The sequence below is a fragment of the Mustelus asterias genome, chromosome 1, assembly GCF_964213995.1.
Source record: "Mustelus asterias chromosome 1, sMusAst1.hap1.1, whole genome shotgun sequence".
NCBI classification, from domain to species: Eukaryota; Metazoa; Chordata; class Chondrichthyes; order Carcharhiniformes; family Triakidae; genus Mustelus; species Mustelus asterias.
Window position 1 is genome coordinate 164,721,655 of NC_135801.1, and position 144,179 is coordinate 164,865,833.

Consider the following 144,179-nt stretch of genomic DNA (forward strand, 5'->3'; position numbering starts at 1 on the left):
AACAGACATACGGGATGTGCGGTTTGCAGATTACTGCAGTGTCATTGTCCACTCTGCATCAGATTTGCAACCCACTCTTGATCTGTTCAATTATACATACAAGAAACTCGATCTGTCCTTGAATTCTATCTAAACAACACACATATCAACCTACACCTTGCCAGCCAAATATTCCACCTTCCAAATACGCTGCAGGAGACACTCTGGAATACATTCAGCACTTCCCATACCTAGGCCGTTACCTCTTATTGACAAGGAGATTGAACACCAGGTCAGCTTAACTTCTACAAACTGTGGCAGTGAGTTTTTGACAACAGACACTTAAGATGGAGGGTGACCACACCTAGAAATTTAGCCTCAGATGCTCTGCTATGATGCCAGCTGTTGTTTAAGCTCCAGAATCCAGGGTTCAAACTGCTGAAGTTAATGATTTCTTCCACATGTGGTTGTCCATAAAACAAGCAGCATCCTGGGATTCTGACATGGAACAGGATGTGCACTCCATGGGGTCAAGATGCCCTGTCCTACCTCTATTTAATAGGCTGTTAACTGACTTAAAATAAATAAACATAAGGCTTAAGTAATAAAGAATCACCAGCGACACAAGCATCCTTTCTGGTTGTATCACAGCTTAGTATGGCTCCTCATCTGTCCAAGACCACAAAAAACTACAAAGGGTCGTGAACGAAGCACAGTCCATTACGCAAACCAGCCTCCCATCCATTGACTCTGTCTACACTTCCTGCTACCTTGGAAAAGCAGCCAGCAAAATCAAGGACTCCACGCACCCCAGACATATTCTCTTCCACCTTCTTCCGTCGGGAAAAAGATATAAACGTCTGAGGACACGTACCAACCAAATCAAGAACAGCTTCTTCCCTGCTGCCATCAGATATTTGAATGGACCTACCTTATATTAACCTGATCTTCCTTTACACCCTAGCTATGACTATAACACTACATTCTGCACCCTCTCCTTTCCTTCTCTATGTACAGTATGCTTTGTCTGTATAGTGCGCAAGAAACAATACTTTTCATTGTATACCAATACATGTGACAATCATAAATCAAATCAAATAGCTGTTTCCCTCAGGTTGACAGCGCTATTTTATAGTGAATCTTTTACTTACCTCTCACCTATATATTTCGGATTTTAATTTATTGAAAAATTCAGAATCTTTGGTTATTAGCCTTTACTATCTATTGCTAATTAATTTAATTTACATTTAGAAGAAAAATTCAAAGCTTACCAGTGACTCACACCATATAACTCCTTGTCCTTTGGCATCACTTCACGATACATCAACACCACTCACCATGCTCCTCTCCCCTGCTGTGCTTGCTGCTCTGCCTCAGCTAGTGTTTCCCGCAATGATTATAAAAGCTCTGCTCGGTTTTATTGATCTCAGTATTTCCCAAACTATTTATAAAGTCTCCTCTCTCCCACTTCTTTGCTACTCTGGTCAATTTGAAATTCCCACTTGGCCTTATCTGCTTCAGTTGTAGTCCCAGAAATGGTTATGTCCCAAAACTATAATTCCCCATCCCCAGTATCATCCAGGTGAATTATGTGAGCCACAATCTCTTACAGCTTTAATATAATTAAGTACTCAAAATTTAACACAATAAATACGGCATGATGGATGTTTCAAATGCATTCATCATTTTTCTTTACTCTGAATGATTATGGTCTTATTTATAGGGCGGTGGTGTCATGTCAGTGACTTGGTAATCCAGAGGCCAAGATTAATGCTCTGGGGACATGGGTTCAAACCCCACCACAGCAGAGCAGCTGGTGGAATTTAAACTAATTTAACAATCTGGAATATAAAGCTAGTCTCAGTAATAGTGACCATGAAACTATAATTGAATGTCGCAAAAAACTATGTGTTTTAAAGTTTATTAGTGTCACAAGTAGGCTTACATTAACAATGCAATGGAGTGGAGATGCCAGCTTTGGACTGGGGTGGGCACAGTAAGAAGTCTCAGGTTTAAGTCCAACAGCTTTATTTGGTATCATGAGATTTTGGGGCGCTGCTCATCTGATGAAGGAGCAGCATCTGGTGTTGTGAGACTTCTTACTGCAATGAAGTTACTGTGAAAATCCCCCAGTTGCCCCACAAAGGCACCTATTTCGGTACACCGAGGGAGAATTTCACATGGCCAATTTCACAGAATTTCACATAACCAGCACCGGAGCACCCGAAGGAAACCCATGCAGACACGGGGAGAACGTGCAGACTCTGCACAGACAGTGACCCAAGCCGGGAATTGAACCTGGGTCCCTGGCACTGTGAGGCAGCAGTGCTAACCATTATGCTGCCCTGGTTCACTGATGTCCTTTGGGGAAGGAAATGTGTCATCTTTTCCTGGTCTGGCCTACAAACGATCCTAGATTCAATGTGGTTGATTCCCAGCTGCTCTCTGAAATGGCCTAACAAGCCATTTAATTCAAGGGAGTTAAGGAATCGGCAGTAAATGCTGGCCTTGCTCACATCTCATGAAAGAATCAAAAATAAACCAAAAATAAGCTATCCATTTTTAATAACTACCGACAGTGTAATTCACCTGCAGTGAATTATGTACTTGGACCCTCAGGTCTCTGTTTATCCATACTCTATCAATCCATTGGCTGCATACCAGAATGTATTACCTCATAGTTTTCCAATCAACCATTGACTGGAAACCAACAATTAATTAACCACAAGAATTAATGGTGGATAATAAGGTAATTACGGAAAATTGAATCTCATGGTGTAGGGAATATATTAAAATGGGTAGAAAATTGGTTGGCTAGCAGAAATCAAAGTAGTTATATAACAAGTGGAAACCTGCAGGGGTTTGTGCTGGGACCTCAACTTTTTACAATTTACATCAATGACTTAAATGAGGGGAGTGAAGGCATGGTACCAATCAAAAATCTATCTATCTCTGTCTTAAATATACTCAATGACCTGGCCTCCACAGCCTCCTGTGGCAAAGAGCTGTCCCTTTATCTGAGGCTGTGCCCTCAGATCCTACTCTCTCTACTAATGGAAACATCTTCTCCACGTCTACTCTATCCAAGCCTTTCCGTATTCTATAAGGTTCAGTGAGATCCCTCCTCATTCTTCTAAACTCCATCGAGTACAGATCCAGAGTTATCAAACAGTCTTCATATGTCAAGCCTTTCATTTCCAGGATCATTCTTGTGAACCTCCTCTGGACCCTTTCCAAGGCCAACCCATCTTTCCTTAGATACAGGGCCCAAAATTGCTCACAATATTCAAAATGTGGTGTGACTAGAGCCTTATGAAACCTCAGCAGTACATCCCTGCTTTTGTATTCTAGTCTTCTCAAAATGAATACTAACAATGCATTTGCAAGTCACAGTGCTGTCTCATGCATGATTTTTCACAAAAGTATTCTGAGTTCAGCATCATGGGTGCTCCTATAAATGAGTATTCACCAGCCAATATCAAGGTAAACCCAAAAAGATCAAACAGAGAATCTTTGCTAATGTACTTCAGAGTACTGGAATATATTGTGTATTGTCATTTGATTTCATATCAAGCAGGCAGAAAAATACACACCTTCAAATTTAGTTTGCAAGCCAAATTTATTCATTATTAAACATGAACAATATTCAATACAAAGTGTATTTACAATAATTATACTCCCGAAATGTCAGAACTGTAAAGGTTGCCTAGGCCATTAAAACACAGCAGCATACTTATGTACTGAGGCAGTGGTGTGGTGGTATCATCACTGGATTAGTAATCCAAATCACTGGACAAGTAATTCAAATCCCAGGATAATGCTCTGGAGACCCGAGTTCAAATCCCTGCATGGCTGATGGTGAAATTTGAATTCAATAAAAATCTGGATGCCCATGAAACTATTGTTGAATGTCCCTTCGGGGAAGGCAATCTTCCATCCTTACCTGGTCTGGCCTACATGCGATTCCAGACCCACAGAAATATGGTTGACGGGCAGCCCGGTGGCACAGTGGTTAGCACTGCTGCCTCACAGAACCACGGACCCGGGTTCGATTTCTGGCTTGGGTGACTGTGTAGAGTCTGCATGTTCTCCCCGTGTCTGCGTGCGTGGGTTTCCTCCAGGTGCTCCGGTTTCCTCCCACAGTCCGAAAGACGTGCTGGTTAGATGCATTGGCCATGCTAAATTCTCCCTCAGTGTACCCAAACAGGTGCCGGAGTGTGGCGACTAAGGAATTTTCACAGTAACTCCATTGCATTGTTAATATAAGCCTACTTGTGACACGAATAAATAAACTTTAAACGACTCTTAAAAGCCGCTCAGTTCAAAGGCTATTTGGGATGGCCCAGCCAACAACATCCATATCCCATTTAAGAATTTAAAATGCCATGCATTCACAAGCCTTTGAAAATATGTAATAACAAAGGAAAAACAAAGAACTCATAACTCTGTAAAATCAGCACCTTTTATTGGCTGTTAATTACATAGAAATATACATAGAAAATTGAAGCATTTTCCTGGAACTCAACCCTGGAACACCTAGATAACAAGGACATCTATGTCAGACTCCTATTTATTGACTACAGCTCAGCCTTCACGAAACTCATCTCCAAACTCAGTGGCCTGGGCCTCGGCACCTCCCTCTGCGACTGGATCCTGAACTTCCTAACTCACAGACCATAATCAGTAAGGATAGGTAACAACACCTCCTCCACGATCATCCTCAACACCGGTGCCCCACAAGGCTGTGTTCTCAGCTCCCTACTATACTCCTTATACACCTATGACTGTGCGGCCAAATTCCCCTCCAATTTGATTTTCAAGTTTGCTGACGACACCACCGTAGTGGGTCGGATCTCAAACAATGATGAGACAGAGTACAGGAATGAGCTAGAGAATCTGGTGATTGTCATCGACTTCAGGAAGGAGAACATGCCCCTGTCTACATCAATGGGGATGAAGTAGAAAGGGTCGACAGCTTCAGGTTTTTAGGTGTCCAGATCACCAACAACCTGTCCTGGTCCCCCATGCCAACACTATAGTTAAGAAAGCCCACCAACGCCTCAAAGGAAATTTGGCATGTCAGTTACGACTTTTACAGATGCACCATAGAAAGCATTCTTTCTGGTTGTATCACAGCTTGGTATGGCTTCTGCTCTGCCCAAGATCGCAAGGAACTACAAACATGGTGAATGTAGCCCAATCCATCACGCAAACCAGCCTCCCATCCATTCACTCTGTCTACACTTCCCACTGCTTCGGCAAAGCAGCCAGCATAATTAAGGACCCCACGCACCCCAGACATTCTTTCTTGCACCTTCTTCCTTCGGGAAAAAGATACAAAAGTCTGAGGTCACGTACCAACTGACTCAAGAACAGCTTCTTCCCTGCTGCTGTCAGAGTTTTGAATGGACCTAGCTTGCATTAAGTTGACCTTTCTCTACACCCTAGTTATGACTGTAACACTACATTCTGCATTCTCTCATTTTTCCTCTGTATAGCATGCAAGAAACAATGCTTTTCACCGTATGTTAATACATGTGACAATAATAAATCAAATCATTTCAGCCTTTCAAGCCTGCTCCATCATTCATTATGATCAACGCTGATCATAGAATTCAATACCCTGATCCCCCAATCCCCCCATATCCCTTGATCCCTTTAGCCCCAAGAGCTATATCTAATTCCTTCTTGAAGCACACATTTTGGCCTCAATCTGTGGTAGTGAATTCCATAGACTTTCTGGGGGAAGAAATTTCTCCTTACCTCAGTTCTAAAAGGTTTACCCCTTATCCTCAAACTATGAACCCTAGTTCTGGACTCCCCCACCATCGGGAACATTTTTTCTGAATCTACCCTGTCTAAGCCTTTTAGAATTTTATACGTTTCTATGAGACTCCCCTCTCATTTTTCTAAACTCCAATGAATATAATTCTAACTGACTTAATCTTTTCTCATATAATAGTCTTGCCATCCCAGGAATCAGCCTGGTAAACCTTCGCTGCACTCCCTCTATAACAAGGACATCGTTCCTCAGATAAGGACGCCAAAACTGCATACAATACTCCAGGTGTGCCTTATACAATTGCAGGAGAACAGCCATAATCCTATAATCAAATCCTCTCACTATGAATTAATTACATAGCATATTTGTCCCCATAAATACATGTGCCACTTCCAAAGGTCAAAGACATTGCCAATCCTTTCTGTACTGGAGTACTTAAATAACCATATAGAATAGGAGGAAGGTGTCAAGTACAATGCATATGAAATGACCTTTTTGCATCCTGATTATGTGCATTCTACACAGCTTGTAAAATCATAGTATCTACATCCCAAGTCCTATAGGAATAGCAGTCCAACATGAACAAAAATGTTTCAATTTTGTTACAGTTATTCCCATAGAAAATAGTGCAGAAGGGAACCAGGACTTAGTAAATGGTGGGTTAGTCATCTAGGATGTTCTTGCTCTCTTCGGGAGTGCAGCGAAAGTTCTCCAGGCTGATTCCGGGGATGGCAGGACTGATGTAGGAGGAGAGATTGACAAGGTTAGGATTGTTCTCGCTGGAATTTAGATGAATGAGAGGGGATCTCATAGAGACTTATAAAATTCTAACAGGACGAGCTAGAGCAGACAGAGGAAGGATGTTCCCAATGGTGGGGGAGTCCAGAACCAGGGATCACAGTTTGAGGATACAGGATAAGACGGAGATGAGGAGACATTTCTTCACCCAAAAAGTGATGAGCCTGTGAAATTCATTACCACAGGAGGTAGTTGATGCCAAAACATTGAATGTATTCAAGAGGGGCTAGATATAGCACTTGGGGCGAATGGGATCACAGGTTATGGAGAGAAAGCAGGATTAGGCAATTGAGTTGGACGATCAGCCATGATCATGATGAATGGCGGAGCAGGCTCAAAAGGGCCAAATGGCCTCCTCCTGCTCCTTTCTTCTATGTTTCTTCTACAATCATCGTCTGGTATATGGAGATTCTCTTACCTAGAAATTATCCAATAGATTTTGGTTTAAGCTGTCTCCCTCTGTGATGTGCAAACCTAACTTTACAAAGAACAAAGAACAATACAGCACAGGAACAGGCCCTTCGGCCCTCCAAGCCCGCGCCGCTCCCCGGTCCAGGATTGAATCCTGAATCCAGGATCCCCGCCCAACTTTACCTTGGGTCTAGTACCTGAAAGTACTTGGTGTCGGTCAGGTTTAAAGGAGCTTCAATGATACCACTTCATGAACAACATGGAACATGTTTGCAGAGGAGTTCATATTGTCTGGCTAGTACTTAGCTCTACAGAAGGATCAGGCATTATTCTATTTGAATTATATAATATTTTTAAGTGTGACAAAGAATAGTGTCATGTTTTAGCAAATTTGCATTTCACTGGAAAAACCAAGTGTTTTACAGTTTCTGAAAGCCTTTATGCAAACATTCTGACATTATATACAATGCCCAAGGACTTAACTGAACAATGCCAACTGACTGGGCTGCAAGGTTACTCATCAGCGCCCCCGGATGGAATAAGGTGCAACGATATTTCAGGATACATTTACTGTAATTGATTTGAATTCGTTACCAAGCTGAATACGAACAAGGAGCAGCAGTAGGCCATTTGGTCCTTTGGGTCTGCTCAGCCATTTAATAAGATCATGGCTGATCTGATGGTAACCTCTGATGGTAATCTGCATCCCACCAACCCCACCCCCACCTCTCCCCCAATAACTTTTCACATCCTTACTTACCGAGAACCTATCCGCCTCTGCTATAAAAATATTCAGACTCTTGCAGAGTTCCAAAGACTGGGGTGATAGGGTGGCACAGTAGTTAGCACTGCTGTCTCACAGTGCCAGGGACACGGGTTCAATTCCAGCCTTGGGTGAGTTTGCATGTTCTCCCACACATATTTCATGGCTAATCCATCTAAGCTACACACCTTGGGACACTAAGGGGCAATTTAGCATGGCCAATCCACCTACTGTTCACATTTTTGGACTGTGGGAGGAAACCGCAGCATCCGGAAGAAATCCAAACGCAGGGAGAACATACAAACACCACCTGACTTGCTTCACACTTCTCCCAATCCCTTCGCAATTATCTCAACCAACTTTACACTCCTCCCAGTCCCTTCACAGTGACCCTGACCTGCTTCACACTCCTCCTGGTCTGTTTCACTGTGATTCTGACCTGCTGCTCACTCCTCCCGGTCTGCTTCACAGTGACCCTGACCTGCTGCACATTCTCCTGGTCTGCTTCACAGTGACCCTGATCTGCTGCACACTCATAGAACATAGAACATAGAACATTACAGCGCAGAACAGGCCCTTCGGCCCACGATGTTGCACCGACCAGTTAAAAAAAAACTGTGACCCTCCAACCTAAACCAATTTCTTTTCGTCCATGAACCTATCTACGGATCTCTTAAACGCCCCCAAACTAGACCCTGACCTGCTTCACACTCCTCCCAATCTGCTTCACAGTGACCCTGACCTGCTTCACACTCCTCCCAGTCTGCTTCACAGTGACCCTGACCTGCTTCACACTCCTCCCAGTCTGCTTCACAGTGACCCTGACCTGCTTCACACTCCTCCCAGTCTGCTTCACTGTGATCCTGACCTGCTTCACACTCCTCCCAGTCTGCTTCACTGTGATCCTGACCTGCTTCACATTCCTCCCAGTCTGCTTCACAGTGACCCTGACCTGCTTCACACTCCTCCCAGTCTGCTTCACAGTGATCCTGACCTGCTTCACACTCCTCCCGGTCTGCTTCACAGTGATGCTGATCTGCTTCACACTCCTCCCGGTCTGCTTCACAGTGACCCTGACCTGCTGCACATTCTCCCGGTCTGCTTCACAGTGACACTGACCTGCTGCACATTCTCCTGGTCTGCTTCACAGTGACCCTGACCTGCTGCACATTCTCCCGGTCTGCTTCACAGTGACCCTGACCTGCTGCACATTCTCCCGGTCTGCTTCACAGTGACACTGACCCGCTGCACATTCTCCTGGTCTGCTTCACAGTGACACTGACCTGCTGCACATTCTCCTGGTCTGCTTCACAGTGACCCTGACCTGCTGCACACTCCTCCCAGTCTGCTTCACAGTGATCCTGACCTGTTTCATACTTCTCCTGAACAATATCCAGGCTTGAGCTGACAAGTGGCAAATAACATTCGCGCCACACAAATGCCAGGCAATGACCATCACCAATAAGAGACACTCCTTGATTTGGTTTGATTTATTGTCGCATGTATTAGTATACAGTGAAAAACCACCCCTTGACATTCCATGGTATTACTGTCACCAAATCCCCCACTGTCAACAGCCTTGGGGTTACCATTGACTAGAAACTCAACTGGACACACCACATAAACACAGTGGCTACTAGAGCAGGTCAGAGACTAGGAATAGAAATAGAAATTACAACATGCTGCTGTGCAGAGGGACCTGGGGGTCCTTGTGCATGACACGCAAAAACCCAGTCTGCAGGTGCAACAGGTGATCAAGAAGGCAAATGGGATGTTGGCCTATATCGCAAGGGGGATGGAATATAAAAGCAGAGATGTCTTGCTGCATCTGTACAGGGCATTGGTGAGGCCGCAGCTGGAATACTGTGTGCAGTATTGGTCCCCTTATTTGCGGAAGGATATATTGGCCTTGGAGGGAGTGCAGAGAAGGTTCACCAGGTTGATACCAGAGATGAGGGGTGTTGATTATGAGTAGAGACTGAGCAGATTGGGTTTGTACTCGTTGGAATTTAGAAGGCTGAGGGGGGGATCTTATAGAGACCTATAAGATAATGAAGGGGCTGGATAGGGTAGAGGTGGAGAGATTCTTTCCACTTAGAAAGGAAGCTAGAACGAGAGAGCACAGCCTCAAAATAAAGGGGGGGGGCAGTTTAGGACAGAGTTGAGGAGGAACTTTTTCTCTCAGAGGGTGGTGAATCTCTGGAATTCTCTGCCCACTGAAGTGGTGGAGGCTACCTCGTTGAATATGTTTAAATCACGGATAGATGGATTCCTGATCGGTAAGGGAATTAGGGGTTATAGGGATCAGGCGGGTAAGTGGAACTGATCCACTTCAGATCAGCCATGATCTTATTGAATGGCGGGGCAGGCTCGAGGGGCTAGATGGCCTACTCCTGCTCCTATTTCTTATGTTATGTTCTTAATACTGCAGTGAATAACTCAGCTCCTGACTCCCCAAAGCCTGTCCACCATCTACAAGGAACAAGTCAGAAGTGTGATGGAATATTCCCCACTTGCAGCTCCAACAACACTCAAGAAGCTCATCCAGGACAAAACAGCCCGCTTCATTGGCACATCTACGAACATGCACTCCCTCCACCACCGACGCTCTGTAGTAGCAGTGTGTACTATCTACAAGATGCACTGCAGAAATTCACCAAAGATCCTTAGACATAACCTTCCAAACCAACGACCACTTCCATCTAGAAGGACAAGGGCAGCAGATGCATGGGAACACCACCACCTGCAAATTTTCCTCCAACCACTCACTGTCCTGACTTGGAAATTTATCGCCGTTCCTTCGCGGTCACCGGGTCAGAATCCTGGAATTCCCACCCCAACAGTATTGTGGGTCAACCCACAGCACGTGGACTGCAGTGTTTCAAGAAGGCAGCTCATCATCACCTTCTCAAGGGCAACTAAGGATGAGCAATAAATGCTGGCCAGCCAGCAAAGCCCATGTCTCACAAATGGATAATAAAAATGCAGGCCTGCTTCACACTCCTCCCAGTCTGCTTCACAATGATGCTGACCTGCTTCACACTCCTGGTCTGCTTCAGACACCTCCTGGTCTCTTCACAGTGAAAATGATCTGCTCCATGCTCCTCCCAGTCCCTTCATTGTGATACCAACCTGCTTCACATTCCTCTGGGTCCAATCTAACATAGCAAAATTCAACAGTTTACAGTATCTATCGTGCTATAATGATACTGTAATGGTGGTCAAAACGTTATATTACTGTACTGCAGCAGGTGAAATCTTAATTACAAATGTAATTTAGTACAGTATACTTTAAATAAGTTATGAATCCTTAAGGTGTCTCAGGAGTCCAAGATTCAATTGTCAGTGCTCCAGATACAGAATCCCCCTTAGTATGTATAATTAAACAGAATGATGGATGAATATATAGGATTAATTTACACAACACTGCAGCAAAACTACTGCCATCTAAGGTTTGCTGCATGTATTCATTGTGCATTATGTCAGCACTTTTTTTTCATTCATTCGTGGGACATGGACGTCACTGGCTGGCCAGTATTTATTGCCCAGCTCCAGTTGCCCTTATTCAGAGAGCAGTTGAGAGTCAATTGCCCCCTGTTGAGAACTTCAAGTTTCTAGGTGTCCAGATCACCAACAACCTGTCCTGGACCCTCCATGCCAATGCTATAGTTAAGAAAGCCCACCAACACCCCCACTTTCTCAGGAGGCTAAGGAAATTTGGCATGTTCCCTACGACTCTCACCAACTTTTACAGGTGCACCATAGAAAGCATTCTTTCTGCTGTATGACAGCTTGGTATGGCTACTGCTCTGTCCAAGACAGCAAGAAACTACAAAGGGTCGCGAACGAAGCCCAATCCATCGTGCAAACCAGCCTCCTCCTACCCATTGACTCTGTCTACACTTGCTGCTGCCTCAGAAAAGCAGCCAGCATAATCAAGGACCCCATGCAGCCCAGATGTACTCTCTTCCACCTTCTTCCTTTGGGAAAATTATAAAAAATAGTCTGAGGTCACGTACCAACCGACTCACGAACAGCTTCTTCCCTGCTGCCGTCAGACTTTTGAATGGACCTACCTGATATCAAGTTGATCTTTCTCTACACCTATGACTGTAACACTACATTCAGCACCCTCTCTTTTCCTTCTCTATGAATGGTATGCTTTGTCTGTATAACACACAAGAAACAATACTTCTCACTTTATACTAATACACGTGACAATAATAAATTCAATCAAAAACCACATTGCTGTGGCTCTAGAATCACATGTAGGCCAAACCAAGTAAGGACGGCAGATTTCCTTCCCTAAAGATGGGTTTTTCCGACAATCAACAATGGTTTCATGGTGATCAGTAGATGAATTCCAGATATTTTTTATAGAAATCAAATTCCACCATCTGTTGTGGTGTAATTCGAACCTGGGTCCCCTGACCATTAGCAGAGTTTCTTGATTAATAGTCTTGCTATAAAATCACAAGGCCATTGCCTTACTCATTGTGCAGGAACATCAATAAATGCTTATTTAAATTAACTTAAATTTATTTACCAGAACAATCTTTTCATGTTTATCCTTAGTAAATGCAGAGTTAAATTCTCAGTTGACATATTCAGGTGAGAATTGACCTGAAGTGAATCTGTCGCCCTGACTGGGTATCTATGTCCAAAGTCATATGGAAGGAAAGGGAGGAAATCCTAATAGGGAATATCAGAAGTCAGGCATTATATTTAAAAATAGGAACTCAAGTGATAATCTTGGGATCACTGACCGTGTCCTGCTCTAATTGGTGATGGGAAAAGCAGATTAGGAAGGTGAACATATGGCTGATGGACTGGTATGAAAAGGTGGAGTTCCACTTCATCGGACTCTGGCCCCAGTGATGGGACAGGAAGTAAATGTGCTACTAGGAAGGAAATGTGCTACATAGAAAAAATAGGCCCTTCCAGCCTGCTCCGCCATTCATTTTGATCATGAAATTCATTATCCTGTTCCCACTTCCCCCACCCCAATGTTCTGGCCTCAACTACTTTCTGTGGGAGGGCACGGTGCCACAGTGGTTAGCACTGCTGCCTCACAGCGCCAGGGTTCAATTCCAGCATCGAGTCACTATCTGTGTGCAGTGTGCACGATCTTCCCATGTCAGCATGGTTTCTTCTGGGTGCTCCAGTTTCCTCACACTCCAAAGATGTGCAAGTTAGGTGGATTGGCTGAGCTAAATTGCCCCGGAGAACTCGCAGAGTAAATATGTGAGGTTACGGGAATAGGGCCAGAGTTGGATTGTTTTCGGTGCAGGTTCGATAGGCCGAATGGCCTCCTTCTGCACTGTAGGGATTCTATGAATTCCACAGATTCACCACTCTCTGGGTGAAGAAAGTTCTCCTGAACTCAGTCTTAAAAGGTTTACCCCTTATCCTCAAACTATGACCCCTAGATCTGAACTCCCCCACCATTGGGAACATTCTTTCTGAATCTACTCTATCTAATCCTGTTAGAATTTTATAAGTTTCTATAAGATCCCCTCTCACTCTTCTAAACTCCAATGAATATAATCCCAACCAACTTAGTCTCTCTTCACATGACGGACCTGCCATCCCAGGAATCAGCCAGGCAAACCTTCGTTGCATTCCCTCTATAGCAAGGGCATCCTTCCTCAGATAAGGATACCAAAACTGCACATAATACTTCAGATGTGGCTTCACCAAACCCCTGTACTGCTGGAACAGGCTGCACCTGAACCACAGTGGGACCAGTGTTGCAGCAGAAAGGACAAGTGCGTGCTGCCAGTAGGACTTTTATTAACTAATAAGAACATAAGAACTAGCAGCAGGAGTAGGCTATCTGGCCCCTTGAGCCTGCTCCGCCATTCAATAAGATCATGGCGGATCTTTTCGTGGACTCAACTCCATTTACCCGCCCGCTCACCATAACCCTTCACTCCTTAATTAACTTGCATCTGAATTGAATGGCGGCATAGGCTCATGGGGCCTACTGACCTACTTCTGCTCCTACTTAATATGTTCGCAACGTACCCTGGAACATCCTGTGGTCTTGAAAGGTTCTATACAAGTCTGTCTTTATTCCACGATTTATTTTCAACCCCAGTGCCCTCAATTGTCTGGTCTCTCACACTTTCTTTTAAAGTAGGCTTATGACTGATCAATGTTGACAAGACAAAAATGATGAAAGACCTGCAAGATTCCAATTAAAGGAGATCAGCTTGAACAGGCTGATACCTTTAACTATCTTGGGTTACTCATCACATAAGATGCAGAATCTACCAAATAAATTTGAGCTAGAATTAACAAGGGTCATGGCTTTGTGAACTCACTTAAAGTCGTATGAAACCACAGCATCTTGATTATACAATGAAAATTTGTCTTCAGAAAGCCCTTGTGAGGACAGTGACAATGTGTGGCAATATGAAGGTTGGACCATCAAGAAAAATGATGAGGCTCAAATAAGAGCATTTGAAATGACTCAGACAGATAGTGTGCGCGTCAAGGAATGCCAAGCCGTGGTCGCTTACAACTTGTAAGGCAGTGACATCAAGGAAGTTTGCATACTTTGAACATACAAGGTGAACGGCAGGAGTGTTTGGAAAGAGGTAATGGAAGGCAAAGCATCTGGAAAACATGCACAAAGATGACCCAAGGTGGCATGGATGGATGATATTAGAATGTTAACCAGCATCACCTGTGGGATAGGCAGCAGAGAACAGAAATCAAAGAAGAAAGATCATTCATACTATAGCCAATCCTCAAAATGAGGACCAATGAAGAGACAGACAATGAAATGAGGGGAGTAAACTAGTCTCCAGAGACTTTTATAAATTGTCTAGACTTGTACCCGTAAAATTATAGCATGCAGGGTGGTCTCCATAGAGAAACAAATCATTAAAACATAAAGTATTCTTACAAGAATGGTGAACCATCCGATTGTGTAAATTGACTTTCCTCCTCTCTTTAGGGGGAGATGGCTGCATAGTGGTAATGTCACTGAACTAGAAATCCCGAGGTGCAAGTTAATGTTCTGGGGACATGGGTTCAAATCGCATCACCACAGCCAGTGGAAGTTAAATTCAGGGGATAAAATCTGGAATATAAAGCTAATTTCTGAAATGGTGACCATGAAACTATTGTCAATTGTTGTAAAACCCATGTGGTTCACTAATGTCCTTTAGGGAAGGAAATCTGCCATCCATACCTGGTCCGGTCTACATTTGACTTTAGACCCACAGCAATGTGGTTGACTCAACTGCCCTCTGAAATTGCCTTACAAGCCACTCAGTTCAAGGGTAATTAGGGATGGGCAACAAATGCTGGCCTTGCCAATGATACCCATATCCCTTGAAAGAATAAAAAGGTATCATATGCCATTCCTCCACCATTTGAGCATAGGCATCCCATTGACAATCCTCCTCCAATTATATTCTGGAATTGATTAGAGAATGTGTAAGCACAACCTGAAAGATGCATCTTGCTTCTGCTCAATCCCCATCCTAAGTGGAGATAAATAACTCATAACTCATGCTAGTGCAAACTCATGTCACATCACCCTGAAGCACTGAACATAAATTGTCAATGGTTGAGTTTTTCAGAAAAAAGTGGTGAAATGTTCAAATTCTCCCCCAGCTGAATGTTGCTCTAAACTCCATTAAGGATGAAACTTCAATTATTGATAATATTTAGTACTTTCCTATAAGTCTATCACAATGAGTTCCTTTGTACTTGTTACATACTTAAAACACTTCACTAGAAGCAGAGTAAAAAGACAGCCTACCTGAGAAAGATGGTAAGTACCTGTATCACATCTCAGTTCAATATACAGAATTAGTTCTGGTTTTTGAAATTAATGGACTGTTTATGCATCTTTATGTACATTTCAAACTTAGAAGAAAAAAATACATCAGCATTCAGAGACACATGACTTAGATCTGTTAACTTAACCAATGCAAATCAAGTACATCAAGAGAGACATGATGCATCTGGAAAGCATTCTTACAGTCTACACCCACAGACCATAATTGAATCAGGCTACATCATTTGGAGAAAGATTTACAATGTTTCAGACTGAACAGAATTATTGACTTTAGCTTCTTTTAGATAACCAAGGTAGGCTGGTAAAAGAAAAGGAGGAAATAGTATACTTTGCGAACATTTTATTTATACTAGTTGCTTAAAAGATAAAATGCATACATTACTTGTTCCATTCAGAACATCTGGTGACATTTGCCAAAGTTGTTCTATTCCAGATTTCCATTGCTATCATGTGCAGTCAATGCCATTCCGATCATCAGACGTCAGAATGCCTGATTCACAATGTGTTTCAATGTTAACTTCTTGCTATTTCAATATCATAACTTTAAACAATTTGCTTGGTCTTAAGTTTGGGTAACATTTAATTGATCAATATAAACAGGTAGGATTTTTCACATACCTATAGCAATGAATAGTTTCCCCTTTGATCCTAAATAAAATGCTCAGTCAGCTTAGAGTCCTTCTGCTCAATCTTTCATTACAAAGGAATAACATTGCAGATGCTATATTTTCCCCTTGTTTAGACTTAGAAGATCAGTAGTCCTTTCCTAGCTTGTTTTATATAATGATTCAAAAGGTCTATGATGTCCATTTTCTATCAGTTCTCTTAGAGAACTAAATCAAGACCTAAAAATCTGAAAGGATTCAAGTAAAAACTGACTTGGACCATGAAAGGGGAACTGAAAGTTTAATTTTTTAATCAGTTTTTAAAGTTGAGTGCTTCTACATCTCGAAATGAAAAGTATCCCTAAATTTAATCGTAGACCGAGGAAGAAAATTATAATTTTCAAAATATCCACAATGTAAAATGCAGGATTTATTCAAAAATGTTCTCTCACCCCCCCCCCACCCCCCCAATTCATAATTTAAAATATCTCTTAATTGCATGAGACAGGCACTCGGTTACTTTGAGCTGATAACTATTATTTCATCCAACTCCTGCAATGTCAATGAATGATCTCTTACACATTAGTTTTAATAAATATCATAACCCAATGCAACTTTAATGTAAGAAAAAAGGCCATCTTAACTATTCCTAGATAGGCATTTCAGATCTTTATCATATACTTTTTCTGTTCTTAACTACCCTAATAATACTTGGTTCCTAGTAGTCTCTACAAATGGTGCCGAAGCATAGTATAAAGATTTGCAAAATGTACACACATACACACAGCAAAAGGAAGAACTAAAAAGCTTATATCGGCAATTTCCCCACTCTTTTAGCAAACTGTCTGAAAAACTTTACAACAGCATATCACTTGTAACTTAACAGCTAGTAACCAGAAAACAGAAGTCAATCCAGATTCAAAATATTTAGAGTGTGAAAAGAAACTATTCTGTACTGGTGTTATGATTCATTACATTCCTAGGTGGTCACATTTCCAATACAGACCTTCCATTTGGCTGACAAGCATTTCAAAGGCATAGTAATTGGTTTTGTTGTTCAAATAATTAAAAAACAATCTAAATTAGTAGCTTCCCATGTTCATTTTTAACTCCTGTAAAAATTACATTTGTTTCATAAAAGATACACTTCAATTTACATTTGGTTTCAACTGGAATTGTAACATCAATGCATTTCACAAAAACCAATCAGCAGATGCAGTGAAGAGCAGTAAATACAATAATGCTCTTAAATGAATATTAAAAATGTTGTCACGAACATTTCAATAATGTGAAATGTTCACAGGCACACTTGTTTTGGGTGCATCCTCACTCTCTTCCAACCTGGATTTCAGTAAATAATGCGAAGCATATGAAACTTTTGTACAATGTCCACCCGCACTGTGAAAATATTAAACAGTACAATTATAGATTGTGACTGTCCAAATTTAGATTCCATCTGGTGAGAGCATTTGCACTCTATAACACTGCTGGTAATAATGGTGGAATTAATTTCAGACAATGTCAAATAAGATGCATTTTGGTACCAATATTATTAAATAAGCCAAGGAAGACACTGCAGAACATCTTGTTAAAAAGAAAGTTCAAGCTTCCATTTCTACAGTATAAGAATGTGTTAAAAACAGACAGGGTCAAATAAAATTTGATCTGGCTACAAAACATGAATGTCCTTGATGTTGATCTTAACAAAATTCGCCATCATCTAATGCTGAAGAATGTATTCCTTATAGGGAACATACTTAACAAAGAACACCTTTTCCTTGTCACCCCTAACTTGCTATACACAGATTTGGGTTGGGATGGGGGGGGAGGTGGTGGTGGTGAGAGGATGTTGACACAAAGAACAAACACAGATGCTTCAGCATCAGATGCGCCAGATAGCACAGAAAAAATGTTCCACCTTTTTTAGTGTTACTAACAAGATCTGGATTTCTGTAAAAAAATATAAGGCTTTTTATTTTTTTTTCTCCCAGATCAGAAACAAGCATTTCTTAAACCTCCTGTCTCTGGTCATAAGCTGTGCGTAATTTGAAAACTTTGGCCAAAGCAGCCAATGTTAAACAATGGCCAGACCCACATGCAAAAAAAAATTTAAAGAAAAAATATAGAAGCAAGCTACAGTATTAAAGGTGATGAACAAACTGTACAATACAAACATCCCCATATAGAGGAATTCTCTCAAGGGTGCAGTATAAAAAAGAAATTTTTTTTTTGAATAAAGTGCAAATCAGGTGTTCTTTCAAATAAAGAAAGCCTGGATCTGTAAATGTGGCTGAAGAGACCACTTTGCTGTAATGCATGAATTCTTTTTTCAAAATCAGGTTGGCATCCATCTATTCTTTCAACCAGTTTTTGACTGTTCTGGAAATTTCTAAACTGTGAACCAGAAAACAATTTTTACCCTCCCCCACTTAGTACTGCCTGTTCTGACATGGAGGTATTAGTTATTAAGGTTTTCAATGTACTATCAGCAAAACTATCAGAACTCAAACAATGATACCCTCATTGTTCCCACATTTTGCCCCATCCTCCCAGTTCAGCTTTGGGCTTGGAGAAAAGTGGCTAACTGAATGATCTGAACAGCCTTTTGCAGCACCAAATCAAGCATTTTTCACAGCATTTGATTGTATGATAACCATTATTGGTAACTAATGCAGTCTGTAATAATTAATACAGGCTGTGAATCATACTGGTGGAGATTCAAAGTAGGAAACAAAGACACAAGCTCGAATACTGAGGTTTCTGTCAAGAGAAAATAAACAGTAGTTTTGCTGTTTGAAATTTTTTTTTTGCATACCTACCAAAAAAGTTGTTGTTCTGAAAGAATATGCTGAACAAAGGTAAAATATATCAGTTTATTATCAAGGTTGAACTCTAGTCTTCTTCCCACCCCACCCAAGCAAGACAATTACTCTTGCAGAGCAACTTAGTCCAGGGGCTGTGGTTCTGCAATCGGCATGGTGTGAAGTACTTCATCCAGCAGCTGAAGGGCACGATGTAGGTGAATTTCAATCCAGCAAGGGGTCTCTTTGATGCTTTGCCTTGGATAGTCAGGTCCCCAGCCTTTAACAAAACTCATCCTGAGAATACAGAGGCGGCGTAAGTCATCCACTCCTATTCCAGCTGCAGCAGACAAGCCTGAAAATACAACATAGATTAGGGGCTTCAGCTAAAAGGCATCAGAATAGTTAATTCATTGGGACTAAGATTCTTCAGAATAAAAACAAAGAACTGGTAATGCACATTAGGTTGTTCAACACATGAAAAGAGGATGCTTTGTTTAGAATCATCCAATGGTTACAGCACACCAAGAGGCCAAATATTAACTGGGATAGTTTTAGTGTACACGGTAAGTAGGGAGCAAAATTCTTAAATTGCACTCAGGAGAATATTTTTAGCCAGTATGTAGAAAACTCCACAAGGGAGGGGCAATTCTGGACCTAATGTTCGGAAATGAGCCCGGGCAGGTGGAAGGCATATCAGTAGGCAAGCATTTTGGCTAATTTTACTAAGATATGATTTGGCCCAAATAGACTGGGAGCAGTTATTTGCAGATAAAACTGGGTCAGAGCAGTAGGAGGCCTTCAGGGAGGAGACAGTGAGAGTACAGAGTAAATATGTTTCCCTAAAATCAAAGCGACAAAGACCAGAGAACCCTGGGCGTCATCAGACAAAGGTCAGATTAATATGGATTATAATCAATGTTTGTGTGGACCTGGAAGATGTGGGTACAGTCTTTGATGAATATTTTGCATCAGCAGATGTAGACAGAATGGAGGACTGTGAAATATTAGAGGAAAGTGATAGAGAGAAGAGGTAATCACAAGTTTAGCAGCCTTAACTGGATAAATCCACAGGCCCAGATGAGATGTATTCCTGGCCCTTGAGGGAGGAGATACCAGGAGCACTGGCAGTAATTTTCAAACCCTTTTCGGCCAGAAGTGAGGTGCCAAATGACTGGAAGACTGCTAACATTATGCCATTATTAAAAAGAGGTAGGGATTATCCTGGAAATTAAAGGCCAGTCAGCCTAACCTTGGTGATGGGGAAGTTACTAGAAAGAGTTCTGAGGGACAGAATATAACTGAACCTGGATAGACATGGATTAATCAAGGATAGCCAGCATGGATTTGTCAAGGTATAGTCACACTTGACAAAATTAATCAAATTTTTTGAGGAGGTAACCAAGAGTGTTGATGAGGTCTATAGACTTTAGCAAGGCTTTTAGTAAGGTCAAGAAACAGGTCAAGAAAGTAAGGGCCCATGGGATCCAAGGCAAAATGGCACATTGAATCCAAAACTGGCTGAGAGGTAGGACCCTGCTTTGGAGATCTCTACTGCCTCCCGAAGATACACAAGGCAAACACACCCGGCCGTCCCATTGTATCGGGCAATGGGGCCCTGTGCGAGAACCTCTCCGGCTACATGGAGGGCATCCTGAAACCTATTGTACAAAGAAACCCCAGCTTTTGTCGCGACACTACGGACTTCCTACAGAAACTCGGCACACATGGAGCAGTTGAACCAGGAGCACTCCTCGTCACAATGGATGTCTCGGCACTCTACACCAGCATCCCCCATGGCGATGGCATTGCTGCAACGGCCTCAGTGCTCAGCGCCAATAACTGCCAGTTTCCAGATGCAATTTTATATCTCATCCGCTTCATCCTGGACCACAATATCTTTACCTTCAACAACCAGTTCTTCATCCAGACACACGGAACAGCCATGGGGACCAAATTCGCACCTCAATATGCCAACATCTTCATGCACAGGTTCGAACAAGACTTCTTCACCGCACGGGACCTTCAACCGATGCTATACACTAGATACATCGATGACATTTTCTTCCTTTGGACTCATGGTGAACAATCACTGAAACAACTCTATGATGACATCAACAAGTTCCATCCCACCATCAGACTCACCATAGACTACTCTCCGGAATCGGTTGCATTCTTGGACACACGCATCTCCATTAAGGACAGTCACCTCAGCACCTCACTGTACCGCAAGCCCACGGATAACCTCACGATGCTCCAGTTCTCCAGCTTCCACCCTAAACACGTTAAAGAAACCATCCCCTATGGACAAGCCCTCCGTATACACAGGATCTGCTCGGATGAGGAGGATCGCAACAGACACCTCCAGACGCTGAAAGATGCCCTCATAAGAACAGGATATAGTGCTCGACTCATTGATCAACAGTTCCAACGCGCCACAGCGAAAAACCGCACCGACCTCCTCAGAAGACAAGCACAGGACACAGTGGACAGACTACCCTTCATTGTCCAGTACTTCCCCGGAGCGGAGAAGCTACGGCATCTCCTCCGGAGCCTTCAACATGTCATTGATGAAGACGAACATCTCGCCAAGGCCATCCCCACACCCCCACTTCTTGCCTTCAAACAACCGCACAACCTCAAACAGACAATTGTCCGCAGCAAACTACCCAGCCTTCAGGAGAACAGTGACCACGACCCCACAACCCTGCCACAGCAACCTCTGCAAGACTTGCCGGATCATCGACACAGATGCCATCATCTCACGTGAGAACACCATCCACCAGGTACACGGTACATACTCTTGCAACTCGGCCAAAGTTGTCTACCTGATACGCTGCAGGAAAGGATGTCCCGAGGCATGGTACATTGGGGAAACTATGCAGACGCTGCGACAACGGATGAATGAACACCGCTCGACAATCACCAGGCAAGACTGTTCTCTTCCTGTTGGGGAGCACTTCAGCAGTCACGGGCATTCGGCCTCTGATATTCGGGTAAGCGTTCTCCAAGGCGGCCTTCACGACACACGACGGCGCAGAGTCACTGAGCAGAAACTGATAGCCAAGTTCCGCACACACGAGGACGGCCTCAACCGGGATATTGGGTTCATGTCACACTATCTGTAACCCCCACAGTTGCCTGGACCTGCAGAGTTTCACTGGCTGTCTTGTCTGGAGACAATACACATCTTTTTAGCCTGTTTTGATGCTCTCTCCACTCACGTTGTTTTGTTTCTTAAAGACTTGATTAGCTGTAAGTATTCACATTCCAACCATTATTCATGTAAATTGCGTCTGTGTCTTTATATGCCCTGTTTGTGAACAGAATTCCCACTCACCTGAAGAAGGGGCTTGGAGCTCCGAAAGCTTGTGTGGCTTTTGCTACCAAATAAACCTGTTGGACTTTAACCTGGTGTTGTTAAACTTCTTACTGAGAGGCAGGAAGCAGAGGGTGATGGAGAGGGATGTTTTTGTGACTGGAAGTCTGTTTCCAGCGGGGTTCCGCAGAACTCGGTGCAGGGATCCTTTCTATTTGTGGTGTACATTAATGATTTGGACTTAAACATGGGTATGATCAAGAAGTATGTGGATGACATGAAAATTGGTAGGTTGGTAAATAGTGAGGAGGATAGCCATAGACTGCAGAGGATGTCAATGGACCGGTCAGGTGGGCAGAGGAGTGGTAAATGGAGATAATGGACTTGGGGAGGGCTAACAAGGCAAAGGATTACACTATGTATTGTGTGACCTTGGAAAGTGCTGAAGATCAAAAGGACCTTGGAGTTCATATCCACAGATCCTTGAAGGTGGCAGGGCAGGTACATATGGTGGTTAAATGCGGCATATGTGATACTTGCCGTTATTAACCGAGGCATAGAATACAAAAGCAGGGAGGTCAATAATTGAACTGTACAAAATGTTGGTTAAGCTGTGTACAGATCTAGTCACCACATTGGAGGAAGGATGTGATTGCACTGGAGAGGGTGCAGAGGAGATTTACCAGGGTATTGCCTGGGCTGGAGGGTCTGAGCTATGAGGAAAGACTGGATAGGCTGGGGCTGTTTTCATTGGAGGTTGAGGGTTGAAGGCTTTAGATATATGGATCACTGGGATGTCTTCTGGGGAAGGTGGGATTTGTACAAGAAGGACAGGTTGCACCTGAACTGGAGGGGCACCAATATCCTGGGTGGGAGGTTTGCTAGTGCTGATCGGGAGGGTTTAAACTAGTATGGCAGGGGGTGGGAACCGGAACAGCAGGCCAGTAAGTGTAGGGACTGGGGAAAAAAATGAGACTGAGATAAACATAGCGCAGGCAGAGGGAGGCCTCAGGGCTCGGTGGGTCTGGAGGTCTGGAGTGCGTTTGCTCCAATGCAAGTATAACAGTTAAAACGGATGAACTGAGAGCCTGGATTACTGCATGGAATTATGATGTTATTTCAATTATGGAGACATGGTTAAAGGAGGGACAGGATTGGCAGCTTAACATTCCGGGATATCGTTGTTTTAGACGGGACAAAAGGTGAAACATAAGGGATGGAGGAGCTGCGTTGCTGATTAGGGAGCACATCACAGCTGTGTTGAGGGAGGACAAATTGGAGGGATCTTGTATTGAGACATTGTGGGTGGAGCTCAGGAATAAGAAGGGTATCACAATGTTGGGAGTGTACTACAGGCTTCCCAACAGCCTGCAGGAGACAGAGGAGCAGCTGTGTAGTCAGATACTGAAAAGGTGTGAAAAAAGCAGGGTGGCTGTGGTGGGTGACTTTAACTTCCCCCATATTGACTGGGAATCCCTTACAGCCAGGGGCTCGGATCGAGAGCAATTTGTTAGATGTGTCCAGGAGGGCTTTTGATACCAATCCAACCAGGGAGGGGGCCATATTAGACTTGGTATTGGAGATTGAGCCGGGCCAGGTGATCAATGTTTCAGTGGGGGAACATTTTGGGCTTAGTGACCATAATTCCATAAGATTTCAGTTAGTCGTGGATAAGGACAAAAGTCCTCGGATGAGGCTGCTTAATTGGGCGAGGGCCAATTACATCCAAATTAGACAGGAACTGGGGAATGTGGATAGCGAGCAGCTATTTGAGGGCAAATCCATGTCTGGAATGTGGGAAGCTTTTAAAGGCCAGTTGATTGAAGTGCAGGACCGGCATGTCCCTGCAAAAATGAAGGATAGAATTGGAAGGATTCGGGAACCATGGATGACAAGGGGAATTGTAAGCTTAGTCAAAAGCAAAAAGGAAGCATTCGATAGGTCGAGGCATCTAAAAACTGACGAAGCCCTCGAGGGATATAGTGAAAGTACAAAGAATAAAGAACAAAGAAAATTACAGCACAGGCCCTTCGGCCCTCCAAGTCTGCACCGACCATACTGCCTGTCTGAACTAAAACTAAGTAGGAAGGAATTTAAACGTGGAATTAGGAGGTCTAAAAGAGGCCATGAAGTGTCTTTAGCAAACAGGGTCAAGAAGAATCCCAAGAGTTTTTATGCATATTTTACGAGCAAGAGGATAACAAGAGAAAGAGTAGGCCCACTCAAGGACAATGGAGATAAGTTATGCGTGGAGCCACAGGAAATGGGTGGTCTCCTTAATGAGTACTTTGCATTGGTATTCACCAAGAAGGACATGACGGAAGTTGAGGTCAAGGATAGGTGTGTGAACGCTCTAGAGAATGTCAATATATCGAAGGAGCAAGTGTTGGGTATCCTAAATTGCATTAAAGTAGACATGCTCCTGGAGCCGCATAAGGTCTATCCCAGTTCACTGCAGGAGGCAAGGAAAGAAATTATGATGTTATTGCAATTACGGAGACATGGTTAAAGGAGGGACAGGACTGGCAGTTTAGCTTAACAGATATCTTCACATCCTCTTTGACCACAAGCAAGGTTCCAGAGGACTGCAGAAAGGCCAATGTTGCTCCCTTGTTTAAAAAAGGAAGCAGGGATAATCCACAAAATTACAGGCCAGTGAGTCTGTGGTGGGGAAGCTTTTGGAGAAGATACTGAGGGACAGGATATATGCATGTTTGGAAGAAAATGGACTAGTTAGTGACAGGCAGCTTGGTTTTGTACAGGGAAGGTCATGTCTCACCAAATTGATTGAGTTTTTTTGAAGAGCTGACAAAGATAATTGATAAGGGAAGGACTGTGGATATAGTTTATATGGACTTTAATAATGCATTAGACAAGGTCCCACATGGCAGACTGGTTCAAGAACTAAAATCACATGGGATTTGGGGTGGGCTGGCTAAATGGATACAGATTTGTTGTAGAAGATAGAGTAGCGGTGGAAGGGTGTTTTTCATAATGGAGAACACATAATAGTGTTCTGCAGGAATCAGTGCTGGGACCTCTGTTGTTTGTAGTATATATAAATGATCTGGAGAAAAATGTGGGGATCTGATTAGTAAGTTTGTGGATAACATGAAGATTGGTGGAGTTGCGGATAGTGCCAGGAATTGTCAGAGGATACAACAGGATATAGATAGATTGAAGATTTGGGCACAGAAATGGCAGATGGAGTTTAATCCAAACAAATGCGAGGCGTTACATTTTGGAGGATCAAGTTTAGACATGAATCATACTGTAAATGGCAGAACCCTTAGGAACATTTAACATACAGAGGGATCTGGGTGTGCAGGTCCACAGTTCCCTAAAAGTGGCAACACAGGTGGCCAAGGTAATTAAGAAAGCATGTGGCATGCTTACTTTCATCAGCCGGGGCACTGAGTACAAGAGTTGGGAAATCATGTTGCAGCTATACAAAACCTTAGTTAAGCCGCATTTGGAGTATTGCATGCAGTTCTGGTCACCACACTACCAGAAGCTTTGGAGAGAGTGCAAAGAAAGTTCACCAGAATGTTGCCTGGTCTTGAGGGTGTTGGCTATGAGGAACACCTGAATAAACTAGGATTGTTTTCACTGTGAGCAGAGACCTCATAGAGGTTTACAAAATTATAAGAGGCATAGGCAGGGTGGATAGTCAGAGGCTTTTTCCCAGGGTGGAAATGTCAATTACAAGGCGCACAGGTTCAAGGCGAGAGGGGGAAATTTTAAGGGAAATGTGCAGGGGAAGTTTTTCACGCAGAGAATTGTGGGTGCCTGGAACATGCTGCCAGAAGAGGTGGTAGAGACAGGAACATTAGCAACATTTAAGAGGCATCTGGATGGGTACATGAATAGGGAGAGGTTAGAGGGATATGGACCAAGTAAGGACAGAAGGTTTTTTTTAAAGTTTAGTTAGGACATCATGATTGGCACAGGCCTGGAGGGCCGAAGGGTCTGTTCCTGTGCTGTACTTTTCTTTGTTTTTTTCTGAATCTTATGCTTTCAAATCCTTCCTAAAGTGTGGTGTCCAGAAATGGATACACTACTCCGGTAGAAGCTGAACAAGGATTCTATACAGATTCATCATAACTTCCTTGCTTCTGTACTCTTGCCTCCATTTATAAAACCCAGCATTCTGGATTGCTTTATTAACTGCTTTCTCAACCTTCCCTGCTGTGGTCAATGAATTGAGCACACACACACCAGGTCACTTTGCTCCTGTACCCCATCTTTTAAAATGTACCCTTTATTTTATGTTGCCTCTTCTTATTCTTCCTACCAAAATGCATTATGTCACACCTCTATGCATTAAATTTCTTCTGCCATTTCTCCACCCATTCCACAAGTCCATCTCTGTCCTCTTGAGATTTATCACTATTCTCCTCATTGCTTGCAACACTTCAAAGTTTCTGTCATCCACAAATTTGGAAATTGTTGCCTTCATGCCAAAATTCTAGGTCATAAATATTGTTCAAGAGAAGATATGCTCCTAATACAAACCTCTGGAGAATTCCACTATACATCTTGCCCATTTCGAAAAACAACCGCTCACCACTAGTCTATTCCCTGTCATTCCGTCAACTTCGCATACATGTTGCAACTGTTCTTTTTTCTATGGGCCTCAACTTACTGACAAGTCTGTTACATGACATTTGTCAACTGTCTTTGCAAAGTGAATCAATTGCATTGTAGCAAGCATCTGTTAGCTCATCAAAAACTCAAGTAAGTTTGTTATACACAATTTGCCCGTAACAAAAAGATAAAAGCAAAATACTGCGGATGCTGGAACCTGAAACAAAACCAGCAAGTCTGACAGCATCTGTGGAGAGAGAATAGAGCCCAATTACAGCTCCCCCCCCACCCCCACATACAGAGCATAAATCTCATCTGATTTTCTTTGCTCTTCATCCAGATTCAAAATGTTGGCGACCCCTTATTTTTAAACAGTGACTCCTAGTTCTAGATTCTCCCACAAAAGGAAACATCCTCTTCACATCCACCCTGTTAAGACCCCTCAGAATCTTATATATTTCAATCAGTCACCTCCAGTGGCTACAAGCCTAGCCTGTCCAACTTTTCCTCATAAGACAACCCGATAATTCCAGATATTAGTCTGTAAACCTTCTCCGAACTGCTTCGAATGCATTAACATCCTTCCTTAAGTAAGGTGACCAATACTGTACAGTACTCCTCCTGCTTGCTGCTTCCCACGTCCGCTCCCTTCCTCCCAATCACTGCTTCCCTCATCGGCTCTCTCCCACTAACTGCTTCTCTTTCCCCACTCCCTCACTTTTGCCATTTCCTCTCTCCCAAACTCTCGCTGCTTCCTGCTACCGCCCCTCTCCCAAGCACTCGCTATGAGCAATGTTATAATTACATATTATATACATACTACAAGCCAGTTGAACACTGGTGGTTTGCGAAAATGCTGAATGAAGAACAAGTTAGGGCATTAATAGGCAAAGTGTCTATTTTCTCAACTTTATGTTTTGTGCAATATACTGAATGCCAATGGGCATGGTAACTTACTGATAGCTGGGGCAATGCCTCCCACTGAACCGGGTCCAGGGATGTTTCCAGCAACAGCTGCTGCTTGGGCAGCGGCGGCAGCCTGAGCAGTAGCAGCCTGTTGTTGCATCTGACGGTGACACTGACGCAAATCAAACACCTGGAACACAAACAAAATGGATTTTAAAATTGCTTCAATTGAAAATGCTGAATTATTAATTTAAAACTCCAATCTTGCTTTAGTTGGGAGCTCATCCACCCAAATGATCAGCACCAGCAGTTAAACTGCTTCCTAGCCCTGTCTCAGAATAACAAACGTTCAACTTCTCTGCCCTATGGGGAAACTCTTGGCTCACAATAGCTCAGGGATTCTTCAGAATTCACCAAACTGGGAACGAAATGAGCCAAGTCCAGAGCTCAGAGCCACGCTGTGTAACTTAAGCTTTTTATTTAAAGCATGAAGTGATCACAGCTGCTGTTTTAAATTCAATTCCAAGACTTAGGACAAACTGCTTTCAGTGTATAATAGTGGGGGTGGGTGGTTTGGAAATAAGCTATGAAGAGTCATGTTTGGATGTCAAGTGCCTGATGATATTGGCCCCAGGCGAGTGGCAAAAATCTTGCATTTTTAATAAAATATATATGGGAAATCCTTTTACCTCAGGGCAGAATAATGGAGAACATTTTCAAAGAATTTTCTATTAATCTATCACTTTGCACAACCAACAGTCTTACAAGAGAACGTTATGCACTTGTGTTAACCATGGCTAACAAAAACAATCTGGCGTCTACGATAATTTTGTGTCACTCATCAGCTCAGCAAAGCTGTACATGTTTGTGGACAATTTTGTTCTGGTGCTTAATCTGTGCTCTGGAGTTTTGCAAGCAGAACATGCAAAGCAGCACAACAATCAATGATCAACTGGTTAGTGCTGTTGCTAAGGCACTGGCACAGCCATTGACAGATGATGACATCCTGTGATTTACTGTTGATTGTCAATTGATGCAGAGTAGCAGACACTGACATTACACAGTGGAGGTGAATATTCACTGCAGGTGGATCGCAACTAAATTTTAGCAGAAAACTACAACATTGGCTGTACAAATATTTTAAAGGTGCATCTACAAACTAACTAATCCACTACAGGAGCTAAAAGTTGGAAGTGACAGATACGACAACAATACTGATTCTTTGGCTCACTTCTACAGTTAAGTTGTTACTACCACGATAGAAAATTTCTCCGACTTAGTCAAGCAGCTAAAACCATTAATGGAAAAGTACTGCTTTTGTCTCAAGACTAGCTGCATGACAAATCCCAGGCTGGCAGCTAACTAATGGGTTCCTTTCCTTTGTAACTCTTTTCTGGGACATTTATCGTTATTTGCCGTCTTTTTCTCTAGTCTCTCCTCAGACTGATTCAACACTGAAAGAGGGCATTCATATGAACATACGAACAAGGTGCATGAATAGGCCATGTGGCCCTTCTCCGCCATTCAATAAGATCATGGCTGAACTGATTGTAACCTCCCGCCTCCTGCCAACAACATTTCACCCCCTTGTTTATCAAAAATCTATCTATCTCTGCCCTAAAACCAAAGACTCTGCTTCCACTGTCTCTTGAGGAAGCAAGTTCCAACGATTCACTACCCTCAGAGAAAAAAAATTCTACTCATCTGTCTTAAATTAGCGACCCCTTATTTTTAAACAGTAACCCCAAATTCTAGATTCTTCCACAAGAGGAAACATCCTCTTCACATCCACCTTGTCAAGACCCTCAGGATCTTATACGTTTCAATCAAGTGCTTCTTGCTCTACTAATCTCCGGTGAATATAACACTAGCCTGTCAAATCTTTCCTCAGACAACCCACCCATTCCTGGCTTAGTTTGGTAAGCCTTCTCTGAACTGTTTCTAATGCATTTACATCCTTCCTTAAATGAGGAGACTAATACTATACACAGAACTCCAAATGTGGTCGTACCAGTGTCCTGTACAACTGAGGCATAACCTCCCTATTTCTGTGTTCGATTTCCCTCGATAACATTCTTTTAGCTTCCCAAATTATTTGCTGTACCTGCATAGATTCATGAACTGTGATGATAGCAGTGCATTTAATCGCCGGGGAGGCAATGGCCTAGTGGTATTATCGCTAGACTATTAATCCGGAAACTCCGCTAATGTTCTGGGGACACAGGTTCAAATCCCGCCATGGCAGATGGTGGAATTTGATTTCAATAAAAAACATCTGAAATTAAGAATCTACTGATGACCATGATGCCATTGGCGATTGTCGGAAAAACCCATCTGGTTCAGTAATGTCCTTTAGGGAAGGAAATCTGCCACTCTTACCTGGTCTGGCCTACATGTGACTCCAGAGCCACAGCAATGTGGTTGACCCTCATCTGCCCTCTGAAATGGCTGAGCAAACCATTCAGTTCAAGGACAACTAGGGATGAGCAATAAATGCTGGCCAGCCAGCGACACCAATGTTCCACAAAAGAATAAAATATAGATATACATATATTTTTAATGTTTATGGGGAATGTTTAAAAATTCAGCTTTATGCTACAGGCAGTTGGTGCGTATGGATGGAATGCAACTCAGATGCTGGGAAAGCAAGTTAATTACTCATTTTAGCAATGCAAGTGGTTATGTTAAGTGGAGTTAATGGACATTTGTTTACTTAAGTTCCCTTGGGATTTCTGATTGGAGTGATTGACAGGGTCATGTGACAATGTGGTTAATGTGCAGTCCTGGGTCTGTAGCAAAGAGAAAGGCTTTCACAGAATGCAGTTTAGTTTGCAGCTGAAGCCTGGTCAAAGTTAGAAGGATATTGCATATTTCTAAAACTCTATCTCTCCCTGAAAGCTTCAAGACTGTATACACTCATCATAGCAGGCATATTTATGGTTGCTAACTGTATTTAAAGTGGCATTTAAGTCTCTAAGAGGAATGTTGCTTATTTGGAACTGGAACAGTGATAATGAACACCAAATGGTCTACTCCTACTCTATTTTCTATGTTTTTGAATAAAGGAGTTCCACTTGCTATTTTCCAATCTAATGGCAACTTTTCCAAACCTAGAGAATTTTGGAAAATTAAAATCAAGCAAGAAAATTTAAGCAAGTGAAATTGGGGAGCGTGAAAAGGGAAGATCTGTGCTGGGATGGAAGACTGAAGACTGGATTGGTGCAGTACCAAAGAGACAAATAAAGAAACAAAAGATATGTCTAGAGGTGATGTCAATGGCAGTATAATGAAAAGCTGCCACTAAGAAATAAAAACAAAGACCTCATTGCGTCTTGGAAGTGCAGCAGAGAGGGAGAGATTCGCGAGAGGAGTGCTGCGGGTAAGCGCTGTTATTTTTAACTTACTTTTTCGCGGGTTTTTTCTTTAAAAATATCTAAACCCGGAAGTGGTCGCGCAGGGAGGTCTGGGAGAGAGAGATTTTTTTTAAAAAGTTACTCACCTCAGTGAATCGGCCTCATTGCGTCTTGGAAGTGCAGCAGAGAGGGAGAGATTCGCGAGAGGAGTGCTGCGGGTAAGCGCTGTTATTTTTAACTTACTTTTTCGCGGGTTTTTTCTTTAAAAATATCTAAACCCGGAAGTGGTCGCGCAGGGAGGTCTGGGAGAGAGAGATTTTTTTTTCCCCCAATAAATTGGAACAGAGAGGAATCCCGATACTCTACACTTGTAGAGTATCCCACCCTCCCTCCTCCTCTAACCTAAAAAAAAAGACCCAGTGAGAGCAGGGCTTTGGAGAAAACAGGAGGAGGAAAGGTAAGTTTAAAATTTTCATTCACTTTTTTTTCCCCTGTGTGTTTAAAGGGGCAATTATGAGTGTGAGGCCAGTATGTTGTTCCCAATGTAGGATGTGGGAGGTCCTGGAGGCTCCTAGCCTCCCGGACGACCATATCTGTGCTGGGTGTGTTGAGCTGCGGTTCCTAAGGGACCATGTTAGGGAACTGGAATTGCAGCTCGAGGACCTTCGCCGGGTTAGGGATAGTGAGGAGGTCATTGACAGGAGCTATCAGCAGGTGGTCACACCGGGACCACGGGAGGAGGGTAACTGGGTAACAGTGAGGAAGGAGAAAGCTCAGTTGATGGTGAGCACCCCGGTGGATGTGCCCCTTAATAATAAGTACTCCTGTCTGAGTACTACTGGGGTGGACAGCCCACCTGGGGGAAGCAGCGGTGGCAGTGTCTCTGGAGCTGAGCCTGGCCCAGTAGTGCAAAAGGGTAAGGAAAGGAGGGTAGTGCTAATTGGGGACTCTACGGTGAGGGGGTCAGATAGGCGTTTTTGCGGACACAGACGGGACTCTCGGATGGTGGTTTGTCTCCCTGGTGCAGGGGTCCGGGATGTCTCTGGTCGAGTCCCAGAAATCCTGAAGGGGGAGGGAGAGGAGCCGAAGGTCGTGATGCATATAGGTACTGCTGACATAGGTAGGAAGAGGGAAGGGGTCATGAAAAGAGAATATAGGGAGTTAGGTAGACAGCTGAGAAAGAGGAATGCAAAGGTAGTAATCTCGGGATTGCTGCCTGTGCCGCGGGAGAGTGAGAACAGGAATCGGTGGAGAATGAATGCGTGGCTGAGGGACTGGAGCAAGGGACAAGGATTTGGGTACTTGGATCATTGGAACCTCTTTAGGGGCAGGTGTGACCTGTTTAAAAAAGACAGGTGGCACTTGAATCCCAGGGGGACCAATATCCTGGCGGGAAGGTTGGCTAAGGCTACTGGAGAGACTTTAAACTAGAAAGGTTGGGGGGAGGGAATCGAAATGAGGGGACTGAGAGCGAGGAGGTTAGCTCGCAAATAGATAAGGAATGTAAACAGGGTAAGACGGAGGTTAGACGAGTGATGGAGAAGGGAAGTGCTCAGGCTGAAGGTCTGAGATGTGTCTATTTTAATGCCAGGAGTGTAGTGAATAAAGTGGATGAGCTTAGAGCGTGGATTGCTGCTTCGAATTGTGATGTGGTGGCCATTACGGAGACTTGGATGTCTCAGGGACAGGACTGGGTGCTTCAGGTGCCGGGTTTTAGATGTTTCAGGAAGGACAGGGAGGGAGGCAAGAGAGGGGGGGGAGTGGCACTGTTGATCAGGGATAGTGTCACGGCTGTAGAGAAGGTGGACGCCGTGGAGGGATTGACTACAGAGTCTCTGTGGGTGGAGGTTAGGAACAGGAAGGGGTCGGTAACGTTGCTGGGTGTTTTCTATAGGCCGCCCAATAGTAACAGAGATGTTGAGGAGCAGATGGGGAAACAGATCCTGGAGAGATGTAGGAATAACAGAGTTGTCATGATGGGAGATTTTAATTTCCCAAACATAGATTGGAATATCCCTAGGGCTAGGGGTTTGGATGGAGAGGAGTTTGTTAGGTGTGTCCAGGAGAGTTTCCTGACACAGTATGTGGATAAGCCGACGAGAGGAGAGGCTGTACTTGATCTGGTGCTGGCTAATGAACCTGGACAGGTGGAGGATCTCTCGGTGGGTGAGCATCTTGGGGATAGCGATCATAATTCTATCTCCTTCACGATAGCATTGGAAAGAGATAGGATCAGGCAGGCTAGGAAAGTGTTTCTCTGGAGTAAAGGGAAATACAGTGTCATCAGGGAGGAAATTAGACGGGTAAATTGGAAGGAGGCATTCTTGGGGAAAAGTACCGAAGGAAAGTGGAGGATTTTCAAGGAATGTTTGTCTGGAGCTCTGCATGACAACGTTCCAATGAGACAGGGGGGTGTTGGTAGGGTACGGGAACCGTGGTGCACGAAGGTTGTGATGAACCTGGTGAATAAGAAAAGAGAGGCGTACAGAAGGTTCAGAGAGCTAGGAGGTGTTAAGGATTTAGAGGAGTATACGGGATGTAGGAAGGAGCTTAAGAAGGAAATTAGGAGAGCGAGAAGGGGTCATGAGAAGGCCTTGGCGGGTAAGATTAAGGAGAATCCCAAGGCTTTCTACAAATATGTCAAGAGTAAAAGGATGAGATGTGAAGGCATAGGACCCTTAAAAGGTGAAGGGAGAAAAGTTTGTGCGGAACCGTTAGAAATGGCGGAGCTGCTTAATGAATACTTTACCTCGGTATTCACGGTGGAAAGGGATCTGGGTGGTTGTACTGCTGGTTTGCGGTGGACAGAAAGGATCGAGCATGTGGACATAAAGAAAGAGGATGTGTTGGAACTATTGAATGGCATCAAGGTTGGTAAGTCGCCGGGACCGGATGGGATGTACCCCAGGTTACTGTGGGAGGCGAGGGAGGAGATTGCGGAGCCTTTGGCGATGATCTTTGCATCGTCGATGGAGACGGGAGAGGTTCCGGAGGATTGGAGGATTGCAGATGTGGTCCCTATATTCAAGAAAGGGAACAGGGACAGCCCGGGAAATTACCGACCGGTGAGTCTAACCTCAGTGGTTGGTAAGTTGATGGAGAGGATCCTGAGAGACAGGATTTATGATCATCTAGAGAAGTTTAGTATGATCAAAAGTAGTCAGCACGGCTTTGTCAAGGGCAGGTCGTGCCTTACGAGCCTGGTTGAGTTCTTTGAAAATGTGACCAAACACATTGACGAAGGAAGAGCGGTGGATGTGGTCTATATGGACTTCAGCAAGGCGTTCGATAAGGTCCCCCATGCAAGACTTCTTGAGAAAGTGAGAGGGCATGGGATCCAAGGGGCTGTTGCCTTGTGGATCCAGAACTGGCTTGCCTGCAGAAGGCAGAGAGTGGCTGTGGAGGGGTCTTTCTCTGCATGGAGGTCAGTGACCAGTGGAGTGCCCCAGGGATCTGTTCTGGGACCCTTGCTGTTTGTCATTTTCATAAATGACCTGGATGAGGAAGTGGAGGGATGGGTTGGTAAGTTTGCTGACGACACCAAGGTAGGTGGTGTTGTGGATAGTTTGGAGGGATGTCAGAAGTTGCAGCGAGACATAGATAGAATGCAAGACTGGGCGGAGAAGTGGCAGATGGACTTCAACCCGGATAAGTGTGTGGTGATCCATTTTGGCAGATCCAATGGGATGAAGCAGCAGTATAATATGAAGGGTACCATTCTTAGCAGTGTAGAGGATCAGAAGGACCTTGGGGTCCGGGTCCATAGGACTCTTAAATCGGCCTCGCAGGTGGAGGATGCGGTCAAGAAGGCGTACGGCGTACTGGCCTTCATTAATCGAGGGATTGAGTTTAGGAGTCGGGAGATAATGCTGCAGCTTTATAGGACCCTGGTGAGACCCCACTTGGAGTACTGCGCGCAGTTCTGGTCACCTCATTACAGGAAAGATGTTGAAGCCATTGAAAGGGTGCAGAGGAGATTTACAAGGATGTTGCCTGGATTGGGGGGCATGCCTTATGAGGATAGGTTGAGGGAGCTTGGTCTCTTCTCCCTGGAGAGACGAAGGATGAGAGGTGACCTGATAGAGGTTTACAAGATGTTGAGAGGTCTGGATAGGGTAGACTCTCAGAGGCTATTTCCAAGGGCTGAAATGGTTGCTACGAGAGGACACAGGTTTAAGGTGCTGGGGGGTAGGTACAGAGGAGATGTCAGGGGTAAGTTTTTCACTCAGAGGGTGGTGGGTGAGTGGAATCGGCTGACGTCGGTGGTGGTGGAGGCAAACTCGTTGGGGTCTTTTAAGAGACTTCTGGATGAGTACATGGGATTTAATGGGATTGAGGGCTATAGATAGGCCTAGAGGTGGGGATGTGATCGGCGCAACTTGTGGGCCGAAGGGCCTGTTTGTGCTGTGGCTTTCTATGTTTTATGTTCTAAAGGAAAAATGTGACTAAAACCAAAACAAGAGCAGAAATTATGGTCTGAAATTGCTGAACTCAATGCAAGGTCCCAAAAGCTGTAAAGTTCCTAATCAAAAGATGAGGTACTGTTCCTTCAGCTTGAGTTGAGTTTCAGTGGAACACTGCGGCCAGGATGATAGAAATGATTTATTCAAGAACAGCGGCTGGGAAGAGGGAAAATGGAGACAAAGTTAAAAAGCAGACAAGAGCAAGAGAACATTTAATCCAATTTAGCCAACCTTAATATATGCACTTGGATAAATCTTGTGAACTGCATCACCAGGAGCACGCCCAGCTTCTCGATCCAAGTAGTAGCTCTGCACAAAGACTGCATGATCACTCAAACATCGCACCCAGACATCTCCTTCCCCTTTGCATTCCAGCTGCACGCCTTTTCCAATATGCAACCTGACAACAAAAGCAATCAAGCAATAAAGAGGCATTAATACAAGCTCAAGTCAGAAGAAATATAACCAGTATTAAAAACTCAATGCTGGTGCCCACAGACCTAAGAGTCAGATATATTATGCAACTACTTGTGCCAATAATCTAAATCCGAGAGATTTTAGACATTGTTTGAAAAAAAGGACAGGCAACTATACAACCTTCGGCTCATTATAAATTGTTCCAATTTAGCCAAGCAAGCCTAAAATAAACAGGTCACAGGGACACTGGTGAGCTCCAAGAGCAGCTTTTCAATACTAAATAGTTGTCTTAATAAACACATTCTGCTACATGTCATTCTGCCATATGTTTCAGTTGTAAATTTAATCAAAATTTTCCTCTTCAGATTTTCTATACTCGTGAATTAAAATGGTAGCACACACTTTCAGCAAAGTCAAACAGCGAGGAACCTGAAATCAAGACTAGTTATGATTTGAAGAAACTCAGTTTAAAGTTTATCTATTAGTGTCACAAGTAAGCTTACATTAACACTGCAATGAAGTTACTGTGAAAATCCCCTAGTGGCCACACTTCAGCACCTGTCAGGTACACTGAGAGAGAATTTAGCATGGCCAAAACACCTAACCAGCATGTCTTTTGGACAGTGGGAAGAAACCAGAGCACCCGGAAAAAACACACACAGACACAGGGAGAAGGTGCAGACTCCGCACAGACAGTGACACAGCCGAGAATCGAATCCGGGTCCCTGGCGCTGTGAGGCAGCGGTGCTAACCACTGTGCCACCCTTACTCCACAACCTCCTTATGTTTAATCTACAATTGTCCCTCCCAAACACAGTCATATTGGATTTGAAACGTTAACTCTGTTTCGATCTTCATAGATGCTGTCAGACATGCTGAGATTTTCCAGGACTTCAGCATCTGCGGTATTTTGCTTTTATATTACAAAATCAATCATTTGCATTGTTCTAATTAACTAAAAGATGGAATGCATAAATGTAAATAATAATGGGAATCCAAGATTCTCAGTTCCTCATTGATCTTACAGCATTTTCTTCTGTGCTACTGTGTGGCTTTAAACATCTTCCCATTTATTAAAACTTAATGCAGTCAAAAATGGAAATGTTACAACTGTAGTGTAATTTTCCTAAATGACTTACAAATGAGTTGCTTTCCCATGACATTACAAATGTGCTGGTTGTGAACCAACCATTAACGGAAAATCTCATTTAAGGGAAACAAGTAAAACAATGCTGAGTGGAAGTGAAGAAACCTAGTGTACTGCCAAAACTTTCAGAGGATGCATATCCTACTTTCAACAGGTTTGTTTTGTGCATCCCATTGGGACATGCAATCTGGCTAAAGCACATTTGTTTCAAATGGTGTCAGAATCATTAAACGCAAGGACACTTTTCTGTTTTCGCTTTTGTAATCTGATTGGGCACTAACCACAAAACTAATATCCCAATTTGCATCAAACAAATGCCACTTATTGAATCTAGGCTGAAAACAGTAAGTAGCCAGACACACATCCACTTGTACACAGATACATTTCATAGCTAGATATTCATACTGCACCAATAATACAAACAATTGTCATGTGCTTCATAAATGCTACATATTAGCAGGTGTGAGCACACACTTAGTCAAACATATAGATTTTAAGGGCAGTCTTGAGAGTGAAGTGGAAGGGTTTAGAGAGGGAATTCCAGAATGGTGCTCCTCTGAGGTTGAAAGTTGCTATTGGTGAGTGAATGAAAGGGGAAAATGTAAAATAAGCTGGAGTAAGAAAATTGGAGGGTTCGGGGTACATGACATTGTAGAACTAAAGGTGACAGGAAAAAAGGAAGGCCTAGGCCATGAAAGCATTTAAATAAGTAATGTTTGTGCTGAAACAAAAACTTGTCAAAAATACATGCATTCCATTGTACTGGATTTGGAGTGATTATATCTTTAGAGACTGCATTAATGTAGTCTAGCTATGATGGGTGGCTATACAAGAACCATTTTCAAGGAATTCCTCTCATGAGGCCGAATTTGGAGTATTGTGTACAGTTTTGGTCACCTAGTTACAGAAAGGATGTAAATAAGATTGAAAGAGTGCAGAGAAGGTTCACAAGGATGTTGCCGGGACTTGAGAAGCTGAGTTACAGAGAGAGATTGAATAGGTTGGGACTTTATTCCATGGAGCGTAGAAGATTGAGGGGAGATTTGATAGAGGTGTATAAGATTTTGATGGGTATAGATAGAGTGAATGCAAGCAGGCTTTTTCCGCTGAGGCTAGGGGAGAAAAAAACCAGAGGGCATGGGTTAAGGGTGAAAGGAGAAAAGATTAAAGGGAATATTAGGGGGGTCTTCACGCAGAGAGTGGTGGGAGTGTGGAATAAGCTGCCGGATAAAGTGGTAAATGCAGGGTCACTTTTAACATTTAAGAAAAACTTGAACGGGTTCATGGATGAGAGGGGTGTGGAGGGATATGGTCCAAGTGCAGGTCAGTGGGACTAGGCATAAAATGGTTCGGCACAGACAAGAAGGGCCAAAAGGCCTGTTTCTGAGCTGTAATTTTCTATGGTTCTATGGTTCTATGAGCCTTGGACTAACCTGACCCTGCAAATGCATGCTGTGTTCACAGAGATATATCAATACTGCTAGCTTCACACTTCTCTCCCACAGAAAGTAACAGGAACTATGCTACACAGTTTTGAACAGGTGTAGAGATTTCTTTTGCTGCAGTTGACATTTTCCTGAATTCAAAGACATTAGAAATCTACATTTAAACAGTATTTTACTGCAATGTTTTATTTTGAAATACAACATATAATTCAAATAAATTGCATCCAAGACACACTTCCACTTCTTCCCCAACACATTTTTTTTTACTTACCTGGCTCTCTCAATGGCTTCTGTTCTATGAACATTGGAGAGTTGGCCCAGGCAGAAGCGGTCACCTCCAGAGGGATCCACATATCCATCAACAGTAACCACAGGACAGCTAGATGGCACTTTGAAGGTTTCACCGACCTGCACATCCATCTCGAAGTAAGCAATTGAACACCAGTATTCAGGAACTAGAAATTGGATTACACATATACATCAAACCTTAACAAAATTTGTCTGTTACATACTTGGAAACTTGTGTTTAATATTGCTGGATACACTAAGCGTCGGCAAGAAACAAACTTATTTATTTTGTACCACAACTGACAAACGGAGAGCCTGCTGTTCAACATGTTTAGAATTTTCACATTACTGAAACTGAAAAAAAATTACAGATCTCAAAATAATTGGAATCCAAGGTCGCTTGGCTGGGTAGCACTGACGAGCACGTATCTATTTTGAACATGATAACTTCACATTCCTCTCTTAAGTGTGTAATTATTTGCACTCAGGTTAATGTAAAAAAAAACTAATTCCCTTTCACCTCCTGGGCCTGAATTCAAACAGAGTGCATGCACTCTACAGCATGCATGCCGTTCACATTGTTCATGATCCTAAAGTGGCCATACCTATTTATATTAAGTTTATTTAACTTGGGCTTACAATCTAAAACTTCTAAGGGTAAACACATATTTAGATTTTTCTTCTGTAAAGCTCAATGGAATAGAGGAACAGCAACTCATTGATCAGGCATTTTGTAACCTTCTACCATCAACACTTGACTTCAACAACTTCAAACATAACTGCTTTCTTATTTTTTAGGATCGCAGGTATTGATAACGGTTCTGTTGTTGCCAGTTACAGGTCCTCTGGAGTCATCTTTTTCACGACCTTAAAGTGCAGTGAGTGGATGGTGGGACATTGAGTAAATTTGAGGAGAAAGACAGATTTTTAATTAGCAATTCCACAGATTCACACCCTTTGAGGGAAGTAGCTTCACCTCATCTCTGTTTTAAATCTGCTATCCCTTATCCTAAAACTAAGACCTCTTCTTCTAGATTACCCCACAAGAGGCAACAACCTCCCTACATCTCACTTTGTCAATCCCCTTTATTATCTGGTATATCTCAACTAGATCTCTTCTCATCTGAACTCTGGAGAGTATCGGCTTAAACTGCTCAATCGCTCTTCATAAGACAAACCCTTAATCTCTTGAATCAATCTAGTGTGCCTCCTCTGAACTGCCTCCAATGCAACCACATCCCTTCTCAAGGGGACCAAACAGTGCCCACTACTCCAGATGCAGTCTCACTAATGCCTTAAACAGTTGCAGCAACACTTCCCTACTTTTATACTCTATTCCTTTTGCAATAAATGTCAAAATTCCATTTGCCTTCTTTATTTCCTGCTGCATCTGCATACTAAGTTTTCTGCGATTCATGTACGAGGACATCCAGTTGCCTCTCAGTGAAGCATTACGAAACTTCTCTTGATTTAGATAATAAGTTGCCTTTCTATTTTTCTGACCCAAAATGGATAATCTCACACTTATCCACATTAAACTACATCTATGAAATTTTGGCCCACTCACCTAATCTATCCACATCCATCTGTAAATTTCTTATTTCTTCATCGCAACTTACTGTCCACCTATTTTACTGTCATCTGCAAATTTGACAATGATACCTACTATCCCTGCATCCAAATCATTAATATAGATTGTTGATTTCATTTATTATTGTCACATGTATTGGAATACAGTGAAAAGTATTGTTTCTTGTGCACTATACGGTCAAAACATACCATTCATAGAGTACATATAGAAGGAAAGGATAGGGTGCAGGATATAGTGTTGCAGTTACAGGTAGGATGAAGAAAAAGATGAGCTTAATATACGAGAGGACCATTCAAAATGTGATGACAACAGGGAAGAAGCTGTTCTTGAGTCTGTTGGTACATGTTTCCAGACTCTTCTATCTTTTTCCCAACAAAAGAAGGTGGAAGAGAGTATTGTCCAGGGTGCATGGGGCCCTTGATTATGCTGGCTGCTTTCCCAAGGCACGGGAAGTGTAGACGGAGTCAATGGATGGGAGGATGGTTTGCGTGAGAGACTGGGCTACTTTCAGAACCCTTTGTAGTTTCTTGAGGTCTTGGTCAAAGCAGGAGCCATACCAAGTTGTGATACATACAGATAGGATGCTTTCTATGGTGCATTTCTAAAAATTGGTGAGAGTCATAGTGGACATGCCAAATTTCCTGAGCCACCTAAGAAAGTAGAGGCGTTGGTGGGCTTTCTCAACTATAGCATCGGTGTGGAGGGACCAGGACAGATTGTTAGTGATCTGAACACCTAGAAATTTGAAGCTCTCAACCATCTCCACTTCATCACCGTTGATGTAGACAGGGGCATGTCCTACCTCTACGTTTCCTGAAGTTGATGACTAGCTCCTTCATTTTACTGACATTGAGGGAGAGATTATTGTCATTGCACCATTTCACTAGGTTCTCTATTTCTTTCCTATATTTTGTTTTGTTGTTGGTTGAGATCCGACCCACTGCAGTGGTGTCACCAGCAAACTTGAAAATGGAGTTGGAGGGGAATTTGGCCACACAGTCATAGGTGTATAAGTATTGTAAGGGGTTGAGGACACAGACTTGTGGGGCACCAGCGTTGAGGATAATCATGGAGGTGATGTTGTTAACCTATCTTTACTGATTGCAGTCTATGGGTTAGGAAGTCGAGTATCCAGTCGCAGAGAGAGAAACAGAGTCCTAGGCCACAAGTTTGGAGATAGGTTTTGTTGGAATAATGATATTGAAGGCTCAACTGTAGTCAATAAATAAGAGCCTAACATGTGTCCTTGTTATCCAGTTGTTGAGTATAGGGCTAGGGAGATGGCGTCTGCTGTGGACTTATTGTGACAATAGGCGAACTGTAGTGGATCCAGGCAATCTGAGAGACCGGAGTTGATGTGCACCATGAATCACCTTTCAAAGCACTACATAATGATGGATGTCAGAGCCACCGGGCAGTAGTCATTAAGACTCGCTGCCTTGCTTTTTTTGGTACAAGAATGATGGTCACCTTCTTGAAGCAGATAGGGACCTCAGATCGGAGTACGGAGAGGTTAAAAATGACTGTGAATATTCCCGCCAGCTGGTCCACACATGATCTAAGTGCTCATCTGGGGACCCTATCCAGGCCAGTCGCTTTCCTTGGGTTGACTTTCAAGAAGGCTAATCTGACGTCTGAGATGGTAACCTCGGACAGCGGTTTGACGGAGGCTGTCGGGGCAGGTGGCGTCTTCTCGCTGACCTCCTACTCAAACAGGGACATCCAACTTGAATGCTTCAGATATGGACTTCAGTAGGCAGTGCATGTCCCTGTTCATCCATGGTTTCTGGTTGGAAACATTTAGATTAGCTTCTTTGGCACACAGTTTTCTACACACTTACTAATGAAGTCTGGTACTGTAGTGGCGTACTCATTTGGGTTGATCACTGAATTCTTGAATATTGACCAGTCCACCGACTTGAAGCAGTCCCATATGAGATCATCCATTGCCTCAGACTGACGTTGCATGACTTTCTTTATCGGATTCTCCTGCTTCAGTTTTTGCTTGCAAGCCGGGAGCAAGTGCACAGCCTCGTGGTCTGATTTGCCAAAGCATGGACGGAAGATAGAACGATTGGCATGTTTGATGTTTGTGTAGCAGGGGTTGAGTATGTTGGGCCTCTGGTGGGACAGCAGACTTGCTGATGGTATCTTGTAGGACACTCGAGATTGGCCTAGTTGAAGTCACTGGCGACAATGAACAAGGCCTTGGGATGTTTCATCTCAAAGCTATTTGTAGTGGTATAAGATTGTAAGTAGTTGGGGCTGAGGACGGAACCCTGTGGCACCCTACTAGTTACATCTTGCCAACTAGAAACTGACCCATTTATCCCAACTCTGCTTTCTGCTGATTAGCCTGTCCTCTATCCAAACTAATAAACTACCCCTAACCCCATATGATCTTACCTTGTGTATTGATTTTGTGCAGCACCTTACCAAATGCCTTCTGGAAGTTGAGATATTCTGCATCTACAGGATCCCCATTTTCTACTTTGCTTGCATCTTCAAAGAACTCTAACAAATTAGTCAAACACTATTTACCCATTACGAAACAATGCTGACTCTGAAACATTATGTTTAGACTTTCCAAATGTCATTATTACTTCCTTAATAATGGATTCTAACAACTTCCCATCAACAGATGTTAAACTAACTGATCTATAGTTTCCTACTTTCTGCCTCCCACTTTTTTTGAATAGAGGTGTTATATTAGCATTTTTCCAATCCACTGGAACCTTTCCAACAGTCAGGGAATTTTGGAATAGTATAACCAATGGATCCACTATCTTTGCTGCTACTTCCTTTAATACCCTAGGATGTAGGGACTTGTTTGTCTTCAATCCCAATTGTTTGCTCAACACTCCACCCCCCCCCCCTCCCCCCACCCCCCGCCCACCTCTAATGATGGTTGCTCTAAGTTCCTTCCTTTCTATTACCTCTGCATTACCTGTTACTATTGGGATGGTACTCGTGTCCTCCCCATAAAACCACAGACAAAAGACTGATTTAATGTCTCCTCCATTTCCGTGCTCCCCACTATTAACTCTCCAGTCTCCAAGGGACCACCATTCACTTCAGCTAACTTCTTCCCTTGTATATACTTACAGAAGCTTTTGCTATCCTTTTTTAAATATTGCGCTAGTTTTCTTTCGTAATATACAGCCTTAGTTATGCGATTCGCCAGGATTCTGGTCCCAGCATGACTCAGGCGGAGTCTGTCTCATCGGAATAGCTCCCACCTTCCCCAGTACTGGTGCCAATGTGCCATGAATTTGAATCCATTTCTCCCACACCAACCTTTGAGTCACACATTTACCTATTTTGTTAGCTTGTGGCTCAGGTAGTAATCCAGAGACAACCAACTTTTTGGTTCTGCTTTTTAATTTACACCCTAGCTGCTCATATTCCCTCAGCAGAACCTCTATTCTTACCACAGAATCCCTACAGTGTTGAAAGAGGCCAGTGGGCCTATCGAATCTGCACCAAGTGTCTGAAACAGCATCCCATCCAGACCCTCCCCTCAACCCTATGCCCACTAATCCACCTTACCTACACATCTTTGTGACTGTGGGATGAAACTGGGGCACCCGGAGAAAACCCACGCAGACACAGGGAGAACATGCAAACACCACAGTCACCCAAGGCCGGAATTGAACCTGGATCCCTGGTGCTGTAAGATAGCAGTGCTAACCACTGTGCTCAGTCCTTGTTCTACCTATATTATTGGTACCTACATGGACCACGACAATGGGATCTTTCCCCACCACAGCAGATGGTGAAATATGAATTTAATAAAAAATACCTGGAATTAAGAATCTAAAGACGATCATGAAACCATTGTTGATTGTTGGAAAAACCCATCTGGTTCACTAAAGTCCTTCAGGGAAGGAAATCTGCCGTCCTTACCTGGTCTGGCCTACATGTCACTCCAGAGCCACAGCAATATGGCTGACTCTCAACTGCCCTCGAAGCAACTAGGAATGGGCAATAAATGCTGGCAAGCCAGCAACGCCCATGTCTCAGAAATGAATAAAACTCGACCCCAAGATGAACTTCAGCCTGCATATGCATGCCAGACCAGCTGCTTCTGCCTCCGAAACATCAACTGACTCTGCTCTACCTCAGCTTATATATGTTGATTAAACCATCATCCATGTCTTTGTTATCTCCACACTTGACTATTTGATGTAGCCTTCTAAAGCCTCCATACACTTGAGGTAATCCAAAACTCTGCTGCTGGCAGCCTAACGTACACCAAGTCTCATTCACCCATCACTGTCTTACTGCTGACTTACACTGGCTCCTGGTTAAACAGTGCCTCAAATTTTAAAATTATCATCCTTGTTTTCAAATCATTCCATAGCCTTGCCCCCTCCTCACTTCTGTAATCTCCACCGACCGCTTCAAGATATCTGCACTCATCTAATTCCGGCCTCTTCAGATTTTAATTGCTCTATCATTGATGGTCGTGCCTTTAGTTACCTCGGTCTTATGCTCTGCAAATCCCTCCTTAAAACTTTCTGCTTCTCTAGCATTCTTTTCTTCTTAAAAACCATCTTTTTGAACAAGCTTCTGGTCACTTTTCCTAATGTTTTTATATGTGGCTTGAGATCATATTTTGTTTTTGGGATACTAAGAAAATTAAGGGATGTAGGGATAGTGCAGTAAGATGTTGCTGAGAAAGATGATCAGCCATGACTTACTAAGGACAGAGCAGTCAAATAGCTTACTCCTGCTCTTATTTCTTGTGTTTTCATGTTCTTACATCTAGTAAGCTAAATACAAGTGCAAGGGTTTCTGCACCAAAAGAGAAAATTCCTGTGTCATATATGGTTTTTAAGAAAGGTACAGCTGAATTCAGAGAGGATAAGCTAATGTAACTCAAGCATTTCAATGCACTAATTCAATTTGACGTGTAATTATTGAACTCTCATCCCTACTGTTCCTATCATAAGCAAAAGTGAAATTTTATTGCTGAATGTGTTTTGGTTCCCAGACATACATCTGAAAACTGATAAATATCTAATTTTAGGATTTAACGCAAGATGCTATCCTAACTTAGGATCAATTCTGACTCATAGGGTGGGATCCGTATTATAAGGTCCCCAAGAGTAAGATAAGTCATGCAATTATCAGATTTCATTTTTATTTTACTAACCTGGATGATTGGATATGGGAGGCTGGTAGGCAAGTTCATTATGCACTGCCCCTAAGGAAAAAAGTCGGTACATAATTACATACTTTAAACATACATTAATTATTAAATGAATAAAAGAGGTTTCTAATAAACTAAGTAGTAAGTTGGTAATTTTGTTTAATTTGATATTACCATGAAAACCATTCTGAGCTGATTGGCTAAACATTGTCAAACACAAATCTGACTGGATTAATAAGATCCACATGTTAATAAATAACACGAGGCAACAAGGGGGAATGGCCAGACAGATATGGAAAGTAATTCCATCCCTTCAACACTCAGTTCATAGAAACCCTACAGCGCAGAAGGAGGCCATTCGGCCCATCGAGTCTGCACCGACCACAATCCCACCCAGGCCCTACCCCCCACATATTTACCCGCTAATACCTCTAACCTACGCATCTCAGGGGCAATTTTAACCTGGCTAATCAACCTAACCTGCACATCTTTGGACTGTGGGAGGAAACCGGAGCACCCGGAGGAAACCCACGCAAACACGAGGAGAATGTGCAAACTCCACACAGACAGTGACCCGAGCCGGGAATCGAACCCGGGACCCTGGAGCTGTGAAGCAGCAGTGCTAACCACTGTGCTACCGTGCCGCCCAGTTGATGCTGAGGAACTCTTCTTTCTAGGTTCTTCTTCAGGCACGGTGTTGCAATTTCTCTTGTGCTTTGTTTCTTGTACCATATAAAGATACTACTCTCCTCCTTCCCAATACAATGTCTTCCTAACAATTTATTTATACAGTGAACTTTTAGGTTATGCCATAAGACTAACAACATGTAACCATTTTCTATTTTAGCTGCTGTGCACCATCTGTGCTAAACATCCAAAAAGGTAGCGGAGGTGAACAAAATTTACACACTGAGGCTGGGGGCATGGCTGAGGTGAATACTTTGCATTTGTCTTTATTAAGGAAGCAGATGCTACCCAGGCCATGGAGACGGATATTAAAATTCTGTCCCATGGGGATTTCATAAGGAGAATGTGTTAAATAGACTGTTGGCACTTAAAGTTGACAAGACACCAGGACCGAATGAGGTGCATCCAAGGATATTGAAGGAAGTGACAATGGAAATTGTAGGGCACCGGCCATAATCTTCCAATCTTCTCTAGACTCAGAGGAGATGCCAGAGGACTGGAGAATTGCAAATGTTACACCCTGTTCAAAAAAGGTTGTAAGGAAAGTCCCAGCAATTACAGAGCAGTCAGTGGTGAGCAAGTTTCTAGAAACAATTATTCGAGTAGCAGTAGTCACATGGAAAAACGTGGGTTGATTAGTAAGAGCCAGCATTGGTTTCTTAAGGGGAAATCATGTTCAAAAAACTAGCTGGAGATTTTTGAAGAGGTAACAGAAAGGATAGATGAGGGTAATGCTATTGGTGTGGTGTACATGGACTTTCAAAAGGCTTTCGTACAGTGTCACACAACAGATTTCTGAGAAAGGTTATAGCTCATGGAATAAAAGGGGCAGTAGCAATATGGGTACAAAATTGGCTGAGTAATAGAAAACAGAAAGTAATTGTTAATGGCTATTTTTTGGGCTGGAGATAGTTTTGCAGTGCAGTTCCCAGGGTCAGTATTGGGACTCTTGCTTTTCCTGCTATATATTGATGATCTAGACCTTGGAGTGCCGGGGAGAATTTCAAAATTTGCACAAGTATTGTAAACTGTGAAGCTAATATAGAACATCAAAAAGGATATAGTGGAGCAGGCAGATAGATGGCAGATGAAGCTCAAGGTGGAGAAGTGTGAAGTGATGCATTTTGGTGGGAAGGACATGGAGAGACAATAATAAGGGCTAAGTTTTTTTAAGGGAGTGCAGGAGCAGAGGGTCCGGGGTGTATGTGAGCATAGAACACTGAAGGTGGCAGGACAAATGGAGAGAACAGTTAATAAAGCATATAGTATTCTGGGCTTTATTAATAGGGGCATAAAGTGCAAGAAAAAGGAGATTTTGCTAAACCTATATAAGAAACTAGTCAGACCTCAGTTTGTACAGTCCTGGGTGCCACGCTACAGGAAGGATGTAAACACATTGGAGAGTGTGCAGAAGAATGGTCCCAGGGATATTAAACTTTAGTTGTGAGGATAGATTGGAGAGGTTGGCACTGTTCTTCTTGGAGAGAAGGGGGCTAAGAGGAGATTTGATAGAGATGTTCAAGATCATAACTGGGTTGGACAGAGTAGATAGGGAGAAACTGTTCCCATGCATAAAAGGATCAAGAATGAGAGGACATAGATATAAAGTGATTTTGATGTGAGAAAAAAAACTTTTCACACAGCGAGTCGTTCAGATATGGAATGTTCTGCCTGGCAGCGTGATGGGGGCAGGTTCAATGGAGACATTCAAGAGGGCATTAACTGATTATTTGATTAGAAACAATGTGGAGGGGTAAGAGGAAAAGGCAGGGAAACGGCACTAAGTCATGACACTCATTTGGAGAGCTGTTGCAGACACAATAGGTCAAATAGTCTCCTGCTGCACCGTAACAATTCTATTATTCTGTAATTCATACATGCTATAATGTATTTACTGTTTATTCCTGCACATTCTCAAATTGTAGACCAACAATATAATTTCTTCTTTATATACCTTGTACAGTTATGATTGGTTGATCATGAGCAGGATTTCATAATTACACTACAAGGGACAGTATTGGCATTTAAAGGGTACACTTACATATATATGCCAAGAGGCAGTGACCACCAGCAGATTATTCAATTATGGAGGAAATCAGAAGCAATCCACTTTTGAGCCTTCATGCTAGTTTCCAGCAGGAATCTCAGCTGGGGTCAGCAGTTGTACCTGTTCTCCCTTCCCCACTGAAATCAATTGTAATGTGCCTTTCCACTGCCATGTTTGAGACCTTCTTAGCTTGCACAGAACAGACTGAGCCTCGTTTATATGTCTCAATATCACACCACATGGTGCATTTAATCCAAGCCACTAAACAGAATTGTGGTGCTTAGTAAAAGAGAATCAGCAGCCATCTAAACTGCCACTTCATTTTAAATATTACAAGGGAGCTGTTTTCTCTTTGATTTTGCCTCAGACATGAGCGTTAATACCCATATCCTTTGTCTAAACTTAGAGATATCTAACTTCAAATCATTGCTGTAAAAGTTTAATCAGCATATATATTCCTAGGGCCTGAAGTAAGTTTTCATACTTGAGTATGTTTGCATTTAGCCTGATCCAATGAAAATCAGATGTACTGTGGTTCTGAGTGGAATGGGTTTGGGCAGTTTCCCATCAGGTTCCTGCAATGTAAAACTCCGAAATATTTCTCAAAAAAGCAACAACTGTTTTCATACAAGATACTGATTGTTCATATTGTGGCTACGGGAAACTTTGCTATTGTACAGCATGAACTTTCAACTTGCATCTAACCATACTATGATTAGCCATGGTCTCACTTAAAGGCAGAACAGGCTTGAGGGGTGTATGGCCTATCCCTGCTCTTTATGTAGTGCAGATCACTACAGTCAACTTTAAGGATTCAAAATGAATATTTTGTCCACCATAGAGAAGCACATTTTGTTGGTTTTTAATGTAAAGGAAATGATCCACTATGCGGAGTCCAATTTCTTTAGATTCTTATCTGAAAGTAATCATTTTTTCTGTGAAGATTAGGCATTTCAATTGCCCATTGATTGCCTTTCTGAAGTTAAGATTATTTTGTGCAAGCATTTTTTATTTTTGCTGCAATGCAAATGTCAGGGCAAAAATAAAAACCCGAAAAATGAAATAAAATTTCTAAATGTCAAAGGCTTTGTCAATAATAGAAATATTACAAGTAAATACAAAGCCCGAAACATTTGTTCAAGGCAGTTTCATAAGAAGAGGTTGAAAAGAAGAATCTAGGCCAATACCCAGCTCATCATTAAAACCAACATATTGAATAGACATTTCCCCTACACAAAATGGTACGGCAATTCATAATTTTGGAGGGCAGGTATTGCATAATATTCTGGATAGGTTGCAACGCAATATACCATCACTTTCATTCATATAACACCTACAGGAAGATGCAAAACTAAGCACAAACTCGTGGTTGACACAGTCCTGCATCAAGACTTACAGTAATGGCCAGCATGATGTATAGGGGTGTGGTGCTGAAGATGTCCATTCTGGTGGTGAGGCATATTAGGGGTAAATGCTGCCGTTCTGCTTCCAGTCCAAGTTGTAGTGCTATCTGTTAGGTTACAAATTAGGAATATATGGTTGTATATATCATTTTTTGTAACAAGTAATCAAACATCTTTCACAAAAAAAATTGATCAGCATTAATCTTCAAAGTTTTAAATGAAACATCAGTTTCAGTGAAACATCACGATGGCTATTTAAATTGTTAAATTCTTTTGTAATACCTGAAATCATGCCCAAACAATCACAAACACAGGGCTAGAAAGCTGGATCACAGCTTTACCTGTTCTCAGGAAATAAAAACACATCTTTTCAAATCACACGCAAACGCCACACAATAAGCCTATGCGAATAACACAGGAGGCTCAAACGTCTACAACGGAACAATCTACAGTGGCAGCCAGAAACTGGTCACAAATTGACATGAATATGAGCTTATAAAATTTGCAGCATAGAAACAGTCCATTCGCCCCAACAGGTCTAGGCTGGTTATAATCAGTTACACAGTACGGCAAACAACAGACAACTCTCTTATGTAGCAGCAAATTCAAAGAACTATCTTCACAAAAATTTTAAGATGGCAGTGAATAACTTGGATGTAAAATCACCAGATATAATGAGCAAACTTATAAAACTTAACCGGAACCAATCTTAACATTTACTGAGAGAACTCACTTTGAACGTCTCTCAACCTTGTCTCACACAGGTTAAGCAACATCTTGGTTTCATAGCATGCAAATAAGATTGCATTTTGATACACCAAAAGTTTCTCACGTAGTAAGATTCCAATACCAAAGGTGATTGTTATAAGCTAGATTTATTGGAGATTGAAATCAATCCAACAATATAGGGCAAAAGTACAATAAATGGTCAGAAAATGTTTAAACATTAAAAGCGAGACCTTTACTGCCACCTGCTGTTTTTCAAACATAATTAATAGAAATTATTTTAAGTTTAATAACGAGTAATGTTAGAAATACCAGAGCTAAAAGGTGTATTACTGGACTTTGAGCTTACTCAGTCTATAAACTGTATAGGAAATTATCAGGCTTATACCAAGACCAAATATTTCAAATGCACTCTTTTACACCTGTAAATTTCTCATAAAACTTTTCATAATTGTGCAAGTATCACAAAACATTCTTGTATTTGCATAAACAAAAAAGTGTAAATTGAAATAAAGGGAAGAAAATAACATGCTATCAGATGCAATAAAATCTGTTTAATAAAATGATGAATGGAACATAGCACAAAGAATATTTTTTAAAAATAGCTTACAAAGCATTAAGGTCTATTTTAAGAGGTATGGAGTGAAGAATTACTTTTGATTCGGTTTTATTTTATGGACCCAAGTTTGAAACAGAATTGCAACTCTTCAAAAGGCATCTATGACTTAGAGCCCGCATTGCAAGTGTCTCTAAGCCAACAAACTGTAACTAATTATTTCCAGATGTAGGATTTGCCAATATGTCTAAGGCTATGGGTAACAAATAGCAACAGATATGTCATGGTTAATTAAATCTCCCCTCACTCTTGCACACTGTTTACAGTACAACATTTTTCCACAATCCATCTTGTTATGTGCTTTCTTTTAAAATACTCTGGCCCAAGTTGCAAAGCGTATTTGAGGATAAATAACTGCTGGAAACTGCATTTCACAGGTATACACAGGCAGGAAATTATTCTTCTCAGACAAGGGATGGGGAGAATGGATGAATATGCAAACGAGTATGAAGCGTATGTCCAGCATAATTACTACCTCAAATAGCAACAGTTTGCGTGTGTCTGAAGTGTGTGTGTGCGCGCAGAGCTCAAAGAGGATTTGGAGAGTCCCATAGCCTAGTCATCTATGTTTTCAAAGTGAACACCGTGACACCGTCCCCATAACTGGCATGGGCACTTTCTAAAATAAATAAACTCAACTATATCAACTGTCCATGTCAATCTGTAACAGCCAGATTACAATGCCTTGGCAATGATGCTGTTCAATCAATCAGCACGCTTCGATCAGACACAGCAACAGAACGTCAAACAGTTCAGTGCCCTATTCCAAAGCCCAAGGAGCAAAAGGCCACCAAGCGCATTGATAGCTGTGTACTATTGCACCCCAAGCGAATCTGCAGAAACTGAAAAATATTTCCAGCTGATTAGCTGTGCAAACTTTAACATAATAAGCGCAAAATAAACCATGTATCTGTTGAATACCCTGGGCGAATGTTTCCCAAGATTTGTACAAATTACAGCTCCTGCAGCTCTTCAGCCTCCAATGAGGTTAGTTTAACCAGAGGTTACAAAAGCTGGCTCATGAAAATGTTGATCTGTAGAAGTCAGGAATCCTTGATCTTTGCAATCCAAGCACATCATTAACTCCACCTTTTGTTTGCCTTTTCTTTTTCAGATGCAAGGTTTTGAAGTCATCGGTGAGGGGTTTTTCAATGTTGCAGAGACATTCAAGTATAACCAATTACACTGCCCCACAGGATGAGCTACTTAGATGTAGCTGGTGTTCCACAAAATGAATTTCATTTGTATAAACATATGTCTATACATTTGTTTGATAATTTATAGTCTTTTAAAATATTTTCCTGTTGCCAAGGCAACATAGCCAAACTTTCAGTTGTGGCAAGTTAAAGAGGGATAGATGCTGAAACAGTGCAACAATGATGGAACATAATCAGGCATTTTAATTCATTAATGAGCTTTTGGATGCAAAGGGGATTTTCGAGCGCAGCAACATAATAAAAGACAAAGACAAATTTTGTTTTTTTTTAAAAACAAGAAAGGAAACCATTTTGTCCTTTTTTTGTGGGAAGCTCCCTCTGCAGATGACAAGACACTCTGTGGGTAAGACCTCCTCTTCCGAAAACATTGTAACATATGGAAGATAAAAATTGTCTCCTGGTGACCCACACTATTATATACTTTCAATTAATTTTTTGTTTTTTGAAAGGTTTTGTTTCACTCTGATCAAGTTCTGTTTCTGAAGGGGTGTTGGAGGAACCAGGCTCCACAGTCTCTTCACCATGTGAAGTTCCTGTATTCATCCTCCCTGGCTGCTGGTTGGCCCGTAAATGTAAGAGAAGGCCCTGAAGGGTTTGACCTATTAGCTGCAGGGGTGTACGGAGAGAGTCAATGGAGCCACACAAGTTCTCCATGTGCTCATTCATGTCTTGGCGAAGTCCATGAATTCCGTCTTCAATCCTTTGGAAACCATCGATCAACATGGCATTGTGACATTCCTCGATTTTAAACAAAGTTTCTTCAGGCACCCAAGTCGAAGGTCTCCATCTATTTGGCCCATTATCTGGATCATCCCCTGGAGAACCTGGGTGAATAATCTCCTGGGGTTCCCCATAATCATCCTCATCATCATCCTCATCATCATCTTCAATGGTCACAAGGTTCGACTCCGCCAGGGTATCTATGAGAAAAACAGTTGAAGGGGGAATCTCAGCATATATCGATTATCCAGGCGGACAAGTACAATCACATGAAAGGATTCAAAGAAGGGCAACAAGGATGGTTCCCAGCATAATGCAAGAGGCTAAGGAAGTTCATCTTGTTCTTATTTGGGCAAAACCTAGTGTGGGGTGGGATGAGATGGGTTGGGGGAAAAATGATTGTGTTAAAATCATGGAGAATTGGGTGAGATGCTTTCTGAAAAAACTGACAGAAGAAAATCACGTTGTGTTGCTACAAGCTAAAGTAACCACGAGCTAAATGTGCCTTAAAGTTGAAACTTTTCATACTGAGAGCTGACTGCAATTGGCACAGTACATGCTGATTAATTTGAACTGGTCTAAAAGAAAATTGACCCAATTCCTAACTTGAAAAGCTTGAAGGAAAGTGGAATTATCACCAATGACAAGCAAGATAGTGATTTGCATGGATTCAAAGTTAATTAACCTGAATGGGTGATTGGCAGTGGTATGATGTACAGGGACATCACGATCTCAAGGGTGAACCCTGCTTCCTCCACATCCCTCCTCCAACTACATCCATGTAGAAGCAACACAGATTTAATACAGTTTGTGCCACCGTTATTTTCTCTCAAATATATCTTGGGTAAAGAGAAGAGTGCATTGATTTTCTCCAGAAATTGAACACCATAATTTTGATTTATGCCACTTAGGGGACAATGTTTATGTTTTGTTTTCTCCTTCCTGAATAGCTCCTCCTCACGGTGCTGCACTTCTACAATCAGGCCACCCAACTTCTCTTCTCTGAAGTTTTGTTTTGCTGCATTTAACGAAGTTTCCTGTGCCGTTAAATTTGTGCAAGTTTTCCAGTCGCAAACTGTAAACAAACTGAAGCAGCGCGTCATAACCATGCATTTCAAAATCAGCCAGTCACATTTCCTGTGAAAATCACAATGTTGGTGCAGCTCATGCAAAGAAATTCAAGAACCACCCCAAAACGCAACTGCATCTTAATGCAATGAGAGGTGCAACAAAAGAAATGGAAATTGGGCCATCTTTTTTGATGTACAGAAAATGGAAAATGCACAGATCAGCGTACTCATCCTTTCCCCTCTCTCCCTCTCCCCTCCCCCCATGTTTTAAACAATTACTTGCTCAAAGATCATGGCATTCCAGCATCTAAGTTTGTCTCCTGTTCCAAACCACAACGGCAGGAAAACTTGCATGAAAAACAGAATGTGATATTTAACTGGTAATATTCAGGATGATCCAAGTTTCTTGGTTATGGAAGCAATTGAATTTAAACAGTACTAGGATTTGTTGGCAACCATGCAAAGGTAAATTCAAGCCACGAGCAACTACATAGAATCAACAGCACAAATAAAAGGCCTTTCAGCCCAAATTTTTATATTCCACACTCTAATCACCACTTCTCATCTGCACATAGCTCTTCTCTGTCATGTATACATCAAGTCTCCTCTTAAATGTGCCAATTCTAAATGCTTCAACCATTTCAATGTGGTAGTGAGATCCACATGCCCACCACACACTGCATAAATAAATTCCTTCCAAATTCTTTATTTAATCAAAGAGTGGCTATCTTATATTTATGCGCTGATTATAAACAATTTTCAATTTATTAATAGGACTCGAGGCCTACTGCTTTTAAAACAAGTAATTTCAAAACTAAAATAAAATCCAAATATTTGTAAAATAGATTTTGAAATTAAATCTGAAAAAAAACTTGAAAGCAGGATCAACGGTTTTAGAAAATTGTGGCAACATCTACTTATCTGCCAATACAAAATAAAATTATATTACAGACTCTTGTCAATGCACACATACGCACACAGACATATGTAGCGCTTTTGGTCTGCAACCTGAACAAGATGCTTCCTGTGTAGGGGTATGCAGCATAGTAAGCATGGTTTGGACTGAATCAGTCAAGTGCCATTTAGGCTTAGCTCTTGTGGACCGATTATAAATTGCGAGCAAAATGACCAACAATTTGATTGAGGTACGTAAACAAAATGACCAACAATTTGATTGAGGCATGTAAACAGAGATTGCTCAGCACAATGACACTAAATATAACTCTGAAATACTGCTTCCTTACTGTGGTGGTAGGTTGCTGGTTGTGCTGGAAAGCCATTCTGCTGTGTTGCTTGCTGAGGCCCCGATGCAATCTGTATTAATCCATCATTGTGGTTCACTGGCAACATGTTGCTTGGCTGACCTGAGGAAAAGAGAGTGCCAGACAAAATTCATTCTGTAGAACTGAGCAATCCAATTGTGAAACACTGATGGAGGCTAACAAATATTGTAAAATTCTAGCGATGCAACGTCAGGTGAAGTCTGAGGTTTAAACTGATTTTACTCCATTTTTCAGATCAAAACAAAAGATTTTTTTCAAAATTCTCTCTCTCCACCCACATCTTGAGCTTTGAGGCAGATATTGCAATTAACTAGAATGAGAAAAATGCAGTCTGAGAAAGCACATGGGATCACATCAGATTCACTATAAAACTGTACTTTGATTTCAGTTTTTGAGGCTATGTTCCATTGGCAGTTTAAGTTCATGTTTAACTACCTCAATGACATTTTGTCAATTATAAAACCTGTTTTTCTCTAGTTATTAACGTCTAAAGGAAAGGCAGGAATGAAAGCCCAAGAATCAAGGCAAATTGAGTAAAATCAGCAACATTTTTATTTTGGACATTACTGAAACTTTAAAAAGAGCCAGGATTAAAAAAAAATTAAATGACAATTCACAATTATTTACATAATTCAGACATCAGGTCTCACCATCAGACTCACCTAAACACTTGAAAAAAAGTAAAATTTAAGAGCCACAGTTTACAGCTGTTTTTATAACCATGTGACATGATGCATTTTGGCAGATTATCCACAGCTGTAATTTGGATTTTAGTAAACAATGCTTCAGTGTGTTGCTATTGCTGATGACCTCAGTTGTCAGGAGATCAGTGTGGCATCTGTGTCAGTGCAGAACTATCTTTGCTCCATACCACAAATGAAAGACAGACATTTGCTACAGCACAGAGAATATACTCCACACAACTCAACCTAAACCTTGCCCAGATCCCCTTTTAAAATCCAATTTGCACAGTGCTCGTTTCTTGTCCTGCTGAAAATCTGTCTTGAGATGTACATGGATCACATCACTGGATTCTATTTTAGGTTAGACAGCTTAAATCCTTCTTCTCGATTCGGAGGGAAATCATTCTTTTGCTAATTTGTCAGCTCAGAGCAGTCATACCTTTCAGCCAACAAACCACAGTCTCCTTCATCACCTCCCCTAGGTATGGCCTGTCTTACTGACAGGTCAGGCCAACCAGATGTGATGGCAGAGCAGCATGCAGTAAAGGAGGACTGGCCTTAGGAATGCCCAATATTGACTCTGGACTCCACAAAGAAATGGCATCAGGTAAAAAGAAACCTGATGATCACATATGAGGGACGTGGAGGCTTTGGAGAGAGTATAGAAAAGATTTACCAGGATGTTGCCTGGTATGGAGGGCATTAGCTATGAGGGAGAGGTTGGAGAAACTTGGTTTGGTCTCACTGGAACGACGGAGGTTGAGGGGCGACCTGATAGAAGTCTACAAGATTATGAGAGGCATGGACAGAGTGAATAGTCAGAAGCTTTTTCCCAGGGTGGAAGTGTCAATTACTAGGGGGCATAGGTTTAAGGTGCGAGGGGCAAGGTTTAAAGGAGATGTACGAGGCAGATTTTTTTTTTTACACAGAGGGTGGTGGATTCCTGGAACTCATTGCCGGGGGAGGTAGTGGAAGTGGATACGGTAGTGACTTTTAAGAGGCATCTTGACAAATACATGAATAGGATGGGAATAGAGGGATATGGTACCCGGAAGGGTAGGGGGTTTTAGTTAAGTCGAACAGCATGGTTGGTGCAGGCTTGGAGGACCGAAGGGCCTGTTCCTGTGCTGTAATTTTCTTTGTTCTTTGAATCATTTTGACCACCACTTGGAGGAAGCATTGAGGGTGGGAAGGGCACATAATGTACTCTGGGTGGGGAACTTCAATGATCATCACCAAGAGTGGCTTGGTAGCACCACTAGTGACCAAAATGGCACAGTCCTAAAGGAAAAAGCTGCTGACTAGGCCTGCAGCAAGTGAGGAGAGTAAGAAGTTTAACAACACCAGGTTAGTGAGGAGGACACAAATGGAAAAGCCTACTTGACCTTGTCCTACCAATCTATATGATGCAGATACATCATCCAGAAGAGTATTGGTAGGAGTAATCACTACACAATTCTCATAGAAAAGATGCTAACACCCTCCAACATGTGGTGCAGTACTACTGGGCTAAATAGGATCGATTCAAAACAGCTGTAGTAGCTCAAAACGAAGCATCCATGACATACTGTAGTCATCGATAGCAGAATTGTAAACAATCACAAAATGTCACCTGTTGGCTCAACACATCCCTATTAAAATTGAGCAAGGGGGCTAACATTGATTCAATAAGGGTGGGGCGAAGGTCAGCACTGTTGCCTTACAGCACCAGGGACCTGAATGACTGTGTGGCAGTCGGGGGGGTGGGGGGGTGTGTGTGTGTGCAATTACCACCCTATCAGCCTTCTTCAAAGCTGGAAAGGTGTGATCGACAATGCTAACAAGTGGTATTTCCTCAGCAACATTAACATATTGACGAATTACCACTGACTAGATATTTAACTGAAACAGCCATACAAATACCGTGGCAAGAAACCCACCTCCTGACTCCCCAGAGTTCCCCGGCATCTACAAGGCACAATTCAGGAGCACAGTGGAATACTCTCCATTTGTCTGGATGAGTGCAGCTGCAAAACACTCAAGTAGCTTGACATTATGGGGAACAAAGCAGACAGCTTGATTGGCACTTCATTGGTTTTCTCTCTGGGTACTTTCTCGCTGCAGTACAATGTTTTGTGACATCAGTGTACCTTTAAGAAAAGTTTTTTTAAAAAAAAAACATGATTTCTGCAGCTCACAGCTTCAGTGATGTCATTGTTGCTGGGCTGACTGCGATAAGTCCTTTTATTGCTACTTAAGTGGTTTAAATGGGGTTGTTCGTGCTTACTCTGGGATTAGTTTTACGATCCTGCATTGTTAGGACAGTCATGTGTTTTTCGGACAGGTTTTGTTTCATTTTCAGTGTGGAGCTGCAGGTTTGAGTTTCATTTTTAGAAGGGATAGCAAGCTAAAAAGAGTTTTCCCTCTCTCCCCATTTTATTTGGAAATTTTGCTGGTGATCTTAAAACAAGGTTTTGCCTTCCTGAAGGAAAAAATCTGCTGTTAGGGGCTGGACCAGACTCTTCCTGGTGTTTTGAGAAGCTGTCTTGTCTTCAAACTGTTCTGAGTCTCAAGAGCATTTGACTGCAGAATTCAACTAACGGCCTCAACCCCAGTATTATGTGAGCATTAATCTGTGCTGTGTTAAACCTGTGAAACAGATCTTTTGTCCATGGGACTGGTTTGATTGGAACATTGTAGAGATCTTTGTTAACGGTTATACATTATCATGATTGTTTGTTTCTTATTTGTAATTGATAACATTTCCTGCTAATTTTCTTACTATACATGTCAACTATATTCTTAAATAAACTTTCTTTGGTAAAAGCTCCCGAGTGGGTCACTTGAATCATACTTGAAGTGAAACATTTCATGCTTATCCTAGCCAAATTCAAGATGCAAAACTTATGGTTCAGGTGGGTTTCTAACCTGAACCGTAACAGTATGATCACATGAAGCAAGAATAAACAGGTCAGTGCACTTGTACGCGCACTTAGCACCAAGGGTCTAGTATATGCGTGAACTTAGCGCTAATTCAAAATTTCATTTTCTAGTAAGCAGATTGCAGACTTGGATCATTTTGTTACGCGAAAGAGAGGACCAGAGACACCAACAGCCAATAAACCTACTGCCCATGATTATGCATCTGAAACTGCCGGAGAGAGCACTAGCTGCTCTACCATGTCTATGACAGGACAGAGCAGTATTAATGTTAGCTATGAACAGAGTGTTGGAGCCTCTGGTGAACAGCCTACAAAGCAACAACTAAAATCAGGAATATAAAGATGATTTTTTGAGGTATGGTTTTGTCAATTGTGTCAGTGCAAAGCAATGGCTGCAGATTCATGGCCATCACTTCCAAGCCATTCACCATTCGGACTTTAGAACTATACCGTCATTCCTTCACCGTCACTTGATCAAAATCCTGGAACTTACTTCCTAACAGTATCTTCACCACAAGGACTGCAGCAATTCAAGAAGGCAACTCACCATCACCTTCTCGAGGGCAATTTAGGATGGGCAAAATGCTGGCCTAGCCAGGGACACCAACATATTATCAACAAATTTAAAAAAGTTCTACATAAGTTTCTCAGCACTGAAATTTCCATACTGTAAAACAGGACTGAAAATTTACATGGAAATAGTCCCTCGATATAAGAGACACTTTTTTTTCCTACAATATATTCATAAACCTTGTCTTCATTAACCCCAATCACAATTCCACTTACTTGTAGTGGCAACAGGAATGCTGGAAAAATTGGTGGTGCTGGGAGTACTGGACTCTGCTGGTGTTAACAAGGCTGGTCCGCTGTAGGTTTCAGTTGGTTGCCTGGTGCTGGGTGGATGTTGGATTGTCTGCAAAGAATGTCCTTCAGTATTCAACAGAGACTGCTGACCTTCAACTTGCCCGTATTCATTCACAAATTCATCTTTAACTAAAAGGTTTGAAGGAGCTGGAACTAATTTGAAAGGGCATGTCAATAAGCATTTATGAAAGCAAGAAGACTGTTATTAATATTCAGCTATTTTCTATCTTTTAACAAGGTCTTTCATGCCATCCACCTTTTAGTAATTTACCTGATACAGAGACAGACAGATGTACAAACTTTCTTCCAGGCTGTCCCCAAAATCACTCTAATCAGACACTGGCAAATGCTGGAAAAGCATGGCTAATCTTAATGCTGAGAATTGCTCCCATTTGACATGCTAAGTATCTGCTTACAAATTGCACTCTGTGGATAGTTATAGCACAAGCCTACATTTCACCATCTTGTTACAATATACTAATACACTAACTGTATTGGCAATTCACTTTAGCTTTTTGGATAAAAACAGAAAATGTTGGAAATATTGAGAAGGTCTGGCAACATCATTGGGGAGAAAGAGTTACGGTTTCAGGTTGTTGACCTTTCATCAAAACCCCAAGTTCAGACTGGTATTCACTTCACTATGTAAAACGCTTCAAAATATTTGTGTGTATGTGCGCGTGTGCGTGTGTCTGCGCACACGCCTGCATGCATTTACTTAAATGAGCTCTCCTTAGTTCAGAGTATTGACTGAGGTTATTGCAGCAGCTTCTGTAAACCATGATGTACATTTTGAATTTTCATTTGAATTTCCGTGAAATTCACAGAGAATGCTGAATTCAAACGAAATGAAGTATTTAACTAAATTTAAAATATGATAAATTCATACATGTTAACACTAAGAACAGCACAGTATTGCCAGAAAGAGCCTATCTCTAAGACATCTTTTAAAAACTGTCTCACACTAGTAAACCAAACCCAACAGTACACCATAACAACTCCTACATTCTGTATATAACATGTTATTATTCTCTAGTTGAAAGAGATTTATATTGAACATCCCACAGCCTAAACTCTACTTGAACTCATGCAATCAAAAAAGAAGAAAGAAAAACCCAGCAAAAAAAGTCACAAAATCCAAAGGAATGCAGCAAATTTCAGTAATAGCACACAGATAGATTAACCCATAAAGCAAATCAGTGATGAGCTCCTTACCTGAACTTTGCAGCGTCAATCCTGACAGATCTTCATTAAAAGAAAATTAAATATTAGTATCATTTCATTTTATCCAAAGATTGCAATTCTTTTTTGAAGTTTGAATGCCTAATTAATTACATTTCTCTGGGGACAAGAAAAACTTAAATAGAAGCAACTTAATTTAGTTCTACAACACTGATCGAAATCCACTCACCCCATAGGGTCCATAGGAAGCTGCAGAGACAGTTACCCAGGATGAAGTTGAGATCATTGATACCATAACAAATGGCACACAATTTTTACATACTTTCATTTTGGCTTATCAATTTTTGGTAAATTTATTCATGCATCCCAATATTCTATTGCAGTTAGATATTTTGTTACACTAATATTTTTACGTTCTGCTTCAGAAGATCCATCCTAACAAACTAACTCATGCAAAGGCTCAGTAGCAATCCTTCTCCTAACTCGCCCACAAAGATTTAGTGCCATAGATGATGGATCATCATTTTATCCGCAGGAAGGGGCCAAAGATTTGAATAGTGAGCCAAACAGCAAACTCCAGAAAACTGCAGTGTGACATCAACAAATCCCATAGTGAATTGTTAATAATGAGATTCATTAACTCTAAACATCCCACGCAAGCACAAAATGTTATCCTTGAACATAAGCAAATTACGTAAGTAAATAAGTGTTATACATAAGTTACTTTGATGTTTCATTAGTATAAATGCTATTAAGCAAAATCAATCCTGACAAATTTCACTTGCATTTTGCTGCTGTCTTTAGTAGTCATCACATGGAATTAAATGGCCTGCAGCAATAATATTTATTTGTCTACCAAGCTATCATCTTCAAATGCTTCATTTTTTTAAAAAAAGTATGCAGATGCTGTAATCAGGGCAAAGATCTTTCCTTTTATATATCAGTTTATTTTGGCAAACAATGGGTGACACAACAGTGCTGCACAAGTATCAAATGTGTTATAAACTTAAGCTTTATTCAGCAAGAACAAAACACAGAGCATGCACAATATAAATGGTATCATGGAGTTATTTCTAGTTCTAGCCTGACTACAATCAAAAATCTTGAGCACACTGCATAACTGCTGTACTTTAGAAAGAGAACCTTCAGTCTTTGGCAATGACCCAACTGCTTTTTTCTGAAAAAGAAAAAAACTTGCCTTTTCCCACTGGCACATACAATTAAGGATGTTCCGGTAACCAGAAAAGTCTATCCATGCTTCCCCCCACGACACCATTTTGCAATGAAAATTCATTTCAACAATGAGTGGTTTCTATCCTCATGTCATAAATGTTAAGTATTTAAGGACATAAGAAATAGGGGCAGGAGTAGACCACACAGCCCATCGAGCCTGCTTCACCATTCAACATGGTCACAGCTGATCTTGGGCTTCAACTACGTTTTCATGCCTGCTTCCCATATCCCTAAATTCCCTGAAACACCAAAAATCTCTATCCCAGCCTTAAATCAACGAAAAAGCATCCACAATCCTCTGGGATAGAAAATGCCAAATACTCACCTCTGAGTGCACGTTTTAATTCCAGTTCTAAATGATTGATCTCTTATCCTGAGACCGTGCCCCACCTTACACACACCACCTTAGTTCATAAGACCACAAGATATAGGAGCAAAATCAGGCCATTCGGCCCATCAAGTCTGCTCCGCCATTCAATCATGGTTAATAGGATTCTCATCCCCGTTCTCCTGCCTTCTCTCCGTAACCCTTGATCCCCTTATTGATCAAGAACCTAGCTATCTCTGTCTTAAAGACACTCAATGACCTGGCCTCCACAGCCCTCTTTGGCAATGAGTTCCACAGATTCACCACCCTCTGGCTGAAGAAATTCCTCCTCATCTCAGTTTTTAAAGGAGCGTCCCTTCACTCTGAGCCCTCGAGTTCTAGTCTCTCCCACTAGTGGAAACATCCTCTCCATGTTCACTCTATCTAGGCCTCTCAGTATTCTGTAAGTTTCAATTAGATCCCCCCTCATTCTTCTAAACTCCATCGCGTATAGGCCCAGGCTACTCATCCATTTCTTATATGAAACACCCTTCATTCCAGGAATCATTCTTGTGAACCTCCTCCGGACTCCCTCCAAGGCCAGCACATCCTTCCTTAGGTATGGGGTCCAAAACTGCTCACAATATTCCAAATGGGGTCTGCCATATACAGCCTCAGCAGTATATCTCATCTCTTGTATTCTAGCCCTCTAGAAATAAACGTTTCCTCCCACAAACCGCCCCCCCCTCCACTCCGTGTTTTAGAATCCCTGACTCATGGAAATAATCTGTCAGTGTCCATCAAGCCCCTTCAGAATTTTGACTTGTTTCAGTGAAATTGCCTCTCATTCTTCTAAACCCCAAAGAATACAGGCCTAACTTACTCAGCCTCTCGTCATGGCACAACCCACTCATTCCGGGGACCAATTCAGTGAATCTTCGCCATACCACCTCCAATGCAAGTATAACCTTTCTTAAATGTGGAGACCAAAACTACACAGAGTTCTCCAGATGTGGTCTCACCAAAACCATGTACAACCTGTAGCAAGACTTCTTTATTCTTGTACTCCAATCTGTTGGCAATAAAGGCCAACATGCCATTTGCCTTCCTAATTGTTTGCTGCACCTACATGCTAACTTTTTATGTGCCTTGTACAAGCACACCAAGTCTCTCTGAACATCAATACTTACAAATTCCTCACCTTTTAAAAAATATTCTGCTTTTTTATTCTTATGACCAAAGTGAATTTGATCTGTATTGTATACAAGTCACTCACCCAACCCAATCTTTTTTGAGCTTATACTGACAAATCATGAAAAATTCCAAAATATGGTATACTGGAGCTGCAGCTGCAAACTTAATTTCAAATTGTGGTTGAGCATTGCTGAATCTATTAAGACGGTTCACATTATCCTGATTCTCTATTTGTTATTACCTGACAGATCTTGCTTACATGAATGTCAGGAGTATACAACTAAAAAGACAGACAGCATTCTTTTCCTCGTCCCTTAACTGTGTTGTGTTCTTCTTCTCTTCAATGTAAATGTATCAATCATTTCGAAGGATTGGTGATACAACAATGTGGGTTCTTTATTTGAAGATAAGACTATATATAGATAATGTTCACTGGGAGGCTAAGTATGGTAAATTTGATCTCTGCTGCTTGCGGACTGACAAGTCATGGGACTAATATATCCTGTTGAGTTGTGTAATGATTCAAAGTAGTTTAACATGTCTCCTTTAAAGGTATATGCGCATCATATCACAACACTGTGATCTTTCTCACCTGTAAGGTCTAATCTCCCAAGTTTTTAATCAACCTATCTGACTTTCTCCATTTTATTGATAGTTCCAGTTGCCTCTTTGAACATTCCTCACATTTATCCCAAACTCCAAACGTCCCATTGTCTCCTCCACATATTTTCAGTTTTGTAATCACGGCTCAATACTCTAATTTCTATTTACCTCCTTAATTTCTCCCTTCTTCCACACAGTCACAAAATTTTAAAACCCAAAGCTTCACGATCTATCCTTCAATTCACCTGATCTTCTTTACTTTGCTGAAGATTGGTAGTGCCCTGCACTTTGAAACTAAGTCCTTCACTTAGATTTCTCATCAGTAAAAATAACGTTGCGTCACGAGTATCCTTCCATATATATAGTATATATACATATATATATATGTATATGAGTAAGTAGTTCCAATCAAATGAAATTTCACCTAATAGGTACTGTTAGTACAAAAGGGTAGAACAGTGAAAGTAAAAAAACCCTTACCAATGCCAGGTGAAACCACACGTTCATAGTGATAAGGATTCACGCAGACGCTGTCACATTTCAGGTCAAAGGCATACTGACAATATTTGACATGTTTGAGTTCATTTTTATGAAGGTCAGGCCATCTCCAGAGCCTAGCGTAAATCACATGTGGAAAACCTTTACGTCCAGCCACCTGGGAAAGAATGTCATTTTTAGAAAGGATATCATAAAATGTACAAATGCTTTATAAAATCAACATAAACTCACTAGTTTCATAAAAAAAAGGTAGTGACTAAGCTGTCAATGCAGAAAAGCACAATAAAAATAAACCAGAGGAAATAAATCAAGATGCTGAAGAATAAACTTAGCCAGGATTTATAATTTTTGATATGCCAAATCATCCTCCTTTCCTACCCTTTAAAGTGAGGCACCGGTGGTACCGTATCTTGCACTGAGTTCTAACCCATCACCTATTTTTCTAGATCTAAAATACTTTTCTCCTTGCAACTTGATTTAGAAGTAAAAAGGAGACACGAGAATGAGTACAGCCTTCAGAAGCACACTTTGTCACACATCAGTGTGACAAAGAGCAATCCTAAACATGCTTAACAAAACAGCCAGATATTCTTCCAATGTTACATGAATTAAAAGGTTTTGGAGATATGTGGATACTGAAGAATGCAAATAGGTCCAAAATATTGGACAACCATTAAACGGTTAATACATTCTTTGTTATTTCTACTCAGGAATACATGAGTAACATGTTCAGTACAATGAAAAGCACAGGCAGGATTTTTCTTTAATAGGCTGCCAGCAAGGCCACCTTTACTGTCCATTCCTAGTTGACCCAAGATACTTTTTTAATAACTTGGGGGGGCTAACTATCTAATTCAGAAAGCAGAAAGTATTAACCACTATGTGAGACTGGGGTCATTTAAAGGAGAGACCTGACCAAGCAAAAGGCTTTTTTTCTTATTGATGGATATTAGCGATTGAAGTTAATTTAACATACAGAGAGATCTGGGCGTGCAGTTCCACAGTTCCCTAAAAGTGGTAACACAGGTGGCCGAGGTGATTAAGAAGATATATGGCATGCTTGCCTTTATTAGCCAGGGCACTGAACTACAAGAGTTGGGAAATCATGCTACGGCTATATAAAAGCTTGGTTAGGCCACATTTGGACTATTGTGTGCAGTTCTGGTCGCCACACTACCAGAAGGAGGTGGAAGCTTTGGAGAGAGTGTAAAGAAGGTTCACTAGAATGTTGCCTGGTTTCGAGGGCGTTGGCTAGCAGGAGAGATTGAATAAACTAGGATTGTTTTCAATGGAAAAACAGAGGCTGAGGGGAGACCTGATAGAGGTCTACAAAATCATGAGAGGCATAGACAAGGTACGTAGTCAGAGGCTTTTTCCCCAGGGTGGAAGCGTCACTTACAAGGAGGCACAGGTTCAAGGTGAGAGGGGGAAAGTTTGAGAGAGATGTGCAGAGGAAGTTTTTCACGCAGAGAGTGGTGGGTGCCTGGGACGTGCTGCTAGAGATGGTAGTGAAGGAAGGCACATTGGCAACATTTAAGATGCATCTGGATGGGTACATGAATATGGAAGGAATAGAGGGATACAGACCGAGTATTGGGAGAAGGATTTTTAAAAATTTAGTTAGGGCATCATGATCGGCGTGGGCTTGGGGGAGCCGAAGGGCCTGTTCCTGTTCTGTACTTTTCTATGTAAACGATACCAAAATCACTTCATTCTGCAATCTCTCTCCATTTAAATAATATTCCGCTATTCATTCTTCCTGCCAAAGTGAACAAGCTCACATTTTCCCACATTATACTCCATCTGCCAATTTTTTGCCCGCTCACTTAACCTATATCCCTTTGCAGATTCTTTGCATCCTCTTCACAACATACTTTCTTACTGATCTTCATAATTTGCTAATGTGGCTATAATAGTCTGTCCCTTCAGTTAATACATTAATATAGATTGTAGACAGTTGAGGCTCAGCACTGATTCTCAGCATAACTCCATTGAGGCTCCACTGAGGCTCAGCATAACTCCATTGTTACAGTTTGCCAACCTGAAAAGATCTATTCATCCTGACTTTATTCTGTCTGGAGACAATACACATCTCTTTAACCTGTGTTTAATGCTCCCTCCACCCACATTGTCTGTACCTTTAAGACCTGGCTGGCTGTAGGGATCCGCATTCTAATCAGTTTTCTGTAACTTGATTTTTTGTGTCTCTGTGCACTGTTTGAGAGCACATTTCCACTCCATCTGACGAAGGAGCAGCGCTCCGAAAGCTTATGGTATTTGCTACCAAATAAACCTGTTGGACTTTAACCTGGTGTTGTGAGACTTCTTACTGTGTTCACCCCAGTCCAACGCCGGCATCTCCACATCTTTGTTTTGTTAGCCAGCCAATTCTCTATTCATGCTAATTTTTCACCCGCAACACCACAAACTCTTATCTTGTGCAGCATCTTTTTACATGACACCTTATAGAATGCATTTTGCAAATCCAAATGCACTACATCTACAGGTTCCCCTTTATCCACACTGCCTACTACATCCTCAAAGAACTCCAATAAATTTTTCAAACACAATTTCCATTTCACAAAACCATGTTGACTCTGCCAGATTGTATTATAATTTTTCTAAACGTCCTGCTACTGCCACTTTAATAATGCAATCTAGCATTTTCACAATGGCAAATGTTAGACTAATTGGCTTATATTTTCCTCTTTTATGTCTCCTTCCTTTCTTGAATAGTGCTGATACATTATGGTTTTCCAATCCACTGGGACCTTCCAGAATTTAGGGAATTTTTCTTTCCACATATTTTCATGGGATGTGGATATCACTAGCAAAGCCATCATTTGTTGCCCATCCCTAATGAGCCCTGAACCGAGTAGAATGCTGGCTATTTCAGGCAGTTAATAATAAATCACGCTGCTGTGGATCTGGAGTCACATGGATATGGATGGTTAATTTCCTTCCCTAAAGGACACTAATGAACCAGATGGCTTTTTAGGACAATCCATTACTACATCTAGCTTTTATATTCTAGTTTATTGACTGAATTTAAATACCACCAGCTGCCGTGGTGGGAACTGAACCTATGTCCCCTGACATTCTGGGGTTCTGGGTTACTAGTCCAGTGACATTACCACTATGCCACCATCTCCCCTATATTTTGGGATATTACATCCAATGCATCCACTATCTCGGCAGCCACTTCCTTTAAGACCCAAAGGTCTTGGAGACTTGCCAATCTTCAGTCCATTTGTTTTCTTAGTAGGAGGTTTTATGGCACAGTGGGTTCATCCCTGTCTCTGAGCCAGAAGGCCTGGGTTCAAGCCTCACTCCAGGACCTGATGATCAAAGAAGATACAGCCAAACAGGGTGAATATGAATCTGCAAACCCTTCCGATAAATGTCAATGGCAGATTATAAGAGCGGTCAGCCTTGTGATAGAAAGTAAATTGGAGCTTCTACCATTACTACTGCCAAATTGCAAGTTGCCACAGCAACTCTCACTCCTTAGGAGGCCAGTTGGCTGGACAGTCAGTGTGGATCAGATCAGTACCAACAGCATGGGAAGCAAAGAGCTGGCATAAATGGGTCTTTTTCTGATTGGCAGTCAGTGACAAGTGGGGTTCCACAGGGATCTGTACTAGGACCCCAACTGCCCACATTAGATATTAATTATATATGCTCTTCGAGTTAAGGGCAAGGCTGGCAGATGTCGGGAACCCTGGATGACTCGGGATATTGAGGCCCTAGTCAAGAAGAGGCACATGAAGTGCATAGGCAGCTGGGATCAAGTGAATCTCTTGAAGAGTATAGGGGGTGTAGGAGTAGAGTTAAGAGAGAAATCAGAAGGGCAAAAAGCGGACACGAAATTGTTTTGGCAGACAAGGCAAAGGAGAGTCCAAAGAGCTTCTACAAATACATAAAGGGCAAAAGTGTAACAAGGGAGGGAGTAGGGCCTCTTAAGGATCAACAAGAGATGGGTGAGATCCTAAATGAATATTTCTCATCAGTATTTACTGTTGAGAAAAGTATGGATGTTAGGAAACTTGAGGAAATAAATATTGATGTCTTGAAGAGTGTATATATTACAGAGAAGGAGGTGCTGGAAGTCTTAAAGCGCATCAAGGTAGATAAATCTACGTGATGAGGTATATCCCAGGACGTTGTGGGAGGCTAGGGAGGAAATTGCGGGTCCCCTATCCGAGCTATTTGAATCACCGATAGTCACGGGTGAGGTGCCTGAAGATTGGAGAGTGGCAAATGTTGTGCCTTTGTTTAAAAAGGGCTGCAGGGAAAAGCCTGGGAACTACAGGCGAGTGAGCCTCACATCTGTGGTGGGTAAATTGTTGGAAGGTATTTTGAGAGACAGGATCTACAAGCATTTAGAGACTCAAGGACTGATTAGGGACAGTCAGCATGGCTTTGTGAGTGGAAAATCATGTCTCACAAATTTGATTGAGTTTTTGAAGGGGTAACCAAGAAGATAGATGAGGGCAGTGCAGTTGATGTTGTCTACATGGACTTTAGCAAGGCCTTTGACAAGGTACCGCATGGTAGGTTGTTGCATAAAGTTAAATCTCACGGGATCCAGGGCAAGGTATCTAAATGGATACAAAATTGGCTTTTTGACAGAAGCCAGAGGGTGGTTGTAGAGAGTTGTTTTTCAAACTGGAGGCCTGTGACCAGCGGTGTGCCTCAGGGATCAGTGCTGGGCCCACTGTTATTTGTCATTTATATTAATGATTTGGATGAGAATATAGGGGGCATGGTTAGTAAGTTTGCAGATGACACCAAGATTGGTGGCATGGTGGACAGTGAAGAAGGTTATCTCCAATTGCAGCGGGATCTTGATCAATTGGGCCAGTGGGCTGACGAATGGCAGTTGGAGTTTAACTTAGACAAATGCGAGGTAATGCATTTTGGTAGGTTGAACCAGGGCAGGAATTACTCAATTAATGGTCGGGCGTTGGGGAGAGTTACAGAACGAAGAGATCTAGGGGTACATGTTCATAGCTCCTTGAAAGTGGAGTCACAGGTGGACAGAGTGGTGAAGAAGGCATTCGGCATGCTTGGTTTCATTGGTCAGAACATTGAATACAGGAGTTGGGACGTCTTGTTGAAGTTGTACAAGACATTGGTAAGGCCACACTTGGAATACTGTGTGCAACTCTGGTCACCCTATTATAGACAGGATATTATTAAACTAGAAAGAGTGCAGAAAAGATTTACTAGGATGCTACCGGGACTTGATGGATTGAGTTATAAGGAGAGGCTGAATAGACTGGGACCTTTTTGTCTGGAGCGTAGGAGGCTGAGGGGTGACCTTATAGAGGTCTATAAAATAATGAGGGGCATAGACAAGGTAGGTAGTCAATATCTTTTCCCAAAGGTAGGGGAGTCTAAAACTAGAGGGCATAGGTTTAAGGTGAGAGGGGAGAGATACAAAAGTGTCCAGAGGGGCAATTTTTTCACACAGAGGGTGGTGAGTGTCTGGAACAAGCTGCCAGAGGTAGTAGTAGAGGCGGGTACAATTTTATCTTTTAAAAAGCATTTAGTTACATGGGTACGATGGGTATAGAGGGATATGGGCCAAATGCGGGCAATTGGGATTAGGTTAGGGGTTTAAAAAAAAAGGCGGCATGGGCAAATTGGGCCGAAGAGCCTGTTTCCATGCTGTAAAGAGCCTGTTTTCATGCTGGTGCCAGAGGACTGGAGAGTGGCGAATGTTGTTCCTCTGTTTAAGGGAATCAAAATGACCCTAGTAATTATAGACCGCTTAGTCTTACTTCGGTGGTTGGTAAATTGATGGAAAAGGTCCTTAGGGATGGGATTTACGACCATTTAGAAAGATGCGGATTAATCCGGGATAGTCAGCACGGATTCGTGAAGGGCAAGTCGTGCCTCACAAATTTGATTGAATTTTTTGAGGAGGTAACTAAGTGTGTTGATGAAGGTAGGGCAGTTGATGTCATATACATGGATTTTAGTAAGGCCTTTGATAAGGTCCCCCATGGTCGGCTTATGATGAAAGTAAGGAGGTGTGGGATAGAGGGAAAGTTGGCCGATTGGATAGGTAACTGGCTATCTGATCGAAGACAGAGGGTGGTGGTGGATGGAAAATTTTCAGACTGGAGGCAGGTTGCTAGCGGAGTGCCACAGGGATCAGTGCTTGGTCCTCTGCTCTTTGTGATTTTTATTAATGACTTAGAGGAGGGGGCTGAAGGGTGGATCAGTAAATTTGCTGATGACACCAAGATTGGTGGAGTAGTGGATGAGGTGGAGGGCTGTTGTAGGCTGCAAAGAGACATAGATAGGATGCAAAGCTGGGCTGAAAAATGGCAAATGGAGTTTAACCCTGATAAATGTGAGGTGATTCATTTTGGTAGGACCAATTTAAATGTGGATTACAGGGTCAAAGGTAGGGTTCTGAAGACTGTGGAGGAACAGAGAGATCTTGGGGTCCATATCCACAGATCTCTAAAAGTTGCCACTCAAGTGGATAGAGCTGTGATGAAGGCCTATAGTGTTAGCTTTTATTAACAGGGGGTTGGAGTTTAAGAGCCGTGGCGTTATGCTGCAACTGCACAGGACCTTGGTGAGACCACATTTGGAATAGTGTGTGCAGTTCTGGTCACCTCACTATAAGAAGGATGTGGAAGCGCTGGAAAGAGTGCAGAGGAGATTTACCAGGATGCTGCCTGGTTTGGAGGGTAGGTCTTATGAGGAAAGGTTGAGGGAGCTAGGGCTGTTCTCTCTGGAGCGGAGGAGGCTGAGGGGAGACTTAATAGAGGTTTATAAAATGATGAAAGGGATAGATAGAGTGAACGTTCAAAGACTATTTCCTCGGGTGGATGGAGCTATTACAAGGGGGCATAACTATAGGGTTCATGGTGGGAGATATAGGAAGGATATCAGAGGTAGGTTCTTTACGCAGAGAGTGGTTGGGGTGTGGAATGGACTGCCTGCAGTGATAGTGGAGTCAGACACTTTAGGAACATTTAAGCAGTTATTGGATAGGCACATGGAGCACACCAGGATGATAGGGAGTGGGATAGCTTGATCTTGGTTTCTGATAAAGCTCCGCACAACATCGTGGGCCGAAGGGCCTGTTCTGTGCTGTACTGTTCTATGTTCTAAACCTCTATGACTCTAATGATTTAGAAGAGGGAACTAAATGCATTATTTCCAAATTTGCAGATGATACAAAGTTGGGTGGGAGAGTGAGCTATGAGGAAGATGCAGGGATACTTCAGTATGATCTAGAGAGGCTGAGCATGTGAACAAATGCAAGGCAATTGCAGTATAATGTGGATAAATGAGGGGTTATTCACTTTGGTAGCAATAATAGGAAGACAGATTATTACTCAAATGGATGTAAACTGAGAGAGGTGGATACTCAGCAAGACCTTGGTGTTCTCATGCATTAGTCACTGAAAGTAAGCGCGCAGGTACAGTAGGCTGTAAGAAAGCAAATGGTATGTTGGCCTTCGTAGCAAGAGGATTTGAGTATAGGAACAGATATGTTTTACTGCAACTGTATAGTGTGTTGGTGAGGCAATACCTGGAGTAGTGTGTGCAGTTTTGCTGTCCTTGTCTGAGGAAAGATATCCTTGCTATAGAGGGTGTACAGCGAAGGTTTACCAGGCTAATTCCTGGGATGGCAGGTCTGTCACTAAGTCGGTTAGGATTGTATTCATTGGAGTTTAGAAGAGTAAGAGGGAATCTCATAGAAACTTAGGATTAGACAGGGTAGATTCAGAAAGAATGTTCCGGATAGTGGGAAAGTCCAGAACCAGGGGTCATAGGTTGAAGATAATGGGTAAACCTTTTAGAACCAAGGGGAGGAGAAATTTCTTCACCCAGAAAGTGGTGAGTGTGTGGAATTCACTACCACAGAAAGCAGTTGAGATCAAAATATTGTGTGATTTCAAGAAGAAATTAGATATAGCTCTTGGGGCTAAAGGGATCAAGGGATGGGGAAGAGAAATCAGGATATTGAATATGATCAGCCATTATCGTAATGAATGGCGGAGCAGGCTTGAAGGGCCAAAAGGCCTACTCTTATTTCTAGTTTCCAGCAGAAGTGGTTTCAGGCCTGCCTCCTTGCCCCACCCGTGGTGGAAATCGCAGCGCTGAGGGTCGGAACTGCCGTCACTCAGTGAACAGAAAAAGCTTTTCTAGCAATCATGATTGTTTTAAGTTTCTCCCTCCTTTACGCCTTATGAATTTCTTCTATTCTTTCTATGCTTTCTCTGTCTTCTACTGCAAAGACAAATACAAAATACTTGTTCAAAGTTTCTCCCATTTCCTTGTTTCCCATTATTAATTCCCCAGTCTCACATAGAAATGGTAGAAGCTCCAATTTACTTTCCATCACAAGGCTGACCGCTCTTATAATCTACCATTGGCATATATAGAACATAGAACATTACAGCGCAGAACAGGCCCTTCGGCCCACGATGTTGCACCGACCAGTTAAAAAAAAAAACTGTGACCCTCCAACCTAAACCAATTTCTTTTCGTCCATGAACCTATCTACGGATCTCTTAAACGCCCCCAAACTAGGCGCATTTACTACTGATGCTGGCAGGGCATTCCAATCCCTCACCACCCTCTGGGTAAAGAACCTACCCCTGACATCGGTTCTATAACTACCCCCCCTCAATTTAAAGCCATGCCCCCTCGTGCTGGATTTCTCCATCAGAGGAAAAAGGCTATCACTATCCACCCTATCTAAACCTCTAATCATCTTATATGTTTCAATAAGATCCCCTCTTAGCCGCCGCCTTTCCAGCGAAAACAATCCCAAATCCCTCAGCCTCTCCTCATAGGATCTCCCCTCCATACCAGGCAACATCCTGGTAAACCTCCTCTGCACCCTCTCCAAAGCCTCCACATCCTTCCTGTAATGTGGGGACCAGAACTGCACACAGTACTCCAAGTGCGGCCGCACCAGAGTTGTGTACAGTTGCAACATAACGCTACGACTCCTAAATTCAATCCCCCTACCAATAAACGCCAAGACACCATATGCCTTCTTAACAACCTTATCTACTTGATTCCCAACTTTCAGGGATCTATGCACACATACACCTAGATCCCTCTGCTCCTCCACACTATTCAAAGTCCTCCCGTTAGCCCTATACTCAACACATCTGTTATTCCTACCAAAGTGAATTACCTCACACTTCTCCGCATTAAACTCCATCCGCCACCTCTCGGCCCAACTTTGCAACCTGTCTAAGTCTTCCTGCAAACTACGACACCCTTCCTCACTGTCTACCACACCACCGACTTTGGTGTCATCAGCAAATTTGCTAATCCACCCAACTATACCCTCATCCAGATCATTAATAAATATTACAAACAGCAGTGGCCCCAAAACAGATCCCTGAGGTACACCACTTGTAACCGCACTCCATGATGAATATTTACTATCAACCACCACCCTCTGTTTCCTATCCGCTAGCCAATTCCTGATCCAATTTCCTAGATCACCCCCAATCCCATACATCTGCATTTTCTGCAGAAGCCTACCATGGTGAACCTTATCAAACGCCTTACTAAAATCCATATATACCACGTCCACTGCCTTGCCCCCATCCACCTCCTTGGTCACTTTCTCAAAAAACTCAATAAGGTTAGTAAGGCACGACCTACCTGCCACAAAACCATGCTGACTATCACCTATCAATTCATTACTCTCCAAATAACTATAAATCCTATCCCTTATAATTTTTTCCAACATCTTGCCGACAACAGAAGTGAGACTCACCGGTCTATAATTCCCGGGGAAGTCTCTGTTCCCCTTCTTAAACAATGGGACAACATATTGGAAGGGTTTCCACCAGTGACTTCTTTACTTTGCCTTTTCTTATCTCCTTCTAACTGAATATGCATTTTAATCCTCCCAACCAGGATAATTTCTCACCACTTTACTGATTCCATCTTTTATGAACAAAGTCATCCCACTTTCTTCCCATCCCCTCCCTCCCTCCCCCACCAAGTGCCTGAACTCCTGCAGTGGGAGCTGAGATAAATGGCCTCCAACAAGCACAACCATCTTCCTTTGTGCTAGGCATATCTCCATCTACTGTAAGAGCTTCCGCTCATTCCCACTGCCTTTAATTTTACCAGAGCCCCTTTATGTCACAGTCAGTCAAAAGCTGGCTTTATGTCAGTGGCAGTCACTCTCACCAAACCCTCAGACTCCAGCTCTTTTGTCTACATTTGGACCGAGGCTGTAATGAGGTCTGCAGCAGAGCGGTCCACATAAATGAACAGGCTGTTGCTGAATAAGTGCCACTTGATAGCACTGTTGACAAAACCTTCTACCACTCTGTTAATATTTGAGAGTAGACAAACAGGGTAGTAATTGGCCAGATTGTTTTGTCCTGTTTTCTGTGGAGAGGACATACCCAGACAGTTTTCCACATTGTCAGGTCAGAAGTCAGTTTCGCAGCTGTACTCCAACAGCCTGGTTAGGACTGTGGCTAGTTCTGGAGCACAAGTCTTCAGCCAGGTGTCATCGGGGCTAATAACCTTGGCTGTATTCAGTGCACTCAGCCATTTCTTGATTATCACATTGAGTGAATTGGTTGAAGACTGGCATCTGTGACGGTGGGGACCTCAGATGGAGCATGGGATGCTAATCTCTTCCTTTTTGGAAGAGGTTTTACAATCTGTTTTTAAATTTCTTTATACATTTATCACTTTTTTGGTCATCCTTTGCTGATTTTTAAAACACTCCCAACCTTCAGGCTCATTTTAGAAACACTGTAAAAGCCTTTCTGTTTAATCTCATTATGTCTTTAACATTTCTAGATAGTCACGGTTGTATTGCTTTTCACTGAAGTCTCACTGGCTGAGCAAACTCAAGGAGCAAAGTGGCTACCCCTGCTTCTAATTTGTATGTTCTCATCTGTTTATTGCCATGAATCCACCTATCTTAAGATTGCTTTGTGCATTCAGATATAGTGCCTTCAATTTAAACTTACTATTTTTCACTGATGTGAGTAAAGTAAAAGTAGTTTACTTATTAATCACAAGTAAGGCTTACATTAACATGAAGTTAACATTATTATACATATTAACATACAGTTAACATATTAACGTAACAGTAATGAAGTTACTATGAAATTCCCCTGGTCGCCACAGTCCGGCGCCTGTTCGGGTCAATGCACCTCACCAGCACATCTTTCAGAATGTGGGAGGAAACCGGAGCACCCGGAGGAAACCCATGCAGACATGGGGAGAACATACAAACTCCACACAGACAGTGACCCAAGCCAGGGAATCGAACCCGGGTCTCTGTCACTGTGATGTAGTAGTGCTAACCACGGTGTTACCGTGCCGCTCTAGTGGCCTTAGTTGCTAATGCTCGAGTACCATTATTAAATTGTCTCTTCCTGACACAACCTATCTGTTTTAACCAAATTGCTGCTTTGCTCTACAACCTTAATTTCCCTCCACAGACTTATAAATTTACCCTTATCTGAACCCTTCCACCACAATATGCCTTCACATTGCACTGCAGAAAGAACCCTAATGCACTTCAATTGCCAGCAACTGACTATTATACAGAATTCCGTTTCTCCACACCCTCTCACCCCCAAATGATCAAGTGTGTTTAACATCGAGACTCAAAACAAATGACACCAGATAAAACGGTGCACATTACTGAGGCTAAAACATTGTCTGATTTCAAGAAGAAATTAGATATTGCTTTTGGGGCTAAAGGGATCAAGGATATGGGAGATGGGCGGGGGGGGGGGGGGGAGAAGAGAATCAGGATATTGAATTTGATGATCAGCCATGATCAAAATGAATGATGGAGCAGGCTCGAAGGGCCTACTCCTGCTTCTAGTTTCTGTCTATTATGCACAAATTAAGTGTAACACTACACATATTCCTAATTTCTCACAGGTCAGCATTCACATTTTATGGGAAGTATGAGGTCAACGACTTCCAAATTTCAGGCAATATTCATTGATACACATTTGAGTCACCACTAATCTTAAATTTATTGAAACAAAATATTATTGAATTTAATACATTTAAATGAATTTTAAAATAAAGATTAATTTGGAACCCATTTGTCACCCAGGGAAAATAGTATTGAGAATAAAATACAAACGTAATTATATCTGTGGCTAAAAGTATGAGTCTTTAAGAATTTAATCCAACACTTAAAATTTGTTAAGCACAGCTGAATCATAAATTACTTAATGATATTAAAACAGTCCTATTAACAGATTTTCCAACTCCCATGGTAAAACAGAAATGAAAGCATATTTTTTTCTAACAGTAAGATGGCTTAATTATCTTCCTTCATATTTTACCAACAGTTTCTCTAATTAATTAAAACTGTTAAAGAGTTCACTTAAGGACCACACTGACGAAACATGTTATCATTTTTAATATTTTTGGAGTTTGTTATTTTGTGGCTGTGTGTCTGTGTGTGTACATTATTTAATTAAGCAGGGAGACCGACTGTCTAAAAGGCTGAGAACATCAAAGAAGTCGAGGTGTGAAAAGTATGCACTTGAAGTAAATATGGCAAAGTGAATATTCCATAAATAAACCATGTGTAAAATTTGCATTTGGAGAGAAAGAAAGTTTGTTGCATTCAGTTGTTAAACTTCAAAGAGATGCAAAAAGGGTTTATAACTTGGAAAGGGTCATAGGTAAATGAGGCAAGATTATTACATTTTATTTGACCTGAAAGTGGGGGCAATAGACAGAGGGAAATATTGTATATTCTGGGAAGGTTAAGTCTCAAAAGAAGGGCTATGAACAATGGACTCAAACACGAAAGAGGCAAAAGAATACTCAAAGAGAATCCAGACAATCCCTACAGTACAGGAGGCTATTCTGAAGGTGGACAAGTCCCCGGGCCCGGATGGAATGCATCCCAGGGTACTGAAAGAAATGTCAGAGGTAATAGCGGATGCGTTAGTGGTTATTTATCAAAATTCGTTGGATTCTGGGGTAGTGCCGGCGGATTGGAAAACGGCTAATGTTACGCCGCTGTTTAAAAAAGGAAATAGACAAAAGGCGGGTAACTACAGGCCGGTTAGCTTAACGTCTGCAGTTGGGAAAATGCTGGAATCCATCATTAAAGAAGAAATAGCAGGCCATCTGGATAAGAATGGTTCGATTAAGCAGGCGCAGCATGGATTCATGAGGGGAAAGTCGTACTTGACGAACTTGTTGGATTTTTATGAAGATGTGACTAGTGCGGTTGACGGAGGGGAACTGGTGGGTGCGGTGTTTTTGGATTTCCAAAAGGCGTTTGATAAGGTGCCTCACAAAAGGTTGCTGAAGAAGATTGGGTCACACGGAGTTGGAGGTAGGGTGTTAGTGTGGATTGGGGATTGGCTATCCGACAGGAAGCAGAGAGCCGGAATAAATGGGTGCTTTTCTGGTTGCCAGATGGTAACTAGTGGCGTGCCGCAGGGATCGGTACTGGGGCCTCAACTATTTACCATTTATATAGACGATCTGGAGGAGGGGACTGAGTGTAGGGTAACAAAGTTTGCAGACGACACAAAAATAAGTGGAAAAGTGAATCGTGTGGAGGGTCTGCAGAGAGATTTGGACAGGCTGAGTGAGTGGGCAAGGATCTGGCAGATGGAGTATAACGTTGACAAATGCAAGGTTATTCACTTTGGAGGAAATAATAGCAAATTGGATTATTATCTAAATGGAAAAAAATTACAACATGCAAAGGGACCTGGGGGTCCTTGTGCATGAGACGCAAAAACCCAGTCTGCAGGTGCAACAGGTGATCAGGAAGGCAAATGGGATGTTGACCTATATCGCAAGGGGGATAGAATATAAAAGCAGAGATGTCTTGCTGCATCTGTACAGGGCATTGGTGAGGCTGCAGCTGGAATACTGTGTGCAGTATTGGTCCCCTTATTTGCCGAAGGATATATTGGCCTTGGAGGGAGTGCAGAGAAGGTTCACCAGGTTGATACCAGAGATGAGGGGTGTTGATTATGAGGAGGGACTGAGCAGATTGGGTTTGTACTCGTTGGCTGAGGGGGGATCTTATAGAGACCTATAAGATAATGAAGGGGCTGGATAGGGTAGAGGTGGAGAGATTCTTTCCACTTAGAAAGGAAACTAGAACTAGAGGGCACAGCCTCAAAATAAAGGGGGGTCAGTTTAGGACAGAGTTGAGGAGGAACTTCTTCTCTCAAAGAGGGTGGTGAATCTCTGGAATTCTCTGCCCACTGAAGTGGTGGAGGCTACCTCGTTGAAAATGTTTAAATCACGGATAGATAGATTCCTGATCGGTAAGCGAATTAGGGGTTATAGGGATCAGGCGAGTAAGTGGAACTGATCCACTTCAGATCAACCATGAGCTTATTGAATGGCGGGGCAGGCTCGAGGGGCTAGATGGCCTACTCCTGCTCCTATTTCTTATGTTCTTATGTTGTCGGCCCATCGTATCTGCACCAATTCCCCGAGAGGGCATTTTACCTAAGCCCAGCCCATGCCCTATCCCCATAAACCCACACATTTACCACTCTAATCCCCCTAACCTATATATCTTGGGACATTGAGGAGCAATTCAGCATTGCTAATCCGCCTAACTTGCACATCTTTGGACTGTGGGAGGAAACCAGAGCTACCAGAGGAAATCCATGCAGACAGAGAGAGAACATGGCAAATGCGGCACAGTGACCCAAGGCTGGATCAAACTTGGGTCCCTGCCTCTGTGAGAGGTTGGGAACTATATTTGACAATGGCCATGTGAGACCTCACAAGGTGTTACTCTGTGCTGAAAAAGACCAGGGAAGAAGCAAAGTGAGATTGTTTTCCAACCAACCAAGAAAAGTGCCTATTTTTTTCAGAAAGCAGGGTTTTGTAAGTTTTTTGAATTTCCACAGCAGAGTGGGATAGAGTGAGAAGCTTTGTGACATATATTCCCTACAGCAATAGTGGATTTGCCTTGTGGTAATATTACTGGATTTTTATAGTTAAACATATGGCCTATTTGTGAGTCTAACCAAGTAGGAAGTCTTTTTGGGGGAATGTTCTGTAAGACTAATTTTAACTGTGTAAATGCAACTTGTGTGTTTAACATAGAAACAATAGAAGCAGGAGGCCATTCGGCTCTTGAGGCCTGCTCCGCCGCCATTCATTATAATCATGACTGATCATCCAACTCAATAGCCTGATCCTGCCGTACCACCATATCCTTTGAGCCCCTTCACCCCAAGTGCTATATCTAACTGTTTCTTGAAAACATAGCATGTTTTGGCCTCAACTACTTTCTGGGGTAGTGAATTCCGCAGCCTGACCACTCTCCGAGTGAAGAAATCTCTTCTCGTCTCAGTTGTAAAATGGTCTACCCTGTATCCTCAGCCTGCAGCCCCTGGCTCTGGACACCCCCATCATTGGGAACGTCTTTTTGCATCTGCTCTGTCCAGTGCTGATAGAATTTTATAGGTTTCTATAAGAGCGCCCCCCCCCGCCTCATCTTTTAAGTCCAGTGAATACAATCCTAACCGACTCAATCTCTAGTTCTCTTTTGTTAATAAATGTTTTAATCCCAAAAGTGTTACTGGAATTTGTGGCTTCTGAATTCAGTAAACGTGTCTTGTTACCAAAATACAAAAAGAAAAAAATTGTGAAATGTAGCCCAAGCTTCCCTTTGGGAAGCAAGTAAGTAACGTGGCAAGTAATATCTACCAGATCATAACACCACTCTTCCAGCTATTGTTAGCATTCACTAGTCTTCACAGGTCAGCTAAGAAATTCTTTCAAAAAAATCTTAAAACAGCTAAGAGTTTGACTTTTTAAATAAATCAAATTATTGGTGTCCTTAATAAAACAGAACTAGGAAACCACAGATTCTGTTCTGGTTCCAAACTTTATGCAATCCTCATCACATTATCTTCCTTCCTCAAAGGTATTTGTGAGTTATATAGTATAAAACGCAGTGTGTTTTAAGTAAACAATATAAAGTAAATTATTCTATTTCCTTTTAAAAGCCTGACTTCACTTGTGGGGAAAATCCTAGACACCATTATCAAAGATTTTACAGCACAGCACTTGGAAAGCAGAGATAGAATCGGACAGAGTCAGCATGGATATACGAAAGGGAAATCATGCTTGACAAATCTACTGGAATTCTTCGCGGTTGTAACTAGTAGAATTGATGAGGGGAAGCAAGTAGATGTGGTTTATTTGGACTTTCTAAAGGCTTTTAACAAAGTCCCACATAAGAGATTAGTGTATAAAATTAAAATGCATGCGACGGGGGGTAGCGTTTTGAGACCGATAGAAAACTTGTTGACAGACAGGAAACAAAGAACACTATCTTTTTCCAAAATAGAAGGCAATGACTAGTGGGATAACGCAACAATCAGTGCTAGGAACCCTGCTATTCACAGTATATATTAATGATTTAGATGAGGGAACTAAATGTTAAATCTCCAAATTTGCAGATGACACAAAGCTGGGTGGGAGGGTGAGCTGTGAGGAGAATGCAGAGATGCTTCAGTGTGATTTGGACAAGCTGAGTGGGTGGACAAATGCAGATGCAGTATAATGTGGATAAATATAAGGTTGTCCACTTCGGTTGCAAAAAAATAGGAAGGCAGATTATTATCTGAATGGCTATAAACTAAGAGAGGGGAATGTGCAACAAGGCCTGGGTGTCCTCATACACCAGTTGCTGAAGGTAAGCATGCAGGTCCATAATTTCTACAGTACATTACATGTCCATGAGGGTTGCTTAGGATATTTTTCTACATTAAAGGTTGGCATACAAGTGCAAATTGTTATTTTTAAATCAGTTCCCCACTTGACACTTACCTGGAGTCTGCCATCTAGCGTTCTCTGTATTGTGACACACTTGCTGGGATGAGCTCCATTTGTTGTTATAGCTGTGATCAGTGAATCAAGCTCATCTTTTTTCTCTTTCAGCTTTTTCACCAAGCTTTCAATCGCTCTTTTAGCAAAAGTTTCACTTTCTCCACCTTGTCGATGACACATCAAGCTATGCACAATGCTCAGGCATGCATCGTTACTGGTTGGGGTGTTGGTGATCGACATGTTGCTGATCTTGTATCAGTTTCACCCCCTCAAAAACACAATCTTTCTGTGTTAACAAGTTCTTCCACAGTTAAGAAATGGGGCCCCCTTGCAGCAACTGTTCCTGTGTCCTAAAAGGCACACCACCAGATGTCTCAATTGTAGCCAGAACTTCAGCGGAAGCAAAGCAGCAGCTTTTAAGAGTTCCTTAGAGCAACCTTGAAAACAAAAGCACAGATAGAACATGTAACACACAACATAGAGTCATAGAGGTTTACAGCAGTGAAACAGGCCCTTCGGCCCAACTTGTCCATGCCGCCCTTTTTAAAATAAAAACCCCTAAACTAATCCCAATTGCCCGCATTTGGCCCATATCCCTCTATACCCATCGTACCCATGTAACTATCTAAATGCTTTTTAAAAGACAAAATTGTACCCGCCTCTACTACTACCTCTGGCAGCTTGTTCCACATAAATTGTTCACACAACTCATTTTAATATAATTTAAAGCATTACAATTGTTTACAAATATTTTGATGTACAAAATTCTCCTATCTGCAACTGAGTTTCTGGAAACATTCTGATAGAAACCTTTTGGATTTTATTTTTTTCTCTTGAAGATTGATTTATATGGGAATACACTCTCGTAACCTCCCAGCAAATCACTCAAGTAGCCACTGTAGATTTACAAACCATGGCAGGAAGGATCAAGAGATTATCTGACTACTGAATGCTTCACAGTTAAAGGTTAATATTGTTCTAACCCAATGGTCAGACAGGTCCACTTTCCAACATAAATTCACAGAACAGTAATTATGAAGAAACTCAGGATAACTTCTCCTAATTTGTCCAGACAATAATACGTATTAAATAATTTACTGGTTCTAATCTTAGCTAAAACAGTTAGCACATAAAGGATCAGATTATCCAATTCTTCCTGGACTACATGGCTTGTTTTGACAGTGGGTTTTGCTTTTTATCAGTTAAATTTCATGGAGAGTTTAAATTAAAAAAGAGCAATCATGAAATGTTCAAGATATTCACATCATATTCTGGAACCAGAAATTTGCTGGGAAATGCAATAAATACCAATGGAAAGGAACATGTCCATTTTGGCAGGGAAATTTTTTTTAAAAGCATATGATCTAAATGGTGAGAGATTGTAGAGCTCTGAAAGTGCAGAGGAATCCGGGTGTCCTAGTGCATGAATCACAAAAGGCTAGTATGCAGGTACAGCAAGTAATTAAGCAAATTAAAATTCTCTGGATTAATAGCCCAGACCCAGGAAAAGAGAAACTAAGTTAAAGTTTCAGATCAACGACTGTTCACCAGAACAGGAAGATATTTTAAGTACAGAGCCAGGGATAACAATAGGTAGGAAAACAGGGTACAATGAAGGAAAATAAAAGCAAGATCTGTGATACAATGTAAGGAAGGAGTAAATGGCAAAAGGGACGATGGTGCAAGCCAAGATGCAGCGATGATAATTGGACAATTATATAAACAAAAGATACTGCACTTCCAGAGGTGCAAATAGTACAGCAGAGTGGTAAAGTTAGAGGGAAGAATAGAAAGTCTTGTGAAGCGAAGAGGCATGCCTTGGCCTGAAAATGTGATGGAACACCCCAGCAGTCGTGTTTCAACACGGACTCTGCATGTCAAGCATCAGTGCACACCTCCTTCACTCACTGGTGCCACCATTCTCCATTATTAGTAGCTGTTGTTCAAGAGAAAATGAAAGTATTTGTTAAATTCTAAACTTAATCAGGTCGGAAGGCAGTGGAGTGCCTAGTACAAAGATAATTTGATGTTCCTGGTGCTTTCTTGGAACAGTGTGGGAGGCCAAGGACAGATGTCAGGAGTGAGTTGGAGAATTGGAAGTGTCAGCAGTTGATAAGGGTCGCAAAGAAGACATTAACCTGAATTGCCAATGTTGATTAGAAATCATAGAAATCATAGAAAACCTGCTACATTTGCATATTGAAAATAGATATGTTTTGTTGCATCATAGGATGCACTTTAATATAAGCAGGAGTTTTTATAAGCAGGTCAATTAGTAACTTGAAAGATTTACTTGCTGTTGATCACTCATTTTTTGTTATCTTTAATTCAGAGCAGAGCTGAAAATATTGAGGGTAGCGGGCCATTTTATCTTAAAAGGAGATATCTATAATGAATGAAGTATTTTTATGATCACATTTACAATTGGAGAAGTGCAAATGTATTAGTTATACACTGAGCAACAGGTTCAATCCTTTTTGGGTTTATAACAGAGAAAAAATGACTTTCAAAAAGAAATAGCTTTCATACTTCATTGACGTATAAAAAAATTAAATCTCTATTTTAATCCAACATTTTGATATATTCTTTTTCTATTCCTTAACGGCAGGAATTCTTGCCAGTGATCCATACAACAGCTAAAATTATTGAATTTAGGAATATAGGAATAGGCCATTAAACCACCTCCAATATCCCCCAACATCATCATGCAAGCCTGTTCCGCCATCCAATTAGATCATGAGGACCTGCAACTTCCAAACTTCACCTCAGACTATGACGAATAAAAATCTATCAATCTCAGTTTGAAAATTTAACAATTGACTCTAGCAACAAATGTCATTTATGAGAGTTCCAGACTTCTACCACCTTTGCATGAAGCGTTTCCAAATGGTCTAATTTTTTTGACTAACCCCCTAGTCTTAAGACTCCCCAAGCAACAAAAGTAATTTCTCCAATCAACCTATACAATTCCCTTAATTTCTTGTAAACTTCAATCAAATAACTGTGCAACTTTCTAAATTCCAGGACACAACCGTAGTTTTGTGTAATCACTCATAATTTAACCCTTGACAGCCAGAAATCATTCTGATAAATAAAAGCAAAATACTGCGGATGCTGGAAACTTGAAATAAAAGCAGCAAATGTTGGATAAACTCAGCAGGTCTGGTAGCATCAGTGGAGAGAAACAGAGTTAACATTGTGTTCAAATGGTCCTTCTGCAGAACTGAAGAAAAGTAGAAATGTAATGAATTATATTGTAGGAGGTGGGACAAAATAGAAGAACTGTGGCAGGCCAGGGCAAAGGAGAGATTGACAAAGCTGTCGACATAATACAAAGGGGAGTGCTAATGGTGCCATTAAGGAATGAAGAGTGCTAATAATGGCAAAAAGTAAGATAACAGAATGTCAAGATGGAGGGGAACATTCAGTCTAAAGTTGCTGAACTCACTTGAGAGTCCAGAAGGCTGTAAATGTGCCTCATCAGAAAATGTGTTGTTCTTCTAGTTTGCGCAGAACTTCACTGAAGCGCTGCAGAAGGCCTAGTATGGACACATGGGCATGATGGCAAGATGCTGAGTTGGAGTACTTGGAGTACTGTGCTCAATTCTGGTTGCCTCATTACAGGAAGGATGTGGAAAAGATTGAAAGGGTGCAGAGGCGATTTACAAGGATGTTGCCTGGATTGAGTGGCATGCCTTATGAGGATAGGCTGAGGGAGCTCGGTCTTTTCTCCTTGGAGAGACGTAGGATGAGAGGAGACCTAATAGAGGTATACAAGATGTTGAGAGGCATAGATCGGGCGGACTCTCAGAGGCTTTTTCCCAGGGTGGAAATGGTTGCTACGAGAGGACACAGGTTTAAGGTGCTGGGGGGTAGGTACAGGGGAGATGTTAGGGGGAAGTTTTTCACACAGAGGGTGGTGGGCGAGTGGAATCGGTTGCCGTCAGTGGTGGTGGAGGCAAACTCAATAGGGTCTTTTAAGAGACTCCTGGATGAGTACATGGGACTTAATAGGATGGAGGGTTATAGGTAGGCCTAAAAGGTAGGGATATGTTCAGCACAACTTGTGGGGCCGAAGGGCCTGTTTTGTGCTGTAGTTTTTCTATGTTTCTATGAAATGGCAAGTGACCAGAAGATTGGGGCCATGCTTGCGGATGGAGTGAAGGTGTTCTGCAAAGTGGTCACCCAGTCTGCATTTAGTCTCCCTAATGTAGAGGAGACTGCATTGGGAGCAGCAAATACTGTAGACCAAGTTGAAGAAGATGCAAGTGAAATGCTGCATCACCTGAGTGTTTGGGTCTGTAGTAACAAAAACTCCAGGTGACCACCTATGAAAAGGCAGCTATTTATTTACAAACAGAAAATCTATTTGCAGGATGCAGTAACAGCAATCCAGCTAGACTCTCAGTCCAGACAAAAACTATGGGCTTAAAGCACATACTCTCCTTTAACCCGTGTGTGCTGCCATCCTATTTTTTACAAGAAGCCATGTGGCCTCCGAGATTCACTGCGACATCCTTCTTTGTTCAGGTCTCCTATTGTATATTGATATCCCAATCTATTCAGAGACTTCCTTTTACGCAAGTGTGACCAAGTATCACCGGTTATTTTTTTCTTATTTTATTTATTAGTGTCACAAGTAGGCTTAATTAACACTGCAATAAAGCTACTGTGAAAATCTCCTAGCCGCCACACTCTAGCGCCTGTTTGGGTACACTGTGGGAGAATTTAGCATGGCCAATGCACCTAACGAGCGTGTCTTTCGGATTGTAGGAGGAAACCGGAGCACCCGAAGGAAACCCATGCAGACACAGGGAGAACGTGCAAACTCCGCACAGACAGTGACCCAAGCCGGGAACTGAACCCGGGTCCCTGGCACTGTGAGGCAGCAGTGCTAACCACTGTGCCAACAGGGCCTCTCCCTGGAGGTTGTCTTGCTCAAGCCAGCCTCCCCATTTGTTTTTCCTGGTACCAGTACACACTCTGCTGCTGTCTCTTTGGCTCCCATGGCAACAGACTCTGGATTCACAGTGGCTTGTTCCCAACACTTCAATCAGTACTATTAGCGGGCATGTCCGAGGTTGGCGACACTACCGGCTCTGGAGACTCTTCTTTTCCTCTAATGGTCTAAATGTTTGCTCAGGATCTCATCCTGGATGTGTACCACATATGATGTATACGGTGAGGCCACACCTGGAGTGCTGTGTACAATTTTGGTCTCCTTACTTGAGAAAGGATATACTGGCACTGGAGGAGGTGCAGAGGAGATTCATTAGGTTGATTCCAGAGTTGAGGGGGTTGGCTTTTGAGGAGAGACTGAGTAGACTGGGGCTATACTCATTGGAATTCAGAAGAATGAGGGGAGATCTTATAGAATCATATAAGATTATGAAGAGAATAGATAAGATAGCAGGGAAGTTGTTTCCTGGCAGGTGAAACTAGAACGAGGGGGCATGGCCTCAAAATAAGGACTGAGTTAAGGAGGCATTTCTTCACCCAAAGGGTTGTGAATCTGTGGAATTCCCTGTCCAGTGAAGCAGTTGAGGCTATCTCATTGAATGTTTTTAAGGCAAGGATAGATAAATTTTTGAACAGTAAAGGAATTAAGGGTTATGGTAAGCAGGCGGGTAAGTGGAGCTGAGTCCACGAAAAGATCAGTCATGATCTTATTGAATGGTGGAGCAGGTTCAAGGGGCCAGATGGCCTACTTCTGCTCCTAGTTCTTGTGATATGTAGCCCTGTCTTTGCTACGATGATTCCCGAGACCCAGCTAGAACTACTCCCAAAGTTCCTTATGAAAACTGGGCTGTTCACCTCTCTGCCTTTGAGTCATGATTTATTTTTTGAATGTCTTGCCCAGACTACCCTTTCCACCAAATTTGGAAACATTAGGCTCAGTCCGGTACGCAACTGTCGTCCCATTAGCAGTTCAGCCAGGGCTATGCCAGTCGCCGAGTGTGGAGTGGTCCTATAGGCTAATAAAAATCATGCAATCTTGGTATCTATGGACGCTGGTAACTGCTTCTTCCTTCCAGATTTCAATGCTTGCACAGCCTGTTTGCAAACCAGTTTGATGACGGGTGGTATGGTGCTGTTTTAATGCCAAGTCCTGTAATACCTGCACATGGCTTCAGGATCTATGTATATCCAAGCTTGAAGCCCCTTTATTTTTCCTTGCTCTCCTTGAAAAACCTTGGGATATCTTTGGATGACCTGGCATAGGCTCCCCACACTTCATTTGAATACCTTTATCCAACTCAATTTAATGCGTTGGAGCCAGTCGCGGCCCATGAAACTTGGTCCTTGTCCCAATATAGCAAGCGGGAGCTGGGCTGATTGCTGTCCGCAGAATACCAGAGTCATCATAGTCCCCTTGATTTTAAGTGTCTCTCTGGTATATGTTTAGGCAAGGGTAGGGAATATTTGCTTTATTTCTTTTTTTTTGTAATCTTAAAAGTTTTTAAACTTAAAGGGTTTAGCCATGGCAGGAGAGCTCAAAGCTGTGGTTTGCTCTTCTTGCTCCATATGGGAGACCAGACATATGGGAGACCAGGCACATTGCCAATGCCCAGAGCCAGCATGTGTGCAGGAAGAATGTCCAGCTGCAGCTCCTGGAAACTGGAAAAAGTTTCGGAGCTGGGAAAGCAACTGGGGACACTGGGGAGTATCCACAAGTCTGAGAACATTGTGGATAGCACATTTAGAGAGGTGGTCACACCACAGCTGAAGGGACTTGAGGAAGGAAGAGAATGGATAACCACAGAAATGTACAGGCAGTCCAAGAGATGTAGGTATTTCAGGAGTCCCTTGGGGTCTTGCTCGCAAATCAGTATCCATTTTGGAGGCTGATGAAGCTGGTTCCTCCAGGGAGTGCAGATAAGCTAATCCCAATTGCCCGCATTTGGCCCATATCCCTCTATATCCATCTTATCCATGTAACTATCTAAATGCTTTTTAAAAGACAAAATTGTACCCATCTCTACTACTACCTCTGGCAGCTTGTTCCAGCCACTCACCACCCTCTGTGAAAAAATTGCCCCTCTGGACCCTTTTGTATCTCTCCCCTCTCACCTTAAACCTATGCCCTCTAGTTTTAGACTCCCCTACCTTTGGGAAAAGATATTGACTATCTAGCTGATCTATGCCCCTCATTATTTTATAGACCTCTATAAGGTCACCTCTCAGCCTCCTATGCTCCAGAGAAAAAAGTCCCAGTCTATCCAGCCTCTCCTTATAACTCAAACCATCAAGTCCCAGTAGCATCCTAGTAAATCTTTTCTGCACTCTTTCTAGTTTAATAATATCCTTTCTATAATAGGGTGACCAGAACTGCACACAGTATTCCTGGATGAGGAAGTGGAAGGATGGGTTGGCAAGTTTGCTGATGACACAAAGGTTGGTGGTGTTGTGGACAGTGTAGAGGGATGTCAGCAGTTGCAACGAGACTTAGGTAAGATGCAAGACTGGGCAGAGAAGTGGCAGATGGACTTCAACCCAGATAAGTGTGTGGTGGTTCATTTTGGCAGGTCGAATAGGATGAAAGAATATAATATTACGGGTAAGACGCTTGGCGGTGTGGAAGATCAGAAGGATCTTGGGGTCCGGGTTCATAGGACGCTCAAAGCAGCGTTGCAGGTAGAGGCTGTGGCTAAGAAGGCGTATGGAATACTGGCCTTTATCAATAGAGGAATTGAGTTTAGAAATCGGGAGATAATGCTGCAGCTGTATAGGACCCTCGTCAGACCCCACCTGGAGTACTGTGCCCAGTTCTGGTCGCCTCATTACAGAAAGGATGTGGAAGCCATAGAAAGGGTGCAGAGGAGATTTACAAGGATATTGCCTGGATTAGGTGGCATGCCTTATGAGGATAGGTTGAGAGAGCAAGGTCTTTTCTCCTTGGAGAAGCGAAGGATGAGAGGTGACCTGATAGAGGTGTATAAGATGTTGAGAGGTATTGTACATTTGGAATATTGTGTGCAGTTCTGGTCACCTCACTATAAGAAGGATGTGGAAGCGCTGGAAAGAGTGCAGAGATTTACCAGGATGCTGCCTGGTTTGGAGGGTAGGTCTTATGAGGAAAGGTTGAGGGAGCTAGGGCTGTTCTCTCTGGAGCGGAGGAGGCTGAGGGGAGACTTAATCGAGGTTTATAAAATGGTGAAGGGGATAGATAGAGTGAACGTTCAAAGACTATTTCCTCGGGTGGATGGAGCTATTACAAGGGGGCATAACTATAGGGTTCATGGTGGGAGATATAGGAAGGATATCAGAGGCAGGTTCTTTACGCAGAGAGTGGTTGGGGTGTGGAATGGACTGCCTGCAGTGATAGTGGAGTCAAACACTTTAGGAACATTTAAGCAGTTATTGGATAGGCACATGGAGCACACCAGGATGATAGGGAGTGGGATAGCTTGATCTTGGTTTCAGATAAAGCTCGGCACAACATCGTGGGCCGAAGGGCCTGTTCTGGGCTGTACTGTTCTATGTTCTATGATAGAGTGGATTCTCAGAGGCTTTTACCCAGGGCTGAAATGGTTGCCACAAGAGGTCACAGGTTTAGGGTGCTGGGCAGTAGGTACAGAGGAGATGTTAGGGGTAAGTTTTTCACTCAAAGGGTGGTGGGTGCGTGGAATCAGCTCTGGTAGTGGTGGTGGAGGCGGATTTGATAGGGTCTTTTAAGAGACTTTTGGATAAGTTCATGGAAGTTAGTAAGATAGAGGGTTATAGGTAAGCCTAGTAGGTAGGGACATGTTCGGCGCAACTTGTAGGCCGAAGGGCCTGTTTGTGCTGTAGCTTTTCTATGTTCTATGTGTGGCCGTACCAATGTCTTGTACAACTTCAACAAGACATCCCAACTCCTGTATTCAGTGTTCTAACCGATGAAACCAAGCCTGCCGAATGCCTTCTTTACCACTCTGTCCACCTGTGACTTCACTTTCAAGGAGCTACGAACATGTACCCCTAGATCTCTTTGTTCTGTAACTCTCCCCAGTGCCCTCAGAGTCAGAGGGTGTACAGCTGTATTAAGTTTCAAGGGAGTAAGGCCAGGCTGGATGGCCTCTATTTGAATGCCAGGAGTGTTGCAGGTAAAACGGATGAGTTGAGGGCAATGATTGACAGATTGGAAGTGTGATATAGTAGCCATCACAGAGACATGGTTGAAGGAAGGACACGATTGGCAACTCAACATTCCGGGATATAGAACCTTCAGGTGAGACAGGGGAGGAGGTAAAAGAGGAGGAGGCATTGAAGGTTTTGAGGGTAGAGTTTAGGAATAAAAAAAAGGGGCAGCCACATTATTAGGTGTTTATTATAGACCCCCAGATAGTCAGAGGGATATTGAGGAACAAATATGTGCTCAGTTTGTGGAGGTGTGTAAAAACAACAATTGTGTTATTATATTAGGTGCTTTCAACTTTCCCAAAATTAATTGGGATATGCATAGTGTTAAAGGCTTGGATGCAATAGATTTCTTGAAACGTGTACAGGAGAACTTTTTAAAATCAATATGTGGATGATCCAACAAGGGAAGGAGCTGTGTGGACCTGATTCTGGGGAATGAAGTCAGACAGGTAGTTGAGATCCCAAAGAGGGGATATGAGAAAGCTCTAGCTGGTAAAAGTAGGGAAAATCCTAAGATATTCTATAAGTATATCAATGGGAAGAGGATAACCAGGGAAAGAGTAGGGCCTATTAGGGACGAAGGGGGCAATCTGTGGGTGGAGCCAGAGGACATTGGTAGAGTGTTGAATGAATACTTCACATCCATCTTCAGCCAAGAGAATGAGGACGATGGTATGGAATTCAGGCGGAGAGACTGAGGTTCTTGAGCAAATTGGCATAGGGAAGGACAGGATACTGGAGGTGCTGGCAGCCTTAAAAGTGGATAAATCTCCAGGTCCAGTTGAATTGTGCCTCAGGCTGCTGTGGGAGGCAAGGGAGGAGATTGCAGGGGCTCTGACCCAAATTGTCAACTCCTCTCTGCCACAGAGGAGGTGCCAGACGACTGGAGAACAGCTAATGTGGTTCTGCTATTTAAGAAGGGTTGTAGAGATAAACCAGGGAACGACAGACCAGTGAGTCTCACGTCAGTGGTTGGGAAACTATTGGAGAAACTTCTGAAGGAGAACATCTATCTCCATTTTGAGAAGCAAAATTTGATCAGGGATGGTCAGCATGGCTTTGTCAGAGGGAAGTCATGTCTAATAAATCTGATTGAATTTTATGAGGTGGTGACCAGGTGTGTTGACGAGGGTAGTGCAGTCAATGTAGTTTATATGGATTTCAGCAAAGCCTTTGACAAGGTCCCACATGGATTACTTGTAAAGAAGGTAAATTCACATGGGAGACAGGGCATTTTGAAAAAGTGGATTCAAAATTGGCTCAGTTGTAGGAGACAGAGGGTGATGACAGAAGGGTACTTTAGTGACTGGAAGCCAATATCCAGTGGATGACCAATAATAGGGATCTGTGTTGGGCTCCCTATTATTGGTCATTTATATAAATGACATTGATGATTATGTGGGGGTAGGATTAGTAAGTTTGAGGATGACACAAAGATTGGACGGGTGGTTAACAGTGAGGTGGAGTGTCTTGGGCTATAAGATGTAGACGGAGTGGTCAAATGGGCAGATGGAATTTAACCAGAAAAGTGTGGATATTTGCCTTTATCAATCGAGGAATAGATTACAAAAGCAGGGAAGGCATGTCGGAGTTGTAGTGAACTTTGGTGAGGCTGAGGAGATTTACCAGGACGCTGCCTGGGATGGAACACTTAAGTGATGGAGAGAGGTTGGATAGGCTGACTGGGTTGTTTTCGTTGGGGTAGAGAAAACTGAGGGGCGACCTGATTGAATTGTACAAGATTTAGGGACATGGACAGAGTGGATAAGGAACAGCTGTTCCCCTTAGTTGAAAGGTCAGTCACAACGGGACACAGGTTCAAGGTGAGAGACAGGAGGTTAGGGGGGTTGTGAGGAAAAACTTTTTTACCCAAAGGATGATGATAGTCTAGAATGCACTGCTTGGAAGGGTGGCAGTGGCGGGGTTGTCTCACATCCTTTAAGAAGTATCTGGATGAGCACTTGGCACATCATAACATTCAGGGCTATGGGCCAAGTGCTGGCAGATAGGATTAGGTGGGAGTTCAGATGTTTCTAATGTGTCAGTGCGGACTCGATGGGCCGAAGGGCCTCTTCTGCGCTGTATGATTATATAAGTGGAAAGCTTGGCCGTTGTGTTCTTCAGCCTCAACAGTTGGAACCCATCCTGTACGTAATGGTAAATTTGTTCCCCTATGATGGTTGCCAAAGCCCCAGTGTCCACTCCCACTCTCAAAGGAAGTTCATTCACTTGCAATACCACGGTTATTGGGACCATTTTGCCCACGTCAATGTGGTTTGTCAACTCATTCCACTCAAGTGACGGACACTCCTCCATACTGCATACTGGCGCAGGAAAGGTTCTGCTAGTTTCTACAGCTGTGTCTCAAGTGATCCCTCCTACCACAACTGGAACATTCCATCTCGACACCAGCACTTCTCTGGGACATGATGACCCCCACATTTGCAACACTCATTAAAATTTGTTTGGTTGAAAAGATGGATTTTACCCCAGTTTTCTATTTCAGTCATTCTTCCTTTGTATGAATAGACATCCTCAATCCCAGTGTAATTTTGTGGTAATTTGGTAAGTTTAGTATATTCATTAGTGTCACAAGTAGGCTTACATTAACACAGCAATTAAGTTACTGTGAAAATCCCCTCATCGCCATATTCCGGTACCTGTTCTGGTACACTGAGGGAGAATTTAGCATGGCCAATGCACCGAATAAGCACACCTTTCGGACTGTCAGAATAAACCGGAACACCCAGAGGAAACCCATGCAGACACGAGCAGAAAGTGCAGACTCTGCACAGACAGTGACCCAAGCCGGGAATCGAACCCGGTCCCTGGCACTGTGAGGCAGCAGTGCTAACCACTGTGCCAACCTAAAAGTACAATAAAGGAGATTTGTTGTACAATAATTCAAGAGTTTGGGTGTCTTTGTCCACACCATCAATTGACCCGAGTTCAAAGGCAACAAAATTATCTGCTGTGTTTCATCTATGAAACAGTGACTACTCTTTGAAAGCAAATCATTGGCTGTAAAGTGCTTTGGGATGTTCTTAGATCATGAAAGGTATATATAAATGCAAGTCTTTCTAGTAAACTGACCTGGTGCTATTTAACATTTTTCATTTAGTTACCATGTTAATTCTGGTGTTGTGCCTAAAGTTTCTGGATGCTTAGTTAAAATCAACACTGTTGCTGCCCAACTTGTTTAAACTAGCCAAGTGGTGTTGGTTTAAAACAGTGTTGTTCAAACCTTTCCTCCGGCAATCCATTTTAACCAAATAGCCGGCCCTGGTGACCCCACAATTTTGTAACACAACGTCTTGAAAAAATGCTGGTCTTCTAAATACTGTTTCCTGGTACAGCATGCACTGAAATGAAGATATTTAATATGTTCTCCATTCACAAATAGATGGGAATGGTTGTGCATGTTCAATTAGAATGTGTTAATCAACAATAGGAGTGAATGCAGGTTGGTTGGCAACACTGGAAATTCTATTGGAATGAGTGGAACATAAGTCGCACAGGGTGCAATTCTCGTTTCTTAGCTGGAAATAGTTCTCGGGTCAGAATAAATCCTTTATTATTCAGTCCACGGGGCAGCTGAAAGTGGGTTAGACTGCAAGGGTCCAATTACCGACTGTGCGAACAGGGTTTAAAAACAGACCAAAGCATTCTGTTTGCAGCTTAGGTTGGGGTCTTCAGCCACACTTGAGAGCTGTTACTGAGAAGCCTGATTCCTGTCTCTGGCGAAGAGGCACTCAGACTTGAAATATCAGCTCTATTCTCTCTCCACGTACTCTGTTCGACCTGCTGAGATTTTCCAGCATTCTCTGTTTTTGTTCCTGTCTCCCACATGGCCCTAGGAGTTGCTGCTTTGAAATCGAAGGGCCCCAAACCAGATGGATCCCTCAACAACAGAAGGGAAAGAGAGAAGCAACAAGCCAGCCTGAGGTCATTTGCAAATTAGTGAAACATGTTTGTTTCCATTTTGTTTGGCTATTTTGAAGAGAGAGAGAAAATAATCAACAAAATGCAGAGCCTTCCTCGGCACGTTTAAATTCCGCAGATTTAGCCACTGCCTGTTTTAATGGGGCTGTGGGTGGGGTGGGGACATGCAAGAGAACTGCAGAGACAATCTGAGCCCATTCCCTTCATCAATTAGCTGCTTTTTGCTTTCACAACAAGAGTATGATGAATGCAGAGTGTTGGACAGAATGTGACTTTGAGTTCAATTGGAGGATGTGGCCAGTGGCAACAGCACTCAGGAAAGATTTGGTTTGTGCAGGATTTTATCAGTTAGGACCCGGGGAGTGGGGAAACATGCACTGCAGCCTTGGACATTCAGCTGTGTGTTGGGGGGTGGCTCTAAACAGTGACACATGCTGGAGATCATTTTAGGCCGCAACCCCCACTTTGAAAAACGCTGGTTTAAAATGTAAATAAGCCTTAATAAGGAAAATTGCCTAGGCATGCCTTGTACACAAAATGCAAGACAATTCTTGGTCATCAGCACAGTATGGGAAAGGTATTTGCCATAGTGCTAGCAAGCGACATTGCCTCAGTAACAATCTGCTCACTGACACTCGGTCTGGGTTCGGCAAGATCCACCCAGCTCCTGACCTTATTACAAAAAGAGCTGAACTCCTGAGGTGCAGTGAGAATGGCTGCCCTTGACATCAAGGCACCATTTGGCTAAGTATGGGATTTTAAAGAGTCTATGCAAAACTGGAATCAATGGGAATCAGGGAGAAAGCTCTCCATTGGTTGTAGTCATACCTAGTTTAAAGGAAGATGGTTGTTGTTGTTGGATGTCAATCATCTCAGTCCCAGGGCATCACTGCATGAATTCCTCAGGGTAGTGTCCTTGGCCCAACCATCTTCAGCTGCTTCAACAATGAGCTTCCCTGCATCATAAGATCAGATGTGGGAATGTTCACTGATGATTTCACTATGTTCAGCACATTTGTGCTTCCTCAGATACTGAAGCAATCTGTGCCCATATGCTGCAAGACCTGGACAACATTCTAGCTTGGGCTGGTAAGTAACATTTACACCACACAAGTGCCAGGCAGTGACCATCTCCAACAAGAGAACATCTAGCCAATTGCCCTTGACATTCAATGGCATTAACATTTCTAAATGCCACTGGGGAGAGTTATAGAACAAAGAGATCTAGGGGTACAGGTTCATAGCTCCTTGAAAGTGGAGTCACAGGCGGACAGAGTGGTGAAGAAGGCATTCAGCATGCTTGGTTTCATTGGTCAGAACACTAAATACAGGAATTGGGACATCCTGTTGAAGTTGTACAAGACATTGGTACGGACATACTTGGAATACTGTGTACAGTTCTGGTCACCCTATTATAGAAAGGATATTATTAAACTAGAAAGAGTGCAGAAAAAAAGTTTACTAGGATGCTACCAGGACTTGATGGTTTAAGTTATAAGGAGAGGCTGGATAGACTGGGACTTTTTTCTCTGGAGCGTAGAAGGCTTCGGGGTGATCTTGTAGATAAAATAATGAGGGGCATAGATCAGCTAGATAGTCAATATCTTTTCCCAAAGGTAGGGGAGTCTAAAACTAGAGGGCATAGGTTTAAGGTGAGAGGGGAGAGATACGAAAGGGTCCAGAGGGGCAATTTTTTCACAGAGGGTGGTGAGTGGCTGGAACAAGCTGCCAGAGGTAGTAGTAGAGATGGGTACAATTTTGTCTTTTAAAAAGCGTTTAGAAAGTTACATGAGTAAGATGGCTATCGAGGGATATGGGTCAAACGCAGGCAATTGGGACTAGCTTAGGGGTTTAAAACAAAGGGGGTGGCATGGCCAAGTTGGGCCGAAGGGCCTGTTTCCATGCTGTAAACCTCTATGACTCTAAATCATCCACTATTAACATTCTGGGGGTTATCATTGACCAGAAACTGAACAGGCCCAGCTATCTAAATACCATGGTTAAAAGAGCAGGTCAGAGTTTAGGAATTCCGTGGACAGTAACTCACTACATGACTGCCCAATGTCTGTCCATCATCTTACAAGGCACAAGTCAGAAGTGTGATAAGATACACTGCACTTGCCCAGTAGAGAGCAGCAACGGTCAAGAAGATCGACATCATCTGGGACAAAGCAACCTACTTGACTGGCATTCATCCATCACCGTCCCCACTGGCACACAGTGACAACCATTTACAAAATGCACTGCTACAACTCACCAAGGTTTCTTCAACACCATCTTCCAAACCCACGACCTCTACTACCTAAAAGGAGAAGAGCAACAGATTCATGGGAACCTGCAAGTTCGTCTCCAATCCACACATGATCTTAACTTGGAACTGCATTGCCATTCTTTCACTGTCACTGGATCAAAATCCTGGAAACATCCCTCTCTAACAGCGGGTATATCTGCACCACATGGACTGCAGCAGGTCAAGACAGGCTCACCACCACTTTCTCAAGGGTAATTAGGAATGGGCAATAAAAGTGCTGGCCTCGCTCAGCAACACCCATATCCCATGAAAAGTTTACAAAAATGTAAATTGTTAAGAAGTGGAGGACAAGCTGACAGGTTGGGTAAAAGGCATATGGTTAATTGAGTTTACAAATAGAAGAGATCGTGCTAGATCGTGCTAGAACTTTATAAATCACTAGTTGGACCAATTCTGGGCACATTACTTCAGAAAAGATGTAAAGGCCTTAGAAAGTATACAGAGGAGGTTTCCCAGGCATGAGAATTTCAGTTATGAAGAGTTATGAAGAGATTCGAAAAGTTAGGACTGTTCTTTCATGGGCAGATTAGGGATCTTAATGGAGGCTTTCAGGATGAGAGTGTTTTAGAAAACAGATAGAGAAAAATTTCCACTGGTGACTGAATCAATAAGCACAGGTCATAAATTTAAAATAATTAGAAAAAGACCCAGAGGGAAGATGAGTATAAACATTTTTACTCAGTTGTTAGATTAGAGGCAAGGGATGAAATTGCTGGGGCCTGGAGAGAAATCTTTGTATCCTCACTGGCTACACGGGAGGTACACACAGTAAAAGTTTTAACAACACCAGGTTAAAGTCCAACAGGTTTATTTGGTAGCAAATGCCATTAGCTTTCGGAGCGCTGCTCCTTCGTCAGATGGAGTGGAGTGGATATCACGGGAGGTCCCAGAGGATTGGAGAATAGCCAACGTTGCTCCTTTGTTTAAGAAGAGTAGCAAGGATAATCCAGGTAGAACATAGAACAGTACAGCACAGAACAGGCCCTTCGGCCCTCGATGTTGTGCTGAGCTTTGTCCGAAACCAAGATCAAGCTATCCCACTCCCTATCATTCTGGTGTGCTCCATGTGCCTATCCAATAACTGTTTGAAAGTTCCTAAAGTTTCCGACTCCACTATCATAATAGGCAGTCCATTCCACACCCCAACCACTCTCTGAGTAAAGAACCTACCTCGGACATCCCTCCTATATCTCCCACCATGAACCTTATGGTTATGCCCCCTAGTAACAGCTACATCCACATGATGAAATAGTCTCTCTCTATCTATCCCCCTCATCATCTTCCACTCTATCTATCCCCCTCATCATCTTATAAACCTCTATTAAGTCGCCTCTCATCCTCCTCCGCTCTATAGAGAAAAGCCCTAGCTCCCTCAACCTTTCCTCATAAGACCTACCCTCCAAACCAGGCAGCATCCTGGTAAATCTCCTTTGCACTCTTTCCAATGCTTCCACGTCCTTCTTATAGTGAGGTGACCAGAACTGCACACAATATTCCAAATGTGGTCTCACCAAGGTCCTGTACGGTTGCAGCATAACCCCACGGCTCTTAAACTCCAACCCCCTGTTAATAAATGCTAACACACTATAGGCCTTCTTCACAGCTCTATCCACTTGAGTGGCAACCTTCAGAGATCTGTGGGTATGAACCCCAAGATCTCTCTGTTCCTCCACATTCCTCAGAACCCTGCCGTTGACCCTGTAATCCGCATTCAAATTTGTCCTACCAAAATGAATCACCTCGCACTTATCAGGGTTAAACTCCGTCTGCCATTTATCGGCCCAGCTCTGCATCCTATCAATGTCTCTTTGCAGCCTACAACAGCCCTCCACCTCATACACTACTCCACCAATCTTGGTGTCATCAGCAAATTTACTGACCCACCCTTCAGCCCCCTCCTCCAAGACATTGATAAAAATCACAAAGAGCAGAGGACCCAGCACTGATCCCTGTGGTACACCGCTGCTAACTGGTCTCCAGTCTGAATATTTTCCATCCACCACCACCCTCTGTCTTCTATAGGCAGTCCAAATAGAAGAGATCATGCTAGAACCTTATAAATCACAAGTTGGACCACAGCTAACCACCGCAGTACTGGGGACAATTCTGGGCACATAGAATCATAGAAACCCTACAGTGCAGAAGGAGGCCATTCGGCCCATCGAGTCTGCACCGACCACAATCCCACCCAGGCCCTACCCCCACATATTTTTACCCACTAATTCCTCTAACCTACACATCGCAGGACTCAAAGGGGCAATTTTTAACCTGGCCAATCAACCTAACCCGCACATCTTTGGACTGTGGGAGGAAACCGGAGCACCCGGAGGAAACCCACGCAGACACGAGGAGAATGTGCAAACTCCACACAGACAGTGACCCGAGCCGGGAATCGAACCCGGGACCCTGGAGTTGTGAAGCAGCAGTGCTAACCACTGTGCTACCGTGCCGCCCCTTCAGAAAAGGGGCGGCACATTACTTCAGAAAAGATGTAATAGTCCAAAGATGTGCGGGTTAGGTTGATTGGCCGTGCTACATTTGCCCCTTAGTGTCCTGGGATGCGTGGATTAGTGGGTAAAATATGTAGGGATATGGGGGTAGGGCCTGGGTAGGATTGTGGTGGGTGCAGACTCGATGGGCCGAATGGCCTCTTTCTGTACTGTAGGGTTTCTATGATTTCTATGAGATAGCCAGTTACTTATCCAATTGGCCAAATTTCCCTCTATCCCACACCTCCTTACTTTCTTCATGAGCCGACCATAGGGAACCTTATCAAATGCCTTACTAAAATCCATGTATACGACATCAACTGCTCTATCTTCATCCACACACTTAGTTACCTCCTCAAAGAATTCAATCAAATTTGTGAGGCAAGACTTCCCCTTCACGAATCCGTCTTGACCATCTCGGATTAAGCTGTATCTTTCCAAATGGTCATAAATCCTATCCCTCAGGACCTTTTCCATTAACTTACTGACTACCGAAGTAAGACGAACCGGCCTATAATTGCCAGGGTCATTCCTATTTCCTTTCTTGAACAGAGGAACAACATTCGCCACTCTCCTGTCCTCTGGCACTATCCCCATGGACAGTGAGAACCCAAAGATCAAAGCCAAAGGCTCTGCAATCTCATCCCTTGCCTCCCAAAGAATCCTAGGATATATCCCATCTGGCCCAGGGGACTTATTGACCCTCAGGTTTTTCAAAATTGCTAATAAATCTTCCCTCAGAACATCTACCTCCTCCAGCCTATCAGCCTGTATCTCACACTCATCCTCAAAAACATGGCCCCTCTCCTTGGTGAACACTGAAGAAAAGTATTCATTCATCGCCTCTCCTATCTCTTCTGACTCCATGCAAAAGTTCCCACTACTATCCTTGACCGGCCCTAACCTCACCCTGGTCATTCTTTTATTTCTCACCTAAGAGTAAAAAGCCTTGGGGTTTTCCTTGATCTGACCCGCCAAGGACTTCTCATGCCCCCTCCTAGCTCTCCTACGCCCTTTTTCTAGCTCATTCCTCACTACCTTGAACCCTTCAAGCGACCCAACTGAACCTTGTTTTCTCATCCTTACATACGCTTCCTTTTTCCTCTTGACAAGACATTCAACCTCTTTTGTGAACCATGGTTCCCTCACTCGGCCATTTCCTCCCTGCCTGACAGGGACATACCTATCAAAGATACGCAGTATTTGTTCCTTGAACAAGCTCCACTTTTCATTTGTGCCTTTCCCTGACAGTTTCTGTTCCCATCTTATGCTCCCTAATTCCTGCCTAATCGCGTCATAATTACCCCTCCCCCAATTATAAACCTTGCCCTGCCGTATGGCCCTATCCCTCTCCATTGCAATAATGAAAGACACCGAATTGTGGTCACTATCTCCAAAGTGCTCTCCCACAAACAAATCTAACACTTGACCCGGTTCATTACCCAGTACCAAGTCCAATGTGGCCTCACCTCTTGTCGGCCTATCCACATATTGTGTCAGGAAACCCCCCTGCACACACTGTACAAAAACTGCCCCATCCGAACTATTCGACCTATAAAGATTCCAATCAATATTTGGAAAGTTAAAGTCACCCATGACAACTACCCTGTGACCTCCACACCTATCCATAATCTGCTTTGCAATTTCTTCCTCCACATCTCTACTATTTGGGGGCCTATAGAAAACTAACAACGTGACCGCTCCTTTCCTATTTCTAACTTCAGCCCATATTACCTCAGTAGGCAGATCCCCCTTGAACTGCCTTTCTGCTGCCGTTAAACTATCCTTGATTAACAATGCTACTCCTCCACCTCTTTTACCACCTTCCCTACTCTTACTGAAATTACAGGCTGGTGAGCCTTACGTCAGTAGTAGGAAAATTATTGGAGAGGATTCTTCGAGACAGGATTTACTCCCATTTGGAAATAAGTGGATGTATTAGCGAGAAGTAACATGGTTTTGTGAAGGGGAGGTTGTGTCTTACTAACTTGATCGAGTTTTTCGAGGAAGTGACAAAGATGACTGATATGGGTAGGACAGTGGATGTGGTCTACATGGACTTCAGTAAGGCCTCTAACAAGGCCCCTCATAGCAGACTGGCACAGAAGGTGAAGTTGCACGGGATCAGGGGTGAGTTGGCAAGATGGATACAGAACTGGCTCGGTCATAGAAGACAGAGGGCAACAGTGGAAGGTGCTTTTCTGAATGGAGAGCTGTGACAAGTGGCATTCCGCAGGGATCAATGCTGCGACCTTTGCTGTTTGTTATACAAATGATTTGGTGGAAAATGTAACTGGTTTGATTAGTAAGTTTGTGGATGACACAAAGGTTGGTGGATTTGCGGATAGGGATGAGGACCGTCGGAGGATACAGCAGGATATAGATTGGTTGGAGACTTGGGCGAGAGATAGCAGATGGAGTTTAATCCGGACAAATGTGAGGTAATGCATTTTGGAAGGTCTAATACAGATAGGAAATATACAGTAAATGGCAGAACCCTTAAGAGTATCGATAGACAGAGGGATCTGGGTGTACAGGTACACAGGAAACTGAAAGCGGCAACGCAGGTGGAGAAAGTAGTCAAGAAGGCATACGGCATGCTTGCCTTCATCGGCCAGGGCATTGAGTTTAAAAATTGGCAGGTCATGTTGCAGCTTTATAGAATCTTAAGCCGCACTCGGAATATAGTGTTCAATTCTGGTTGCCACACTACCAGAAGGATGTGGAGGCTTTGGAGAGGATACAGAAAAGATTTACCAGGATGTTGCCTGGTATTGAGGGCATTAGCTATGAGGAAAGGTTGGAGAAACTTGGTTTGTTCTCACTGGAACGATGGAGGTTAAGGGGCGACCTGATAGAAGTCTACAAGATTATAAGGAGTATGGACAGAGTAGATAGCCAGAAGCTTTTTCCCAGGGTGGAAAAGTCAATTACTAGAGGGCACAGGTTTAAGGTGCAAGGGGCAAGGTTTAAAGGAAATATACGAGGCAAGTTTTTTTTTACACAGAGGGTGGTGGGTGTCTGGAACTCGCTACCAGGAGAGGTAGTGGAAGCAGATACGATAGTGACTTTTAAGGGGCATCTTAACAAATACGTAAATAGGATGGGAATAGAGGGATATGGTCCCCAGAAGGGTGGGGGGTTTTAGTTCAGACGGGCAGCATGTTCAGTGCAGGTTTGGAGGGCCGAAGGCCTGTTCCTGTGCTATCCTTTTCTTTGTTCTTTTCTTTGAAACAATTTACCTGAAAAAATGGCATAGGCTGATTCAAATAATTTTAAAAGGGAGTTGTGCAAGTATTTGAGGATGAAGAACTTACATGGTTAGACAAAATGGGGCCAAGCATAACTGTTTGCTCAAACAGTCAGCACAGGCATGTGGAGCCAAATGACATCCTCCTGGCAAGTTTCTATGATTTTATAGCTATCCAAGGATTTCCTTTTATTCACTTGATTCTTTTTCTATGTACTTGCTTTTGCTACCTAGCTAAACCCATGCCCATTCAACCCCTCGTGACCTGTCTTGCCCTGTCACCCAGTTATATTATGTTTAATTTCTCCTCACTCACATAAAAAATCCCTCTCATAAACATTAATACGTTGCCTTCCTGCTCTCCTCTGGCCATGGTAAGAAGTTTAACAACACCAGCTCTCCTCTGGCCATACCAGGCTCAAATCCATAAACTTGAACTCATCAAAAACTCTGCTGCCTATATCCAAACCTATACCAAGTCCCATCCTCCTTTGTTCATTGTCTATAGTGGTGAGAGCCAGAAACACCTCAAATTTAAAATTCAAATCCCTTTGTGGCCTTGTCTGGAAATTCTTCCTGCCCTTAAACAGGGAATTCTGTGCTCCATCTACTTTTCACACAAACCCTATGCTCTCCTTCATTGGTTTGCTATCCATTTTCTTGGATTACAAACAAAAGAACTTGAATACATATTGTCAGCCACCTCGGGATACACCAAAACATTTTATAGCTAATGAAGTACATCGGAAGTGTTGGCCCCACTGTACTGCAGGAAACACAGCAGCAAATTGACATACAAGGTCCACCAACAGCAATGAGATAATGAACTAAACTCTTTTTTGAGCAACACTGGTTGAAGGATAAGGATGGGCCAATATACCAGGAGAACTTATCTGCTCTTCTTTGAGGAGTGCCAAGGAATCCTTTACATCCACCAGGGGAGGGCAGATAGGACCTCAGTTAAATGTCACTTCTGAAAGCATCGTGTGTCACCTTTTCTGTTAAAAAGGTACTAATAACTGCGAGTTGTTGTTTCTGTATTTATAACGTAACAATTTCTACCTTACAATTTGCACAGCTGCATATGGTTACTAAATTGGCCAGCATATATTTTATAGTTAACGTTTTGAATGCAATATGACTTTTCTTCTGAAGAACTGGACTAGAAGTGTTAATGCTGCTTCCCTCTCCACAGATGCTGCAGACCTGCTGAGATTTTCCAGCATCTTCTGTTTTTATTCCAGATTTACAGCAGCCACAGTATTTGTCAGCACCAAAAGAAATCATAGACACTTGGCAAAAAGGAGAGATAGGTTGGAAACGCATTCTGAAGAAGGCTATATAATCTTCCTAAGCAATCTCTTGAGATTGGGATAGCTTGCTTCCAGTCCGGTTTGACAGTTTCGGATATAGCTAGTAAGTCCAATCCGAGATCGGCAGACTCTGCCACACGGGGAGGTGGTGCTTGAAGGTGGGTGATTTGTTTGAAGGTTCGTGTGCTCCTTTTTGTGCCTCAACTTCATCTCTGTACATTTGATATGTTTGGCACCTTTCCGAATGAGCCGCCTTCATTTTGGATATTTACAAGCCAGGGATGAGAAAATGGACCTTGAGGACATCCCTAAAGCGTTTCCACTAACATCCGTGACCAAGTTCAGAGTAGAGTAATTACTTCAGGGGTCTGGTGTCAGGCATACAAATAAAATGTCCTGCTCAGGTGGTTTTGAATGATTAACGAATGATTTGAATGAAAATTTTCTTATACCGTTCAGACAAGAAATCAACCATGACCTGGAGCTCAGTTTCTCAGTGAGCACACACACGTGTTATTTGCATACTGAAGTTCTTACGACTGAGGTGTTCAGGAGTGGTTTTGGTTTGAAGGCAGCCTAGCTTGAACAGTTTCCCATCTGTTCTGTACATTATCTCCTCAGCTGTGGGTAATTTGCTGGAGGTGAGGCACAGTGTTGCAGCCAGGAAAATGGAGATGACAGTTGGTGCAATGACACAGCCTTGTTTGACTCCAGTTTTCACTGATAACGTTAATAGTGGTTCTGTTGGTAGAATCATGGCTTACATATCATCGTGGCGTACACAAAGAATGGTGACAAATTTCTCTGGGCAGCCAAACTTGAGTGTTGTAATCACTCAATTTCTATTGTCTCTTGTATATACATCTGTTTTGTCTTCTAACTTAATCCCAGTGACTTTCATGAATAAAGTATTCAAAATGTGGATGTCCCAACTAGAGAGGGGGCAAAACTTGACCTCCTCTTGGGAAATAAGAAAGGGCAGGTGACAGAAGTATTAGTGAGGGATTACTTTGGGCCCAGTGACCATAATTCCATAGTTTTAAGATAGCTATGGAGAATGATAGGTCTGGCCCAAAAGTTAAAATTCTAAATTGGGGCAAGACCAATTTTATTGGTATTAGACAGGAAATTTCAAAAATTGCTTAGGGGGGTCTGTTGGCAGGCAAAAAGACGGCTGATAAGTGGGAGGCTTTCAAAAGTGTGTTAACCAGGGTTCAGGGCAAGTACATTCCTTTTAGAGTGAAGGGCAAGGCTGGTAGAAGTAGGGAAACCTGGATGACTCGGGATATTGAGGCCCTTGTCAAGGTGGCATATGACATGCACAGGCAACTCGGATCAAGTGGATTCCTTAAAGAATACAGAGGGTGTCGGAGTACAGTGAGGAGAGAAATCAGGAGGGCAAAGGGGGGACACAAGATTGCTTTGGCAGATAAGGCAAAGGAGAATCCAAAGAGCTTCTACAAATACATAAAGGACAGAAGAGTAATTGGGGAGAGAATAGGGCCTCTTAAGGACCAACAAGGTCATCTATGCACAGAGCCACAAGAGATGGGCGCGATCCTAAATGAATATTTCTCATCAGCATTTGAGAAGGGCGTGGATGTTAGGGAACTTGGAGAAATAAATAGTGATGTCTTGAAGAGTGTACATATTACGGAGGAGGTGGTGCTAGAAGTCTTTAAGTGCATCAAGGTACATAAATCCCCGAGGCCTGATGAAGTGTATCCCAGGGAGGCTAGGGAGGAAATTACAGGTCCTTTAGCAGACATATTTGAATAATTGACTGCCACAGGTGAGGTGCCTAAAGCTTGGAAGGTGGCAAATGTTGTGCCTTTGTTTAAGAAGGGCTGCAGGGAAAAGCCTGAGAACTACAAACCGGTGAGCCAAACGTCTGTAGTGGGTACATTGTTAGAAGATATTCTGAGAGACAGGATCTACAGGCATTTAGAGGGGCAAGGACTGATTAGGGACAGTCAGCATGGCTTTGTGAGGGGAAAATCATGTCTCACAAATTTGATTGAGTTTTTTGAAGGGCTAACCAAAAAGGTAGATGAGGGCAGTGCAGTCAACGTTGTCTACATGGACTTTAGCCAGGTACCGCATTGTAGATTGTTGCATAAGGTTAAATCTCATGGGATCCAGAGTGAGGTAACCAATTGGATACAAAATTGGCTTGATGACAAAAGACAGAAGGTGGTTGTAGAGGGTTGTTTTTAAACTGGAGGCCTGTAACCAGTGGTGTGCCTCAAGAATCGTTGCTGGGTCCAATGTTATTTGTCATTTATATTAACGGTTTGGATGAGAATTTAGGAGGCATGATTAATATGTTTGCAGATGACACCAAGATTGGTGGCATAGCGAACAGTGAAGGAGGTTATCGAGGATTGCTCCGGGATCTTGATCAATTGAGCCAGTGGGCTGATGAATGGCAGATGGAGTTTAATTTAGATAAATGCAAGATGATGCATTTCGATTTGATTTGATTTAGTGTCACGTGTATTAACATACAGTGAAAAGTATTGTTTCTTGCGCACTATACAGACAAAGCATACCGTTCATAGAGAAGGGGAGAGTGCAGAATGTAGTGTTAGTCATAGTTAAGGTGTGGAGAAAGATCAACTTAATGCAAGGTAAGTCCATTCAAAAGTCTGACAGCAGCAGGGAAAAAGCTGTTCTTGAGTCGGTTGGTACGTGCCTCAGACTTTTGTATCTTTTTCCCGATGGAAGGTGGAAGAGAGAATGTCTGGGGTGCGTGGGGTCCTTAATTATGCTGGCTGCTTTGCCAAGGCTGCGGGTAGTGTAGACAAAGTCAATGGATGGGAGGCTGGTTTGCATGATCGATTGGGTTACATTCACGACCTTTTGTAGTTCCTTGCGGTCTTGGGCAGAGCAGGAGCCATACCAAGCTGTGATACAACCAGAAAGAATGCTTTCTGTAGTGCATCTGTAAAAGTTGGGGAGAGTCGTAGCTGACATGCCAAGTTTCCTCAGTCTTCTAAGTAGAGGCGTTGGTGGGCTTTCTTAACTATACTGTCGGCATGGGGGGGACCAGGACAGGTTGTTGGTGATCTGGACACCTAAAAACTTGAATCTCTCGACCCTTTCTACTCTGTCCCTGTTGATGTAGCCAGGGGCATGTTCTCCTTTACGCTTCCTGAAGTCGATGACAATGTCCTTCATTTTGTTGACATTGGGGGAGAGATTATTGTTGCCACACCAGTTCACCAGATTCTCTATTTCATCCATCAATAATGGAGCGGCACGGTAGCACAGTGGTTAGCACTGCTGCTTCACAGCTCCAGGGACCTGGGTTCGATTCCCGGCTTGGGTCACTGTCTGTGTGGAGTTTGCGCATTCTCCTCGTGTCTGCGTGGGTTTCCTCCGGGTGCTCCGGTTTCCTCCCACAGTCCAAAGATGTGCGGGTTAGGTTGATTGGCCGTGCTAAAATTGCCCCTTATTGTCTTGAGATGGGTAGGTTAGAGGGATTAGTGGATAAATATGTAGGGATATGGGAGTAGGGCCTGAGTGGGATTGTGGTCGGTGTAGACTCGATGGGCCGAATGGCCTCTTTCTACATTGTAGGTTTTCTACGATTCCTGTACTCTCTCATCATTGTTTGAGATCCGACCCACTATGGTGGTGTCATCAGCAAACTTGGGGGTAGATCGAACCAAGACAGGTCTTACTCAGTTAATGGTAGGGCGTTGGGGAGAGTTATAGAACAAAGAGATCTAGGGGTACAGGTTCATAGCTCCTTGAAAGTGGAATCACAGGTGGACAGGGGGTGAAAAAGGCATTCGGCATTTTTGGTTTCATTGGTCAGAACATTGAATACAGGAGTTGAAACCCGTCTTGTTGAAGTTGTACAAGACATTGGTAAGGCCACACTTGGAATACTATGTTCAGTTTTGGTCACCCTATAATAGAAAGGATATTATGAAATGAGAAGGATTTACTAGGATGCTACCTGGACTTGATGATTGAGTTATGAGGAAGCTGGATAGACTGGGATTTTTTCCCCAGGAGCATAGGGGACTTAGGGGTGATCTTATAGAGGTCTATAAAATAATGAAGGGCATAGAAAAGATAGAGAGTCAACATCTTTTCCCAAAGGTAGGGGAGTCTAAAGCTAGAGGGCATAGGTTAAAGGTGAGAGGGGAGAGATACAAAAGGGTCCAGAGGGCAATTTTTCCCCCCACACAGAGGGTGGTGTCTGAAATGAGCTGCAAGAGGCAGTAGCAGAGGCAGGTACAATTTTGTCTTTTAAAAAGCATTTAGACAGTTACATGGGTAAGATGGGCATAGAGGGATATGGACCAAATGCAGGCAATGGGACTAGCTTAATTGTAAAAACTGGGCAGCATGGACAAGTTGGGCTGAAGGGCCTGTTTCCATGCTGTAAACCTCTGTGACTCTATGTTTTAAAGGTACAAACAGAAGACATAAGGACATAAAGAAAGAGGATGTGTTGGAACTATTGAATGGCATCAAGGTTGGTAAGTCGCCGGGACCGGATGGGATGTACCCCAGGTTACTGTGGGAGGCGAGGGAGGAGATTGCGGAGTCTTTGGCGATGATCTTTGCATCGTCGATGGAGACGGGAGAGGTTCCGGAGGATTGGAGGATTGCGGATGTGGTCCCTATATTCAAGAAAGGGAACAGGGACAGCCCGGGAAATTACCGACCGGTGAGTCTAACCTCAGTGGTTGGTAAGTTGATGGAGAGGATCCTGAGAGACAGGATTTATGATCATCTAGAGAAGTTTAGTATGATCAAAAGTAGTCAGCACGGCTTTGTCAGGGGCAGGTCGTGCCTTACGAGCCTGGTTGAGTTCTTTGAAAATGTGACCAAGCACATTGACGAAGGAAGAGCGGTGGATGTGGTCTATATGGACTTCAGCAAAGCGTTCGATAAGGTCCCCCATGCAAGACTTCTTGAGAAAGTGAGAGGGCATGGGATCCAAGGGGCTGTTGCCTTGTGGATCCAGAACTGGCTTGCCTGCAGAAGGCAGAGAGTGGCTGTGGAGGGGTCTTTCTCTGTTCTGGGACCCTTGCTGTTTGTCATTTTCATAAATGACCTGGATGAGGAAGTGGAGGGATGGGTTGGTAAGTTTGCTGACGACACCAAGGTAGGTGGTGTTGTGGATAGTTTGGAGGGATGTCAGAAGTTGCAGCGAGACATAGATAGAATGCAAGACTGGGCGGAGAAGTGGCAGATGGACTTCAACCCGGATAAGTGTGTAGTGATCCATTTTGGCAGATCCAATGGGATGGAGCAGCAGTATAAAATGAAGGGTACCATTCTTAGCAGTGTAGAGGATCAGAAGGACCTTGGGGTCCGGGTCCATAGGACTCTTAAATCGGCCTCGCAGGTGGAGGATGCGGTCAAGAAGGCGTATGGCGTACTGGCCTTCATTAATCGAGGGATTGAGTTTAGGAGTCGGGAGATAATGCTGCAGCTTTATAGGACCCTGGTTAGACCCCACTTGGAGTACTGCGCGCAGTTCTGGTCACCTCATTACAGGAAAGATGTTGAAGCCATTGAAAGGGTGCAGAGGAGATTTACAAGGATGTTGCCTGGATTGGGGGGCATGCCTTATGAGGATAGGTTGAGGGAGCTTGGTCTCTTCTCCCTGGAGAGACGAAGGATGAGAGGTGACCTGATAGAGGTTTACAAGATGTTGAGGGGTCTGGATAGGGTGGACTCTCAGAGGCTATTTCCAAGGGCTGAAATGGTTGCTACGAGGGGACACAGGTTTAAGGTGCTGGGGGGTAGGTACAGGGGGGATGTCAGGGGTAAGTTTTTCACTCAGAGGGTGGTGGGTGAGTGGAATCGGCTGACGTCGGTGGTGGTGGAGGCAAACTCGTTGGGGTCTTTTAAGAGACTTCTGGATGAGTACATGGGATTTAATGGGATTGAGGGCTATAGATAGGCCTAGAGGTGGGGATGTGATCGGCGCAACTTGTGGGCCGAAGGGCCTGTTTGTGCTGTGGCTTTCTATGTTCTATGTTCTATAAACCACAGCTAAAAACAACATCCTACATATTTGTCCATTGTGCTGTCCAAAATTTTGATTTGATTTGTCACATGTATTAGTATACAGTGTAAAGTATTGTTTTCTTGCATGCTAAGCAGACAAAGCATACCATTCATAGAGAAGGAAATGAGAGAGTGCAGAATGAAGTGTTACAGTCATAGCTAGGGTGTAGAGAAAGTTCAGCTTAGTGCAAGGTAGGTCCATTCAAAAGTCTGATGGCAGCAGGGAAGAAGCTATTCTTGAGTCAGTTGGTACGTGACCTCAAACTTTTGTATTTTTTTTACCGACGGAAGAAGGTGGAAGAGGGAATGTCCGGGGTGCATGGGGTCCTTAATTATGCTGGCTGCTTTTCCTAGGCAGCGGGAAGTGTAGACAGAGTCAATAGATGGGAGGCTGGTTTGCATAATGGACTGGGCTATATTCACGATCCTTTGTAGTTTCTTGTGGTTTTGGGCAGAGCAGGAGCCATACCAAACTGAGATACAACCAGAAAGAAGCTTTCTATGGTGCATCTGTAAAAGTTGGAGAGAGTCGTAGCTGACATGCTAAATTTCCTTAAATTTAAACATGAATAGACAATAGCTTTCTTCATATTAACATTGGCGATCTATTTGGATTCCATCAAATTACCCTATTCCATGATTCCATTCCCTCTCCACTTACTCCCTCAGGCTCAACTTAAAGTGCATCATCTCAGCATAATGCAGCATGCTAGACATTGAGTGGGGGAGTTAAACAACAAACCTGTCTACTTCCATATCGAGAACAAAGCCACACCTCATCCTATTCCTACTGCAACCTTAATCCATTTTTTTTGTCATCTCTGGACAACTTAATTGTTCTCCTTACAGCATCCTAAATTCAATCCTGCATAAACTACAACATGACCAAAGGCCAAACCACCAGCTCTTCAATTATATCCTGGATTAAGTGCCAGTCCTTCCCCATCATCAGCTTTAGCCAATCCTGCAAAATTTGGCTTCAGGTTCCAACCATACAGACTCTTGTATTGAAAGCCGACAGCAGTAGCACAGAATAACAGCTTTGAGGTAAACTCAAAAACGTGCCTGTCCAGAAATTACTTAAGATAAAGGTACAGATTTAGAAATCTCAATAAACTTCAAAGACTTGGACCCAGGTTCAGATAAAAGATCACCGACCTTAAATGTGAATTTTGTTTTTCTCTCTCCTTTGCTGCTGCCTGGTCTGCTAAGCATTTCTAGTTTTAATTCAGATTTCCAGCATCTGCAGCATTTTGCTCTTGTTCACAGACTTGGACACTGCCATTGATTAATTTCGAAATAAAGAAGCAGCAGCCAAAGAAATCCATAGCAAAGTGTGTGACAGTATAGACGATTAGTTTTAAAAGATGGGAACCTGACACTTTTACATTGGAACATAGAAACAAACTAGAAGCAGGCATAGGCAATTCAGTCCTTCAAGCCTGCTCCGTCAATCAATGCAATCTCATATCAGCCTCATCTCCACTTTCCTGCCCTTTCTCCATAACCCTTCAAACCATTGCTAATTAAAAATCTGTCTATCTGCTCCTTAAATTTACTCAATGTCCTGGCTCCACCACACTCTGGGGTAGTGAATTCCACAGATCTGAGACCCTTTGAGAGAAGTAATTTTGCCTCATCTCGGTTTTAAATCTGCTACCTTTTATCCTAAAACTATGAACTCCTGTTCTAGATTGCCCCACAAGAGGAGGCATCTACTTCGTCATTACCTTTTATTATTTTACATACCTCAATCAGATCTCCTCTCAGTCTTCTAAACCCTAAAGAGTATAGGCCTAAACTGCTCATTCTCTCCATCTCTGGAATCAATCTAGTGAACCTCCTCTGAACTGCATCCAATGCCACTATATCCTTCCTCAAATAAGGGAGCCAAAACTGTACACCAGGTGTGGTCTCACCAATGCCTTGTATGGTTGCGGGATAATTATGAGTCGTTGGGGTCAGCTCAGTTGGCTGGATGGCTCGTTAATGATGCCAAGTTCAATTCCAATACTCGCTGAGGTTATTCATGAAGGCCTGCCTTCCCAACCTTGACCCTCACCTATAAATGTCAAAATTCCATTTGCTTTCCTTATTGCCTGCCATACCTGCATACTAATTTTCTGCGACTCAGGCACAAGGACACCCAGATCCCTCTGCATCGAAGCACCAGGAAGACGCTCTGCATTTAGATAAATGCCGGCGTTGGACTGGGGTAAGCACAGTAAGAAGTCTCACAACACCAGGTTAAAGTCCAACAGGTTTATTTGGTAGCAAATACCATAAGCTTTCGGAGCACTGCTCCTTCGTCAGATGGAGTGGATATCTGCTCTCAAACAGTGCACAGACACAGAAATCAAGTTACAGAATACTAGTTAGAATGCGAATCTCTAAAGCCAGCCAGGTCTTAAAGGTACAGACAATGTGGGTGGAGGGAGCATTCAACACAGGTTAAAGAGATGTGTATTGTCTCCAGACAGAACAGCTAGTGAGATTCTACAAGCCCAGGAGGCAAGCTGTGGGGGTTACTGATAATGTGACATAAATCCAACAAGCTGTGGGGGTTACTGATAATGTGACATAAATCCAACATCCCGGTTTAGGCCGTCCTCATGTGTGCGGAACTTGGCTGTCAGTTTCTGCTCAGCGACTCTGCGCTGTCGTGTGTCGTGAAGGCCACCTTGGAGAACGCTTACCTGAAGATCCAAGGCTGAATGCCCGTGACTGCTGAAGTGCTCCCCCACAGGAAGAGAACAGTCTTGCCTGGTGATTGTCGAGCGGTGTCTACCTGATACGCTGCAGGAAAGGATGTCCCGAGGCATGGTACATTGGGGAAACCATGCAGACACTACGACAACGGATGAATGAACACCGCTCGACAATCACCAGGCAAGACTGTTCTCTTCCTGTGGGGGAGCACTTCAGCAGTCACGGGCATTCAGCCTTGGATCTTCAGGTAAGTGTTCTCCAAGGCGGCCTTCACAACACACGACAGCGCAGAGTCGCTGAGCAGAAACTGATAGCCAAGTTCCGCACACATGAGGACGGCCTAAACCGGGATGTTGGATTTATGTCACATTATCAGTAACCCCCACAGCTTGTTGGATTTATGTCACATTATCAGTAACCCCCACAGCTTGCCTCCTGGGCTTGTAGAATCTCACTAGCTGTTCTGTCTGGAGACAATACACATCTCTTTAACCTGTGTTGAATGCTCCCTCCACCCACATTGTCTGTACCTTTAAGACCTGGCTGGCTTTAGAGATTCGCATTCTAATTAGTATTCTGTAACTTGATTTCTGTGTCTGTGCACTGTTTGAGAGCAGATATCCACTCCATCTGACGAAGGAGTAGTGCTCCGAAAGCTTATGGTATTTGCTACCAAATAAACCTGTTGGACTTTAACCTGGTGTTGTGAGACTTCTTACTTTAGATAAGTTGCCTTTCCAATTTTCCAACCAAAATGTGGATAACTTCACAGTTATCCACATTAAACTCCATCTGCCACATTTTGATCCACCCGCCTAACCTATCTATACCATTTGTAAATTTCTTATTTCCTCATTGCAACTTACTATCTGATTTTCACAAAGACTATCAAAACAGGGTTGAGTGGGATCTCACAAAGGTCAATACTTGGGTCCTAACTGTTGATACTGGACATTGATGACTAACATTAAATCATACCTGACTCGCAACATTAACTTTGTTTCTCTTTCCACAGATGCTGCCAGACTTGAACATTTCAGCACTTGGTTTTGATTTCAGATTTTGAGCATTAACAGTATTTTGCTTTCACCAAATCTAATCAGCTCATATCAGTATGCAGTAAGATCAAGGGAACAGAATACACAGAAAAATACCTGTAGCAGAGGAATTTAGACAGTGAAACAAAACTGGGAAGCAGAACTGGGATTTTCGATTGGCTTATCACTTTTGATAGCATAAAGTTGCTTAAAAAGTGAGAATTCTAGGATAGGGAAACAGAATACAGTACAAATCTAGAAAACTTTCTGAGACTGTTAAATTTTGGTCAACCTGTACAGAAATGTGGAGAGAAAAGTAAATAGACTAACTCAAATTAGAGAAACTTAAGGTTTACAATGTTTTTTAAAGTTTATTTATTGGTGTCACAAGTAGGCTTATATTAACACTGCAATGAAGTTACTGTGAAAATCTTCTAGTCGCCACACTCTAACGCCTGTGCGGGTACACTAAGGGAGAATTTAGTATGGCCAATGCATCTAACCAGCATGTCTTTTGGACTGTGGGAGGAAACTGCAGAACCCGGAGGAAACCCACGCAATGTAGAAAGACAGTAAAGTTGGCAGTTTGTGTGGTTCAGGATACGGGCTGGGGTCAGGGGGCACAAGTGCCTTGGATGTTTCAGCAGATCCATGTCTGTGTTTCCAGATTCTAACCGAAATGCTGGTTTTATTACACCATTTGAAACATTTAGCAGAATACTTTAAATTGAGGCAGATGCAAAATCAGAAGATGCATGTTTTTTAAAAAATCAGCTATTAGACAAAAAAACTAAAATATGGAGTATCTTGCATACAAGGCACTTGCTTATTTTTAAAAAAATCTATTTGCATCACAAATGAATTCACATCATGAATGAGATCAATGTTTGCATCGAAGAGGTCACACAACATTTAAATACTGTCAACCTTTTAGATGCAGAGATTCTTTTGAAATAAACATAAAGATCACTCAACAGTGTCCACGCAAAACAAAACCAAAACAGTCCAATTATTTAATCAGAACAGACTTACGACAACTCGTTGCAAAGCTTTAACTCTACAGTGAAACCTTTGCTACTTGCCCAGCGGCACCGGGTGTGAATAAGAGTTAAACACTCTGAACGAGGGGGAGAATTGACAGGAAATCAAGCGCAGGATTTCAATATACTTTTCTTTTTGACGGTGTGTTTGGGGGAGGCAGGAAACACTCCCCCTCCCCGTTCTCATGTTGACGGCGCCGAGACTCTTCCCCCCCCCCCAAACTCTCCTTTCAAAAGCGGCCAAAACCGCGGTGAATAAATAAAACGTTTGTTTTCAGAATCACCAGAGCAGCGGTATGCAGCTGGTGGGCCCCGGGAAGGAAGTTGAAGCTGTGAAGTTGTGTGACTCTCTGGGCCTAACCCGGGCCTCGAGACTCCCGCCTGCTCCTCCCCGGCGCCCCGGAGAAAGTTGCCCGGGGGCCCCGGATCGGCCCGCACTTACCGTCGCTTTTTCGTCCCTCCACTCGACCTTTTCACACAGAGGATCGCCGATCGATCGCCTGCAATCTCCAGTCCACCATCCGATGGGAGTCGTGGCTGGTTGTTTATTTATTTTTTTTCAGATTATTCCTCACCCTGGGTTTTTTTTTAAGGACACAACATGGCGGGTTTCCTAGGCGCATGCGCCCTGTCGGGGGAGGAGCGATTCCGAATGACTTCGGCAATCTCCGGCAGGCCGACCCGAAGCACAGAAAGGAAGGCTGGTTTCAGTCTGCATGCGGCACAGGGCTCGACTGGGCTACAAGGCACATTGACAGCCACACATCAACAACACGACTCACTTGCAAATTTTAATTTGATTTATTATTGTCAAATGTATTAGGATACAATGAAAAGTATTGTTTCTTGTGCTATACAGACAAAACACACCGTTCATAAAGTGCATAGTTTTCAAAGTTAAATTTTAATGTTAAAGTCTTAGTTTAAAGTTTATTTATCACTGTCACAAGTAGGCTTACATTAACACCGCAATGAAGTTACTGTGAAAATCCCCTAGTCGCCACACTCTGGCACCTGTTGGGGTAATATTAAGGGCAAATTTAGCATAGCCAATGCACCTTAACAGCACGTCTTTCGGACTGTGGGAGGAAATCCATGATGTGGAGATGCCGGCGTTGGACTGGGGTAAACACAGTAAGGAGTCTAACAACACCAGGTTAAAGTCCAACAGGTTTATTCGGTAGCGTTTGCTACCAAATAAACCTGTTGGACTTTAACCTGGTGTTAGAGTCCTTACAGAGGAAATCCACGCAGACACGGGGAGAACCTGACCCAAGCCAGGAATCGAACCCGGGTGCCAGTGCCAACCACATAGCACCCCAGGGAAGAAGGAAAGGAGGGTGCAGAATATCTTAGCAGCATGGGGCTAGCTGTCTCGATGCCACCCACCTCTCCCATAAAAGAAAATTACTGCGGATGCTGGAAATCTGAAACAAAAACGGAAAATGCTGGAAAATTTCAGCAGGTCTGAGCATCTGTGGGGATACATGATCCATCTGAGGAAGAGTCATTCAGACTATTAGCTCTATTCTCTGTCACATGTAAGTTTCAGGGCAATCCTCCATATTTTAAAAGGACTCAGGAGAAACCTGACAGTTTAAAAGTGGCCAACTCTGGCTACTGGCTGATAAAACCTCCCAGAAGGCTCGGCAGGACAAACATAACCTGTCTGTGGACTGTGCTAAGGAAAGGTGTGAGCCCCCTGAATATGCAAGTGACCAGGTGCGGCAGAAAGGCAGACACACCAGTGATCTAATCATCAGAAGGACAAAGGGAGATGGAGACCAGCAGGGAGACAATGGCCACGGAAATTGGCCCATCCACAGAAGACCCATCCCACTAATGGGACACCGCTCAGGAAGCTCCGGAGGAGCATTAAAATAATGACAAGGCAGTTCCAGCCTTTTGTGTTTGGACTTGACTCAATTAAACCAAGACTGCCGGTGATCGAAAGCCCATTGTCCTTGAAATCAGGTCCGGGAAGTTGGTTGTTAAATTGGTCTGAAGTTAAGATCAAGGGGGCAGACAAGCCAGACCAAGCTCTCTTCCAGAATTGCAAGCTCACGTGCAGAGGTGAAGACCAACAGCAGCCCAGTTTCGACCTTGCACTAAGACGTTCAAGCCCACCACAAAGGAACCCCTTTTAGAATTGTGAGTATCCCAGCCAACCTTGTGAAGCTGCCGAGGATAGGATAGAGGTTGAGGCAAGGGGAGGGGTGGTGTATTGTAATTTTAAAGTTCAGTAATCTTGTTTTGAACTGTATAAAGTAAGATTTTATGTTGTACCCGTTAGCATTTCTCCCATAGTGATAGTATAAAGTATAAGTTTTATTCATGTGTGGTGTGGTATTGGAGGGGTTGATTCTATTGTTAAATAAATCACTAAGTTTTGAAACTCGTTTGGAGTTCGTCTTGCCTCTTGTTCTCCCATCAGCGCACACTGGCGAGATCAGTTTCAATAGCCCTTACCATAAATCCGGAGTCTAGAACCGAGGGTGATCTGAGCGATTCAAACCCACTCAAGGGAGACTGCTGGTCAGGAGATAAAGTAAGAAGTTTACAACACCAGGTTAAAGTCCAACAGGTTTATTTGGTAGCAAAAGCCACACAAACTTTCGGAGCTCCAAGCCCCTTCTTCTTCTTACTGTTTTTACCCCAGTCCAACGTCAGCATCTCCACATCAGGAGATAAAGAACAGAGTCTCTCTGTTCTCTCTCTTGGAGACCTGATCGAGGGGAGTGGGTGCAGGGTGGCCGTTGTCCCACCGACAAGGGAGAGAATCACTCAGGCCTTGGTGGCGGTTTTGGGATGGCTGTGTGATATAAGTATCAGGCTACCGGTCAGGTATAAACGGTGAGCCTGATTCAGCGCTCTCTCCTGCGGAGTTGCCCCAGTGCAGCATTCCCTGGCCGTTGAAATTTCAAGGCCTGTAAGAGAGAGACACTCGCAGCTATCGGCAGACCCCCAAATACCGGCCTGTAAGTGGAGTAAAGAGAAAGATCCCGCTACACACAGGTGCTGTCAGACCTGCTGAGATTTTCCACTTTTGTTCCACCCACCTCTCAATTCTCAAACTTTTCATTCTTTCCCAAATAATTGACTCCCTTTAGAAATAATCCCTGCATTTCAACCACTGGTCACAATCTTTGTAAATGAACTTTTTTATCTCCCCCCACATCCCCATTAATTCTTGGTGATTGTCATAATGATCTAGCCCCTGACCACTGGAAAGAATCCATTATTAATGACCTTAATGCAAAACTTTATACTATTGAATACCACTTATCCTTTACTAATCTTCTCAGCCATACAGGAGAAAACTGCAATTTCATGTCTCTCGGCATTACAGCAATCACTTTAGTGCAATATCCTATTGCATCTACACCGCATTTGTACCTTGTGTTAACTGTGACCTAACTGAGTTAGTAGCTTCCGAGCTGTTACTCCCGCAAATATATGTTAAAAAAAAACAATCATTGACATGTCATCTCAACCACTGCCACTTGAGGCCTATTCATCCCTCATCTTCCAAATTTCGCATAGATAGAATAGAATACCTACAGTGCAGGAGGCCATTCGGCCCATCAAGTCTGCACTGACCACAATCAAATTGCTGGAATCCATCATTAAAGAAGAAATAGCAGGACACCTGGAAAAAAATGGTTTGATCAAGCAGACGCAGCATGGATTCATGAAGGGAAAGTCGTGTTTGACGAATTTACTGGATTTTTATGAAGATGTAACGAGTGCGGTTGACAGAGGGGAACCGGTGGATGTGGTGTTTTTGGATTTCCAGAAGGCGTTCGATAAGGTGCCTCACAAAAGGTTGCTGCAGAAGATTAGGGTACACGGAGTTGGGGGTAAAGTGTTTGCGTGGATTGACTATCTAACAGGAAGCAGAGAGTTGGAATAAATGGGTGCTTTTCTGGTTGGCAGTTGGTGACTAGTGGCGTGCCGCAGGGATCGGTGCTGGGGCCTCAACTGTTTACCATATACATAGACGATCTGGAGGAGGGGACCGAGTGTAGGGTAACAAAGTTTGCGGATGATACAAAGATGAGTGGGAAAGCGAATTGCGTGGAGGATGCGGAAAGTCTGCAGAGAGATTTGGATAGGCTAAATGAGTGGGCGAGGATCTGGCAGGTGGAGTATAACGTTGACAACTGTGAGGTTATCCACTTTGGAAGGAATAATAGTAAAATGGACTATTATTTAAATGGTGAAAAATTACATCATGCTACTGTGCAGAGGGACCTGGGGGTCCTTGTGCATGAATCGCAAAAACTCAGTTTGCAGGTGCAGCAGGTGATCAAGAAGGCAAATGGAATGTTGGCCTTTATCGCGAAGGGGATGGAGTATAAAAGCAGGGGGGTCTTGCTGCAATTGTACAAGGTACTGGTGAGGCCGCAACTGGAGTACTGTGTGCAATTTTGGTCCCCTTATTTGGGGAAGGATGTATTGGCCTTGGAGGGAGTACAGAGAAGGTTCACCAGGTTGATACCGGAGATGAGGGGGTTAGCTTATGAGGAGAGATTGAGTAAATTGGGCCTGTACTCGTTGGAGTTTAGAAGGCTGAGGGGAGATCTTATAGAGATATATAAGATAATGAAGGGGCTAGACAGGGTAGAGGCAGAGAGATTCTTTCCACTTAGAAAGGAAACAAGAACTAGAGGACACAGCCTCAAAATAAGGGGGAGTCAGTTTAGATCAGAGTTGAGGAGGAACTTCTTCTCTCAGAGGGTAGTGAATCTCTGGAATTCTCTGCCCATTGAAGCAGTGGAGGCTACCTCGTTAAATATGTTTAAGTCATAGGTAGATAGATTTCTGATCAATAAGGGAATTAAGGGTTATGGGGAGCGGGCGGGTAAGTGGAACGAAACCACTATCAGATCAGCCATGATCTTATTGAATGGCGGGGCAGGCTCGAGGGGCTAGATGGCCTACTCCTGCTTCTATTTCTTATGTTCTTATGTTCTTATCAGAAGTCTCACAACACCAGGTTAAAGTCCAACAGGTTTATTTGGTAGCACAAGTTTTCGGCGTGTCGCTCCTTCTTCAGGTGAAGGAGCGACAGTCCAAAAGCTTGTGCTACCAAATAAACCTGTTGGATTTAACCTGGTGTTGTGAGACTTCATACTGTGCTTACCCCAGTCCAACGCCAGCATCTCCACATCATGGCTACCACCGACCACAATCCCACAGGCCCTATTCCCATAACCCCACATATTTACCTTGCTACTCCCCTGACACTAGTCAATTTAGTTTGGCCAATCAAACAAACCCGCACATCTTTGGACAAATGTGTCAAAGATAAATGCGTCAAATTCCATTACGTTGTCGAAGTTTTATTTATTGAATTTCTCAATAGAACAAATGTTTCATTTTGCAAAAGGTTATGGAGAAATTAATCAATGATCCAGCAAAATTAACATTTTTAGCCCAGAGAACATCAAGAGATTTGTGAAGCATCTTGCTCATTATAAAAATATGTTGAACATTGGAGAGGTATTAAATGAGGGTGGTCCCCATTTAACAAAAGTCAACAAGCCAGGTAAATTATTAATTTAACAATGTAAAGATAATGGAGTGAACCACAAGCAAACTTGAGCATTTTGCGTGCAAACAACTTGTATTTCCAAAGCATCTTTGATGCAATAAAATATCCCACTCAACTCAAAGAAGCATTATAAAGCAAAATGACTGAGTCACAAAATGCTATGTTAGGGCATATTGATCAATGAAGTGTTTTCAACAAGTACTTTAAAAGACGAAAGAGGTTTGAGGGAATTTCAAAGTTTAGTAGGCAAGCTTTTAAACAGCAGCAATCACAAGAACACATAATAATGTAAGGAATAGGATTAGGAGTAGATCATATGCCTCCAGAGCCTGCTCCGCCATTCATTATGATTATGGCTGATCTTCAGCTTCAACTCCACTTGCCCACCTGTTCCCCATATCCCTTGATACCCTGAGACACCAAAAAATCTGTCCATCTCAGCCATATGTATATTAAAGGATGGAGCATCCACAACCATCTGGGGTAGAGAACTCCAAAGATTTGCAACCCTTTGAGTGAAGACATTTCTCATCGTCTTATCTTGAGACTGTTTCTGTGTTTGACACTCCACAGTCAGAGTAAACAACATGTCTACCTTGTCTAGCCCCTTCAGAATCATGTATGTTTCAATGAGATCACTTCACATTCTTTTAAACTCCATTGAATGTAGGCCCAACTTACCCAGCCTCTCAATGTAGGACAACCCTCTCATTTCAGGGGCCGATCTAATGAACTTTTGTGGTAAAGACTCCAATGGAAGTATATCCTTCCTTAAATAAGAGACCAAAACGGCACACAGCCCTGTACAATTGCACCAAGACTTCTTTATTCCAGTATCCAATCCCCTTGCAATAAAGGCCAAAAAGACATTTTCCTTCCTAATAGTTGGTTGTAGCTGCATGCTATCTCTGTGTGCCTTATGTGTCTGAACATCAACATTTAAAAGTTCACGCCTTTTAAAAAAAACATTCAACATGGACTTAAAAAGGGATGATCCTGCTCAACCAAGCTCAACTATTATTTTCTGAATCAGGGATCAATATAGAAAATGGAGGATATTGAACAAGCTAGTGTGCTTCCAGTTGACACTTTTTATAAATTCTTTCATAGAATGCGGGTATTGTTGATTAAGCCAATACTTCTATTGCCCACCCGAACTGCCCTCGAGATGGAGGCATTGAGCTACGTTCTTGAACTGCTGCAGTCTATTTTGTGTAGGTAGACCTATTGTGCTGTTACATCATGAGTTCCAGAATTGTGACTGACTGAAGGAATGGTGATATAGTTCCAAGTTAGGATGGTGTGTGGAGGGGAACTTGCAGGTGAAGCTGTTCCCATGCATCTCCTGCTCTTTTCCTTCTAGATGGTAGAGCTTGTGGGTTTTTTGGAAGGTGCTCTGAAAGGAGCCTTGGTCAGTTGCTGCAATGCAACTTGTAAATGATACACACTGCTGCCACGGTGCCAGTCAAGCAGACTGCTTTGACCTCTTAGAAATCTTAGAAACCCTACAGCACAGCGAGAGGCCATTTGGCCCATCGAGTCTGCACTGACCACAATCCCACCCAGGCCCTACCCCCATATCCCTACATATTTACCCACTAATCCCTCTAATCTACGCATCCCAGGACACTAAGGGCAATTTTAGCATGGCCAATCAACCTAACCCGCACATCTTTGGACTGTGGGAGGAAACCGGAGTACCCGGAGGAAACCCACGCAGACACAGGGAGAATGTGCAAACTCCACACAGACAGTGACCCAAGCCGGGAATCGAACCCAGGTCCCTGGAGCTGTGAAGCAGCAGTGCTAACCACTGTGCTACCGTGCCGCCCTGGATAATACCTGGATGGTATTACCCTTGTTGAATGTTGTAGGAGCTGCACTCATCCAGGGAACATGGAGTATTCCACCACACTCCTGACTTGTGTCATATTTAATACATTCAATTGCCACAAGTAATTAACAAACCAGATAGAATTCTGATCTCTAAAAGAAATACTGCAGTACTGGTGGATTTGGGAATTCGGGGGTGGGGTGGTGGCAGCTGTACATGAAGGCAGAATTTGAGAATCTTGGAGCTTTCTGGGCTGGCAAAGGTTGCATATATAAAGAGAAAGCATGGCCATAAAGGAATGAATGGAGAAGAAATAGGAGTACAGTCCCTTGCACCTGCTCCACCATTCAATTCCATCATGATCTTGGGATTCAACTCCATCTTCCATGTTTTAAAAAGTGTTCTGCTTTTCTATTCTTATCACCAATGAATAATCTCCCATTTCCTCACATTATACTCCATCTACCATCTTGTTCTATATCTCCTTTCAACCTCTGTGCCTTCCTCAGAGCTTAATTTCCACCTTGCTTTGTATTGTCAGCAAACCTAGTCACATTATTGTGTCTTTGTCTAAGTCATTAATACAATTGTGAACAGCTGAAATCCCAGCACTAATCTTTCAACAGTCTACTTGTCAGACAGCCAACCCGAAAATGCCCCATTTGTACCTACTCTTTGCTTCCTATCCATTGACCAATCGTCCATCCATGCTAATATATTGCCCCAACTCCATGACTCCTTATCTTGCCTATTTACCTTTTGTATGGCACCTTATTAAATGCCTTTTGGAAATCCAGGTATACTACATCTGGTGGTTCCCCTTGATCTACCCTATTAGTTATATCCTCAAAAAACTAATTTATCAACCACAATTTCCCTTTCATAAAACCATGTTAACTTGGTCCGTTCATGATATGGTTTTCAAAGTGCATGATTAAAGCTTCCTTAATAATAGATTCTAGCACTTTCCCAATGACTCATGTGAGGCTAGTTGGCCAGCAGTTCCCAGTATTCTCTCCACCACCTTTTGTGAACAGCAGCGTTACATTTGCTAACTTCAAACCTGCTAGGATCGTTCCAGAATCTAGGGACTTTGGAAAATCATTGCCAGCACATCCACTATCTCTGTAACTATCTCTTTCAGGACCCTAGGATGTAGGCCATCAGGTCTGGGGATTTGTCAGATTTAATCCCTCAAATTTCTCTCCTACCTTTTCACTACTGGTATCAATTATCTTACTTGTCTCCAGAGTTCAACTGAAATCACCAAACAGCCACAATATACCATAATTTAAGCCTCACATACAAGTCATAGACTTATTCATATATTTGTTCTAACTTTTATTTGAACTCTTAACTTTCTTATCTGATCAGTGTGAATGTGTGTTGTGTCTCTTATTATTATTCTTTGGGTTTTAGTTACAAATAAACTCTCTCTTTTTTTGACTCAAGAAAACCCAATTTGATTAGCTCCTTATTACTCAGTAAATACATTCTGACTGTGATAGGTATCCACAGAGAAAATAAATCTTTGCTGCGACCAACCAAGGGGATTGAAAGAAAGTGAGCCATCTCATTTCTCCTCACCCGGTTGTAACACCTTTTATTACCATGAGGATGAGAATTTTACAATCGAGGCATTGATAGGCCAGAAGCCAATGTTGGTCAGCAAGTGCAGGAGTGATGGGATTCATTGCAAGTTTAGATACATGCAATAGAGTTTTGGAATTTTAGTTTTGGAGTTTTATGGCAAGCACTGGCCTAGTGGCATTATCGTTAGACTATTAACCCAGAAACTCAGCTAATATTTTTGGGACCTGGGTTCGAATCCCGCCATGGCAGATGGTGGAATTTGAATTCAATAAAAAAAAATCTGGAATCAAGAATCTACTGATGACCATGAAACCATTGCCGGAAAAACTCACCTGGTTCATTAATGTCCTTGAGGGAAGGAAATCTGCCATCCTTACTTGGTCTTGCCTACATGTGACTCCAGAGCCGCAGTAATGTGGTTGATTCTCTGAACAAGGGCAACTATGGATAGGCCCCCCCATGTCCCACGAATGAATAAAAAACAAGTTCAGTTTATGGAGGATGGAAGCGGAGAGATTGTATAATAGAACATTGCAATAATCAAGTCCAGAGGAAACAAAGGCATGGATTCAGTTGCCATTCGGTTTATATATTTTTTCAATATATGAAAGGTAAAAGAGAGGCAAAAATAGACATTAGACCACTGGAAAATGAAGCTGGAGAAGTAATAATAGGAAACAAAGAAATGGCAGAGGAACTGAATAGTTACTTTGCATCAGTTTTCACGGTGGAAGACACCAGTAGGATGCCAGAATTCCAGGAGAATCAGGGGGCACAGATGAGTGTAGTGGCCATTATGAAGGAGAAGGTTCTGGGGAAACTGAAAGGTCTGAAGGTGGATAAATCACCTGGACTGGATGGATTACACCCCAGGATTCTAAAAAAAGATAGCTGAGGGAATTGTGGAGGCATTGGTGGTGATCTTTCAGGAATCACTGGAGGCAGGGAGGGTCCCAGAGGACTGGAAAGTAGCTAATGTAACACCGCTGTTTAAGAAGGGAGGGAGGCAGCAGAATGGGAAATTATAGGCCGGTTAGCCTGACTTCGGTCATTGGCAAGATTTTAGAGTCCATTATTAAAGGTGAGATCGCAGAGTATTTGGAAGTGCAGGATAAAGTAGGACTAAGTCAGCACAGCTTCATCAAGGGGAGGTCATGTCTGACAAATCTGTTAGAATTCTTTGAGAAGATAACAAGGAAGTTAGATAAAGTAGAACCAGTGGACGTGATTTATTTAGATTTCCAAAAGGCCTTTGAAAGGTACCTAATAGGAGACTGTTAAATTAGTTAAAAGCCCATGGTGTTAAGGGTAAGATCCTGGCATGGAGGATTTGCTGACTGGCAGAAGGCAGAGAGTGGGGATAAAGGGGTCTTTTTCAGGATGGCATCTGGTGACTAGTGGTGTGCCTCAGGGATCAGTGCTGGGACCACAACTTTTCACAGTATACATTAATGATTTGGAAGAAGGAACTGAAGGCACTGTTGCTCAGTTTGCATATGATACAAAGATATGTAGAGGGACAGGTAGTATTGAGGAAGCAGGAAGGCTGCAGAAGGACTTGGACAAGTTAGGAAACTGGACAAAGAAGTGACAGATGGAATACAACATGGAAAAGTGTGAGCTTATGCACTTTGGGAGGAGGAATGGAGGCATAGAATATTTTCTAAATGGGAAAATGCTTAGGAAATCAGAAACACAAAGGGACTTGGGAGTCCTTGTTCAAGCTTCTCTTAAGGTTAATGTGCAGGTTCAGTCGGCAGTTAGGAAGGCAAATGCAATGTTAGCATTCATGTCGAGAGGGCTAGAATACAAGAACAGGGATATACTCCTGAGGCTGTATAAGGCTCTGGTCAGACCCCATTTGGAGTATTGTGAGCAGTTTTGGGCCCCGCATCTGAGGAAGGATGTGCTGGCCTTGGAATGGGTCCAGAGGAGCTTCACAAAAATGATCCCTGGAATGAAGAGCTTGTCGTACGAGGAATGGTTGAGGACTCTGGGTCTGTATTAGTTGGAATTTAGAAGGATGAGGGGGATCTTATTGAAACTCACCTGGTTCATTAATGTCCTTGAGGCCTGGATAAAATGGACATGGAGAGGATGATTCCACTAGTAGAAAAATCTAGAACCAGAGGGCACAACCTCAGGCTAAAGGGACTATCCTTTAAAACAGAGATGAGGAGGAATTTCTTCAGCCAGAGGGTGGTGAATCTGTGGAACTCTTTGCCACAGAAGCCTGTGGAGGCTAGGTCATTGAGTGTCTTTAAGACAGAGATAGATAGGTTCCTGATTAATAAGGTGATCGGGGTTATGGGGAAAAGGCAGTAGAATGGGGATGAGAAAAATATCAGCCATGATTGAATGGCGGAGCAGGCCCAACGGACAGAGTGGCCTAATTCTGCTCCTATGTCTTATGGTCTTGCAGCAGCAGATGGACTGAAACAAGGGCAAAGAGGATAATAGTATGGAGGTGGAGATAGGTGGTCTTTGTGATGAAGCGAATGTGGAATTGTAACTTCAATTCAGAGTCAAATAGGACACCGAACTGTGAACAGTCTTTTTCAGCTTCAGAAAGTGGCCAAGGAAAGGGGTGAGACTGATAGCTGAGGAAAGGAGCAAGTCAGGAAGGTCAAAGATAATGGCCCATATACTGCAACCAAAATATTGGTGTGTTTAATGGGACTGCCATTTTTAATGTGTCAATCACATGGAGGGTTATAGGTAGGTCTAGAAGGTAGGGATGTGTTCGGCAGGTACATGGAGGGTTATAGGTAGGTCTAGAAGGTAGGGATGTGTTCGGCACAACTTGTGGGCCGAAGGGCCTGTTTGTGCTGTAGTTTTTCTATGTTTCTATCAACTTGTGGCAAGGAAGAAATACCCTGTGAATTGCAAATCATCACAAGTTGCGAAACAATTAGCACCCCTTCAACATTGGCCTGGCAGAAATGATAGTTCGCCTGCGAACTCCCTGAGCACATAAATTATCAATTAAATTACACTGTTAAATAGCCCTGCTATTTAACAGTGCAAGTACATTATTATGACATGTCTTATGTACACCAAATCCTGCTCAAAAACTGAGGAGGTACATTCCAATGGTAATAAATTGTTTGGAGATTTAAAATATATTTTAAAAACTTCCTTCTTTTCCTTTCCATTTCATTATTTATCAAACACCCTTTCTTCTGGTACCTGATTTGATTAATTCAATATACTTCCATCTCTGTTGTTTCTGTTTATTTGTATTTAAATATCAAATAAGGATAGATTGCTGGCCTCATAATTACCCTCACCTTGCTGTTAACAGCTTGCATGTCCAGCAATCTGCAGTGCAAAAAACATTTCATATCAAGAGTGAGAGCAAGAAAAAAATCTAACTAATGGGCACATCAAGAGATGCTTACTCTAGCAGAATGGGGCCAAAGGCTTCAATCTTCCAAATGTTTAATCAAACTTCAGCAACCATAATGTCTCTACAGTGCAGGAGGCCATTCGGCCCATCGAGTCTGCACCAACTCTCTAACAGAGCATCCCACCCAGGCCCCATCCCCGTAACCCCACATATTTATCCTGTTAATCCCCCTAACCTACACAGACAGCACAGTGGTTAGCACTGCTGCCTCACAGTGGCAGGGATCCTGGTTCGATTTCCAGCTTGGGTCACCGTCTGTATGGAGTTTGCACGTTCTCCCGTGTCTGCATGGGTTCACTCCGAGTGCTCCGGTTTCCTTCCACAGTCTGAAAGACATACTGGTTAGGTGTATTGGCCATGCTAAATTCTCCCTCAATGTACCTGAACAGGTACCGGAGTGTGACGACAAGGGGATTTTCACAGTAACTTCATTGCAATGCTAATGTAAGCCTACTTGTGACTAATAAATAAATTTTAAACTTTACACATCTTTGGATACCAGAGGGCAATTTTACCATGACCAATCAACCTAACCCACATATCTTTGGAACAAAAAGAATCATACCAACAGTCTACCCCAAGTCCATAAATTATATATATACACAGTTCATTATTTGGTTTCCCACCTGATTTACTGTTTTCCCCTTTTTAAAACATTTTACTCCCAAACTGGGAAACAATTGGAAACAAAACATCACTATTTCTATGATACTCCAAACATCTTCTAAATAATTCCTCTTGAAATGTCTTAAATGACCCTGCGACCTTCTCTGATAAAATAAAAGAGGGAAAAAAAATACTCATGGGAATTTTGAAATAAAATTAGAACATTTGTAAAGTACACGGGATTAATCATCAGCTGTTCAGGGAGCAAAACAGGTTGTGACATTTCAGGCTCAACCTTCAGCAGAACTGATGATTCTGAGAAAACATTTTAAAAACAAATTTTAAAAAACAGGAAAATGTGGGAATTTTCATTTCAGACTTTCAGCATCTACAATAAATTGCTTTTGAATTTTAATATTGTTGGAGAAAGAGAGGTGAGCAGAGAGGGCAGAACTAACAAATCCATAGAGTGGGAGTAAACATGTTAAATGATCTAACACTACTCAATAAGAGATGGTTCAGTGACACAAAACATCAATGAGATGGTACAGGCATTCACAAGAATTAAAAACAGCAGGGCGGGGGAGAAAAAAGTACAATGTACATTATCACAAATAAATGGGGAAGAAACTGAAACATTCTGTAACAATCAAGATCAGAACGGAGAATTAAAATGAAACACCGTAGATCTGCAAATCATAAGCAAAGATAAAGAACGGTTCCACAATATGTACTATGCACTGGCAAAGGGTCTCCAACTCAAACGTCAATCTCTCCCTTCCTTTTATTTTGACAAACCCACCTGACATTGAGAGTATTCATTGGTGTGAAGAAAATTCAGGATGTAGAACTTAAGAAAGCTATGGTTCCAAGTAATGTCTCCAGTAGAAAAATATGATACTGTTTCTGAAGCCTATGGTGAGTTATGGGGTAGAATAAGAGACCCAAGATGAAGCGGTTAGTGGAACTAGGTGGTGGATTTTAAAATGTAATACCACAAGGAAGTCAGGGTCACAATTCCTCAGAAATACCAAGACCTAGTTCGCTTTTGGTCTCTCCAGTAGAGATAATCACATAAGTGAGCAGCTAATTGATTACAGAAAGGCCATGTGAACTGCTTATTGAAATTGGAAGTTTTATTCCACTGGAGCAGTGATGTCGGAAACTGCAAATAGAAAAGCTATGCATCTGCAATGAAAATCAAAATTATTGCAAAAATACACCTGGAATCATTGTAGAAACATGGACTTCATCAAGGAGATTACTGCATATATTGACTAATTTTTTTTTGGGGAGGGGGGAGGCAGTAAGAGGGGGTGACATGAGTTGGGAGGATGGGAATGTGGAGTTCATTTTTATAATCTAAAATCGTCCACAGAGCTTGTGAAATTTATATTTACCTTTCGAATGTGATCCTCAGTGTCCATCTTAAACAGATTCATCGACACATTTCATTATTCTGAAGCACAGTATAACATCTCTTCCATATTTTCTCGAGCAAAATAAATTAATTTGCAATTTTCTTTTGATAACTCAGAAATCCATAACAAAAATTGCACTTGTACAGTTCCTTGTATGTAGATGAAAACTCTAAAGCCCTACACAAAAGTCAAAAGACAGTGCCAATATAGATCACATTCTTGGCAAAAGCACAAATTCTTCTACTTAAGGACAATAAGATACCCACACTCATGTTGAAATAATTACAATTTATCATGAAAGAGGGGGTGGAGTGACGGTCAGAAGGTCAGGGGATGTGGTGGCATACTGGTAATGTAATTGAACTGGTAATTAAGGCGGCCACAATAATGCTCTGAGGACACAGGTTCAAATCCCACCATATCCCAACACAAGACACTCCTCCACCTGGCCATCTGTCACTGGATTTCAAGTTTTGTTTTCACTGAGCTTTGTTCCCCTATTAACATCAGCTGTTTTATCTTAATTCCACCATCAGCACCAGGACATTAGTGAACCAGATGGATTTTTCAACAATTGACAATGGTTTCATGGTCATCAGTAGATTCTTAATTCCAGATATTTTTTATTGAATTCAAATTCCATCATCTACCGTAGCAGGATTCAAACCTGGGTCCCCAGAACATTATCTGAGTTTCTGGAATAATAGTCTAGTGATAATAATTCTGTTTCTCTCCACAGATTCTGCCAGACTTGCTGAGTTTTTCCAACATTTTCTGTTTCTATTTCGGACCTCCAGCATCCACAGTATTTTGCTTTCACATCACAGGAGAAACCGAGTTGTTAACCGGAAAGCTGAGAAGTTCAAGAGGGAACTTGATAAGAGATTCTCAAAATTATGAATAGTTTTGATCGAGTAAATAAGGAAATACTTTTTCCAGTTGGAAAAGGATGTCATCAGCAGACAAAATGGAATTGATGTCATGTGTAGGCCACATTGTGTAGCCTCCTTCCGTGAAGGGCATTAAATAAATTCAGCAGCTTCCATAATATTCTTTCTGGTGTCAGCCCACAAATCACGAGATTTATTAAATTTAGCTTCATAATTTGAGATGATGGGATTTGAGCTCAATCTCTGGGTTGCTAGTCCAATACAAGCCCTCGCAACATCAGATATATATAATACATATGTACTTTGAGCAATGGTCCCAGCATGCATTACAGTTTTCAGCTGGAACAATATTCCTAACCATGCTGCCACACTGCTTAGAATCATAGACCCCTACAATGCAGAAGGAGGCCATTTGAGCCATCGAGCCTGCACCGACAACAATCCCACCCAGGCCCTATCCCTGTAACCCCACGTACTTAGCCTACTAATCCCCCTGTCATTAAGGGTCAATTTAGCATGGCCAATCAACCTAAGCTGCACATCTTTGGACTGTGGGAGGAAACCCACGAAGAAACATGGAAAATGTGCAAACTCCACACAGACAGTGACCCAAGGCTGGAATTGAACCAGAGTCCTTGGCATGGTGAGGCAGCAATACTAACCACTATGCCACCGTGCTGCCTTAATTGTGTGTGTTGATTTTATTAACCAGCCTTCTAAGTAGCACCTTATCAAATACATCTTGAAACTCCATATGCACAATGTCCACTAAGATATATTTATCACTTGTTATTTACTCCAGGCTACATACTGAATTAATCTACCATCATCATCCCTCTTCACAAAGAAGCCCCTAATCCCTTCCATTCTTGCAAACTACCATCTCATCTTCAACCTCCCTTTCCTTTCTCAGGTCCATACACACACTGTCGTCTCCCTAGTTTGTGTCTATGTATCGTAGAACTTCATGTTTGAATTCTTCCAATAAGGTCACTATGGCGATCCATATGACAGTGATAAGCTATCATTTCTTATCCTTCTTGACTTTGACACGGTTGACATCTTTCTCCAATTCCATTAGTTTTGAGGTATCCCAACGATCTGTCCTTGGCCTCTTCCTATTTTTCAACTACATGATGTCTGATTGACGATATCATCCAGTAACAGTGTCAATTTCCACATGTATTATTTATTATTAGTGTCACAAGTAGGCTTACATTAACACTGTAATGAAGTACGCAGGCGACATCACTAAAACTGCCCATTTCCACTTCCGTAACATCATCCAACTCTGCCCCACTTTACTTCAATTGTTCTGAAGACCTGACCTGTGCCTTTGTTACATCTGACCTGAATAAACTTTTCATCATCCAAAACTCTGCAGCTCATGTCTTAACTTGCATCACACACGGTGGCACAGTGGTTAGCACTGCCGCCTCACAGCACCAGGGACCCGGGTTCAATTCCTGGCTTGGGTCACTGTCTGTACAGGGACTGCACGTTTTCCCCGTGTCTGTGTGGATTTCCTCCAGGTGCTCCGGTTTCCTCCGAAAGACATGCTGGTTAGGTGCATTGGCCATGTTAAATTCTCCCTCAGTGCACCCGAACAGGTACCAGAGTGTGGCAACTACGGGATTTTCACAGTAACTTCTTTGCAGTGTTGATGCAAGTTGACTTGTGACACTAATACATAAATTTAAAACTCATAAATCCATCATCTCACTAACCTACATCAGCTCCTAGTTAAACATCTCAATTTAAAAATTTTCATCCTTGTTTTCTGATCTCTCCACAGCCTCATCCCTATGTCTAGAGCTTCACAACTCTGAGATATCTGTGCTCAGCAAATCCTGACCTTTTAAGTATGCCCAGATTTTACTTGCACACTATTGGTGGTTATGCCTTCTGCTGTCTAGGTCCTCAGGTTTGGAATCCCTTCTATCTCTTTCTTTCCTTGAAATCTACTGCTGATCAAACATTTGGTCATCTGCTCTCATATTTCATATGGCTTGGTGTCAAAATTTGTTTGACAGTGCTCCTGAGAAGCCCCTTGGGATGTTTGATTCCATTAATAAAGCTAAATATAAATGCAAGTTGTTGTTTCTGTTATTGCCTCAAGTTTCCTTTTGTGTGGCCAAATTGAACGTAACTGACCAAATATTTCAGTTTCTAAAGAAACAAAACAAACGTACAAAAAGGCAGAGGATCGAAGATATAATGACACATGCAAATGAAGATGTGCTTAGTTGACTTGGAACATAGCAAATAGGAGGAGTAGGCCATTTGGCCCTTTGAGCCTGCTCCATTATTCAGTGTGATCATCCAACTCAATAGCTTGATCCCACCTTCCTCCCATATCCTTTGATCACTTTCGCCCCAAAAACTATATCTAACTCCTTCTTGAAAACATACAATATTTTGGCCTCAACTGCTTTCAATGATAGTGAATTCCAAAGGCTTATCACTCTCAGTGAAGAAACGTCTCATCATCTCAGTCCTAAAAGGTTTACCCCTTATCCTTAGACTATGAAACCTGGTCCTTAGACTATAACCCCTGTTCTGGGCTCCCCCATCATCGGGAACATCTTTCCTACATTTACCCTATCTAGGCCTGTTAGAATTGTAAAGGTGTCTATGAAATTACCGCTCATTCTTCTGAACTCCAGTGAATATAATCCTAACCGACTCAATCTTTCCTCCTACATCAGTCCCACTGTCCCAGGAATCAGTCTGGTAAACCTTTACTGCACTCCCTCTAGAACAAGAACATCCTTCCTCAGATAAGGAGACCAAAACTGCACACAATATTCCAGGTGTGGGCTCACCAAGGCCCTGTGTAATTGCAGCAAGACATTCCTGCTCCTATATGCGAATTCTCTTGCTATGAAGGCCACATACCATTTGTCTTTTGTACCACCTGCTGCACTGTATGCTTACCTTCAGCAATTGATGTACAAAGATACCCAAGTCTCGTTGTACATTCCCCTCTCTCATTTATAGCCAGATAATTATCTGCCTTCCTGGTTTTGCCAAACTGAATAACTTTAACCACATTACACTGCATCTGCTATGCAATTGTCCATTCATTCAGCTTGTCCAAATCACACTGAAGCATCTCTGCATCCTCCTCACAGCTCACTCTCCCACCCAGCTTTGTGTCATTGTAGCATGCACATGTACTCTGGGAACATATTGTTTTCAATTTTAAAACAGACTAACATAACTAAGTCAAAAAAACTCTGCAAGAAATCACTGCAAAAATAAAATCTGTATCTTACTGTGATGCAAATGTTTGCATGCAGTCACCCCAAGACGAGTCCGTTCAACTTATTTTAAAAACAACATGTAATACTGATCAGAGCATGGTTTGCTGCAGGTTCCAAAACATTGTAGAATTTAATAGACATTGACTTACACCACAAAATAGGAAAGTTAGTTCAAACGAGGACAATCGGAGCCTGAAGGTTGTCACAGCAGTTTGCTTGTCTGCAGGCAGCCTTTTCAACCACTCAATTCACAAAGAAAGATGAGATTGATTTTTGTGAGCTTGGTTTTTACCTAAAAAAAAAGCTTATATTCAGAAAGTGTTTTCAGCAATACTTCGGAATTTGCTCCCAATTTTCAAATGGAAGCTGCACATTAGATTCAAAAGCATGGAGGAAAGAAAATGAGTTAGATTGTGTTAGCTTGGACAAAACAATTGATGCGAACAAGCAGGCAAGATGAGTTGCTGCTGTAAAAAATGAATTGAGATTTTCCTTCAAATTCTATTTTGCTATTGTTGGATTGTATAGGACCTGTCACACTTTCTCTGGCCTTGATATAATACCAACGCTATGCTTTACAGATTACTTGGTACCTGTAAATAACCAGCAAGGGTTTTAATAGGGGTACTAATTGGCAGGGCCAAAGGTTTCCCTGGGTAAGGAGGTCAGGCCATAAGGGTATTTATTAGGGACAGGAAGAAGAAAGCGAGCAGGACTGAGGAAATATATTGGAAATAAATTGAGCAGTTTGAAACCAATCAGATGTGATGGGTTTGTAGCAGGTGGTGGAGATCTGCTTAATGATGTCCATCTAATGGGGGAGAATGAAGAGGAGTGCTGACTGAAAGTAAGTACTGGTATAAAAACAGGAAATATTGAAATGCTCAGCAGGTCAGGCAGCATCTGCAGGAAGAGAAATGGGAGATGTTGGCACAATGGCAATGTCACTGGACTAGTCACCCAGAAACTCAAGCTAATGCTCTGGCAACAGGGGCTCAAATCCCACCACGACAGCTGGTAGAATTTAAATTCAGGTAATAAATCTGGATTTGAAAACTAGTCTCAGTAATGGTGACCATGAAACAATCAATTGGTATCAAGGAAATCTGCCATGCTTACCTGGTCTGGCTTACATGCGACTCCAAATCTACAGCAATGTGGTTGACCCTTAACTACCCCCTGAAATGGATAAGCAAGCCACTCAGTTAGAGATGGCCAACAAATGCTTGCCTTTGTCTACATCCATGAAAGAATAATAAAGAATGAAGAACAAAGAAAATTACAGCACAGGAACAGGCCCTTCCGGCCCTCCATGCCTGCACTTAGCATGCTGCCCGACTTAACTAAAATCCCCTACCCTTCCGGGGACCATATCCTTCTATTCCCATCCTATTCATGTATTTGTCCAGACATCTCTTAAAAGTCACTACCGTATCCACTTCCACTACCTTCCCCGGCAATGAGTTCCAGGCACCCACCACCCTGTGTGTGTGTAAAAAAATCTGCCTCGTACATCTCCTTTAAACCTTGCCCCTCGCACCTTAAACCTGTGCCCCCTAGTAATTGACTCTTCCACCCTGGGAAAAAGCTTCTGACTATTCACTCTGTCCATGCCTCTCATAATCTTGTAGACTTCTATCAGGTCGCCCTTCAACCTCCGTCATTCCAGTGAGAACAAACCAAGTTTCTCCAACCTCTCCTCATAGCTAATGCCCTCCATACCAGGCAACATCCTGGTAAATCTTTTCTGTACCCTCTCCAAAGCCTCCACATCCTTCTGGTAGTGGGGCGACCAGAATTGAATACTATATTCCAAATGCGGCCTAACTAAGGTTCTATAAAGCTGCAACATGACTTGCCAATTTTTTAACTTAATGCCCTGGCCGATGAATGCAAGCATGCCATATGTCTTCTTGACTACCTTCTCCACCTGCGTTACCACTTTCTGTACACCCAGATCCTTCTGCCTATCAATACTCTGAAGGGTTCTGCCATTTACTGTATATTTCCTATCTGTATTAGACCTTCCAAAATGCATTACCTCACATTTGCCCGGATTAAACTCCATCTGCCATCTCTCCGCCCAAGTCTCCAACTGATCTATATCCTGCTATATCCTCTGATGGTCCTCATCACTATCCCCAAATCCACCAACCTTTGTGGCTTCCGCAAACTTACTAATCAAACCAGTTAGATTTTCCTCCAAATCATTTATATATATATTACAAACAGCAAAGGTCCCAACACTGATACCTGAGGAATGCCACTTGTCACAGCCCTCCATTCAGAATCGCACCCTTCCACTGCTGCCCTCTGTCTTCTATGACCGAGCCAGTTTTGCATCCACCTTGCCAGCTCACCTCTGATCCCATGCGACTTCACCTTCTGCACCAGTCTGCCATGTGGGACCTTGTCAAAGGCCTTACTGAAGTCCATGTAGACAACATCCACTGCCTTACCTTCATCAATCATCTTCGTCACTTCCTCGAATAACTCGATCAAGTTAGTGAGACACGACCTCCCCTTCCCAAAACCATGTTGCCTCTCACTATTACGTCCACTTACTTCCAAGTGGGAATAAATCCTGTCTCGAAGAATCCTCTCCAATAATTTCCCTACCACTGATGTAAGGCTCACTGGCCTGTAATTATCTGGATTATTCTTGCTACCCTTCTTAAACAACGGAACAAAATTGGCTATTCTCCAATCCTCTGGGAACTTCCCTGTAAGAAGTTTAACAACACCAGGTTAAAGTGAACTTCCCTGCAGCCAGTGAGGATACAAAGATTTTTCTCAAGGCCCCAGTAATGTCCTCCCTTGCCTCTCTCAGTATTCTGGAATATATCCCATCAGGCCCTGGAGACTTGTCTACCTTAATGTTTCTCAAGAACCCCAATACTTCCTCCTTTTTGATCTCAACATGATTCAAACTTTCTACACACCCTTTCCCAGACTCATCATCCACCAAGTCCTTCTCTTTGGTGAATACTGACGCAAAGTACTCATTTAATACCTCGCCCATTTCCTCTCACTCCACACATAGATTCCCTTCCTTGTCCTTGAGTGGGCCAACCCTCTCCCTGGCTACCCTCTTGCTCTTTATATATGTGTAAAAAGCCTTGGGACTTTCCTTAATCCTGCTGACAAATGATTTTTCGTGACCCCTTTTAGTGCTCCTTAGTCCTTGCTTAAGTTTTTCTACTTTCCTTGTATTCCACACTGGCTTCACGTGTTCCTAGCCTCCTAGCTTTGACAAATGCTTCCTTTTTCTCTTTGACTAGGCTCACAATATCTCGTTACCCAAGGTTCCCAAAACTTGCCATACTTATCCTTCATCCTTACAGGAATGTGCCGGTCCTGAATCCCTATCAACTTACACTTGAAAGCCTCCCACATGCCAGATGTTGATTTGCCCTCAAACATCTGCCCCCAATATACATTCTTCAATTCCTGCCTAATATTGTTGTAATTAGCCTTCCCCTAATTTAGCACCTTAACTTGAGGACTACACTTATCTTTATCCATCAGTACCTTAAAGCTTACTGAATTGTGGTCACTGTTCCCGAACTGCTCCCCTACTGAAACATCGACCACCGGGCCGGGCTCATTCCCCAATACCAAGTCGGGTATGGCCCCTTCCCCAGTTGGACTATCTACATCCTGTTTCAAGAAGCCCTCCTGGATGCTCCTTACAAACTCTGCCCCATCCACGTCCCTAGCACTAAGCGAGTCCCAGTCAATGTAGGGGGAAGTTAAAATCTCCCACCACAACAAACCTGTTACTTTTACACCTTGCCACAATCTGCCTACATATCTGTTCCTCTATCTCCCTGGCAGTTGGGTGACCTATAGTAAACCTCCAACATTGTGACTACACCCTTCCTATTCCTGAGTTGTACCCATATTGCCTTGCTGTATGAAAAAGAAGCAAGAATCCAAAGAGAACGCTGATGAATACAGAAATTTTGCAACTATTATTCAGATCTAATTAATTACACCTCAAGGTCCAAGAGGGTTAGAACCATCCCATTCTTCAGCATAATTAATCAAGTATCTTTACCTTTTCATTAAAACTTTAAATCTATTTGACTATTAGTTCCATTTATAACTGAATTCAGACATACTATTAAGTATTTTAAATCTTTTTCAGAATGAACTGTGGTGAGAAACTGGGGAAGTAAACATTTCTTTCCCCTGATGCCCAGTCTTGTTTCAGGCTGGACAAATTCTTCCTCATGTCTTTCAATCTGCAATTGAATTTACTGGTTAGGCAAGTGAAAAGTAGGAAGAATGGAGTATCACAATATAAAAGTGGAATGAGATTCTCTTTTTGTAAGCAAGACACTTTATTCAAACACAAGTTGCAGTTTCAGTTGTTTGAAGGGAACCAAAAAAATAATCACTGAAAACAAGGCATCTTGACGGCTCAGCAAGTAAATGCAGCTACTGTTTTATTACTAATTTAGACAAACAAGTTTAACTGTGGGATTAATCCCAGGTCTGTACTCACTCCTTTAGTAGAGAGGGGGGAGATAAAAAAAAACAGAAAGCAAATAATTAATTTAACCGTTTGGCCTTTAGTGACATTAAAAGAACTTCATAGGTTTATTTAAATCTTATATATAATTAAAGTAGTAACTCTAGCCCAGTCATAACATAACAGCTGTTTTGCAGAAAAGTGCACTAAAGGTACAATGCTATTTCCTTCACCAATGCATGGCAATACAAAAGAAACTAAATTGGAACAATTATTCTTAAAAAGGAAGTTAGAATGGAGAACATGGCAACACAGCAGAATGGAGCAATAGGATATAGAATCATGCTAAAAATCCTCAATGTTTTCAATCATGGTTAGGGAGATGAGGCACATCCCAAAGGAGCTCAACACTGATTGTTACTGTTCCTGCTCGTTCAATGCCACATGGCTTGGTTATAACAGATGGGGCAGGTAAGCAAATCCTTCAGCAGCTGTTATAATCTAAGACCTGAACTAAAATAATTGTAAAGGAAATCGTTAATTTTTGGTTCACATTGAGCCATAAATGTGATACTGAGACACTGAGGACTTGCTATTGTCTCAGTCATCCATCTTTTAACCATTGCGTCAGTTGCTTGAGGCAGTTGAAGGACAGGCTTCCCGATTGCACAAGTCATTCATAATGATACAAAACAAAGTATAGCTTTAAGCATCTCCTTACTCTTGTGAATTAATGGTACAACATCAAAATTGATCTCTAAAGTACAAAGGCTGCAAAGGAAGAGAAGCCAGCATACTGCAGACTACTATACAAGAAACCCTGCTGGAAATTTGCATTCAGATACAAATCAACCGTGGATGAGGCTCACTCTCCAGATTCAGACTAAGAATGTTCGTTTCAGTAATCTATAAAACCACTACTGCCGCTGGATAACATTTGAGCAGGTCAGAAGTTTCAAAAGATCAGTAAAAGACCGGAGTGAAATTATCATTCAGTTCATCGTTACTTTAATTAGTAAATTAGTTAGCCGTTTTAATATTCATAATCAATGTTAGAATTGAATGGTGTGTTAATGACTTCTTCCAGGTGGGAGTGGAGCAAGTGAAAAGCAAATCAAAATCAAACACACCCTTGCTTTTACCCAGTATTCACAATTGGAAATTTCAACATGGCCACTGGATACTAGTCAGATGAAGGAACACCAACTAAACTTTCTCCTTTGAAACGATTAAAGCATCCCAACATTGTCCCCAAGATAACTTAATTCAGGATAAAGAGAGAACATAGGGCAATACATAACTGTATGATCCAACAACTCACTGGACAAATTTGGTAAGCTGTTAGAGGTTTCTGAACTTACATCATCCACACCACAGAAACCAAGAACAAATGGCAGATATTGTTTCCACTTCCAGTCCACACAGTCAAGTTAACCAAGGAGACTGATTAAAACTTAAAGATTACCTCTTAGTAACAACTTATACTTGCATCGTAAATTTGTAAAACCTATATTATTTACGATTTAATCTTGCGGCAAAGTTTAAGACATTGATTCTGGATCTAGTCTGTTATATTAAACTTGTTTTTTTATTGTGTTGGGATTATTTGTTGCTTTGTCTTGTTGAAAGGGATTTCGATCACCATAAAGTCTTCAGCTAGCGTCACCTCCTGTCCTTCCAGCACCAACTCAGCCTGAGTCTTCAGTTCCATTACATCATCATCTCCTGCATTAGTCAGGGCTGTAGGCTTGTACCTTTGACTGAAGTGAGTAAGGATCAGCCGTTTAACTTTACATGATTTGGCAAACTCTGCAGCAGTCTTCGGAGTGCAGTGTCCATGCTCCTCAGCCTTGTCTGACTGACTGTCATCGAGTGTGGCCTCATGCACCAGCACATCTGCATCAATGCAGAGCTTCTTACCCACGTCACCCACAGTTCGTGAGCAATCTCCCAAAATGCATATTTTCCGACCTGGAATAGGAGCTTCTAACACATCCATGGGAAAAACCGTAACTCCATTGTTTAGCGTGATGGTTTGTCCATTTTTTAGTTTCCCATACAAAGGTCCTGGTTGAACACCTATAACAATGCAAACCACATAGAATTTAGGAAGAAAAGTTAAATATGGACAGCAAAAGCACAAAAGACAGACAAAAATATATATGCATTTTTCAATTTTAAAATAATTCTCTTTTGGCAATGTTGCCAGGCTGTTGGATCATACGGCTCAACAAGCAAATTGAGTACTTTACAGGGAGCAGAGAAGGAAAGTTGACCCTGAATAGTAAACATGCACAATCCCCAAAAAAATGCTACAATAAACAAAACAATATAAACTGCAGCCACACAAAAAAAGAGGATTTGTCAGCATGTAAAGCAGGACGAGAAATGCTCTTTGTAAGCTATGGAGCCTGAAATTCTTCCTTTATACCAGTATCTAATCACCACTTTCATGTCTTTCATAAAGGCTGTTATTACGGAAGGAAGCATTTTTACCCTCAACACAGACAAGGATGTTTGACCAAACCACATAAAACAACACTAGCCAACAAAGCTTTTCTTATAGAATCTAGCTCCCTGCAATAGCAATTTAGCTAGATCCACTCTCCAGCCCTTCTCCCCATAGCCCATAAACTTTTCCTTTCAGATAATTATCCAATTTCCTTTGAAAGTCATGATTGAATCTGCCTCCACTCTACCCTCAGGCAGCTTGTTCCAGCTCGCAACCACCATTGCATAAAAAGGGTCCTTCCTCATATCGTCTTTTGCCAATCACTTTTAATCACTGTCCCTTGATTCTAGATGCTTACATGAAGCAGCATGTACCATCTACAAGCAGCACTGCAGGAACTCACCAAGGTTCCTGAGACAGCACCTTCCAAACCCAGGACCAATACTATCTAGAAAGGCAAGGACAGCAGAAACATGGGTACTCCATCACTTGGAAGTTCCCCCCCTAAGCTACTCGCCATTCTGACTTGCAAATATATCGTCATTCCTTCACTGCCACTGGGTAAAACTCCTGCAGCTTTGTTCTGAACAGTATTGGGAGCACATACACCACATGGACTGCAGCAGTTCAAGATGGCAGCTCACCACCTTCTCAAGGCCAATCAGAGATGAGCAATAAATGTTGGCCAAGCCAGCAACACCCACGTTGCATGAATGAATTCTCCAAATAAGTACTTTTACTCTAGATTGCTCATTGTCCATTTCCATAAGTAACCTAAACTATCCGCTAAACGTTCACTGACTGCCACATGACACACCAAATTTCCCTGAACCAGATCCAGCAATGCCTCTTTCCTTATTGTGGCAGAAACATAGTGATCTAGAAAATTCTCCACAACACTTATTTTTTTCTTTATTCATTAATGGGACAGGGGCATCACTGGTGGGCCAGCGTTTATTGCCCATCCCCAGTTGCCCTTGAGAGGCTAGCTGGGCCATTTCCGAGGGCAGTAGATATTGATTGGTAAGGGGATCAAAGGTTAGAACATAAGAACTAGGAGCAGGAGTAGGCCATCTGGCCCCTCGAGCCTGCTCCACTGTTTAATAAGATCATGACTGATCTTTCCGTGGACTCAGTTCCACTTACCCATCCGCTCATAGTAACCCTTAATTCCTTTACGGTTCAAAATTTATCTTTGCCTTAAAAACATTCAATGAGGTAGCCTCAACTGCTTCACTGGGCAGGGAATTCCACAGATTCACAACCCTTTGGGTGAAGTTCCTCTTCAACTCAGTCTTAAATCTGCTCTCCCTTATTTTGAGGCAATGCCTTCTAGTTCTGGTTTCACCACCAGTAGAAACAACCTCCCTGCTTCTATCTTATCTATTCCCTTCATAATTTTATGTTTCTATAAGATTCCCCTTTCATTCTTCTAAATTCCAATGAGTATAGTCCCAGTCTGCTCAGTCTCATCTCATAAGCCAACCCTCTCAATTCTGGAATAAACCTAGCGAATCTCCTCTGTACCCCCTCCAATGTCAGTACATCCTTTCTCAAGTAAGGAGACCAAAACTGTACACAGTACTCAAGGTGTGGCCTCACCAGCACCTTATACAGCTGCAACATAACCTCCCTGTTTTTAAACTCCATCCCTCTAGCAATGAAGGACAAAATTCCATTTGCCTTCTTAATTACCTGCTGCACCTGCAAACCAACTTTCTGCAATTCATGCACAAGGACACCCAGGTCCCTCTGCACAGCAGCATGCTGCAATTTCTTACCATTTAAATAATAGTCCATTTTGCTGTTATTCCTGCCAAAATGGAAGGCCTCACATTTACTAACATTGTACTCCATCTGCCAGACCTTGTCCACTCACTTAAACTCTCTATATCCCTCTGCAGACTTGGTGTCCTCTGCACACTTTGCTCTACTGCTGATCTTAGTGTCATCTGTGAACTCTGACACACTACACTTGGTCCCCAATTTCAAATCATCTATGTAAATTGTAAACAATTGTGGTCCCAACACTGATCCTTGAGGCACACCACTAGTCACTGATTGCCAACCAGAAAACACCCATTTATTCCTACTCTTTGCTTTCTGTTAGTTAACCAATCCTCTATCCATGCTAATACATTACCCGCAATGCTGTGCACCTTTATCTTATGCAGCAGCCTTTTGTGCGGCACCCTGCCAAATGCCTTCTGAAAATCCAGATACACCACATCCACAGGTTCCCCGTGTCCACCACAATTATAACGTCCTCAAAGAATTTCACTGAATTAGTTAAACATGACCTGCCTCTTAATAGGACAATTTCTATCCAGATGTCTCACTATTTCTTCCTTGACGATATATTCAAGCATTTTTCCCATTACAGAAGTTAAGCTAACCGACCTATAGTTACCAGTCTTTCGTCTACCTCCTTTTTTAAACAGTGGCATCACATTTGTTGTTTTCCAATCTGCCATTTGTTTTAGTACCCTGTGATGCATTCCATCAGGGCCAAGAGACTTGTCTATCTTTAGCCCCAATAACTTGCCCAACACTACCTCTTTACTGATAATTTCTAGGTCCTCACCTGCCATAACCTCCTTGTCATCAATTGTGTGTCTTCCACTGTGAAGACCAACACAAAATATCTATTCAATGCCTCGGCCATTTCCTCATTTCCTATTATTAAATGTTAATTAAATTAAAGGGAGAATGGGGTTGAGAAAATTATAAGACATGATTGAAAGATGGAGCAGACTCGATGGGCCGAATAGCCTAATTCTGTTCCTTATATCTTATGGTCTTGACAACCACATTGCTGTCGCTCTGGAGTCACATGTAGGCCAGACCAGGTAAGGACAGCAGATTTCCTTCCTTAAAGGACATTTGTGAATCAGATGGGTTTTTCCAACAATCGACAATGGTTTCATAGTCAACAATAAATTCTTAAATTTTTCGTTGAATTCAAATTCCACCATCTGCCATTGCAGGATTTGAACCAGGGTCTCCAGAACGTTAGCTGAGTTTTTGATTAATAGTCTAGCGATAATACCACTAGGTCATCGCCTCCCCTTAAGGAGACCCTTTTCCCTCTGCCTTTTACACTACTACTATCCCAGTCCATACTAGGATAATTGAACTCCCCCATTGTCACTCCCTATAGTACTTGCACCTTTATAATTTTGCTGCAAATTTGCCACACCATATCTTTCCTACTAGTTCTGGCCTATAGACTATAATGATGTGGAGATGCTGGCGTTGGACTGGGGTAAACACAGTAAGACGTCTAACAATACCAGGTTAAAGTCCAACAGGTTCATTTGGCAGCAAAAGCCACTAGCTTTCAGAACAGGCTGTCCCTTCGTCAGGTGGGTGGGAGTTCTGATCACAAACAGGGCACAAAGACACAAACTCAATTTACATGAATAATGATTGGAATGTGAGTCTTTACAGCTAATCAAGTCTTAAAGGTACAGACAATGTGAGTGGAGGGAGCATTAAGCACAGGTTAAAGAGATGTGTATTGTCTCCAGACAGGACAGCTAGTGAGATTTTGCACATTCAGGCAAGTTGTGGGGGTTACAGATAGTGTGACATGAACCCAATATCCCAGTTGAGGCCGTCCTCATGTGTGCGGAACCTGGCTATCAGTCTCTGCTCAGCGACTCTGCGCTGTTGTGTGTCGTGAAGGCCGCCTTGGAGAACGATTACTCG

General features: G+C 42.6%; 2 protein-coding genes across 7 annotated transcripts in view; both read right to left on the reverse strand.

The window, feature by feature from the left end:
* Window positions 1–15,874: 15,874 nt before the first annotated feature.
* Window positions 15,875–115,601, reverse strand: LOC144499764 (mothers against decapentaplegic homolog 4). 6 transcript variants are annotated; one of them, XM_078222218.1, is made up of 14 exons: window positions 115,406–115,601; window positions 97,033–97,077; window positions 95,604–95,731; window positions 81,714–82,150; window positions 64,863–65,037; window positions 61,079–61,108; window positions 59,786–60,016; window positions 55,357–55,476; window positions 49,757–49,870; window positions 45,630–45,680; window positions 38,864–39,047; window positions 35,815–35,983; window positions 27,819–27,957; window positions 15,875–19,310 (listed from the first exon to the last, which is right to left on the reverse strand). In XM_078222218.1, the coding sequence occupies exons 4-14, from the start codon at window positions 81,951–81,953 to the stop codon at window positions 19,099–19,101; spliced, it is 1,665 nt and encodes a 554-aa protein (XP_078078344.1). In that variant the 5' UTR covers window positions 81,954–82,150; window positions 95,604–95,731; window positions 97,033–97,077; window positions 115,406–115,601; the 3' UTR covers window positions 15,875–19,098. The 6 variants fall into 6 exon arrangements, 5 of the variants coding, with proteins under 5 accessions (XP_078078344.1, XP_078078336.1, XP_078078326.1 ...); XR_013498893.1 differs by lacking the exons at window positions 95,604–95,731; window positions 97,033–97,077 and having other exon boundaries at window positions 15,875–16,039; window positions 18,974–19,310; XM_078222210.1 differs by lacking the exon at window positions 97,033–97,077.
* A 22,245-nt stretch (window positions 115,602–137,846) lies between these two features.
* Window positions 137,847–144,179, reverse strand: part of elac1 (elaC ribonuclease Z 1) — a 13,909-nt gene continuing 7,576 nt past the window's right edge. The window contains exon 3 of the mRNA XM_078222369.1: window positions 137,847–140,095. Within this exon, the coding sequence (XP_078078495.1) occupies window positions 139,605–140,095 (491 nt within the window). The 3' untranslated portion in view covers window positions 137,847–139,604. The remainder of the gene's footprint in view (window positions 140,096–144,179) is intronic.

Excerpts from the sequence above, each read along its gene's own strand:
- LOC144499764 (XM_078222200.1), bottom strand. The coding sequence starts at position 81,953 with ATGTCGATCACCAACACCCCAACCAGTAACGATGCATGCCTGAGCATT. Across the intron at positions 60,017-61,078 it reads ATTGACGCTGCAAAGTTCAG|TTCCAGCTCCTTCAAACCTT; the intron begins GTAAGGAGCTCA and ends CTTTCAAATTAG. Across the intron at positions 49,871-55,356 it reads ACCAGCAACCTACCACCACA|ATAGCACTACAACTTGGACT; the intron begins GTAAGGAAGCAG and ends GTAACCTAACAG.